We start from the raw sequence: 121,896 nt of genomic DNA, 5'->3' as shown, positions 1-121,896 counted from the left end.
CTGAAGCTGCATCTTACATACATTTTACAGGAATTTTTGAGTCAGTCTTAAGTATCCTGAAGTGAAATGACTTTACCACTTGCATTTTCCCTTGATTTTCATGTGTCTCAGCAAAATATGTAACTACATGGGCCTTTTTATTATCTTAATAATTAAAAGAATGGTTGTGGGATTGGGTTTTTCAACCCACATACTGGAAGTCTGAAGCATGGGCAGAGAATAAACACACCTACTCAGGGTGCACATTCTGGGACACCAGTATAACCACACTGGTTGGTTATTAAAATATTGAGATAATTCCATACAAGGAGGTAATTCCATACAAGAAACTTCTAGTTCCTGATTCCCATACTAACACTCCATGACCTCCCCAGAAGCCAGCAACTAAGGGGAGGGGAGGGAAATTGCTCTAGGACCTTCCTCCACTACTATGTCCAGCACCCCTTCTGACTGATGAATGCTGTGCTGTGTCCCTTATTAAATATTTTGACTGTTACTCCTTGTTTTAGTACATTCGGGTGGCTATAACAAAAATACAATTAACTGAGCAACTAATAAGCAACAAATTTATTTCTCACAGCTCTAGAGGCTGGGAAGTCCAAGATCAAGGTGCCCACAGACTTGGTGTCTCCTGAAGGCTCATTCTCTGGTTTACAGATGGCACCTTCTCTCTGCTTCCTCACATGGTAGAAAGAGCTAGCTGACTCTTTGGGGCCTCTTTACAAGTACACTAATCTCATTTATGAGGGCTCTGATTTCAGGACCTAATCCGATACCAAAGACCCAACCTCTTAATACTATGATATTGGAGATTAAGTTTCAACATACAAATTTTGGAGGGATGCAAACATTCAGACCATAGAACTCTTGTATTCATAATAATGAGAACCAATCATTGCTTTTATATTCTACTGTTTGAGGGGAATGAATGGAATTTGAATTGAATTTGTACCTCTCAGTTTGATATCTAAGTATGTCTAAATTTTGACTGATTGTTATAGATTTTTAAGAACAAAGCAATGTCCTCTGGGTTCAAAAAATGGATGTATTTTAAACCTAGTTATACTTCAGGCACAAAAACACTCAAGCAGGAGAGTTATTTGATTTAAAAAAATAACTATTTTGGAAGTATTCTGAACAATGCCAGAGTTAAATGACATCTTATATTTTTCTTAGTAAGAGACATAAATATTTAAATAATAAATCTGATCAATATTTCTATTAGAACAAAATATATAAACTGAAGACAAATATTTTCTGAATATAATCTCTGGTGATTATCATCTCTTTTCACATAGCACTAATTCTTTAGAGAATTGTCAAAACCATGGATTCAAACAAACAATGGTTTAATAAAAATTAATATTTAAAAACATTTTAAAACAAGGTAACACTTTTCCTAAAAATATAGACTACTACTCATATCTGCAAAATGGTCAATTTAAAAAGTTCTCTAGCTTTGCCCTTTTTTTCTTTAGGTCCATGTTTACATTTATAATTGGACACAAGAATAAAAGTACTTCCAGCTACTTATCAAATTGGTGGACATATTTATCAAATTGGTGGACATATTTACATAGACTTTTAGTTCAAATTGGCATCCACAATATTGTGAAAAACAGAGCAACACAAGGAGAAATTAGTATTTTCTATAGAACCCAAAACTCTGTTCTAGTCATAACCTACTCCATAAAAACGAAAATTTAGGCCAAGCACGGTGGCTCACGCCTGTAATCCTAGCACTTTGGGAGGCCGAGGTGGACAGATCACGAGGTCAGGAGTTCTAGACCAGCCTGGCCAAAATGGTAAAACCCTGTCTCTACTAAAAATACAAAAATTATCCAGGCACCTGCAGTCCCAGCTACTTGGGAGGCTGAGACAGAAGAATTGCTTGAACTGCAACCCCAGGAGGCAGAGGTTTCAGTGAGCCAAGATCGTGCCACTGCACTCCAGTCTGGGCAACAGAGCAAGACTCCATCTCAAAAAAAAAAAAAAAAAAAAAAAAGAAAAGAAAAGAAAAAGAAATTTAAATAAAGTTATAAATGATAATCAGAATAGGGTTTAATTTTCTAACAATTTTATGTCTGTCCACCTAATTAGGGACAGTGAGAATAAGCAACTACAATGCCAAACCATAGTAACATAAATTTAATTCTGACTTATAAACTATAAACATATATGAAGCTCCACCTAACATGTACACACATATATTTCATGTATACATATATGAACTTGACAAAGAATAAGCTAACGTAAAGAGCTGCAAAAACATAAAATAGTTACATTAAAGTGGTAACCGTTTACGGTATTACTGAATTGGGTTGGAATCTTTTTTTCAGCTAGCTTATTGTTTGCCATTATTTTCCTCAACAGTGATTTTCTTTTCTCTCTTTTTTTTTTTTTTTTGAGACAGAGTCTCGCTGTCTCCCAGGCTGGTGCGATCTCAGCTCACTGCAAGCTCTGCCTCCCGGGTTCATGCCATTCTCCTGCCTCAGCCTCACAAGTAAGTGGGACTACAGGTGCCCGCCAGCACGCCCGGAAAATTTTATGTATTTTTAGTACAGATGGGGTTTCACCGTGTTAGCCAGGATGGTCTTGATCTCCTGACCTTGTGATCCACCCGCCTTGGCCTCCCACAGTGCTGGGATTACAAGCGTGAGCCACTGTGCCCAGCACTCAACAGTGATTTTCAAACTTGTTCAGGTGACCAAATACTTGGAAGCCATAATACCCTTTACATAGCACCGTGAATTACTGATGTGTTTAATTCCAGCATAACATTATACAAGCAAGGAACAATTTTACCAGCAGAAAATATAACTTTATTATGGTTCCACATCTAAACATCTAAAAAATACTACTACTATACATAAAATATTTATGAAACCACACTTCATAGCAGGATAATAAATAACAAAATTTGAACCAAGCCAACCATCTAGAAAGACATGATTCAAAGACAAACTGGCGTTTATGACAACTGCTCGTTTAATTTCCTCCTCTTCCCTATAATTTGCTTTTGTCTGATCTTAATACTCACATCTGATTTCTTAAGTCCCTGACCCTGACTTGAAACCTGTTATCTTAACTCGCTTCAGATTACCTGAGCCTGGGCTCCTCCCCGTAGATATGGTCTGAATGGACTCCAGTATCTCTGCAACTGCTGACCTGCCCATTCCTAGGCATAGGGCAAATGGATCTCAAGGAACTCCAGAAATCCAGCTGAGGTTGGGATGCAAGAAGGCAGAGTTAGCATAGGAAAGAAAAACGGCATCCCTTGTGCCTGAATCTGGCACACAATAAGTGCTCAATAAATGTATTAATTGGAAAAAGCATCTCCAACAAAGGTGAGCTTGGGAATGAGGAGAGCAGCTCAGTTAAGAACAGGATCTGAAGCAAAGGTAGGAGTTAAACGGGCAAGAAGGCTGTAACTGGACAAATGGACAACTGAAGCTACAGCCAGCAGAGATGCCTCAGCCTTGCAGGGCATTATAAGTTTAGACATTTATTCTATATCCTATCTTATTTCACAAAGAATCTAAAAAGCAAAGTAAAAGTAGAGCATCTTATTATCCTTTTCTGAACCAAGTCTGAGAGGAAGTTGTCTAAGAAACTTTTGAACACCAAATTGCATGTTTTCTTTTTGTGGCTGCAATTTGGTAGGTAGCTGAAAAGAGGGGTACTTTTGCCCTGTATGCCTGGGTTTATTTAACAAATATATTTCTAAATATAGAGAATGCTTTTAAATATAGAAAATCATCCACACATATATCCACAAAAGTTAGTGAACAACATATGAGCAGCTGTTTTTCAGTAATTGGTTTGCTTCTTGTTCACTGGTTTGCTTCTCTGCTATCACTTTGAGGTAGGCAAATAATAATTGTAATTAATGTTTAAAAATTAGGAAATAGGCCAGGCGTGGTGACTCATGCTCGTAATTCCAGCACGTTGTGAGGCAGAGGTGGGCGGATCGCTTGAACCCAGGAGTTCAAGACCCACTAGGCATGGTGGTGTGTGCCTGGATGACAGAGTGAGACCTTGTCTCAAGGAAAAAAAAAAAAAAAGATTTAAACTTTTAATTTTTCTTAGAATTGGAAAAAGACTGTCATAAAATTTTGAGGTAGAGTATGGCAAAGTAGCTCACAGTTTGAGAAAAATACGTTTGAATTTGGAAATTCCCACTGAAATTTCATTTTTTAAATGGGACTTGAGAATTAACTTTTTGATGTATTGTTGCCCATTTTCAAGACATTTCAGCATTGGTCCAGCTGGGAACTATACCATGCCCTCTGCTATGGTCTGAATAGTTGTGCCTCTCAAAAATTCATGTTGAAACCCAATTACCAATAATATTGCCAGTGATATTAGGAGGTGGAACCTTTGAGAAATGATTAGATCATGATAGTAGAGCTCTCATGAATGGGATTAGTGTCATTACAAAAGAGGCCCCAGAAAATTGTCTTGTCCCTTTCACCATGTGAAGACACAGCTAGAAGTCACCATCTATGAACCAGTGAATGAACACTGAATCTGCCAGCATCTTGACCTTGGGATTCCTGGCTCCGGAAGTGAGAAATAAATTTGTTGTTTATATGCTACCTAGTCTAGTGTATCTTGTTATAGCAGCCCAAATGGACTAAGACACCCTCTGCCTTTTGGGTTAACTTATTAATAACAATGTATTAAACACAACTATGTGTTACTCAATACAGTTTTCTTATTTGATCTTAACAGACCTATGTATTATTCATAATGCTTAACATTAATAAGCATTGCTCTTTTATTCTACAAAGTAGAAAAACAGAGGTGCTGAAAGGTTCAATAACTTCCCACGGTTGTGTGCCTACTAAGTGGCTGAACCAGGAATCCAGCCTGAAATCGTCAAGACTCTCTGTTGATCTCTCTTGGCACGGTGCTTAGCTATTAACCAGGGAGATCAACCCTCTGCACTACAAATAGGCCTTTATGCTCTTCCTTCCCTCCCTCCCTTCCTTCCACTATTTCTACTTGAGATTACTCTCAGGTATCCAAAAATAAATTATTTCATTGCCACCTGTTATTAACAGTAACAGAGACCAAAGTTTATGCTAATCAGTCAATCTTAAAAGAATGGAAAATACATGCCTTAAAAGTCCTGCTACCGAATTACAAGATGATTGTGTGTATATTAAGCAGGCATTACTGTTCGGGCAGTAAATATAGCAATATATTATTCAGATTCACAAAGGAATAAAGTATTTCAAATTTGCTGTGACACTTGAAGTCTCTGCACCCTTATCATTAAGCATCTGAACTTTTAATTAAAAAATAAACAAATACTGTATATTTTTTCTATCAAGTTGTCATTACCAATGGCATTGTAAACCATACCCTATTAGTGTTGCTTTTAGCACTACTTCAACTTTCCTAACTACACCAACAGCTGTCAATTTTTAAGATGATTTATCCCTTTTTCTTTATGATTGTCTTGTTCATGTGGCTGAAATTCCTAAAAGTACAAGAACCAAACTATATTAAAAATTGAAAAACACAATGAAGTTTTCTAATTGCATTACCCTTTTTTCTGAGATAGAGTCTTGCTCTGTCGCCCAGGCTGGAGTGCAGTGGCGTTATCTCAGCTCACTGCAAACTCCACCTTCTGGGTTCAAGCAATTCTGCCTCAGCCTCCTGAGCAGCTGGGACTACAGGTGTGCACCACCACGCCTGCCTAATTTTTGTATTTTTAGTAGAGATGAGGTTTCACCATGTTGGCCAGGCTGGTCTTGAACTCCTGACCTCGTGTTCCACCCACCTCGGCCTCCCAAAGTGCTGGGATTACAGGCGTGAGCCACCATGCCTGGCCTGCATTATCCCTTTATACAATATCATCCTGATGCTTTCTAATGCGAATTTTTCAGGTAATTGAAGTGTATCTTTACTTTGGATAGAAAACATCTTTTGACAATTCCTGTCTTATTTGACAGAGTAACAAATTCTTTGATTCAGTCACTGTTATTAACAAATTATTTTACAAAGTTGTAACATAACTATGCCTTTAGGACATTGCTGTACAAGGTTCTCTATCCAAACACCTAATAGCCCCTGCTTACTACCTAAAACCTAGAGTCTTTGGAGTCTTCTGTCAGTGGGCCAGAGTACTTTTCTTGTGGCCTAACATCCTACCCCCGCCACCCTGGCCACCAAACCCTCGCTTTGCTACGTCTGTATCTGCTGTTGAGTTTGGAAGTGTGTTAGCTGAAGTTGTTACAATAATGTATTCATCATGTTACTAAAGGTCTTCATGAGATTTTTAGGGCTCTCCCAGGAGGAAAAGACAGTTTCTGCTTGTCGTCTTTGTGGCATCTATGTGGCCTATATTGCTTCTCAGTGATTCTGTGAGCTTAAATAATATTTTAATTATGTTCTTCGTTTTCAGGTCTTCCTACAATTTCCTAACATTGATTGCTTAAAATATTTAAGTAAAAAGTGTCTCTAAATCAAATTTTAATTTCCATAAATGTCTAGAGCAATGGCTACAAATTAACATGCAATTTGAATTGGTGTTCTTTGGCGGTATGTTCAGATAAATGGTGACCAGATCTCAATACGAGGAATTATGAAGGGTTGCCAATGTGTTCTCCAGTGAGAAGCATTTAACTCTCCAGTGTTCATGATAAGAAGGTTGATAGTTCAAATAATTTATTGCTGTTTTATAGTATACATAATTAAATGAAACATGTTAAACTCAAGGGAATTTTTAATAGGTTACTTGCAATTGTTATTGCAGGCAACAACTTGTACATGATTTTATTTCCAAATCCACAAAAAACAAATTTTATACAAATCAGCACTGTAAAAATGTCAATTACAGCCCCAGAGGCTTTGCTGGCAGAATAATTGTCTAAATTCTAGAATATGGGAAACAGGTTTTTTTCTGGATTCTTCTTTTTTTCATTTTTTTTTTTTTTTACAAAAAAAATTTACAAGTGAAATGTTACTACAAAACTTTTTATAAGGAATTTTTGCAAAACATTTACATTTTACCATCAACTATTTCTGTTTTAAAATCATTATGTAGATTTAATACCCTATGCTGCACATCAATTTATGTGGGATGACAACTTAGTGACATGCATAAAAAAACACCACAAGGCATTAAAATGGAGACTTAAATACAAATATTGTTGCAATAAAACAGTTATAAAATTGAAAAATAGGACCTAAACATCATGCTTATCTAAGTTTGACAAATTAACTTTTTCTCCTAGATTACACATTTTTATTACTGCTCTCATGAGAGTGTGATAAATAATGACTTAACATCAAGTTCTAATGTAATCAGCAACACATACACAAACCTAACCAAAGAAAGTATACTGTAAGAAAAAACTATTCTAACACTGGAGTTTTACCATGATAAATACATAGCTTTGCACTGATAATTACAATAAAGAAAAGTTTTATAACGGTGGTAAAGGGAATGAACAGTGAAATGCCATTAAACAAGACTCTACTGCACATCTGTGCCCTATTACTTATAACAGCTATATCCCACTGAGTCAAATAAAGGACATTGAAATTTACGATTCTTCTAAAGACAGAAAAGTAGACTCAGAATGGTATGCAGAACAGACTGTCAAAATATTTCTAATTTCAGTGGTGAAATGTGCACCTGCTAACACAAATTAACATATTTTATATGCTATAAAGCTATCCAGATTCATTTGATAAATTTATAATAGGCCTCATTGTTGATTAAAAAATAACTTCCATTTCTAATGGACATACATAGGTTTGCATTAGAACTGGTTCATGGAATAATGATGCAGAGTGTTCATACTTGGTATTAACAACAACAAAAAGTGTCACTCTGAGGAAACATGATTAAAACATTAAGAAAGTTTCTTTGCGTAAAAAAATTTATAGCACTGATTGTGTAGCATAATGATAGATAAAATATATATTTGATGTTTCAGCTCCTATATAATAAAATTAAAATTAACACTACCAAATGCTCCTCTGTACCAAACAAAACAACAAACCAATTCTGATGTTTTAAAGCCAGATACATCAGTTGTTAAGAGTACATTAAATAAAATATACAAAACAATTTACAAAATCCAACTAAAATTTAAAGACTCTGTTACAAGTCTACAAAAGCTTTAAGAAACTTGAAATTTATAACCACAGTGTAAAAATTTTTTTTCCTTTAATCTCAAAGCTTTTTTATACAAACTGAAAGCACAAAAGACCTTCAGTTTTATATAACGCTACAAAGGGCTGGCCTAAAGTGTACATAGTGTAAACAGTGATCATTACAGTATTTCTCCTTCATCAAAAATACAAGAAACATCACAATTTTGGAAGATAATTCGCATGAGTAATACTTTTCCTGAAATTATAGAGAATGCACAAGAAAACACGTACCTATATTCAAACAGTCCCCAAAGTAATGATGTTAATAAATTGATCAGGTAGGTAAAAACTTTAGTTTTCAAATGGTCAATTTCACTGATTATGATTCTGTGTAAATACTTTTTTAAAACATAAAATATCCTTATTAATATTTAAGTTACTGGTATAATCCAGATTTTTTCATATGAAACTTTTGGCCATCTTTCCTAACACCACCATTTCCTAGCCGGGCACGGTGGCTCATGCCTGTAATCCCAGCACTTTGGGAGGCCGAGGTGGACGGATCACCTGAGGTCAGGAGTTTGAAACCAGCCTGGCCAACATGGCGAAACCCTATCTCTACTAAAAATACAAACATTAGCCAGTGGTGGTGGTGGGCGCCTGTAATCCCAGCTACTCAGGAGGTTAAGACAGGAGAATCGCTTGAACCCGGGAGGCAGTGTTTGCAGTGAGCTGAGATCGTGCCACTGCACTCCAGCCTGGGCAAGAGTGCGAGACTCCATCTCAAAAAAAAAAAAGACCCTTTCCTGTAATACCCTTGCATAAACCATATATTTTTTTCTTTAGTCACTTACTTCACTGAAAATTATTCTGCCTTTTCAAAAATAAAAGTTTTGCTTCATAATATATCTATTATATATTAGGCTAATTTTTAGGGAAAATTCAGTTATTGATGTAACATAAAAACATTACTGTGTTATAATTTCTAATTACCTTCTAACACAGCACTAGAAATAAAATGGGACTGGCCAATTTTTAGTAGAGGAAAACAAGAATTACAATGTAGTTAAAAGATAATTTTCTGCTGGCCTTGGAAAAAAGTATAATTCTTTCTTTGGCTACCAAGTCAAAGCATAAAGAATTCTGCACATTGTCAACATAACTCATATTTACAAAATACGAAACTACAGAACAATTTACACTCTATGCAAATATTTCCAATATAAACATATTAAATGAAATTTTGTGGTTCAACCTACGGTTAGGAATATAATCAATCCTAACTTCAGAACATTACATGTTAAGATGCCTCATTTTATTTTTCTGAAGCTATGATGAGTTTTGTTTTAACATTTTTTCCCCAGCATTTTCCTAAGGTGTCAACCTTAAATTTAACCTAAGATTTAACTCTAAGTTCCTCTTGTGTCTCCAAATGGAGAAAGTAATTGGACTTCACTGATTGTCTGCATACACACTACTATAATGTAGTGGTAATAAAGATCTGAGATGTATCTCAGATTACTGTTTTGGAACTTACCTAATTCAGCTGTTGAAGAATTTCTAACATTTAGAAAAGACGGCCAAAACTATTTTCGGTTGATTTTCCAAAAATCAAGCTAAGGAAATACGGTATTATCCCTATCATCAGTTAACTATCTGTTTTCTGTGCTATAGAGAAAAAGAAAACACGTAAATTGTTACTGACTGAATTTATAACAAAGTACTTTCAAAGAAAATAAGTTCAATTAAGGTCCAGCCTGCAAACTACTAAGGTCTTTTTAAACATGTTAACAAATGATATTAAGAGATGGGAAGATTCTGTCTAAAGGTTATGTGATATATTTCCAAACAACTACAACTTATAGTATGGAGGAAATACTTTTCTGTTTCCAGTACATCAGTTTACTTTTTGTATTTTTTAAAATTCAACTCTTCATGTGTTGACCCCAAACCCTGGAATACTTAAAGAAGCCAAGAATGAAAACATAATTTCCTACTCTGTAATCCACTTGACCAGCCCATTTCCAGATTTCAAAGGTGTGTAAACAAGTGCAGCACTAGAGGTCTCTGTTATAAATAACTTTTCAGAATTCTTCCATGTTGGTTGAAACATTGGGAGTTGCTGGATTCGAATCTTGAGAAATGGCTGCAACTGTGACAATTCTTGGGGAGCCAAGCACCTCTGTAACAGATGAGTCCAGTTCTCCCGAGGTAACAATGGCAAGAGCTGTCCCACCACCTTTTTTATTCTGGTGCGTTTTGACATGTTTGGAGAGATGATCACTCCGCATAAACCTTTTAGAACATTCCGGGCATTCAAATCTCTTTTCACCTACATAGAAAAACAGTAAATGAAGTTATACACATTTTACTTAAGTGAAATTATAATTTTTAACAATCTTCCTTCTGGTCATATTATATATGAGTTTTTGTACAGTTTCACTAGTTGCAAAATATTTTATTTAAAAATGTTATGAAACAAGCAATGCAAAGAGAAAGACCACGTGATTGCAACAAAAAGACCTGAAGTTTAAGTCCTGCTTCTGCTATGAACTGGAAATAAAAGCTGGAGCAAGTAAATAGCCACCGGACCCTCAGTTTCCCATCTACAAAGCAAGAGGGTTTTTAGCAGGCAATTTAAAATATCTCTATCAGATGTAACAAATATATATAATGTTCAAGGCTCATGTCCACTGTTCTTCCAAACTGCTAACCTGGGTTTTAGTTTTAATCATGGTGGCATGAAATATCTTAGAACTATTTCAAATAAACTAAGTTAATAATTTAATAATGTACTGAGTTCTTTACAAGGCAAAAATGGGAGGCAGGCACATGCTACATTTAGAATTTAATAGAGTTTTTAGGTTTCATAAGATAACACTTAGTTTCTGTTGTCCAAAGAAATTCTTAAATATGCTTTCTTCAAAATATAACATAGTTCTACTGGACCAACTTCTTTGTTTTGGAATAAAAGCTAGTTTAATGTTAACTAAAAAGAAAAAACCCATTTTGTTTTTGTGTATAACAAATGAGGCATATCAAAATTCGGTTAGCTGGTTTATCCTGATGTGCTCAATGAGTAACTGTTAGCTGTAGATCTTCCCTCTAAAATTGTTACTTAAGGGACTGAAATGTTGTTTTCCCAGTCCGATAAAACTTGGATAATAAGTGATAGGGTTTGGCTCTGTGTCCCCACCCAAATCTCTCTTGAATTATACTTCCATAATTCCCACATGTTGTGGGAGGAACCCAGTGGGAGATAACTGAATCATGGGGGTGGGTTCCCCATACCGTTCTCGCGGCAGTGAATAAGTCTCACAGGATCTGACAGTTTTATCAGGGATTTCTGCTTTTGTGTCTTTTTTGTTTCTTTGCCTGCCACCATCCACATGAGATGTGATTTGCTCCTCTTTGCCTTCTGCCATAATTGTGAGGCCTCCCCAGCCATGTGGAATTGTGTCTTTATCAGCAGCGTGAAAACAGACTAATACAATAAGAAAATTCAATTTGGATAATTTCTTTTCTTGGCCCTGCTTTTGACTCACCACTAAAAAATCTATAGGCTCAAGTTGGTCCACATCAGATACTCTCTCTTTTTCTTTATATTCTCTTTTTCTTTACGTGTGTGCTTTTACTTTTTCATACCCTTTGAAAAAACCATTAGTCTTCCTTATTATTGTTATAAACAAATATTAAAATTTACAGGACCACTGCACTCAATACAATATTGTATTAAACATCCATGTGAAGTAACACAAAGAAGTTGCACCTCCATGTCATACCACACACCAAAATACAAGCTATAAAGATTTAAAACCAAGTATTGAAAAAAAAAAAAAGGGAAAACATTTCTATAACCTAGAGCTTGGCGATACTTTAAAAAGTACAACAGGTTATTTAGAAACTATAAAGGAGAGAACAGACAAATCTGACTACACAAAAATACAATACTTTGTATGACTTAAGATCTCATAAAGTTAAAGGAGGGAAAAAAAAAAGATCAACAGAAGCATAAAAACAATGTGATAAAATTTAACACATTTTGATAAGCGCTCTTGGCAAACCAGGAATAAAAATTTATTCTTTTACCTGCTAAAAGTCATTGGCACCCTATACCCCTACATATAATTAATGGAGAAACTTCTGAACTATTACTTTATACATCAGGAACAAGATAAGAGTGCTATTATATATATCATTACTATTTTCAACATAATATGAAACATTCTTACCAAGCCTACATATAAGACAGTAAAATGAAATGAGGTACAATCATTGGAAGGAAAAAAAATTGAAATATATTATTATTTACAGTTATTATTATTTACATTAAAAATCTGAGAAAATAAACAATTAGAATAAATTTGTCAAGTGGCAAGATTCATGATCAATCGATAATAAGCAACACCATCCATTAATTACATAAATCAACATGTAATGCAAATGTTGAGACTACAGTGAGCCACTGCACTCTAGCCTGGATGACAGAGCCAGGCCTTGTCTCAAAAAAAAAAAAAAAAAGTGTGTAGACAAGGCCCTGACCCCAGGTCAGACACAAACTCTATGCGAAGCCACACTTGGCAAGCCTGGTCTTGGTATCTTACTCCAGGGTCTAGCTAGGTTCCAACAGGAGGAACCTGGAATTTCTCTGTACAAAGGTGGAGGTAGTGGCCTACTTTAAAAAAAAAAAATGTATTTAGGCTGGGCACGGTGGCTCATACCTGTAATCCCAGCACTTTGGGAGGCTGAAGTGGGTGGATCGCCTGAGGTCAGGAGCTTGAGAACAGCCTGGCCAACACAGTGAAATCCTGTCTCTACTAAAAATACAAAAAAAAAGTAGCTGGGTGTGGTGGTGCACACCTGTAATCCCGGCTACTTGGGAGGCTGAGGCAGGAGAATCACTTGAACCTGGGGGGTGGAGGTGGCAGTAAGCACTGCATGCTAGGAGATAAATTACCTGCTATAACTGCCCCAGGTGTGCCTGCCTACCAGACACCCCATCTTGCAAGACCACCATTAAAAGTCTCGCTTCCATTGTTCGTGTCTCCAAGTCCATTCTTTGGGTTTGGACAGGTGAATATGTATGTCTCACAAACCTGGGGGCCTGTCTGGGATCTCTGTACGTGCATGGAGTGGGACTCCAGCTGAGAGGGGAGAGGCGTCCCACCCGATTTAGGCGGCCCGCTCTGTCCGGGCGTCCTGGCTCCCCACAGAAGCCACAGACAAACCTGAGACTGTTATTCAGGAGGCAGCAGAGGTGACACAGGGAGAAAAGCAGGCACTGCAGTAACCAGGCAACCTTGTGTAGGAGCCAAGGGAGGAAAATTGGACTATAAGTACTGTCTTGGTGGTTGGGCATTTTCAGAGGTTGAGTGAGTGTGACTGAGATGTACCCTAGATTTGAAGCAAGAGCAGAGTCTCAATCCATGGTTCTGTTCTCCCATGAGGAAAATGGACAAAGAATGGACAAAGAATGGTGGGAGAATAGATGAAGTGATTCTCGGGGTGTGCAAGAAACCTCCAGTAGGGGGTGCTGAGAACACAGGGAAAAGCTCAGACACAGACTGACTGAAAATGGGCAACCGAAATTCTAGGCCTAGGGGACAAGGGAAAGAGGGAGCCAAAGAGACTCCCTCTGACATTTACCAGGATAGTCCTATGGCCTAAGTTTGGCTCTGATTAAAAATTGGGTGTGCCAAGCTTTAATTCTCTATGTGAATAATAAAACCCCAATCTCACAAGAAGAGATGGGTTATGCTCTCTGCTGGACCAAGGAATTAGCCCCCATATTCCCGATTAAAGAAGAAAAAGAGCCTAGTAAAAACCCCTCACCCGGTGAAAAGCCCTGGGACCTCCTGTCATGCATGCCCCTCCATACATCTCAAAAAACAGGGGACAGGAAAGTCAAGGGGAAGCAAGAGGGTTAGAAGAGGAAAGACCTGGATACCATGGAGGTTAAACCAACTGTTCCTCTAAATCCTTATCCAAATTTAAGAAAAGAACTAGAATACTGTAAGAGGGATATTGAGAACTTCCCTATTCCTTCCACACAGCAGGCACCTAGCATGTTCCCTCTTAGGGGAGTTCCCATGGGACAGGGAGAGACTGGCTTTGTAAATGCTCCTTTTATACTGAAATTAGGAATTTCAAGAAAAAAATGAAACCACTCCCAGAAGATCCCCTCAGTTTAGCAGACCATCTGGACCAATTCCTAGGATCCAGTTTTTATACCTGGGCTGAAATGATGTCCATCAAGAATATCCTGTCCATAGGAAAAGAAAGGGGAATGATTAGGAGAGTGGACATGACCATCTGGGAGAGGCAACACCCTCCCAGGCAAGGAGTCTCACCAGCCGAACAAAAATTTCCAAATGTTAATCCTGAATGGGACAATAATGATCCCAGGGACTGCGCCCAAATATAGGACCTTCGGGAACTGATAATTAAAGGGATCAAGGAATCCACTCGTAAGACACATTCAAGATTCAACAAGCAAAAGAGGAAACTCCCTCTGCATTCCTACATAGGCTCAGAGATCAGATGAGAAAATGCTCCAGATTAGATCTAGAGGACCCAGTAGGGCAACGTCTTTTGAAGATTAACTTTGTAATTAAGAGCTGGCCTGACATTACCAAAAAATTATAAAAGATTGATGGATGGAAAGAGAAACCAACTGAGGATTTACTGAGGCAAACTCAGAAGGTCTTGTAAGGAGAAAGGAAGAGAAGCAGAAACAAAAAGCAAAAATCATGGTTTCCACTGTGGAAGAGGTATTCAGAAAAGGGTTACATCAAGATCCCCCACTTAGGAAACAAGGGAATTATAGACTTCGACACGAAGAAAGAAGGGAAATGCAGGGAAAAGGTCCTAAGACTATGAGTGGATGTTGCAAGTGTGGAAAGACAGCACATTTTAAGAGAGGATATCCTAAATGGAAAAAAGAAAAGGTGATACCCTTCAAGACGGTTGATGAAGACTGGGGGGGGGGGAGGCAGGGCAGGAGCTCCTTCTGAGTAGGTCCCACCAGGAACCCTCAATAAAGGTGGGACCTGAGGGAAGAAGTGACATTTTGATTAATACTGGGGCAGCTCACTCCTCCCTAATTCACCAAGGGGTACTCTGTAAGGAAAAATTGACAGTATCAGGGATAAAAGGGGAGGGATTTCAGGTTCTAATATTTAAGAAAATGTTAATTACATCAGGACCAAAACAAACTGAGGGGTCACTCATATGTTCCTGAAGTAGGAACTAACCTCCTGCGTCGAGACCTGATTGTGAGATTGGGTTTAGGATTAGGAATAGAGGAAGGACAAATAAAAGTAATAATGAGCCTCCTAACAGAAGAGGAAGAAAGAAAAATTAATCCCCTTGTGAGGGTTAGGGAAGGCAACAGAGGGTTAAAAATCACACCCTTACAGATTAAACTAAAACAACCAGAAGTAGTTTGCAGAGAACAATATCCCATTTCTACTGAAGGGAGAAAAGGTCTCCAACTGGTAATAGAGGGATTGATTAATGATGGACAATTAGAACCCTGCATGTTACAATACTCCAATTCTCCCAAAGAGCCTGACGGGTTGTATAGATTGGTGCAAGACCTAAGGGCTATAAATCAAATTGTCCAGACCTACCACCCTGTGGTGCCTAACCCCTACACCCTCTTTAGTAAGATACCCTATGAACGTTAAGTGGTTCAATGTGGTGGATCCAAAAGATGCATTCTGGGCATGTCCCCTAGACTTTAGGAGTAGGGAAACTCTTTGCCTTTGCATGGGAAGATTCTATAACTAGGAGAAAACAACAGTACCCCTGGACTGTGCTGCCACAAGATTTCACGGAAGCCCCAAACGTATTTGGTCAAATCTTAGAAAAAGTCCTGGAATAATTTCAACCTTCCAGGGGAACACAGTTGTTACAATACGTAGATAATCTTTTAATTTCTGGGGAGAGGAAGGCCGAGGTATCAGAAGACACCACAAGCTTAATTTCCTAAGAGAAAGGGGATTGCAAGTCTCTAAGAATAAACTGCAGTTTGTAGAAAAAGAAGTTAAATATTTAGGACACCTGATTAGTGAAGGGACGTGAAGAATAAACCCAGAGAGAATATTGGGAATAGTGGGTCTGCTTTTGCCTAAGACAAAGAGAGAACTCCAAAAATTTTTAGATTTAACTGGCTACTATAGGTTATGAATTGATTCATATGCTCAAAAGACAAAGATTCTATATATCAAGTTACTAGAAGAACCTGATCCCCTGCATTGTCCTCAAAGGAAATTCAGGTGGTGAAAGAGCTAAAGCAGGCCCTCATTCAGCCTCGGTCCTGGCCCTCCCATCTTTAGAGAAACCATTCCATCTGTTGGTAACAGTGGATCATCCTTGGGGTTCTCACTGAAACCTGGAGAGGGAAGAGAGAATCTGTTGCTTTTGTCTCCAAGCTTCTTGATCCTGTCTCTCGGGGGCAGGCCAAATGTGTGCAAGCAGTGCTGCCACAGCCCTGCTGCTAGGAGAGTGGAAAGTTAACATTTGGTGGGGCCCTAATAGTAAGCGCCCTATACCAGGTCAGGAATATATTAAACCAAGAGCCGGGAGATAGTTTGAACAGATTCTCAGATTCTAAAATATGAAGCTATATTAGTAAGAAAAAAATTATTTGCTTGTAACCATAAATATTTGCCTAACTGCAGCCAATTTCCTATGGAAAGGAGAGGAGAACAAAGACATCAGACCAGAACTGCTTAGATATCATAGAATAATAAACTAAAGTAGGACCAAACCTTAGGAAAGCTCCACTACATGATGGGATAAGGCTGTTTGTGGATGAGTTGTGACAAGTGATAGATGGCAATGCTGTCATTGATGGTAATAAACACTCCTTATGTGAGAAAGGTAGATTACCTAATGGCTGGTCAGCCCAAATCTGTAAATCATATGGTCTTAACCAGGCCATAAAGTTCCTTAAAGCCCAAGAAGGCACTATATATACTGATTCTAAATATGCTTATGGGGTAGTATACACTTTTGACAAAATCTGGACAGAGCGAGGTCTAATAAATAGCAGGGGAAAATAACTGGTTCATGGGGGAACTGGTCAAACAGGTTTTAGAAAGCCTCCTGCTTCCAGCAGAGGTAGCCATAGTTCATGTAAATGGTCATCAGAAAGGGAACACTATAGAAGCTACAGGAAACAAGCTTGCAGATGAAGCTGCTAAGCAAGCTTCTCTGGACAAAGAAATTAGACTACATAGCCTGCTCCCAGACATCCCTCAGCTAGTATTAAGGCCCCAGTTTACCAGAGAGAAAGAGGAAGAATTAGACCGGACAGGGGTCACTCAGACTGAAGATGGCAAAAGGGTACTTCCTGAAATAAGTAAACCCCTAAGAAGAAAACTAATATCTATATTACACAAACGGAGTCGGTGGGGACCCCAGGCTTTGTGTGATACAATACTTAGAAATTATGGGTGTGTAGGGATTTATACTCTTGCTAAACAAGCATGTGGAAATTGTGTAACTTGTCAAAAGATAGACAAAAAGGTGATTAGAAAAGAGGAAGACCTCCCGGAGTAAGACCACTTCAAAGCATTCAAGTAGATTTCACAGAAATGCCCAAAGTAGGAAGACTAAAGTATTTACTAGTGATAGCAGATTACCTTTCAGGCTGGGTAGAAGCCTTTCCCCTTCCAACAGCCACTGCTGGGAATGTGGTCAAAATAATATTAAAACAGATTGTACCTAGCTTTGAACTGGTGGAAAATATTAATTCAGACAATGGGAGTCACTTTACCTCAAGGGTGTTAAGGCGAATTACGGAAGGTTTACAAATTACATGGGATTATCACACCCCTTGGCATCTCCCTTCCTCTGGAAAGGTAGAAAGAATGAATCAAACTCTCACAAAGCATATCATCAAACTCAGCTTAAAAACTAAAATACCTTGCACCAAATGTCCCCCAATAGCACTCCTTAGGATTAGAAAAGCCCCAATAAAAGACTTGGAATTGTCCCTCTATGAGTCATTATATGGGCTCCCATATTTGGGCAGAGCTACAGATCTTCTGGCTATGGAAACCAAGGATCAATTCTTAAAGACTATATACTGGCCCTATACTCCACCCTGCTGTCATCCCTTAGGTTAAAAGGACTTCTGACTCAAACTTCACCTCTTGAGTTCATGGTTCACCACTTTCAGCCTGGTGATTTGGTGCAGATTAAGACTTGGAAAGAAGACAAGCTCCACCCAAGCTGGGAAGGTCCCTATCAAGTGCTCCTGACCACTGAGACAATCATGTAAACAGCTGCATGAGGTGGACTCACTATACTCAAGTCAAGGGACTGGTAAAGGAGACCCTGGAAAGGTGGGGAAAATACCAGTGGAAAGTGCATGGGTCACCTGAGGAACCCTTAACTCTGAGAAAAATCTGAAAAGAAAACATGGACTGGCCCCAGTTCTGGAAGAGTCTTGGTTATATGGGTTAGGGGCAGACATCACAGGGAAAGACCCCCTAGGGTGATTTATTCTTAAACTCATCAAAAATTCAACCCTCCATGTGCCTGGTACTACTCCAAGCCCAGGCCTTAGTAAACACTTTAGTCTACCAAATAATGATCCTAAAAGGCTAAAAATAATTGAGGTAAAGGATGTAAAGCAAACCTCAAAAACTGAGGGTATGGGGATGCGAATGCCTGGGTTGAGTGGGTCAAATTTCTGGTACAAGCCCTGAACAAGAGTAATTACTATGCATGTGCTGCGGGAGGACCTCAGGCACAGGTGGTTCCATTTCCCCTAGGATGGAATAATGATACTGACGGAATGCGTTCCATGTTGGCTGTATACCAAGACAATGATGCATGGGGAAATGAGACTTGTAAGAGTCTGTCATTGCTCTTTCCCGCATTGCAGAGAGGGGTCAGAACCCCTCATTCTCTACAGGGAATATCAACTACTCCTCTTGCCTCTCTAGGCAGGGGGCAGAGTTCAATAAGCCCATGGGAGAACTCTCAACTTGTACCCACATCCTAAGCATCACAGGTGAGTCAGGCAATGGCAATTACTCAGCTCTCCATACACCACAGCTGATGTCTGGTGGTATTATGGGAAAAAAGGAGGATAAGTTGTTACCATCCAATTGGACTGGGACTTGTGCTTAGGCCAGTTGGCCATTCCCTTCATCCCAGTATTTCGTAAGATACCTGAAAATACACACGGCCACCAAAATCAGAGAGATTTGACATATCTTTTGATCCCAATATATATGTTAACTCTATAGGAATTCCCGGGTGGTGCCTAATGAATTTAAGGCCCAAAACCAAATAGCAGCTCCGTTTAAGTCAGCACTCTTCTGGTGGTCAACTATTAAGAATGAGGACTGGATTAACTACATACATCTATTATAATCAACAGAGATTCATCAAGTATACTCGGGACATCCTAAAAGGGGTGGCTAGCCAGTTAAATGCCACCAGCCAAATGGCCTGGGAAAACAGGCTTGCGCTAGACATGATACTAGCAGAAAAAGGGGGCATATGTGTTATGTTGGGTGGGAAATGTTGTACTTTCATTGCCAACAAAACTGCCCCAGATGGGACCATCAGAAAAGCTTTACAAGGACAAACAACTCTGGCCAAAGAACTGGCAGAAAATGCTGGAATTGACGACCCATTTATGGGCTGGCTAGAAGATTCGTTTGGAAAATGGAAAGACATGGTAGCTTCAATCCTTACATCTCTCATAATTGTGGCAGGAGTCTTAATAGCAGTGGGATTTTGTATTATCCCTTGTGTGGGGGAACTAGCACAGAGATTAAAACAGCTATTAATAAACACATGCCCATGACATAACCAGCAAAACAACCCGCTACTATTAAAAACGAAATTAAACTCACTCTCCTATGAAGGAGAAAGTAAACGACATCTAGAGCAATTCGAGGACAAAAAGGATTTAGATGAAAATGAGACCGAAGGAAGTAAACAGAAAAGAGGAGGGAATTTGTGAGAAAATGTTTTAAATGATCTATTTTCAAGGCATGATAAATCTAAATACTGGCAACTAGCCTGCGGATGTAACAAACCACACGGCTCATGCACCTAGAAGGTCACAATGAGCAAGCAGAATGTAGAGAACGGGTCAGCCCATAAAAGGGAAGAAAGTTTCATTATTGGGAAATCAAAACTTAAGTGGGGAAGGGAAGGTTATACCCTTATTAGGGGGATAATGAAACTTAGACAATGTCCGGGAAGATTGTAACCCCATAATACTTGACCAATAAATTAACTGCTGTAACTGCCCTGGGTGTGCCTGCCTACCATACACCCGATCTTGCAAGACCACCATTAAGTCTCGCTTTTGCTGTTCTTTGTGTCTCCAAGTGAATTCTTCGGATTCAGACAGGTGAATGTGTTTCTCACATTAAGGAACATGGTAAAAGGGGCTTTGCAGATTTAGCTAAGGTTATGGAGCTTAATATAAGGATATTATTCTGAATTATCCAGTAGCGCATAATCACATCAACTCTTAAAAGCAAAGAGCTTTCTTTAGCTGGAATCAGGGAGATCAGAAGTGTGAGGGGAAACATGCCCTGCTGTTGCTGGAGGGGGCCACACGGACAGTATGAGAAGGAGTGTGGGCAGCCTCCAAGTGTAAACACTGGCTCCCGACTGCCAGCTGGCAAGGAAACAAGGACCTACATTCTACAACAGAAAGGAACTGAATTTAGCTGACAATTCAAATGACTTTGGAAGCAAGTTTCTCCCCAGGGCCTTCAGTAAGGAATGCAGTCCCACTGATGCCTTGATTTTGGCTCTGTGAGAAACTAAGCAGAGCACCCAGCTGAGCCCCCTTGAACTCCTGGCCTAGAGAACTATGAGGTAATAAATGTGTGTTATTTTAAGCGGCTAAATTTGTGGTAATTTGTTGTGGCAGCAATAGAAAACTAATCTAGTTACGTATGATATAACCTTATAAAAAATGTAAAGCCCAACAAATTATAGCTGACCTAATATATGGCTCAAGGTATGTAAAACATCTTGATTACAAGTATCCAAAGTATGTCAAGAACAAATTTCAAATTTCATTTCTTCATGAAAATCTCAATGTAATTTTTAATAAAGAAATTTTTAATAAACTTGGGTATAGGAAAAAAATGCTTCTTTTGTCTAGAATATCTAAGAGAATATCATGCTTTATCACATTAAGAAAATGTAGCCTTTTAAAAGGATTTAAATATAATGTTCATATTTAGAAACTACATTACACTACTTACTATTATAGTATTCTTAACAGTAATTTCCCTTGGAAAAAATTTGCTGAGATTTCAAATGGAATGATAGATTGGAATGGATGAGTGGAATAAATCAGATCTTTTAAGCTTTCTGTATCTGAAGCACCTATCAAGAGTCAGCTATCTAGCTGTCAGAGTTCTGCCTAAAATCTGTTTTTCAAGTTGCTACTCTCGAAACTAAGCTACTATAATGTATGAAACATACTTTTTAAATTACTAATGCTATTTGTAAGTTTGTCATTTGATAATATATCTCCATATTTATAAATTAAAATTAATTTCAAGAGCAAATTAAGGTAATGTATTAGTTTCCTGGGGCTTCTGTAAGAAAATACCACAAACTGGGTGGCTTAAAACAACATAAATTTATTTTCTCACAGTTCTGGAGGCCAGAAGTACAAAATTAAGATCTCAGTACAGCCTTGCTCTCTCCAAGGACTCCAGAGAAGAGTCCTTTCTTGCTTCACCCTAGCTTCTGCTGACTGCTGGCAGTCCTTGGCATTCCTTGGTTTGTAGCTGCACTGCTTCAATCCCTGCCTTTGTCTTTGCCTGGGCTTTTCCCCTGTGTCTTCTCCTCTTATAAGGACATCAGCTACTGAGTTTAGGGCCCACCCTAATCCAGTATGGCTTCGTTTTAACTTCATTTCATCTGCAAAGACCCTATTTCCAAATAAGGTCACATTCACAGATACTAGGATTAGGATTTAAACAATATTTTAGAAGAAAATTCAACCCACTAAAGGGACATGTTTTAATGTGTGGCATTTAGAGACCCTAAGACCAATCCTTTCTCTTCCTCCGCAAATTCCTATGTAATTTGAAGACAAGGATGAAGTCCTTTATGAAAACCCACTTCCACATAATGAATAGTAAATATATTTTTTATTCCTTATGACTTTCTTAACAGTTTCTTTTCTCTAGTTTACTTTAAGAATCTGGTTTATTATACATATAACATGTAAAATATGTGTTAATTGACTGTGATCGGTAAGGCTTCTAGTTAATAGCAGGCTATTAGTGATTAAGTTTTAGGGGAGTCAAAAGTTACACACAAATTTTCAAATGCATGGGGGTTGACATGCCTCACCTCTGTGTTGTTCGAGGGTTAACTATAATCATTTTTGAATCTAAGGACTCAAGTTATTCAAACTGAGAGCCATGTAGTTCCTGAAATCCACCAACACCCCTACCTGAGTCCCAGTCTATCAGTCCCTCCTACACTCTCTTTCTTACCTATGCAGCATGGAATATCTAAAGTCTTTTCATGAGTACCCTAAATTCTCCAGTATCATACCTGGGGGGGAAAGTAGATAGTTGCCCTTGGTATACACTAGGATTGGTCCCAGGACCTCGTGGATCCCAAAATCATTTGATGCTCAAGTTTCTTATATAAAATGGTGGATACAGCATTTGCATATAACCTACACACATCCTCCCATATACTTTAAATCATCTCTAGATTAATTTTATGACTAATACAATATAAATAGTTGTTATATTATTTAATTTATATTATTTTTCATTGTTTTTATTTTTTTCAAAAATTTTCAATCTCTAGTTGGCTGAATCTGAGGATGTGGATATAAGTAGGGCTGGTTGTAATAGGGAGGAAAGATGATAATTTGAGAAGTCGTGCTTTAATTTCCTTGAAGTAGAAAACTGAGAGTAAGGCAGGTTGAAAGGGAGTGACAAGGGATATAAGAAGACTTGAGGTTTAGATAATAAGTTAATGAGAAAACCGACAAGGAAGATTGATAGGCAGTTCTGAGAAACTGGTTGAGATTTGAGACCATGAATTTATAGGGACACCAATTTGCATAATGAGTGATTTTTCATTTTTTCCTGTAGCAATTATCAACTCAAATATAGAAGCTCTTTGGTTATTTCATTATAAATGCTTTATTTAGGCTATTTAATCCACTTTAATAGTTTTAACTATCATCTATAAATAGATGACTACACCAAGATCCAGATTCTGAAACTCAGCTGTGAATTAGACATTTCCTGGATGTGCTACAGACAGCATCATTCAACATGTCACAAAGAGAACTCATCAACACAACACAAGGGTCATTCTAATCCTTATGATGCTTCAGAAAGAAAGCGGGGCCAGAAGCAAAAACAAGAGATGATATCACTGAACATGGTGAAGAACCTCCAAAACTTTGCTCTTCCATAAAAGCAACAAAAACCTGGGGAAAAAAAAATGTCAAAAGCAACCATTTCAGATTCTGGCAATTAATCAAGGCTTGCAGCAATCCACGGAAGTGTTTATTCAAGAAAAATGGCTGAATTTCTGTAAGAACAGCAAGATTTGTGGTATTTTAACTTACTAGTCTCATTTTCCACTCCCGAGCGCTGTGGCAGCCTTGAAAAGTAACAGCCAGAATTCTTGGCAACGTCTGGCAGCCACCAGAGGGAGTGGAACACAGTTGAGGCTCTTTCAAAGCCTAATTCCCAATTAATCATTCCCTGAAGACTCCACTTATAAAACTGTCATATTTAATCTGAGTCTGTGAGGTAGCCCTATGTGAAATGCCTTCTCCCAGAAGTAAGGCAGGGCATGTGTTTGTCTAAAACAATTAGAAGCAAGTATTTTAACTTCATGGATGCCCAAAACAGGGGATGTTATTTGGGACAAACAACAGACTAACCAAAAGGCTTTAAAGGAAAAGCTAGCTGAGAGCCAAGACATTCAGAAGAGCTTTAAAAACCTCTGACATATACATGGGAATCCAGAAGGTCACACATACGTTTAGGGCTGTGAGCCTGCTCAGAATAGCCTGAGAAGGCCCTAACTAATCTGTGCCTAATCCTGAGGCTCTAGGTAAGCAGAAAGTGAAGGCTAAGGCAGAGATGTCAAATGACTGGCTGAGTGTTGAAGGCAAGCTGCAACATGCACAAAGAACCTTTCAGCACAGGCTGAAAGACTCATTGGTTCCAAGGTGTTTAAAGAAAGAGTATTTGAAAAATAGGTAAAAACTTCCCCAATTTGATTAAAAAAAAAAATTGCATATCCAAGAAGCTCAATGAACTCAAGTAGGTTAAATGCAGAAAGTCACATGGAGTCACATTATCATCAAACTGCTGAAAGACAAAGACAAAGAGAAAATCTAGAAAGCAGCAAGAGTAACTACATTTAGAGCCTTGGAAGACAATTAGCCTCTTGAGCCTTCAGTTTACTTATTTATGAAATGATGGGGTTGCACAAAATAATTTTCAGGAGTCCCTCTGGCTCTAAATCCTATTATCCTTGGCAGAGTTAACAGAAGTGTTTGCCTGATACTGAGGCATGCACATGAGGCTTAACAGAAAACTGTTTTGAATTCTTAAAATATAAAATAGTAAATCTCTCTCCCTTTTTACATTGCAGTCTCTCAAAATGAGTTTGTTTCCACTTTTTAACATTTATGTTTTAATTTATATACAGTAAAATTCATTTTTTTGGTATAGAATTCTATGAGTTTTGACAAATGCATTCAGTCACATAATCGCCACCAAAATAAAAACACAGAAGAGTTGCTATCACTTCCAAAAATTCCTTTGTAGTGTCTCTTTGTAGTTGAACTCTCCCTCCTCCTTGCTATGCCCTAGAAAACACAAATCTGTTCTCTGTCCTTATAGTTTTGATTTTTTCAGAATATCATATAAGTGATATCATATATTATGCAGTCTTTTGATTCTGAGATCTTTCACTTAGCATAATGCATCTGAGTTTCATCCATGTGGCTGTTTATTAATAATTCATTCCTTTATGTTGGGAAGCACTCCAATATATGGGTATTTTTATCCATTCACCAGTTGAAGGACATTTGGGTTACTTCCAATTTTGAGTAATAAATAAATAAATCTGCTACACACACACATGCACACTCATAGCTTTTTTGTGTGAACACAGTTCTTAGTTCTCTTGGGTAAATACTCAGGATTAGATTTGCTAAATCATATGGTAATTGTACGTTTATAAGAAAATGCCAAACTGGTTTCCAAAGGCAGTGTGTCATTTTGCATTACCACCAGCAATATTTGAGAATTCCAATTGCTCTGCATCCTCACCAGTACTTGCAGTTACTATGTTCTCATGGTTCTTGCTTTGATTTTAGCCATTCTAATAAGTGTACAGTAATATTTCATTGTGGTTTTATTTTCCATTTCCTTGATAATATATGTCAGATATCTTTTCATGTGCTTTTCTGTCACATATATATGTTCTTTGGTGAAGTGTCAAATTCTTTGCTCATTAAAAAAAACAAAACAAAACAAAACAAAAACGTTAAGTTTGTTCACACTGAGTTTAAAACTTAAGGTGTTCAGCATAAAAGTACTTTGTCGGATATGTGATTTTCAAATACTTTCTCCCAGTCTGTATCTTGTGTTTTCATTCTCTTAACAGGATCCACCACAGAGCAAAAGTTTTAAGTTTTCATCAAGTCCCATTTACTGATTTTTCTTTTATGGATTATGCTTTTGGGGTTGTGTTAAAGCACTCGTAGCCTATCTCAAGGTTGCAAAGATTTTGTCCTATATTTTATTCAAAAAGCTTTGTTGTTTTAGGGTTTGGATTTAAGTCTCTGAATCATTTGGAGTTAGTTTTTGTAAAAGACTTGAGAAACATAGGTCAAAGGTTTTGCATATGGCTAACTCTTCCATACCATTTACTGAAAAGACTAGTTTTTCTCTACTGAATTGTTTTTGCATCCTGTGTGTGCAGGGGAATTTCTGGACTCTATATTCTGTCTTATTTATCTATGTGTCCTTCAAAACCACACAGCGTTGATTAGTGTAACTTTACAGGAATACCTAAAATTATGCAGTGTAAATCAGCCAATTATGCTATTTTTGAAATTGTTTTGGCTATTCCAATTGCTCTGCCTTCATATAATTTTAGAATCAGTTTGTTACCTACAAAAATGCTGCTGGAATTACGAGAAGGATTATACTGAATCTGTAGATATGTTTGGAGAGAAATTACATGGAAACAACATTGGGCCATCCAATCCTTGAACGCAATGGGTATCTCTGCATTAACGTAGTTCTTCATTACATTCTTTCATCAATGTTTTAGTTTTAGCTTACATATCTTGCATATATTTTGTTAGATTTATGGCAAAATGTTTTCACTGTTTTCATCATATTACAAATGGCACTGTTTTTATATACTACTTATATCCAGTTGTTCACTGCTAGTATGTAGAAATACAATTCACTGTTGTACATTTATCTTGTATCTGGCAACCTTGCCAAACTCACTCACTAGTTCAAAAAGCTTTTTGGTAGGCACCACAGATTTGTTATACAGACGACCTGGTGTTTGCAGATAAAGATAGTTTTATTTCTTGCATTAGAATCTGTATGTCTTTTATGACATTTTCCTGCTTTCCTGCACTGGGTAGAAATTCCAGTACGACGGTGAATAAGAATGATAAAATCAGATGTCTTTACCTTGTTCCTGATTCTACAGGGAAGCAATAGGTCCTTCATCATTAAGTATAACATTAACTGTAGATTTTAGCAAATGCCCTTTACCTGGTTAATGATGTTTCCTTCAACTCTTAGTTTGCTGAGAATTTTTACAGAAATATATGCAGAATTTTGCCAAATATTGTGTGTTTGCTGTCATGTGGTTTTTTTTCTTCTTTTGTCATTATTAGTGAATTACATTGACTTTTTCAAATATTCAAACAGCTTTTCATTCTTGGAATAAACCATACTACATAACAATGCATTATCCTTTTTATATATTGCTGGATTTGCTAATATTTTGTTAAGAATTTTGACAACTATACTTATGATATTGGTCTAAGTTTTCTTTTCTTTGGTATCATGATAATGTGAGCCTCATAGAATAAGCTAAGAAGTGTTCCTTATTTCTGAAAGAGATTGTAGAATTTGGTATTATTTATTCCTTAAATGGTAGAATTTGTCAATGAAACCATATGGGCCCAGAGTTTTCTTTCTCAAAAGTTTAAAATTACAAACCTGATTTCTTTAACAGATATAGGAGCATTCATGGTATCTATTTCTTCTTGAGCCAGTGTTGGTAGCTTGTATCTTTCAAGGAGTTATTCCATTTTATCTAAGTTCTCAAATTTAGGTTGTAGAGTTATGCATAGCATTCTTTTTATTTCTACTCTTTATTATTTCTCAACTTCTTGTTTTGAATTTAATTGGCTCTTCATTTTCTAGTTTCCTAAGGTGGAAGTTTAGATTATTGACAGAAGACCTTTACTTTTTACCCATAAAAGCATTTAATGCTATGAATTTCCTCTAAGCACTGCTTTACCTGCATCCCACAAATTTTATGGTGTATTTTCATTTAATTGGAAATATTTTCTAATTTCCCTTGAAACATTTTCTTGGCCCATGTGTTGTTTTATTTCTAGATATTTAGGGATTTCCTAGATATTTTTGTTATTTGATTTCTAGCTTAATGATCTAAGAACATACTTTGTATGATTTTTTTTTTTTCCAGATGGTATCTCACTCTGTCATCCAGGCTGGAGTGCAATGGCGCAATCTTAGCTCACTGTAACTTCCACCTCCAGGGATCAAGCAGTTCTCCTGTCCCAGCCTTCCAATTAGGTGGGACTACAGACGCATGCCACCATGTCTGGCTAATTTTTGTATTTTTAGTAGAGATGGGGTTTTACCATGTTGGCCAGGCTAGTCTCAAACTCCTGACCTCAGGTGATCCACCTGCCTTGGCCTCCCAAAGTGCTGGGATTACAGGCATGAGCCACCATGCCAGTCTGATTTTTATTCTTTTAAATTTGTTAAGGAGTGTTTCATGGTCCAGAATATGGTCTACCTCTGTGAATGTTCCATGTGCTCTTGAATAAAATACATATTCTGCTGGGATATTCTTTAAAGTGGAGTGTTATCCAGATACTCTCTTTATCCAGAGTATATAGTTGGATCCTTTTTAAAAATGTCATTTGACAATATCTCCCTTTAGATTAGTATAATTTATACTACTTGCAATTAGTGTAATGATTGATTTGATTAGATTGTAAGTCTATCATTTTATCACCTGTTTTCAAATTGTCTGTTTTTCATGCTTCTGTTTTCCCTTTTCTCCATTTTTTTTTTCCAGATTACACTCAAGTACCCCTTACCTGAAATGCTTGGGCCTATAAGTGTTTCAGATTTTTGATGTTTTTTTTTTCAGATATTTGAATATTTGCAGAATACATACTGACTAAGCATCCTAAATTAAAAAACAAAACACTCCAATGACAATTTCTTTTGAGCGTCATGCTGGTGCTGAAAAAGTTTCAGATTTTGGAGCATTGTGAATTAGAGATTCTCAACCTGTATTTGAATGTTGTTTAGTATTCTCATTTAATTTACAAAATTGTTAAAGTCTATAATAACTTATCAGTCCTATATACAGGAGATATTTAGGTGAGTATCTCCTCCCCACCCTCTCTGCAGTGGTTGGTATACAATATACATCTAACTTTTCAAAATATACATAACAACTTCTTTATTTTCAGAGTACACAAAGCAGCTTTTCAACTACTGGCTTCCTTACCCTCCCTTTCTGTTATATTGGCCATATGTATTACATCAACATACAATGACAATCTACCAATTTTTTTTTTTTTACTGTAAATAGACATATGTTAAAGAATTTCAGCAGAAAAAAAACAGTCTGCTCTATTTACCCAGGTATTTAGCATTTATTTTGGCAAATGGCTGAGAAAACAGAGAAGACTATTTATTTTTATGTTTTGCCCTTCCTTCATTATTTAATTTCAAATTTCTCTCTGGTATAATTTATTTTTACCTTGAAGAACTTCCTTGGCATTTCTTTGGGGTAGATCCGATAGCAGCAAATTCTCTTAGTTTTCCTTTGAAAGTTTACTTTGCTCTTGTTACTATACTGTTCCGAGGATATTTTCCGTGGACATAAAATGGTGAGTTGATAGTTCTTTTTTTCCTCTGTCCTCCACAGTTTCTAAGAAGAAATCTGCCATAATTTGAATTTTTGTTCCCCTGTATATAATGTGTCACTCTATTCTGGCTTCTTTAAAGATTTTTTCTTTATCTTTGATTTATAGCAGATTGATTACAATATATGATATGATATAGTTTTCTTTCAGTTTCTGTTTGGGATTCAATGAACTTCTTGAATCTATAATTTATACCTAACATGGGAAGTCCCAGGCATTATTTCTTCACATTTTGTCTTACAGCAGTATTTTTCCTCTCCTTCTGGGAGCCCAATGACACAAATTTTAGACCTTTTATTATTGTCCCACAGATCCATGCAATCCAGTTTTTTTCTGACCCCCCCAATCTTCCTTTTAGTTCTTCAGACTTTATAACTTCCAGTGGTCTATCTTCAATCTCACTGACTCTTTCCTCTATTATCTCCACTTAGCTACTGAGCATCTGATAAACTTATTTTTAATACTGTATTTTTCTAGTTCTAAAATTTCTATTTAGTTCTTTTTTTATAGATTTTATAGCAGATTTCTCTGCTAAAAACATCTGCCTTTCCATTCATTTCAGTCACACTTATCTTTAGTCCAAGGATCATGGTTATAAGAGCCACTTTAAAGGTGTTATCTGATAATTCCGAAATCTAGATCATCTTAACATCTGTTATCTTCTCTCTTAATAAAAAGTCAGCTTTACGTGGCTTATAGTATGTTGAGTAATTTTGGATTGTATCCTGGACATTTTGGACATTATATTGTAGAGATTTTAGGTCCTGTTAAAAATCCTCCGGAGAATGTTTTCGTTTTAGCAGGCACTCAACCTATTTAGGTTCAGACTAAAAGTTCCATCTTGCCCTCTTTGAGCAGCAGTTCCAACATTAATTCACTTTTCAAAGGCTTTGTTATGCTTTTTGTCTGTGCTCAGCACATGCTGGGAATTGGATGGTGGTTTTTAAGATGTTCAGTTCTTGAGGCCTTGGCTGTGGTTCTTTGTGTCTGTGCTGTGCACACAATGCTCAAGGTTGAGTCCAGCGCAAGGTTGAACCCAGGACTTCTTTTGATCCACACATAGAATTAGGGAGCATCTTTTATATCGCTCTCAAAATTTCCCCTATGCCTTTCCAACCTGCAGTTGTCTCTCTTTCTAGTTCTTCCGACTAGAAAAGCCAAGTTACTGGGGGCTCCCATAATGTTCTGCACTTATACCACGACTGGGATCACATTTAGAGTAGAAGTGGCAAGACAGAAAAATGGTGTTGATTTCCCTCAGATTTGTTGAAAAACAGTCTCTATCTTCTAGTTCCTCTAGCCAGAGATATGGGTATTTTCTAAAGTTTTTTTGGTGCCTATGCTGCTACTATTTCAGTGTAATCTGCAAATGGAACTGGTTTTGGAGCACAAAGGCCCCTTTTCTTGCTTTTCTGGCTAGATACAAGAGGTTTCTCTTAGATTGTTTGCTACCTGTACCTCCTATGCAGTGCCCACAGGGTCAAACCTGGGAGACAAAGGAGGGAAAAAGATCTCAATGAAATGAACACATATGATACATGTTATTCAAATTCAAGTTTTGAATTCATTTTTCAATTGCCTGCTATAGTTTGCTTTTCACTGTCCTCATTTAGATACTTAAGAAAGCAAATAAGTAAACTTGTCCAGAGTTTTTGGTGTAGTAAACGGAACACACAAGTTGTAGATAACTTGGTCCATTTTGGCCGACAGTAGACTCAAAGGGCAACAGGTTTGACTGTTTCACATACTAATTAGAACATTTATATAAGAAAATTCTGGGGATGGGCACTGTGGCTCACACCTATAATCCCAGTACTTTGAGAGGCTGAGGTGGGAGGATTACTTGAGGCTAGGAGTTTAAGACCAGCCTGGCCAACATAGCAAAACCCCATCTTTACCAAAAAAAAAAAAAAAAAAAAAAAAAAAAAAATTAGCTGGGTGTAGTGGTGTGGGCCTGTAAGTCCCAGCTACTCAGGAGGCTGAGGTGGGAGGATTGCTTGAGCCCAGGAGGTCAAGGCTGAAGTGAGCTATGATCACATCACTGCGTTCTGGCCTGGCTGACAGAGTGATATGGTCTCAGCAGCAACAAAAACAACAAAATTCTGGGAGAAAACATCAATGCAATTGATGGAGTTTTCTGTTTCATCTGTTTTGATCAAATATTCCTTATTTTGTTAAAAAAAATGGAAGTTTCATTCCCAAATGAATTTTACAGAATCTGTTTCATTTCCACTTAAGTTTATAATTATTGATACAATTATAAATACATTTAACTTTACATAAAATTGTATCCTGGCTAAAACTCTCAGTCATCATACAGAACCTTTATTGAGGTGCACAAGATTTTTTAGGGACTCTTCTGAAAAAGATTTTTTCTTAGCTGGTGAAAAAGAATTTGAGGTATGGTTAAAGATGTAACCTCCCTATATAACACTAGTTACTAAAAATCATTCCTAGATTGCCTTACTGCTAAGCGGACTATGAATGGCAAACAAAACAGTCCAGTAAGTAGGCAAAGTATCTACAATAAAATATTCAAAAGGACACGATATTAACACATGTAACATAAAGTGTGCATATTTATATGACATCTTATTAGAGACATTATCCATTAGTTATACCATTATAGTATTTCCAAGTTAAGGTAGTTTTTTTTTTTTAAGAGACAGGATCTCGTTATATTGCCCAGACTGGAGTGCAGCGGCTATTCATGGGATCACAGGCACTATAACCTCGAACTCCTAGCATGAGCAGTTCTCCCGCCTCAGCCTCCTGAGTAGCTGGGGCTATAGGTGTGCACCACTGCACCTAGATAAATGTAACCCTTTAAAGTTTAAGACAGCAGCACGATTACATCTGTTTATTTATTCTCCCCACTGAGACACCCATTAAAATAACAGCAAAGGCATAAAAGGGTTAAATCTACAATAACCAAAAAAAAAAAAAAAAAAAAAAAAGGAAAAGAAGTCCATCAACAAAAGAATGATTGTATCAAATGTCTGCAAACTAGAATAGAAATTATCAAGGAAGAGAATATGTTCTAGAAGAGTCAATGTGTCTTCTGCTGGGTGGGAGACATGGAACATAAAACAGAAAATTAAAGTCCGTACATAGACTATAACTACTATCAAAAAATTGGAGCTGCACAGCATATTATTGTATTTTGGTAATTAGGCAACTTCCAGTGTAACACAGTGTCCCACCCAGTTGTCTAAAATAAAAGCCACTAGCTCGGCAGAGGCAGTGGTTTACACCTATAACCCCAACACTGTGGGAGGCTGAGGAGGATGGATTGCTTGAGCTCAGTAGTTCAAGACCAGCCTGGGCAACACTGAGAAAATATGTCTCTGCAAAAATTATGAAAATCAGCCAGGTGTGGTGGTGTGCACCTGCGGTCCCAACTACTCAGAAGGCTGAGGTGTGAGGATCACCTGAGCCTGGGAGGTGGAGGAGGTTGCAGTGAGCTGTGATGGTGCCAGAGCCTGGGTGACAGAGAGAGACTCTGTCTCAAAAATACTAGCTCATAGAGTTTTCAAAATCTTTCACTTAAGGTTTCATCAAATCACCACCACCACCACTATCATCATCAACTTGAACAAAAACCAAGAATCACTAGACAATTCAGGAACGCCTACAACACTGGAAAAAGCAAGATACAGACAAATCATCCTGGAAGAAACATAAAGTTCTAGATTAAAAACTCAGATAATTTCAGTAAGTACCTGCATTCATACAGTAAGAACAAGATACAGTAAAACAAAACAAAACAAAACCCACCAACAATGATGGAATGCTCTACTGGAAATCAAAATGCAATTCAATAGAAATATCTGAAGGTAAAGTTAAGAAATTTCATGGAAAATAAAATGGTAAAGAGTCAAAATATGTAAGAGAAAAGTTGTAAGACCAAAAAAAAATCAACCTAGAGATTCCAAAATATGTCTACTAAGAGCCGAGAGAGACAGACAGAGAGACAGAGAGACAGAGAGAGAGACAGAGAGAGAGAAAGGTGGCCCAGAGTACAACTCATTAGCACAACAAATAAAAACCTATTCTTAAGGTACATCATTACGAAATTAGCAGACCACCACAGATTATAAGGTGCCCTTAGAGTTAAAAACAAAACAGGGGCACTTCAAGAAGACACAGGAAATAATGTGAAAGACCTTCCAATGGCCAAAGGTGAAACAATTTGAGCAAGAAAATGATAGTATTGAATTGTAACCCAAAGAACAAAAGAAATACTCATGAGACCATACCAATGTAAATAAATGATTGCATAAATAAATAATTGGAGAAGAAAGTATAAGTGGTACAAAGAACAAGGAAAATTGAAAATGACCTTTAAAACATCACAGTAATAACTGTTGCAGGCAAGATCCACTGAGGCATGCTAAAAGTGAAGCTTTAGTATTTTATTTGTAAAAAAGCCCCCCAAACTCCTCTAAAATAGTAATTATTGTGGTGGTTTTAACATATGTCCACAAATTCTTCGCTACTTCTCCCTTCAGAAGGTGAAGCTTAATTCTGTTCCCCTTGAATGTGGACTGAATTTAGTGACTTGCTTCTAACAAACAATATGGAAAGAGAGAAACCGTAACTTTACAGTGAAGAAATGTGGCACACTCTACATTAACCAATGCATCAGGGTTAACATCACCAATAATGAGATAGTCACATTACATACCTCCTCTTATATGATGTGATGAGGAAGACACTAATGTGTTATTCTTCTCATGACAATTCACAACCTTAGTCTAATCATTAGAAAACATTAGACAAACCCAAATTGAGAGTCATTCTAAAAATACAGAACCTACTAACTTTCAAATGTGTCCAGGTGATAAAAGACAAGGACTAGGAAAAGTCACGGATTGCAGGAGACTAAGGAAACATGACAAATAAATGCAGCGTGTTATTCCAGACTGAATCCTGGAAAATAAAAGGTATATTGGTGGAAAGTGTAATTAATAGTATTGTAACAATGTTAATTTCTTAATTTTCATAAGGTACTGTGGTTATACAAGAAGTTTACATTAAGGGAAACTTGGTGAATGATATGAGAACTCTATGCTACCTTTGCAACTCTTCTCTAAGTGTAAAATTATTTCAAAATAAAAATAAAGTTGCAGGGGAGAAATCAGGTCACCTACAGGAAAAAAAAAATAACAAACCTCTTGTTGATAAAACATATGAAAGAAAACAATAGAGCTGTGACAATGTTTTAAGAGAATATAATTTTCAATCTAGACTACTGTATTAGTCAAACAACCAAATTAAGCAGAAAGACAAAATAAAGAATTCTTTAGACAAATTTACTTCCCCATACTTTTTGTATTTCAGCACTTCAGCATGTTTTCCAGCAATGAAGAGAGTAGACTAAGAAAAATGAAAACATGAGATCTTGAGAACCAATATGAGATCCAAATGAACAGAGAAGAAAAATCTCAAGATAATACCCGTGCAACAGGTCTACAGAAGAAACTGTTCATTTTCATTAGAAAGATGGAAGGTTCCAGAAAAAAGGAAAAGGAAAATGTGAATGGAATCCACATTGTTCTTAAAAACTTGAAATAACTAAAGATTATTTCAGGTAAAGTTAAACAATACAAGAAAAAAAAAAGACATAGTCTAACTCTATTGGAAACAGAGTGGTGAGTTAAGAGAGAATGTCTGTCTGGCCTGCACACAGTTTTTCAAAGGAATCTTAATGTCTTCAGATGGTGCAAAGTGAAGTAAATCTTCAATTCTAAATGAAAGAACTCAATAGATAGTATCAAATATTGATAGACCAATAAATAACAGCATATAAGTATATGATTTAGATACATGGCAGTCATCCTAGAAAGAACAAAAAAGCAAAAAATAGTTAAAATAGTTAGGTATGATTTTCTCTGGAAAGCAGGACAGGGGTGGGGCAAACAGCCTCCTTACTACAGTAAGCTCTTCTGTGATTTTTAAATACCATACGCATGTATTGTTTTGAAAACCTTTTAAAATTTTTTAAACAGCAAACAGATCACTATTTTCAGCAGTGAATACAAATAACTCCATTCATTCATAGCCAAGTCAGTAAGTTTCTATTTATAGTAGTGGTTAGACATCAAATAAAGCATAGTTCTTGCTATGAACGGTTAAGGCTTTTAACTTAACATATTAAATGCTTAATCAATATTTCAAAATATATTTTTCATATTCTTTTAGACAAATTTAACAAACACTTAGGAGTTACTGTGTTAAATCTTTAAAAGTAACAATGTTTAGTGACATTAAACTTAATATTTTTTAGTGTCAACCTGTTTTAATTAAACAATTTTATGTATATTTAAGATGTCTGAACCACTGAAAGTAAGCTTAAAGTATATTCGATTATGAATTGTCAATCCAGTAGATGATAACAATGGTGTGAATCTTTTTTTTTTTAAAGATATGCCCCAAATCATAACATGTGGTTTTGAAGTATATGTATATATAAATTACTGAATAAATTTGTTTTGTGTATCTGCAAGTGTGTGGATGTGTAAGAGAGAGGGACTTTACCAATTCATCATTTCTCAGACAAAATGATGCAATCATTTTGTAAGGTTCCAAATCAAACAAAGCAGCAAATTTTCTTAGCTTTCCTAATTTATCCCACTGCTAATCTGGGGTGGAAACACTACATCCTTTCATACAGACATAAATAGTAGAGTATTTTTCTAAAACAGACGTCAACAATTGGTATGGGATTAACTTTTAATCAATCATATTTGAAAACGTCAATGGTGTGGTACAGTACTATACAGAAAGAATTCAAATTATCTTTTTTAAAATTAAAATTCATAGCTTTACTATAATGCTAACTTTTTCAGGGATTGCGACGCTACACTAACACAGGGTGAGCATCCCTAATACAAAAATCTAAAATCCAAATTGCTCCAAAATCTGAAACTTTTTGAGTGTTGACATGATTCCACAAGTAGAAAATTCCACACATAAGTACTTAATACAATCTTTGTTTCACACATAAAATTATTAAAAATATTGTATAAGATCACCTTCAGTCTATATGTATAAGGTACATATGAAACACAAATGAATCCCCAAAGTATTGCATTGTGTACACGCAAAATCTGAAAAAATCCGAAACCCAAACATTTCTAGTCCCAAGCATTTCAGATAAGGGGTACTCAATCTGTACTCATTTGTATTACTACTTTATGTGTATATCAAATTAACTTTATATTTACCATTTTTAATAGATTTCATAATTTTTCTTTTCTAATACTACTTTCTAATCTTAAAATGCAGCTAATTTCTATGCCAGTGTTGCTGTTAGAACAGAATGAAATCATATATTCAAAATATCTGACTATAATATAGCAGCTAATTTAGAAATGTCAGTTTTATTCCTCCTTTTGTGCCACATGTATCTTGGTACAGGTTTAAAGTATAATTCAATAATTTATTGAAATTAATTTATTCAATAATGAAATACTGAGTCCCAAATTCTAAATATTCTGAAAAGGGTAGATGTTCTGGGGGAAAAAAGAAAAGAAAGAAAGAAAGAAAAAGAGAGAGAGAGAAAGAAAGAAAGACAGAAAGAGAAAGAAAGAAAGAGAGAGAAAGACAGAAAGAGAGAAAAAGAAAGAAAGAAAGGGAGAAAGAAAGAAAATTGCCCAACCAGAAGTCGAGACTTAATATAAAACCACAGTTATTAATATAGTAAGAGCACTGGTGTAGGAACTGTCAGATAGATAAAAACTTCAAAATACAGAAACCAGAAATTGAACCACACTTAAAAGAGACATTATGTAAAAGAGGACAATCAATAGAGACAGAACGGGCTATTTAAGAAATGGCTTTCCATATGGAAGAAAAATAAAATTATATCCTCATTTCATTCCATCAACAAAAAGAATCTTGAGCTGATAAGACTAGCAATAGTCCTTTACTGAAAGGGAAAAGTATAACCTGAAAATCATATAAATAAGGAAAACCTCTGAAAGAAGAACGAGAACCAGAATAATAAACAAAGCCATAAATGACCAATATACATATGAAAGATGCTTAATCTCATGGATAAACATGAAAAACGCAAATTTTAAAAATGAGAAACAATTTTAGATTGACAAAAACTTTCAAGGCCTGACACTACTGAGTACTGGTGAGCACAAAGTGGAAACTATCAATCATTGCTGGTGAAATAGCCACTGTAGAGACTCTTTAGCCATTACCTAGCAAAACCAAACATATACATTCTCTATGATCCAATAATTCCACTTCTCATACATGTTCTCATCATCTAAGTCTGTGATAGCACACACACACAAAAACCCTAGCAATAACCTCAAACAGTATGGGAATGAATACAGTGTGGTAGACTCATGTGATAAAATATCATGTAGCAGTTCAAGGAAATACATATATGCAAATATACATATATGTACAAACTTACAGATATCAAAACAAGTGAAATTTATAATTCTGCAACATTGTAACATTTCATAATACACACAAAACATTTTATATGTAGATCCATTAATCATATACGAAAGAGTATAAAAAGTGTACGTAAAACTTAGACACATTAGACTTATAGTAGCTGTAGTCTTTGAAAGGTGAAAGGGTAAAGATGATGTTCACTTTACAAGTGCTTTACTTTATTTAAAACAAAACCCAGAAAATATAATATTAACAACTGTCCATTCTGAGTGAGGGTTGTTAGACAGATGTTTATTATACTATTCTTGACACTTTGGTGAATTTTCTGGAATTGTTTAAAAAAAAAAAACTAAATGAAAGTCCCTATTAAGATCATAATTCAACTCTTTTCACCTAAACACTTATGAAAAATAATGTATGATTTCAACATGCTAAGAATACAATATAAACAAATGGAATAAATTCTCAGTCTCATAAATATGCTGATAAAGTTTACAAAAAGTAGAATAAAACGTATCTCAGAAATGAGGTTAAAAAGGTTCATCTTAAACATCTTCCATATAACTGCTAAAGTAAATGCATTCTCCTCCATTTGCATATTTCCAATGTGATAGCTAAACTATCACTAAAACTAACATGTAAAAACTGAAGAAATAAGTAAAAAGTACAAGTCCTAAAATAAACCAACTAACCTGTATGGGTTCTTCTATGTCTCTGGAGCTCATCACTCCTTGTGAATCTTTTGCCGCAAAACATCCAGTTGCATATAAAAGGTCTTTCTCCAGTATGCCAGCGAAGATGTGCTCGTAAATGAGATGTTTTGCCATAAACTTTACCACATCCTTCAATATGACAGATATGTTGCTTCTTTTTTCCTGGTTCATTACTGCCTCTAGCAAAAAGAAAAACCAAACATTAATTACACTGCCAAATAACAGACTTACAGGAAAATTAGAAAGAATCAAGGTAATTAAATGGTACTTCTCTGAATAGGTTTGTTGGATCATGATGCCATAGCTGTAGCTAAAATCAGAAAATTTTCAATTAAAGAAAAAACATAACAGGTCTGTGTACCAAACTGCTACGAAAATGTGTTAACCTCACCGAGTTTATGCCCTACTATGGACTCATGTTCCTTTCATAGTGGGCTCTTCCCTTGGGAAAAAAATTTCTCTAAGCCTTTCAAAACACTTGAAACTTCTCTAAAATTTCAAAAGGATGGCTAAATCCAGTTAAAAGTGTAAGATGCAGAGTTTCGTTTCCAGCAGGACAGTGTGAAGAGTTTCATGGATCTGTTTCCCAGAGAAAATTATAAAAAAGTAAAAAATACCATTTAAAGTATCTGGAAATGGTCCTAAAAGCAAATAAAGAAACATTTATTCAAGAAAATCTCACAGAAATTGGTAAGAACAGTACGAGTCTGTGGTATTTGAACCAAGACTCTCTCCTTCCCTACTTCCTCCCACCTCCACACAGGAACATTAGACACTGGTGCAGCCAAGAATATGATTCCTACTCTTCCCACCTCCCGGTCAGAGAGCTATGGCCCTAGGAGGGGCAAGATGTCTGCATTTCTTATTTTACTCTTGGTTGCCTGTTGCTAAGTTCCAGGCAAGTGTAGCAGAACCCAGTCCTTAGCCCTGGGACATAGGCTCTACCTTGGATGTGGCATGATGAAAATACTGGAGTCTAGGTTGCTGTTGACCTGGCCCATTCATAGTTCATAAAGTCAAAGTTCTAAGCCAGGAGAGGCCAGTTGAGAAGACCTGAGGCTACTGCTGCCCCTGCAACCAGGCACTCAGCTCTTAAAGGAGAGTTGTCACTCAGAGAGAAATGAGCCACTGTCTCAACCTCTAGCTCAAGAGCCATAACCCCGAAATACCATAAAACAAAGAGCTCCAAATCTCTTCCCAAAGGAACTGACTTCATTTGTAAGACAATGTGAAGAAGTTCAAGCCTAAGGGTACTCTCAAAAAAAGTAGAGATTGTTCCAAAGGCAGTTAATTGGGAGAAGACTAACAGATTCACTGGAAATAAAGGCTTAACTACAGGCTGGCTAGTTTGCTAGACAGAAGTGAGAAGAGGCTGTGAAGAACCTTCTTAGGGTCAGAATAAATGTCAAACATTGAGATTCTTGGGAAAAGTAAGCAAAACTAACAAACTAACAAGCTAGACTGACCAAGAAAATAAGACTCAAATTATTAGAATCAGAAATCAAAGAGGAGATATCACCACCAACCTTACAGAAACAAAAAGGATTACAAAAGAATACCATGAACAATTCTATGCCAATTACTTGGGTAACTCAGATGAGATGGACAAATTCCTAGAAAAATATGGACCAAAATACTAAAACTGACTCAGGAACAGATAATCAATCAGAATAAACCCACAACAAGCAACTAGACTGAATTAGTAATTAAAACTACCCATATGAAAAGCCCAAGAACAGACAGCTTCACTTGTAAATTCCACAAAACATTTAAAGAATTAATACCAGTTTGGAGGGAATACTTTCCAATTCATTCTATGAGGCCGGTATTATTATCAAAATCAGATAAAAACATTACAAAAAAAGAAAACCACAGACGTATCTCTTATGAATATGGATGCAAAAAGCCTCAAAAAAAATACAAGCACACTGTCAACATTGTACCAGAGGTTCCAGACAGAGAAATTAAGTAAGAAAAAGAAACAGAACTCCTGCAGCGTAGAAAGGAAAAAGTAAAAGTTATCTCTGTTCACAGATTCCATGACCTCAAACATAGAAATTCTAGACTCCACTAAAAAAAAAAAAAAACAAAAAAAAAACCTGTTATAACTAATCAAAAAGTTCAGCAAAAGTTGCAGGATACAAGATTAATACACTTAAAAAATATATTTCTACACAGTTGTAATGAACAACCAAGGACACAGTTCAACTTATAACAGTATCAGAAATAAAATTGGAATTTAACAAAAGTACAAAATGTATACTCTGAAAACTATAAACCATTGATGAAAGAAGTTAAAGATTAAATAACCAGAAATACTTCCCATGTGCATGGACCAAAAGATGAAATATTGTTAAGCAGGCAACAGTCCCCAAAGTGATCTACAGATTCAATGCAATTCCCATCAGAATACCATCTGGCTTCTTTGTAGAAATTGACAAACTGATTCTAAAATTCACATGGAATTGCAAGTGTCCCTAAAGAGTCAATACAATTTCGAAAAATAACAAAGTTGCAGGACTCACATTTCTCGATTTCAAAAGTTATTACAAATCCAAAGTACTCAAGACACTGTGGTACTGATATAAAGACAGATATACAGATCAATGGAATAGAATTGAAAGTCCTGAAATAAATCCATGTTCTATGGTCAACTAATTTTTGACATGGGTGCCAAGAACACTCAATGGAGAAAGGAGAGTCTTTTCAACAAATGGTGTTTGATGAACCCTTACCTAACACCATATAAAAATTAACCCCAAATTCATCAAAGACCTAAATGTAAGAGTAAAAACTATAAAATTATCTTTAAAAAAAACCCAAAAAAACCTAGGAATCTTAATGACTTTGGATTTGGCAATGAATTCTGACACAATACCACAAGCAGAAGCAATAAAGGAAAATAGAAAACTCTAGACTTCAAAATCAAAACTTTGGTGCAAAGGCACTATCAAGAAACTATAAAGACAATTCACACAATGGGAGACAATATTTTTCTCTCTTTTTTTTTTTTTTAGACGGAGTTTTGCTCTTTCACCCAGGCTGGAGTGCAGTGGCGCGATCTCGGCTCACCGCAACCTCTGCCTCCTGGGTTCAAGCAATTCTCCTCCCTCAGCCTCCCAAGTTGCTGGGATTACAGGCACGCGCCACCATGCTTGGCTAATTTTGTATTTTTAGTAGAGATGGGGTTTCTCCATGCCGGTCAGGCTGGTCTCCAACTCCTGACCTCAGGTGATCCACCTGCCTTGGCATCCCAAAGTGCTGGGATTACAGGCGTGAGCCACCATGCCCAGCCGGGAGACAATATTCTCAAATCATATATCTGATAAGGAACTTGTATCTAGAATATATAAAGAGACAATTCCATAATGAAAAATAATATAATTTAAAATGGGCAAAAGATCCAAATAAATATTTCTCCAAAGATACAAACATGGCCAATAAGAAAAAGAAAATATGCTTAATATCACTAGTAATCGGGAAAAACAAAACTGCCGTGAGGTATCACTTCAAACCCAGTAGGATAGCTTTAATCATAAAGTCAGATAATGACAAGTACTGGCAATGATCTAGAGACTGGAACCCTCATACCCTACTGATGGAAATGTTAAATGGTACAGCCATTTTTGGAAAATAATCTGTAAGTTCCTCAAATGGTTAAACATAGAAATACAATATGACCCAGAAATTCCATTTCTAGGTAATTTCATAAAAATACAAGAGAAATGAAAACATATGTCCACATAAACACTTGTACACAAATGTTTACTGCAGTATTATTCATAATGGTCAGTGGGTGGATAAAACCAAATGTCCTTCAAGTGACAGGATAAACAAAATATTGTATATCCATACAGAGAAATATTATTTGTCCCTAAAAAGGAATGAAGTACTGATCATGCTGTAATACGGCTGAACCTTGAAAACATTATGCTAAAAGAAACCAGTCACAAAAGTCACGATTCCATTTATATGAATTGTCCAGAATAGACAAATCTATAAAGACAGAAATTAGTTGTTTAGGATGGAAGGGTTGGGAGGATAAGGGGGTGATGTTTAAAAGATACAGAATTTATTCTGGGGATGATGAAAACATTCTAAAATTGATTGTAGTCATGTCTACACAGCTCTGAATATATTAAAAACCACTGAATTGTACACTTTAAATGGGTGAACTATAGGGTGTAAGAGCGAGTTTTATATCAATAAAGTTATGTAAAAATTTTATGAAAAAAAAATGGGCTGGGCACAGTGGCTCACACCTGTAATCCCAGCACTTGGGGGGCTGAGCTGGTCGGATCACCTGAGGTCAGGAGTTTGAGACCATCCTGGCCGACATGGTGAAACCCTGCCGCGTGTGGTGGCGGGCGTCTATAATTAATCCCAGCTACTCGGAAGGCTGAGGCAGGAGAATCGCTTGAACCCGGAAAGTAGAGGTTGCAGTGAGCCGAGATCACACCATTGCACTCCAGCCTGGGCAGCAGAGTGAAACTCCATCTCGTTGGGGGGGCCCGGGGGGGGGTAGAAAAAAGAAAGAAAAAATGTATTTTTAAAGTGTAAGGAACAAGGCAGAGGACCACTCAAATTTCATTCCTAAAATAGCCTAACTTAATTCCCTTTCTAATATTATATATCAACTTCTAGGCTATGAAGGTAATGAGGTTCTTGTGACCATCATTCCCAGCCAATTACTCGGTTTTAACTCCTGTTTTATGCCTTCCAAATGGACACAGTTGAAAAACAGAGCATTTACCTTCCTTCTCCTTCCCTACAATTAGGACAGGAACAGGCAACTCTTCGAAGCCTCTTGCCAGGTTGTACCTCTTGATCAGAAGTTTGCTGGCCTTGCTGCAAATGCACTTGTGTGAGTTGGTCAGGACTAACAGCACCTATCGTGGCATTAGCAATTCCTCCAACTGCTACAGTTACAGGAGCTATAGTAGCTTGCTGGACTTTTACTCCATCTTGTCCTTGCTGCTGACCTAAAAAGGAAGAAAAAAAAAAGAAACATTGTAATGTTTTCTACATCTAAAGAAAGGATTAAAAAAAAATTCCAAGTGCATAAATTTTTTCTAACAATCTGTAAAGTACAAAAACTAAGGGGTTAATGGCTTATACTATGTCAATCCTTCTAAAATATAGTATTCTTACTTTAGTGGCTCAGGTTGCCTATGTATCTAGATGACGGAACTATATACATAAATCATTTAACCCACTTTGGGACTTAATTTCTCTCTCCATCTATAAAATGAAGATAAGAATACTTGCTACTTACCTACTCACTAAAATACTATGAGGATACATGAGTCTAAAAGCATTTTGAGATCCTAAGATAAAAGACGTTATATAAACACAAAGCTTTATTACCATTTCCACAGTAAGCAACATATCTCATCACAACAAGAAAATACAGGAGTGAAAAGTCACTAAACAAAGGATTAAGTTTTATGGACATCTTGCATTCCTAAATAGTTTAAATAAACATCTCTTTATTGATTTGACTCTTTTAATTGTATACATAAAGTGGTTTTTAAAATGCAAAACCACCCAAGATTACTACATACTGTCACTGTAATCATAAAAAGACATTTAAAATATTATTACTTTATTCACTCATGTTATATAGCTTACACTTCATTGCTCAGATTAGTATATATACCAGCGCGGCTTCTTCACTTTGGTAAAAATATAATAAATAATGCACAATAAAACAACAAAAAAATGTATTTGCATGGCTTAACATTATCCTGAAATACAATGCTCTTTTTTTTTTTTTTTTTTTTTTTTTTGAGAAGGAGTCTTGCTCTGTCACCCAGGCTGGAGTGCAGTAGCACGATCTCAGCTCACTGCAACCTCCACCTCCTGGATTCAAGCAATTCTCCTGCTTCAGCCTCCCTAGTAGCTGGGATGACAGGTGCGTGCCAACATGCCCAGCTAGTTTTTTTTTGTATTTTTAGTAGAGACAGGGTTTCGCAATGTTTGCCAGGCTAGTCTCAAACTCCTCACCTCAGGTGATTCACCTGCTTCGGCCTCCCAAAGTGCTGGTATTACAGGTGTGAGCCACCGCACCCAGCCTATGATGCCTTATAATTATCTTATCTTTCACACAGTTCTACATTCTCTCCATCAGATGTGGGAATAACAAGTATGTGAATGGACTGAAAAGAAAATACCAATTTATGAAAGAATGTTTCCACCTCAGAAAATTGATATAAGTATTAAGTAAGTTAATTTATAAATCCTCTACCACAGTGCTGGCACAGAATTGCTCATTACATAGTAGCTACTGTTACTAATTCATCTCTGCTGAGTTCAGGGGCAATACAAGAATAAAATAAGTCACTTTGGGAGGTCGAGACGGAGGATCACAAGGTCAGGAGATCGAGACCATCCTGGTTAACATGGTGAAACCCCGTCTCTACTAAAAATACAAAAAAATTAGTTGGGCATGGTGGCAGGCACCTGTAGTCCCAGCTACTCGCTATTCACAAGGCTGAGGCAGGAGAATGGCGTGAACCCGGGAGGCAGAGCTTACAGTGAGCCGAGATCATGCAGCCTGGGCGACAGAGCGAGACTCTATCCCAAAAAAAAAAAAAAAAAAAAAAAAAAAAAAAAGAATAAAATATGCTAGCAGAAATAAACATGCCAGTCCTGCATATAAAATGGTTTCTTTCAGGCCGGGCATGGTGGCTCATGCCTGTAATCCCAGCATTTTCGGAGGCTGAGGTGGGTGAATCACCAGGTCAAGAGATGGAGACCATCCTAGCTAACACAGTGAAACCCCATCTCTACTAAAAAGTCCAGTGATTGCACCACTGCACTTCAACAAAAAATTAGCCAGGTGTGGTTGCACACGCCTGTAGTCCCAGCTACTTGGGAGGCTGAGACAGGGGAATCGCTTGAACCCGGGAGGCAGAGGTTTCAGTGAGTCGAAATTGTGCCACTGCACTCCAGCCTGGGAGACAAGAGCGAGACTCTGTCTCAAAAAAAAAAAAAAAAAAAAAAAAGGCAGGGGTGGGGGTGGTTATTTCAAAACTGCATATGTAGTATCTTAAAAGTACGGGGCAACCAACAAGCAGCAATAAAAATTACCAAGTAAGAAAATAGTACACATTTTCTAAACAAAATTAAACCTCTGACTCTCCCAGCCAAAGTCAATCTCACCGTCCTCTGCATATCCACAGCACCCTTAATTCCTTTTGGTAGCACCCATAACTAAGATACACATTAAAAAATACATTTTGTCACTGTTTCAGTAAGGATACAAACCCTCTACTAAAGTTTACATTTTTGTACACCTTTGAATTAGCATGGTGTGGTAAGTAAAGCAATGCAAGTGAAGTCAGAGTTTTAAATTTATGACTGTGCACTCAGGGATCCTCAGTTTCCTCAACTCTAAAACAGTAACACTGACTTCCGTAAAATTTCTGCTCCCTGTCTACTTTAAAGAGCTGTTTCTGAGGATCAAGTTGATTTTCCAGGGGTAAAGGCTATATAAATTATAAAGCAATACATAAACAAAAGGTATAATTATTTTGTTTCAGTGTTTTTGAACACGTATTTAGGAAAACCAGATGCCTTAAGGATGACCGTGGCTACACAATCTATTCAAACTACTTGTGTACCAAGAAGCACAGTGATACACACACTTTCTGTTTACTACAAAAAAAAAAAAAAAATGCATTTCTAGAAATGAGAGTACTGTCTGAACAAGCACTCTACAAAATCTACAGCATGGTCCCTATGGAGCTGCAGGTATTTTAAGTTGGCAAATACCCTTTACATCCCCTGAAGACACAGGTATTTTCGGCCACAATTTTTTGACTACTTTTCTCATAACATTTATATAACAGTCATTACTTTAAAGGTCGCAATAATATTTAAGATGACCTTTATTTTAGTAAAGAACTGCTAGATGAGTTTCAAGTCAAAGCTAAGTTGGGGGGTGAGGGGTGGGGAAGAACTGCTAGAGATTCCTGATTCCTCTGGTCCCTTGACCACATCCTTGACATACTCCTCATGCCTCCATATTGTGAGCCTTTCTTTGTTCAATGCCTAAACAACTTGGAAAGTTATTTCAATGAATAATAGAGGCAAATTATATTTGAGTTTGTATATTGAAGCCTGTTAATTGACTTCATCTAGATGTTTCACAGACAGCTAAGTTCAACAACTACTTTATTTCCACTGCCATCAGTAAGCCACCAAACTCCAGAGCAAGACCTCTGAGGCCCCACTTAAGTTTAATTCTATTGCCTTCTCAGACCTCATCTCTATTAGTCTCTCCCTTGCTCACTCTGCACTTGATACACTGGCCTCTCTTCCGGCCCTCAAACAAATCAAGCTCATTTCCTTCTTAGGGACTTTGCACATACTCTCCAGTCTAAGTGGGGATGCCTTTGCACGCAGATCTTTACATAGTTGATTCCTTTGTAATATTCTGGTTTGAGTTCAAATCTCTCCTCTTTAGAAATGCCATTCCTGACCTTCCCATCTAAAAGTGGTTCCCCTCAGTATATCACCGTATCACCACCTAGTTTTGTCTTGTCTTACTTTGTCCTTTTATAATTTGGTCTTCAACTCACTTCTGAAGGTAAAGTGCCATGAAAGTAGGGATCTTGGCCGGGCACGGTGGCTCAAGCCTGTAATCCCAGCACTTTGGGAGGCCGAGACGGGCGGATCACGAGGTCAGGAGATCGAGACCATCCTGGCTAACACGGTGAAACCCCGTCTCTACTAAAAAATACAAAAAAAAAAAACTAGCCGGGCGAGGTGGCGGGCGCCTGTAGTCCCAGCTACTCGGGAGGCTGAGGCAGGAGAATGGTCTAAACCCGGGAGGTGGAGCTTGCAGTGAGCTGAGATCCGGCCACTGCACCCCAGCCTGGGCGACAGAGCAAGACTCTGTCTCAAAAAAAAAAAAAAAAAAAAAAGTAGGGATCTTGCCTATTGTGTTCCCTGCTGTATCACTAGTATAACAGTGCCTAATAACTCAATAACAATGCCACTCAATAACATATGTTTAATAAATCAACGTTTAAAAATAAAAAATGATTTCACCTTCCAGTCTTGCTTCTGCTAATGTCCCTGTTTCAGTAAATGCTACTCCCACTCTCCTTATTATCCACACTGAAAACCTTAAAATGTCATCTTTTAGGCTACTTCTTTACTCATTACATCCAGTGATGACCGAATTATGGACACACTACTGCATAATAATAGCTCTTACACTAATCTGTTTCCAAGCAAGACTATCATCTTGATCCAAGCCCTTGTTAATCTGTGCCTCTACCAACCTAAATGAAGCTTTCCCTCCTTTCTCATCCTTCAAACTGCTGCCAGAAAAATAAAAAAGTCGTGTTCTGATCGTCTCACTTTCATGCTCAGTAACGTTTAATCATTCTTCCACTGACCAAAGTCTAGCATTCAAAGCACTATACCACAAGGACTTACTTAGCTCCTGCTTCACAGTCTTTCTCCTAATGACCAAATCTATTGTGCATTTTCTCAGTGACCATTACAGGACTGCTCTGCGGCATTTGACACCACACGCCACTCCATCCTTATCCAACATTTACTCTGTGAGCTAACTTCCCACATTTCAGAAACCCCTTCTTCTCTGTTAGCTCCTTTTTGTTTGTTGGTTTTTTTTTTTTTTAAGAGATAGGGGTCTTACTCTGCTGCTCAGACTAGTCTTGAACTCCTGGGCTCAAGCAATTCTCCTGCCTTGGACTTCCAAGTAGCTGAGATTACAGGCGTGCACCACCATGTATGGCCTTAGCAATTTTTTAAAATCAGCACTTAAATCTAAATTTATGTCACATTCTTAAAAGATGTATCAGCCAGGTGCGGTGGCTCACACCTGTAATCCCCGCACTTTGGTAGGCAGAGGCAGGAGGACGGCTTGAGCCCAGGAGTTCAAGACCAACCAAGGCAATATAGTGAGACCCCATCTCTTAAAAAAATTAAAAAATTAGTCGGGCATGGTGGCATGTGCCTGTAGTCCCAGCTACTCATGAGACTGAAGTGCTGAGGTGAGAGGATCGCTTGAGCCCTGGGGATCAAGACTTCAGTGAGCCGTGATTGCACCACTGCACTTCAACTTTAGCCTAGGTAACAGAGCAAGACCCTCTCAAAAACAAACAAACAAACAAACAAACAAACAAACAAACACCCTCTGCTCTTCCTAGGCTACTCTCCAGGGTCTGACTTTTCATTCTAACTCTCTTCTTGGGGGACCTCATCTACTTTCGTAACTTTTACTGCTATGCATAAGCTGATTATCTCGCAGATCTGTGCCTTCTACTCAGAAGTGTCATACTCCTACTGTCAACTGCCAGTGAACATTTCCACCTCAGATTCCTCACAAGCAATCTAAGAACCAGAGAGCTTAGCCCACTTTCCTAATATAGCTCTTTTTCACCATTCAAATAGAAAACTTGGAAGCCATTCTTGATTCCTCTCTATCTTCTTCATCTCTGACAACAAGAGCAACTATTGTTTTATATCTACTATGTGGTAAGGCACTTTACTGGATGCTTTCCATACATTGTTTCACTTACTCCTCATATCCCTATGGGCTGAATATTACTGTCCCAACTTTTTATTTTTAAGAAATGGAGTCTTGCTCTCTTGCCCAGGCTAGAGTACAGTGGCACAATCATGGCTTACTGTAGCCTCTAACTCTTGGACTCAAGCAATCCTCCTGCCTCTGCCTCCTGAGTAGTTGGGACTACAGATGCATGCCACCACACCTAGTTAATTTTAAAAATTCTTTTAGAGATTATATCTCACTATGTTGCCCATGCTAGAATCAAACTCCTGACCTCAAGTGACCCTCCTGCCTCAGCCTCCCAAAGAGCCGGGACTACAGGCACAAGCCATGGCACCCAGCTTACTGTCCCAATTAAGATGAGAAAACTAAGGTTCTGAGGGGTATGTGAAACACCCAGGATCCTAAAATGGAAAAGTGACAGAGCTGGGATTTGAACCCAGGCTTAGCCAACTCAAAAAGCTATTCTCTTTCCACCATACACATTATCTACGTTGATCATAAGTCCCTGTTGAGTCTACCTCTTCAAAATATCTCAAATGTCTTCATCATACCCGCTGCTTGCACATTAGTGCAAGCCCTTATCACCATTATGTCAGTTTTGCCCCTAATTATATTCATATTGCAGACCTAGCTCCCCAAAAAGCCAATGGGCCCTCCATACATTCACAATAAGGTCAGTATTTCTTAGCAGAGTACATAAAGTTCTTCATGATCTAACTCTTGCTTAGTTTTATAACTTCATCTCTGGGCACTCCTGCTCCATGCCCACTCTCACCATCACCTACAGTGAACTCCTGTCTTCTCTAATGTTCTGTGTCTCCGAACATTTGAGTAATACAGCTGGAATCCAACATATTCTCCCACCCCAAATTTCCATCTCCCTTGGTCTGACAAAAGCCTATTCATCTTTCAGATTTTAGTCTTTAATCCTTCTCTTACCAATGAAACTGCTTTGTAAAATAATTTTTTTAATAACTCAAAATTTCTTGGTTTTGTAACTACACATTATGGTGAAACAGACTGAGGATGGCCATTCTTTTATTTTTCTTCCACATTACCAGAGGTAAAACATTACAAGGCTGCTTGGAGTAGCCAAGCCATCTTTCTTACTCCTTTATTGGTTCTGCTTTTTTTTTTTTTTTTTAATTTTTTCAAACATAGAAACTGGGCCAAGGTAATGGAGGGGGGACAGTTTGTTGGTAGGTAGTAAGATATTTTTTATTTTTTTGAGATGGAGTCTCGCTCTGTTGCCCAGGCTGGAGTGCAGTGGCCGGATCTCAGCTCACTGCAAGCTCCGTCTCCCAGGTTCACGCCATTCTCCTGCCTCAGCCTCCGGAGTAGCTGGGACTACAGGCGCCTGCCACCTCGCCCAGCTAGTTTTTTGTATTTTTTTAGTAGAGACGGGGTTTCACCGTGTTAGCCAGGATGGTCTCGATCTCCTGACCTCGTGATCTGCCCGTCTCGGCCTCCCAAAGTGCTGGGATTACAGGCTTGAGCCACCGCGCCCGGCTGGTAGTAAGATACTAGAATCACTAACTATTCAACAAGATCTAGCTTGTTGGGCATTTCTTGCTCATTTTCTTTTAGTACCAGTAGTCTTTTGCCTCAGTAGAGAAGTAAAAGTTGAGACGATTTGAATTTAAGCTAACAGGAAGAAAGGAAAGTCAGGTTTAGCTAGTAAAGGAAAAAGGCATATTCCATAAAGAATAACCTAGTTCCCTGGATTGTGAGGCAGGGGCCTATGCCTAAGCCAACAAATTCTGACTTGAATTTTGGTATACGTAGCTCCCTAAGAGACCTCAAGAATTGGCTGAATTAGAATTTAAGTATTTCTGGTCTTGCCAGTAAGATACCATCTCATTCCATCATAATATTTGTCATAAATTATTTCCAACAAAAGCTGCTCAAAAAACAGGCCATCTGTGTGGTTTTTATGTCATTTGTCCTTTGGCTACAAAAGTTCCTGGCACACTGAAAGTACTTAATGAATGTTTCTTAAATAACGCGAATGATAATCTAAAATCCATACAAACATAGAAGCTTTCTTATGAAACTCGGCCAGCAGTATATCACAGGACTGCTAGATGACAGCTAGTTTACAATACAAATGCACACAGGTGACAAGACAGTAAGAAACCAAATCAAGTGGGTATCTGCTACAATTCCTCCCTGACTCACTGATATGGCAGTCAGATCATTTAGGAGCAGAGTCCAGAGCATAACTCTCAACCTTGGTACTGAAACTATGTACTACTCTCTCAAGTATCAGATTTATCCGATGACATTTGCTATCTACATTCAGCAAGGTTTTTTTGAAAAGAGTATTACAAAAATGTTAACTTTAAAAAAGTATAGGCCGGGCGTGGTGGCTCATGACTGTAATCCCAGCACTTTGGGAGGATGAGGTGGGCGGATCACAAGGTCAGGGGTTTGAGACCAACTAGTCCTAGCCTGGCCAATATGATGAAATCCTGTCTCTACTAAAAATACAAAAAAATTAGCCGGGCATGGTGGCAGGCACCTGTAGTCCCAACTACTCAGGAGGCTGAGACAGGAGAATTGCTTGAACATGGGAGGCAGAGGTTGCAGTGAGCCAAGATCTCACCACTGCACTCCAGCCTGGGCAACAAAGCGAGACTCTGTCTTAAAAAAAAAAAAAAAAAAAAAGCCGGGCACGGTGGCTCAAGCCTGTAATCGCAGCACTTTGGGAGGCCGAGATGCGCGGATCATGAGGTCAGGAGATCGAGACCATCCTGGCTAACACGGTGAAACCCCGTCTCTAATAAAAAATACAAAAAAAAAAAAAAAAAAAAAACTAGTCGGGGGTGGTGGCGGGCGCCTGTAGTCCCAGCTACTCGGGAGGCTGAGGCAGGAGAATGGCATAAACCCGGGAGGCGGAGCTTGCAGTGAGCTAAGATCCGGCCACTGCACCCCAGCCTGGGCGACAAAGCGAGACTCCGTCTAAAAAAAAAAAAAAAAAAAAAAAAAATCATAACTAAACTTGCCATTTAGGGAATAGGCTAAGATTTCTCCCTTTCTCCCTATTTTGATGAAAGTAAATAGTTTAGTATTATAAACACATATGCTTTAAGTTTCTTTTTCTTCTGATTTTAAGAACAAAGCATGCTCATCATAGAAAACTATGAATAAGGAAATGAAATAATCCAGAAAGTAATTACCCATAGATTACTACTATCATCATTTTGATGTGATGATCTAAGTTCTGTTTTAATCTTTGTTCAGTGCATTCTGATGCTGATACAACTTTACTACATAAAAATTCTGTATTAGCCTCTTTTACTTATTTAATAAGTACTTCTAAGTTATTAATATTACAAATTATTTTAATATAGTGGTTGTGCAGTATTTCATCATATACCATAATTTACAAAGCCATTACTGTACTATTAGATATTTATTTCCAAATACGTGTTATAAGTAACAAAGTAATGAGCAACGTGAACTAAAATATTGTTTATTCTTTCCAAGGGATAGTCCTAGAAGTGAGATTACTAAATCAAAGGACATGAAACATTTGTAAGACTATCTAGATTATAAAATTACAGGAGTATATATAAAGAGCTGCATTCATTTACATTTCCACCAGAAGTATGGGGGAGAAAGCTGTTTCATCTCATGGAGCAAGAGAAACTCAGTAAAAATTATAAAATCATTTAATAAAAAAATCGGATTATCTCACTGTAGTTTCTAATAGAAGTGATTACTGCTCTCACCTCTAATATTGTATATTTCCTTAAGGTGCAAGCCAATGTAGTAAGGCAAGAAGTAACAAATCTATATAAGCAATAAAGACTGAAAAGGAAGTAACGAAACTGTCATGATTTACAAAAGATATAATTGCATTATTTAGAAAACTATAGAAAAATCAACAAATTATTATAATATGACACCCGGCCATCAGCAAGATGACCAAATACAAGATCAACATAAAAAAGCAACAGTTCCCAACCATATAAGCAACAAGCACTTGAAAAAGAAAAAAAACAAAACAAAACAATTTCTTTCATAATAGCAACAATAACCACAAATACCTGAGAAATCAGTCTAATTAGAAATATGTAAGATCTCGAGGCAGATTTAATAAAGGATATAAAACAAGACCTCAATAGAGAGAAATATATGTTCTTGGATAGGAAGAATCATTACACTAAATGTGTCAATTCTTCCAAAATTATTCTATGAAGTGAATACAATCACAAATTTAATTCGAAACTTTTCCATGAAACTCTGCTAATCTGACATGTGAAAAATCAACTAAGAAAACTCTGAAAAAGCAGAATAGTAGAATAAAGATATGTTATGCAGCTACAGTAATTAAAATAAGGAGCTGTCAGCTTAGGAATAGGGACAGAAATGAACACACAGTTTAAAACAGATGTGTGTGTGTACGCAAAATAATCCAACTGTGCCTTATTTCTTCTTTTGGAAAAGACGATTTGCAAGGTTTTTTCTTATAGTAAATAGTAAGTAACATTACTCTGTAAGTAAGATAGATCTGCAAATTTGAAAAACAAAACAAAACTACTTATCTGCCTATAAATAAACTCACCTACCAATAAACTGAAAATGACTATTTAATAATAGTCATACAGCAGGTTCAAAGTACATGTGTTTCTTAATAACGTTTTGTGCATATAATCTAGGGAACAAGGTTTTCTAAGAGAACTGATCAGGAAAAACAAAAACTGCTGACTTCTATGATACAAAACTTGCCACGGGGGCCAGTGGCATTTTTTCTGTTCTGAATAATACTAAAATGATTCTTAACTGAGCCTACTTAGATTGACTTCCTTTACAGATTAAACTTGGAATCTGCCTAAGCAAATGTCTAAGGTCCTCTCAAAGAATATGTCTCCTAACATTGCAAATAACTTTCAATAAACACACTCTAAAATAGGATTTGGTTTACATAATGATCTGGCTTAAAATAAGCAAGGAGGCTGTATATTCCTAAACATAAAAAGATAACCAAATATGCTTAGGGCTGGAGAGGATAGAGAGGAGAAATGGGGAATGACTGCTAATAAGGGTTTCTTTATGAGGTCATGTGAATGTTCTAAAACTAGATTGTGGTGAAAGCTGCAAAACTCTACCAATATACCAAAAGCCATTGAATATACACTTAAAGTTGTTGTATAATATGGTATGTGTATATATAAATAAAGTTGTTTTTTAAAAAGTAACTAGATTTAAAAAAAAATTTTTTTTTATTTCTACTTTTGTTGGCTATGAGTACCTTTAAGCTAGTGGTTCCCAAAAGGAGGTAATTTTGCCTTCCAGGAGACACTTAGCAACGTCTGGAGACATTTTTGGTCGTCACAAAGTGTGAGATTACTAGTATATAGTGAGTAGAGGCCTGGGATGCTGCTAAACATCTTACAAGGCACAAAACATATCCCAAAAACAAAGAATTACCTGGCCTAAAATGTCAATAATGCTGAGGCTAAGAAATTCGCTGAAACTCAGCATTGGAATAACTCAACTAACATTTATGCCTATCATTCATATCATTATAAACAGCTATAACAAAATATATGAAAAATTAAAATATGGTACATTTGTGTGATCCCTATAAAAACTACATGAGTCTCCACAAAAACAGAAACTATATGACTCTGAATTAAAGCCTTTGAAAAGAGAGCTATACAAATTTGGGAATAGGCTGTGACAGTTTTGACAGACATATGACTAGAGAGATTCCATGGTACAGTGGTGGTAAAAAAAATCCTTGACTGGAAAATTATGCTTATTAATTATAAAATACTTCTTTGCCTTATGCAAGAGCTTCAATGACCTGTTTTCCTACAGATGAACTACAAATGAAAATACTAAGAAACAACTGAGTACCTTCTGTATCTCTTAAATGAAGGTGAACCATATTAGCCAATGACTTCCAGGACTATTTACATACTATGGGGCATGTACAATCTGTGAACCAATACTGAGTTACTGAACAGGCACAACAGTTTAGTAGAGCCAGTTTAAATAGAACTTTCACGTCAAGCAGACCTGTTTCTGAGTTCTGATTCTCACTGCAGTTTCTTCCTTTGAGGACCTGGGAGCTGTAGGAGTTGACTGAAACAGTGTATATAGCACACATCTTAGCATAATGTCTGGAATGTGATAAATACTCAAGAGAAATGTTGACTACAGTAAAACAAACTGCAAACATATTAAGTACAAATACTTAGCAGCCATTCACATTTCCTTAACTCCTAGCACTTTGGATGTGAACTTAGTATACAAGTGAGATTTATTTATTCAGCAAACATCTACTGAGTACCTGCTATGTGCTTTAATGCTGCTGGAGAAATGATAAATAAGATCTGACCAGAAGCCCTCACCTGTAGGGAAGACACACTCAAATAAATAACTATAATATGTACAATAACAAAAATGTGCATAAAATGCTTACTTAATAGAGAGGACAGTGATTTACTGTCAAAAAAAAAAAAAAAAAACAATGAAGGCTTCACAGAGGAGATGAAACCATTGATGGGTGGAAAGAAAAAAGGCAAATGGGGAAGGCAGTGGGAAGGCTATATTTAAAGGCATAACACTGAAACAGCATACCACTGGAGTAAAGTTCAAGGAAGTGAGGGGGCTAAAGATGGGGTTGGAAGGATAGATCAGGAAGGGCCTTAATTTTTTTTTTTTTTTTAAGAGACAGGGTCTCACTCTGTTGCCCAGGCTGCAGTGCAGTAGTGCAATCATAGCTCACTGTAATCTCAAACCCCTAGGCTCAAGAAATCATCCTACGTCAGCCCTCTCAAGTAGGACAACAGACAAGTGCCACCATACCCAGCTACATTTTTTATTGGGATCTTGCTATGTTGTCCAGGCTGTCAATTTCTTAAAGAAGGGACTTTCTGGGATAGGAGAGAGGGAATTCTTGTTAAGGTATTATGCCCATCCTTCCCATCCCCAATCCAGAATAGCTGCCACACAATAATTATTTGCATTTACTCAATTTACTAAATGGTTAGAATTGAACTAAACTACTTTACACTTACACTTTGTCCAATGCTCTCTTCTAAGACTTGGAGAGGTTATGTACATTTCCCAGATTACACAGCTGCTATTAAGTTGTAAAGACAAGATGTGGACCTAGGTCAGCCTGAATCCAGAGCCCTACACTCTTTCCCGGTTGCCTATATTCTCTCTTTGTGCACTAAGGATATTATTTGGACTTTGGAGGCAACAGGGAGTGAGTGGTAAACATAGTAACACCTGTCTATCAATCCTAATGCCTGAAGGTATTGCTCTTAACTTCCCTGAGCTAGGAAGGAAAGGCAACTCTAGTCATCGGGTGTTAGAGAGAAAAGCTTAGGAAAACAAAGACACACTCCTCTTTAATATCTAGTTATTTCTACTTATTCTAATCTTGCTCCAGATAACTGTCAACTATTCTCAACTCTGTTTATGTTGAAGAAATCCTTCCTAGCCGACAAACCCTAGAAAGATCTGAATACTTTTCTTAAATTTGCAATATTTAAAACAACAACAAAAAACTTTCTAATTTTCCCTCATTCTATGTTGAATCACATTTGCCTAAGTGGATGGTGAAAAATAAATCAAAAAAGGAAAATCTGGCTAATTCTATGTGAAATTTTAAATAATCTTTAAAAGTTTTAAAGCTACTTTCAGTCCTTTAGATGTATAATGAGTCACCACAGTAGTAATGCATTTATAGCCTCTATCACCAACTTTTATTCTACATTGGGCTCTATTACTTCTTCAGTTTTTCTAATTTACATTACCTGAGCCATCACTGTTGCTTGGTAACCTTTCATTCATCCTATAGTTGGCAATGTACATAGCCCTTCACTGGCTGTCCAGTTTTTTTCCCTCTGTCCTCATATCCTCATTTCCCTTCCTTGCACCTTACAATCTGTAGATGATTTTGCCTTCTAATTTACTGAGAAGTCACTCAGAACTATCTTTATTCTCCCTTCTATTATCAGCATCAGCATCTGACTAGTTCTCCAAATATTGACTCATCTTTTTAAAATCTCATTTTAGAAGCACTTTCACCTGGGTGACAGACCCTATCTCAAAAAAAAAAAAGTTATATATCAGTGCTGTCCAATATGATAGCCTCTTGCCACATGTGGTTATTACCACTTTAAATGTAGTTAATCCAACTGAGGAAATAAATTTTTAATTTTAATTAATTTTAGGTTTATAAGCCACATGAGACCAGGGGCTTTCATACTGAACAACACAGTTCTTAGGTCTCATCAAATGATTCAAACACAAAACCTGCTGAACTTTTCTCAATACTCTCAAGTCAACATTCAATACCATCTGAGATTCCTCTTACCTGCTGACATACTACCCTGTTCTCTATTTCTCTGATGGTTCTCACTTTTCTTAACTTTCTGCTTTTGGCCCCCCAAAGACTAGGTGTAATCCTAAGTTCAGTTCTCATAATTCTCCAATCAAATGCAACATTGTCTGCCTCAATTTCATACGCTGCCATAATATCAACCATCATCTCCACGCAAAAGACTTTCAAATCTAGACTGTTGATTCTGATCTCTTCTCAGGCCCAATCTCCAGATACAAACCAGACACTTTCAATATACTATTAGCTCAGACTTATTAATAAATATCAAAATTCAGGTTCATCACTTTCATTTTCTAAAAGTCATTTCTTTGAATGGCACAAGCACTTTCATGGTCATCCAGATTCAAAATCTACAGAATTACCCTTAAAATGTTTTTCCTCTCTCCTTTCATACATCAAATCCTGTCTTTTTTATTTTTATTTAAGACTCTTGAGAACCACATACTTTACAGTGAAGTTCGGATTTCCCATCACTGATATCTAAGTCAATACTATGGTCCCGAAACTAGCTTCCCCATTTCTCCTATGTCTGTTAAAAAATAAAACTAACTAGCTTGGGCAACATGGCAAAACCCCGTCTCTACAAAATACAAAAGTTAGCTGGGCATGGTGGCAGCACACCTGCAGTCTCAGCTACTTGGGAGGCTGAGGTGGGAGGACTGCTTGAGCCTGGGAGGTGAAGGTTGCAGCAAGCCAAGATCACCCCACTGCACTGCCTGGGTAACAGAGTGAGACACTGTCTTTAAAAAACAAACAAACAAAAAAAAACAAAAAAAACTAAAACACTACTTTATAAATGAAACTTCCTGTCCCCTACCCCTCAAAAATACACACATTCACATATCCTTTTCACCTGTCCTTGGTCTGACATTGCCATTCTATAATCAAACTTCTACCAACCTTGAGAACTTCATTTTCTAACATTCTCCTCACAGTCTCCACTACAACTTTAAAGGTCTATCCATTCTTTCTGAAATACACAAAGCATATTCCAACTTCCTATCTTTTGTACAATGCCTTCCTTCTTTATTCCTGTTAGGGCTCTCCTTTTCTCAAAGAATCAGTTCAAGCCTCCCAGGCTTCATGGAGCCTTTTATTTCTGCCCTGGCTCTCAGAGGATTCATCTTACTCTTAATTTTAATATTACCATCTTTTACTATTCATCTCTCTTTTAGCATATACCACTTGTATTACACTTCTATGCATTATCTTTTATTTTAATGAATATTCTGTCTCCTCAATTGGAACATAAGCTTTTAGAAGGCAAAGACTTCTACCTTTATGCTCTCAGAACTTAGCCCTGTGATTACACCTAGTAGGAATTTAAGGAATAAATCACAAAGAAATGGATATGCAGTTGAGAAGTGGTAAGAGGACAAAGTTAGTAAACAGGACCACTAACAATTAAATGGATAAAATAGGAAATAATGGTAAAAAGCAATCTGCCATGACAGCAGAAAATATGAGCAAAGGCAATCACAGAATCATGTATTAGTGTACTAACCATCTAAAAACAGTATAATCCTATTACAGTGATCATCAAACCATTCTTGGGACTTTTCTGTTTTATAGGCGGTTCATCCAAACAAGTAATGCTCAAAATATATTACTTGGGTAAAACACACAGTTTATGGTTAATATCTTTCCCCTCTACCTAGTATTTATTTTAATGGAATCTGATATACCAAGGCAAGCTGGCAGCTTGTGTAGGTGGGTATAAGAATTCCCAAAACATGGTGGCTCATGCCTGTTATCCCAGCACTTTGGGAGGCCGAGGCAGGTGGATCACGAGGTCAGGAGATCGAGACCAGCCTGGCTAACACGGTGAAATCCTGTCTCTACTAAAAATACACAAAGTTAGCCAGGTGTGGTGGTACATGCCTGTAGTTCCAGCTACTCAGGAGGCTGAGGCAGGAGAATCGCTTGAATGCGGGAGGCAGAGGTTGCAGTGAGCTGAGATTGCACCACTGCACTCCAGCCTGGTGACAGAGTGAGACTCTGTGTCAAAAAAAAAAAAAAAAAGAATTCCTAGAACATTACAATGATAACTTCAATTCTATAGAAGTTTAAATCAGTCCAGCTCTGAAAATACAGAACTAATGCTCAGTGCTAAGAGGGTACAGTATGCCCTGTCAGTTCTTAGGGTCATAGCTTAAAATAGTTGCATAGTTTAGGGCCAAGAGAGGTTGGTCCAACACTGTTAAGTGTCATGGATCAGTCTAACTCCATAGATGGCTATTTTAAGCTGCATCTCTAAACAGCAAATTGAACAACCAGGAAATACTAGATTTCTACATTCAAGTGTAAATGAACTGGCTACAAATCTTTCTCTAAAAGTGTGTGTGTGTGTGTATGTGTGTGTGTGTTGGGGGGGCTGCCATCTAAGAACCATCCTGCATATTCTACCAAGCATCCAGATCTATCTTCAGTAGTACAGAATTCAGCTTTTCGCCTCCAATTAAGGTGAAAAGAGTATGAGCACTTATTGGGGGAAAAGGAGGATTTTAAAAAATTATTGTATTAACTTTCTTGGACACAAATGACTTTTGGCATTTCTGTGGTGAAGGGAGAAGAAATGAGAACACAGGCAAAGAAAATGTTTCATTCACTTATGTGATGAATTCACAATATGATTTTTAAAAACTCATTTACAGAAATAAACTGGCTGGACGCAGTGGCCCACGGCTGTACCCCCAGCACTTTGGGAGGCTGAGGCAGGTGGATCACCTGAGGTCAGGAGTTCAAGACCAGCCTGGCCAACATAGTGAAACCCTGCCTTTACAAAAATTCAAAAATCAGCCAGGCATGATGGTGGGTGCCTGTAATCCCAGCTACTCGGGAGGCTGGGGCGGAAGAATCGCTTGAACCCAGGAGGCAAAGGTTGCAGTATGCCAAGATTGTGCCATTGTACTCCAGCCTGGGCGACAGAGTAAGACTCCACTCCCCCTGCCCCCACCAAAAAAAAGACATAAACCTTGACAGAAAAACTGCACTTGATGGAAAAGACTTATTTAAATAATTTAAAGACGTGGTCAGACAAGAAATGAACTTCACTGTAAAGCTATAATCAAAGCCAAATCCTTTTAACAAATGATTGCTGCATTTCTTCTTCGAAAGTTATAAGAACTCTTAAGAATAATTTAGCCTTTTAATTTCATCACAATAAACCCCCAAAAGACCATGAATTTATAATACCTATATTACTATTTCTAAAATTAGTGATGTATTATATTAATTGCTCATAGCTAAGATAGTTCCAGATTATTTCTACGTATGTGCAACTGCACTCCAGCTTGGCCAACAGAGCAAGACCCCAACTCCTAAACACAAACACACACATGCATACACACACACACACCCCTAATAAAAAAAAATAAGCAGCAGTGGGTCATGGTCATACCGCTTACCCCTTTGTCACACTGGGGGATTTAATTATTATTTTGTATTGCTATGTTGTTGGTTCCTTTGAAAAACTCAATGTGCTTCATCATCTTAGCAGACAATGATCTGTTAATGATCAAAAATACTCTTGGCCTGCTTACTCTAGATGATTCTGAAAAGGAAAGGAACATGCAATTGTTCTTATTTCTAGATACAGTAAAAACTATAAATGTATAAAAAACGGAACCAAATAATTAAATACAAAGCAAGTTTTTTTTCAACAGAGCTTCATCTACTCAGTCAAGTATTCATTAAGCACCAAACACATGCAAGGCACAATCTATACACTGGAGGAAGCAAAGATGATAGCACTACTGAAGTGTCAGAGGTAGTATAACGAACTGTTACTTAGCTACCATTTATACTGTATGTTTTCCATTACAAAAGCTGAAAGTTGTAGCAATAAGAGCATCTCAGGGCCTCATGCAGACCAAGTATAAGAGTTGGCAAGAAAAAGGAAATCTGACAGGGAATGGATGATTTAAAAAAAAAAAACACCCTGAGTTTCCAAACCAGATTATTCTTTATCATTCTCCTATGATAAAAGGTTGTACTATAAAGTTGCTAAATGCTTTACTCAATATAGTAATAAAAAAAACAAAAACAAACTTGGTTTATTTAGGAAGTTACAGGCTCCCTGGGGAGCAGATACATACTTTGGCGCCATGTGACTCGGATATGTTTCCCAGTGGTAAGATACCTCTACGTCTTGCCTTCTTAGGCTGGAGGCATTCAACCCCTGTACAAGGTTTTCCTCTTCCTTTCACTCTCCTGCTTACTAACCAACCCCCAGAATGATTCCTCTTGGCCACAGTGTCTCTGCTTCCCCTCCACTGGGCATCATGATCTCTCAGCTCACCCTGACAGATGGCTTGCGGGGATAGGAAGGACCTTGGGATCCACACGAGGCAGACCTGAGACATTTTATTTGAAAAAGCAGAGGAAATTCCAGACGTATCACTGACAGGAGGCTTTTGAGAATGGTAAGGCTAAAGCCTAAGACTGTGTGCCGTCTGGGATTTCCTCTGCTTTTTCAACTAAAATCGGCTCTTTCCCAAAAACTCACACCAACTTTTCTCCTGTTTTCCCCGTGGGTATTCTGAAATGGCCTTGCACACCTGCCAGACTGCCTGCCTCAGGGGCAAGTCTGCCTCTTCCTTTTCACTTCACATGCCACCTGACTTCTTAAATACACACTCCCTGTTATTCATGTGTCCGCAGCTCTTGCTGTGTGTGTAGCAGCAGACAGGGGCTCCCTTATGGATATTCCAAGATTTATACTTGTTTTTACCCTACCAGCTCAGATGACCTCCAACCCTTTCTGTCTGTTGGTACACTGCTAAGACTAACACTAATCGGAACCCCGGCTCTGCCAGCTTCTTATGACTTACCATATATCTTTTGTTCCTGTTAATGCCCCAGGGCCAAGTGTTCCAGTGGCTTTTGAAGCAGTTTGCCTGCCTGCACAGGGCCTCACTCTGAGGCCCTTTAAGGACCTTACCCGCTTGCGTTTTTGGAGTTAGCAACCCTTTGGGATGAGAAGAAATTATTCTTTTGCCATTTGTGAGTTCTTACCCCAAGCCCAAGTCCTCCAGAGGTTCCTCCTTTAGGTCAAGAGGGCCAATAAATGTTGCCCTCTCGAATCCAAGGGCTGCTGTTTTTGCAAGCATATGAAGGCTTTCCATGAGTATTCCTCTCGCTTCTTCCCACTTCCTCCTGTAGCCTCCATTTCAGCAATTACTTCCATGACCTTCCCAATATGCATCAAGATCTTCAGGGTCATATTTGAAGAGAGGGAAGTCTAGCCCCTTGTGGGAGTTAGCTGGAAAAGCAGGCTTCTCATCTACTTAAAGAACATGGAAAATGCGAATCTGAGAAAAGAGAGCATCATTTTGTTGCTAAAATGCTCTGAGCGAGAGTCACTCTAAGGTTATGAAGACAAGGATATAGGCTGGTCCAAGACTGCAGGCAAAAGAGTCCCGTAAGACAGAGATGAAGGTTGGTTCCAGGCTAACAAATTACCATTAAAACAGGGATGAAGGCACAATGATGGGTACACAGTAAGACAGGTTCATTCTGGAACCCCAAGGATGAACTGGGGGGCCCTGTTCATATTGTTGTCTCCAATGTTCACAAGTGGATAATTCTGACAAGATGTGACAAAGGTTAAGGGTACATGGTAAGACCAGTTCATTATGGAACCCTAAGGATGAATGGGGGATGTCCTATTCAGGATATAGGAAAGTAAGAGGGGACACCTTCTTTTTCTTTTTCCTTCTCTGATCTCGCTTCACAGATGGGTAATCATGTTTCCATACCCCAGGACATGCCCCATGGATGTATCCTCAAAAAACTGGGAAAAGTTTGATCCTTCAAACCTTAAAACAAAAAACTAGTTTTCCTTTGTAATATACTGTTTGACCTAAAAATAAACTGGACAAAAATTACAAAAGCCTACTCCTTCAGGTAACTGCAAGTGGTGTGGGAAGCCAGGCTACTGGAAGGCAAACTTCCCTAATGGGATAAACATGGAAAAATCCCTGCAGCCCCTCTGCCACAAGCTCGGCCACTGGAAACAGGACATCCCTGAGGGTTGAAGCATGTCCCCACCCCCAAGACAAAACCTCAACTCCTGATGGCCTTGAGCTGAAGGGGCTCTCTGCTTTGGCTGGCTTCCAAATCAGATATTGTTGCCATCAACAGTACAAAGCCAAGGGAAACTCTAGACGCGGCAAGTAAAAATTATAAATTTCCCTTTTGGGTTCAAAAGCTGCCTACTCTGTGCTAACGTCCTGCTCTGATCAACTCTCCTCCAAATCCTGTCAGGTAATGGGGGCATATGGCACCCCTTCCCTAAAAAGAAAAGATTCAACCCTTTTGGAGCAAAAACATACTTTCAAAGATGGTTGCCCAACCTGTGAATTCATCTGTCTAACAGCCCCATTTCTCTTCAGAAAACTACCTAAATCTTTAACCAATAACTTCAACCTGGAAAGTCCTACCTCAGAGGTTTAGAGAGAGCTCACAAGTATTGGGAAAAGCCTTAGTAAAAATCTAACCAAGCGACCTTCTGAGGGGGGATAACTTCTACAGTATATAGATAACCTCATCTGCTCCCTCTTTGCAGGACTCACATGGCAACAAATCATAACTTCCTAATAGAAGGAAAATGACTTCTGTCTAATTCAAAGGTTATAAAGGTAAAGAGATATTTTTGGTAAGGAAGGTTATGAAGAAAAGATATTTTATATGAGAAAGGATCTTATATGGTAAATTATTGTCCTAAAGTAAAATGGCTGTATAAAAAGAGAGATGTTTAAGCCAAGTGAGAGAGTCCAAGTATGTTGTAGATGGTCTGCATAAGTTGTAAAAAAAAAAAAAAAAAAAAAAAAAAAAAAAAGAAAGAAAGTTAGTAAAAGGGAATTTATAAAGAAATGTTATATAACTTTAAAGGTTATTAAGCCCACTAAATGCTTCCTAAACTGCTACTATCACTCTTAACTGGACAACTTGCCTGCTTTAAAGCTAGGTAAGGCCTGAAGACATACAGAGTTAGCCATGTCCCCCAGTTATGTTGGAAAGAGTCAGACCTTATCTACACTTCTGTCTGGTGTCCTAGGCTCCACACCTAGTATATAATTAGAATATCTTACTTACCAGGTTTTCATCCAAAGTAAAAAGCTGCTAAGAGTTAGCAGTGAAACATGTACTTGAGACTACTGAAAAAAATATTTTTACATGCAAAACATGTAAGGAAAGTAAAACGCACTTTTGGTAAAATATCATAAGAAGGCATGGGAATATAGATTTTTTTGGCCTAGTTTAGGGTTAAAGAATTGTTTTAAGTTAGGATAAAGCTAAAGGTTTGAGCAAGTTGTGGAAGATTTGTAAAAGATTAATCTTGTAAAAGAAATCCTGTGTAAACATGTTAGATAACATTAAAGGGGTATTATTCAGACTATCCATAAATTAAACATTGGAATAAAAGCATAACACAGTTTTCTTAGAGAATTATTCCGGTCTTTAACAAAAAAAAATTGTAAAGGGTTATAAAAGGTTTATGAGAATCTTACCTTATGGGCAAACTGATTAAGATTGAATAGATTTGTCTACAGGGTTTTATTAAAAACTGGGTTTGACATCAATAGTACCCCAATGCAAAAGTGAAATCCAGCTTTCTTTGGGCTGTATTTGTATAAGTGTGTTATTGGTATGGGTTCCAGAATTATGTGAAACTCCTATAATTCTGATATGACTAGGCATACATTATCAGTAATAATTATAATTGTTGTGTTACAAGGGCTAACAAATTTCCTTGTGAACTGTGTCTGGCTGTGGCTGCCCTAACACTTTCTATCATCCACAGATAATTGCTATCTTGTTCTAATCCTCTTTAAAAGGTGGAAATTATCCATAGGCTTAAATGCAGGTTTCTGATAACTGGAGATTGTGACATAGGACAAAGAAAAAACCTTTCAGGACTCTCATGAAAGCTGAAATGTTCATGAATATAAAGCAGAACAGGAGTTAACTGCATGGACTGAACTAATAGAAAACTAAAATAATCCTTTTATGACTTTTTGCTTAAAACATTGCTAATTCTTTGTTTTTCAAGGCCAAGAAAACTTCTGAGCTATTTACAGCTTTTAACAATCAAGTAGGCTGGGCGCAGTGGCTCACGTCGGTAATCCCGACTTTAGGAGACCCAGGCGGGCGGATCACAAGGTCAGGAGGTCAAGACCAGCCTGGCCAATATGGTGAAACCCCGTCTCTACTAAAAATATAAAAATATAAAAATTAGCCAGTGTGGTGGCAGGCGCCTGTAGTCCCAGCTACTCAGAAGGCTGAGGCAGGAGAATCGCTTGAACTTGGGAGGCGGAGGTTGCAGTGAGCTGAGATCACGTCATTGCACTCCAGCCTGGGTGACAGAGTGAGACTCCGTCTCAAAAAAAAAAAAAAAATTGAGTATACTCCTATAGACAAAATTTGGAGCATACTTCTCTCAGATTTCTGCAGAATTTGGAAACCATTTGTGAGTATTCTTAACTAATGGCAATATAGTTACTTGCATAAGTGCAATAAAAATCTGGTGTTTTTTTTTTTTTTGCAATAGGACACAATTGGATAAACTGGTTATTTTACCAAGGCTTTGACTGGAATGGCATGCTTTCCTTTAAGAATCAAAATTGACTCATAAAGCCAAGAAAAGCCCCTTGGAAAAACTGAACTCATACCTTGTCAACACAGTCCTGTATAGGATACCTGACCTGTGGTAAGCAAAGAATGTCACTTTTGAGAGGCCCAGGAGCCCCAAGCAAGACAAGGGGAATTTGTCCAATTCATACAGGTATTTGATGGCACCAACTGATAGCTGGGCTTAAGGTTTTAAAAAGCCTTATCTGAGATTCCTTATGGAATGAAGTTCCATCAAAGCCAATTTAAAAAGGAGCCTACATGGCAAATAATTATTCTTGCTGTGCTTTATGCAACTCATCAGGCCAAGTATAATAGGACTAAAGCTTATTTTGCAAACAAATCAATCCTATCATAATTTGTTTTTAATAAAAATGAGGACTGGAAAGAAAAATCATGTTTCAAGAACTATGGTACTACTGTTATTTTAGTCTCATCAGTTCTTATTAATTTTCTGCAATTTAGAATAGATCTGCTCATTCCTGTGAACCAACCAGTGATCTCTGGCTACAGCTCAGAAGAAACAAAAGGGATGGGTAATATAAAAATCCGGGTCAATATTCTAATTCTGGGCACATATTAGAATTGGTTAGCAACCCCACGCACCCAGGTCTCAAAACGGCATGACTACAGCTAGCATGACTAGAGCCACCTGCCTGGCATGTCGGGAGTCTCAGAATTCTCAGAATTCTTTAATCTGTCTTCATCCCCTTATTTTATCTTAACATCTCTACTTGTCCTTTTTGGCCCATCTTCTAAATCTAATAACCGGATTTGTCTCCTCTCACCTTTAGGCCATCCAGCTCCAGATGATCCTCAGTAAAGAATACCATCCTCTCAATATTCAAGAGTCACCCTTCTATAGAGGACTCCTAAACTGCCCATCAGCGGGACATGACAGAAGCAAAACCCTGCCCGTCTCCCTTGGACCTGGCTGAATTCAGCTTTCATCAACCCACAGAGCCACCCTGGCCCTGACAGCCAGCAAGAGGCCAAGACCCACAGAACAACCACCATCACCCCTGTCAGCAGGGAGCAGCTACAGAAGACTGACCATCCATTCTCCCCAAAGAATTGGGATCTTGGACTCTTAAGGGAGGAAATGTTATAGTAGGTAGTCAGACGTGAGCAGGACAGAGAGCACCCCCTGATCCTGCAACCAAGAATATCAGGTGGTCAAGCAGTTGTTAAACTGTCGCTCTAAAATAGTAATTGGTCACAGCCAGCACCAAGGAAAGGCAGTCTCCCAATAGCTAGAAACACTTGAAGCTGGCAATCAGCAGCTTCCTGATAAGATCTCAGGATTTGGGCGAGTGAGCTCAAGCATGCACACTAAGACGCAAAATGGCAGAGTTTAACTGGTGTATGAACACTGGACTGGCTAAGGGAAAAAACAGCTCAAGTGAGCATGCATAAAACTTCAGCAAACACACTGCACATGCAGCCCCTCCCAAGTGCTGGCAGGCCACTGCACATATGGACAGCCCAACCCAAGGGAAGAATCAGGCAAGAAGTAACACAATCCCAGAAGCATGCCAACATATAAGACCCCAAGTCAAAGGTCAAGACTCTCATGTCGCCTGCTTGGCCCATTTCCATGTACTTTACTTCCTTTCATTCCTGTCCTAAAACTTTCTAATAAACTTTCACTCCTGCTCTAAAATGTGCCTCAGTCTCTCCCTCTGCCTTATGCCCCTTGGTTAAATTATTTCTTCCGAGGAGGCAAGAATTGAGGTTGCTGCAGACCTGTACAGATTCACAACCACTAACAAAATGACATGCAATTCCAGAAAAAGCTACTATGTAGTATATGAAAGATTTTCACGGGCAGAGAGTTAATAACCTTCCTCAGTAAGTTATACCCTGTTTAAGCACTTGCATTATTAATAATGTATTTCTTTAACCTAAATTTCTTCTTCTGTCATAATTACATCACAATTTGTTCAATTTTCTGAGGAAATGGAGAACTATCACAAGTGTCTGTATGGAGGACCATTTTTAAGCCACTTCTCAGGCTTCATCTCTCTCTTCCTTAAAATGTGGAACACCAAACCGGATCCAATACTTACATGAAGGCCCAATGAAAGAGAATACAACAGAAACCTATTTCACCCCAAAGCACGTATATTTACCTCAATATTACTACGCCCACCAAAAAAGCCCCTTAAAATTAAAAAAAAAAAAAAAAAAATTACCTTAAAAAATCCACCAAATTTCCTAAATCATTTTTGTTTCACTATAAATTATTGATATCTCTAGTCAGCAATTTTTCATGTTGGCTCTGTTCACAAAATGCTATTTGACCCAGTCAAATTTACCATAAAAGCAGAAATCCTGGAAAAATCTTTACAATGAAGTACCTAGCTTAAAGGCTGCTACAAGTTTCCAAGCTTACAAATCTAATACCAAAAGCCAAATAAAACAAAGTAAGAAAAAAACATAAAAACAAGTTGAGATACAAATGGGTAGATTTGGGACATAAAATAAGTATCTGGGATCTATTAGTAAAAATAGCTTTATAAAATAAAATAACTATATTAAATTTTAAATTTTAGTTTTGTTAGATGCAGAAACTGTATCAATTGGAACAATTACTTAGCAACCAAACCACTGCCACTTGGGATAGGAGAAAACAAAATTAACTTTAATACCTTATTCCCTTGAGAAAGGCAAGAAGAAAGAAAGACTTGGCTATAATTTTCTTCGCAATAAAAAATGCCTACATTTGAATGTCTACTTAAGCCTGAAGGAATCATACCTAGGTTATCCTGGTTTTGCCAATAACTAAAGGTGTGATTTGGGTAAATCATATATCCACATTGGGCCTTAGTTTTTCCATTTATAAACAAAGAGAGCGGAACCAAAGATGATCTGTAAAGGGAGCTTATAGATGAGAATTTGTCATCTTCCAAATCAAGTTTAAAGTTTTTTTATACACATGCATTATACATATGTGTGCATATATACACATACATATACTTAAACATATGTACATATTTACCTATACGCACATATCTATTTCAATACCATTCTGAATCTCTCCAAGTTACTTCCAAAAAAAGCTTTAAATCTAACAATATTTAATACTTTCTTAACAACAAGATTCTTTGGCACAAGGATTGAAAAAAAAAAAATCAGTAGCCCAAAGTTTTAAAAGGTAGTATATTAATAGAAAATTGGTTGCCACTGAAAAGACAGTATGTTACAGTTCCCAAGAGGAGACAGCACAACCTGCCATAGGATGTGGGGCATATGGGTCAGTCAGGAGACAAAAGCAGGGGGAGAAACTGTGGGCAAGGTCCTTTACTGTGGTTTCCACCAGAAGGAACAGGCAAGGCAGGGTAAACAGGCTTAGGATTGGCTAGTTTGAATAACTTTAGAAGACTGTGGGGCATAGAGGCTGTCCCTAGGTGTTTGGTACCTAGCCCTGGAGGGTGATTAGAGCAGGTGGTCTAAAGTATGAGAACCTAATATAGGAGGTGAGTAGGATGCAGGCTCTGGATTGGTTGGTGTGTGTTTTGAAAAGCGCATTTGCAGAATTGTTTACTGTCTTTAGGAATTGGTTAACCCTAGAAGAGGTAGCCCTTTCAAAGTCAGCAGACCTCAGATGTTAAAGCATCATAATACATAAAATAAAAGGTTAATATACTCAATCAAGCCAAGTAATAAAGGAGTCTTATTTCCACTGGCTATTTACTGAACATGCACTATATATCAGCATTGTTGTATGTTCCAGGTGTAAAAATGACCATGTAATAGAATATAAGACTATAAAATGTTAAACATACACACTAGTAATTTAGAAGGAAAGAGCAAAGGTAAACATAATGATGTAATAACACTTTACACCCATTCAGTACTCTGGCACTTAAAATACATTGTCGCACATATTACTCCATTTAATCCTCAGAAAAACCCTGTCTAGTAGGCAGATTATCTTCATTATATAGGTGTTTATTACTGAGGCTTGTGAAAGCTAAAGGAGATTCCCACATCACAGACGGTAACTAAAAGAACAGGGAATTGAACCCATGTCTCATTCTTGTCCTTTTCTATTTTCACCAACACCACAATGTCACCTTCATTTTAAGTTAAATCTATATAATTATCATGTAGAAACAAACAGCTATTCCTAACCACTGAGGATTGACTGCTCAATGTTCTTTAATAAGAATGGGCTAATATTACATTAAAAAACATGTAGGATTCTTAATAATTAATGAAGCACAAATTCTTTACTAAGAGTACTTGCCAGTGGTACTGGAAAGCACAATTTTTTAAAAAAATTTCTGTATAGTAGTAGTGAGCTAGACCTCAACTAAACTTTCTAAGACATTACTTCCAAACCAGCTCTTTCATTTCTCAGTAATCATGGGGAATTAAATATCTGTTAAAGTGTTTCAATAAATTTAGATTAACCTACAAAATGAAATCTAAGCAAATACTGTATTTTAAATTCCTATATTTTATTGTTAATTTAAAAAATTCTTCATGGGGGGTCATTCTGTACACGCATCCTTTGACTTTCATGCAATTCTATTATTTAGAGAAGTACTTTTTTCCAGGCCAGGCACACTGGTTCATGCCTGTAATCCCAGCACTTTGGGAGGCCGAAGAGGGAAGATCATTTGAAGTCAGGAATTCAAGACCAGCCTAGCCAAGATGGTGAAACCCATCTCTACTAAAAATACAAAAATTAGCCAGATGTGGTAGCACATGCCTGCAGCCCCAGCTACTTGCGAGGCTGAGACACGAGAATCGCTTGAACCTGGGAGGTGGAGGTTGCAGTAAGCTGAGATCACGCCACTGCATTCCAGTCTGGATCACACAGTGAGACTCTGGCTCAAAAAAAGTACTTTCTAAGATAGCAGCTAGAATCCAACATTAAACTCTATGTGTGCCAGTAGTTGTAAGGCTGAAAATGGTATTCTCCCTGCCTTAACACTCCAGCAGAAAATTCAACAGGTCCAGCAAACAGTTTCCACTGTTCTAATGAGACCTCTTGGACTATAAATCAGCTATGATATTCTTCAACTTCTAGAATATTAGAAAGTTGTCTCCTTTGAAACCGAAATACAAAGATCCATCTAACTCTTCTACTTCTAAATTTCTAGATTTTACACTACTGTTCCTGGGGCACACTGACCAGAAGTCCAAGTCATAAGGTGCTAAGGTGATAAAATGGTTAGGTAGGTTAGGATGGTTACCAAAAGTGAGATGGCAAGAAGGCAGCAAGGACTATGGTAAAATCTTTGGTATAAAGTACTAGGTTTTGGAAAGGTTAAGAGGTAATATTAAACAGGAGAGCTCTATATTACAGGGTTATACTGCTTGTAAGCTAGAGATGCTTAGGCCTAAGCAATCACACTCTGTGGCTTTAAAGGGCAGCTGGTTTCTAACTAGGCATCTTCAAGGTCTGTATCCACTGGCAAGGGCATTTTGAATAGTCAGATGAGGTCCCAGATGGCAATCTACATGCCCAAGGGTTTAGGGGCCTGGCCCCCATCTTTGCTGTTGCTGAAGGCTGGACACGTGGCTCGTCACAAGGGCGCTAGTGAATGAACCATATTCTAAAACATTCTGTGAATCCTAAAAATGACTAAAACCTAGAGACTAAACTTCTTTAATGGAGAATAGCATTAGACTCAGTATTAGACTTGGCTTCAAGAATCTGTCAAAACATTTTTTGGAACCCAGGCTTGGGGGAAAAAAAAAGAATTTGTCGAAACAAACAAACCCTTATACGAACATGCTCCATTCACAGTTTAAAAAGAAATCAATTTGATTTTAAAACTAGCAATATTAGTAAATAGTATTTTCCCATTGGCTCACTGAAATAAAATTAAGCTAAATTTAGTATCTACATATTTGTGCCTTATAGAATTCTAACACTAAATGAAAGTACCTATAGAATTCTAACACTAAATGAAAGTACCTATAGAATTCTAACAATAAATCAAAGTACCTCAACTATTTAATTTTACCAAACACACTACACACACATACATTCACTGTACAAAAGAAAAAAAATCAAGACCTCCATTCCCAAAGGTTACAAAACTGTTTAATGGCAGAGGCAAACTGCTACCTAGCACAGAGCTCTTTTTTTTAAGTATGTCATAGTTACACTCTGCTCATCACAAACCACTTATGGAATAAAACATGTTTGCCTTCCAGTTTGAAAATTATACATAGTTACCACTACCAGTTCAGACAGCTGCCAAATAATCATTTTTAAAGTGCTGAAGACTGTGTAAGCACTTTGATTTCAACAATCAAGTTTTCTTTGTGGCTTAGGGTAAGGATAGGAGTATGAAGAGGTAGGCTAATTTTTAGAAATATCTCCAAATGGGCTGGTATTCTTCATTATAGGGAAGGTGTGGGAGAACAAGAAAGGTGATGAATAGGTATAGAATATTAAGTTTTTCCTGAATGTGTTTATAATGAGTAAACATATACACTAAGTGTGCACACACAACACACACACATATATGTACCTACATATGTGTGTGCACATACACACACACACACACACACAAAGACACACGAAATGAACTCAATCATATGTTTTGGAAATATGGACTAAATTAACTATTTTTGTATACTGTGAATGCACTCTGATGTATCAAACTCTTGCAAAATGTAAATTGGTCTTCAATTATCTTTGGTAGCTTGTTACTAAAAAAAGAGAAAATCCTTTTAAAACTTTTCAGGGAAACCATGATTTCCTTGGCCTCAAGGATTTGTGATGAACCAGCAGAAACAGTTTTGAAGCCACACAAACTCTGGGTTCTTTTCTCAATACTCCCCATGTATCAATCCTGTAACCTTAGGCAAATTATTTAAACTTTCTAAGCCTTGATTTTCTCATCTACTAAAAACAGCAATCTAAGATCAAGATAAAACACAACTCACCCAGAACGAAGTATAGTCTCCATGAATAAAGAACATGTCTGTTTTGTTTCCCCAGCACCCAGAACAATATGCGATGTATGCAATGGCAGATACTAAATATTATTTATCCAGCAGAAAACAATAAACTTGCAGGACCAACCCTGTCAACTAAGCTAATGCTACATAAAAATTACATGCAGGATTAGCTAAAGAACATAAATTCTACACATATACTAATTCTTAGGGTCTCTGGGTTTTCTTAATGTTACTTCCTTCAGAAAATGGGCATAAATTCCTATCTAATGACATGTCACATCCTCATCAAGAAGCAAGTCATGAAATGTAAGCCTTACAAAGTATATTCTTATTGGAGTTTTACAACAATTAATCAAAATGAGATATAAGACTCCCTCTTTTGGCCCTTTTCTTCAAAAAATAAAAGAAAGGAAAAAAAGAATGGAGACTCTTATTTGGCTTATATTCTTAGAATCTGTGTTTTGCTTTTAATTTATTCAAAATTAGTTTGTGATACACAAATATTTAGTCAGGAAGATGTTATTACTAGCCTCACATTCCCAATCAACACAGTCCATCAAAGTAATAAAAACTTTCTTTTTCTAATTCCCTTTGTCGCATGTGTACCCCAAACCCACAAAAGAACACAAAGAGTGAAGCAGTCAGCTAAAGATCTAGGAATCTGTTCCTTATTGAGTATATCACAGTAATTACAATAAGATACTTAAAGTAGTGGTGGTTAGCTGTAAAGGGAGATTACAGTCCTATTCACCTGGACTTGTTTTACAAATAATTTGTACTTACTAGCACCCTAACTTACTGGCTATATGATCTTGGCCAAGTAAATTAACCTCTGACAGCCTTCATTTCCTGTTCTATAATTTGAGGTCACCACCAACACTTTCTTCATAGGATTGTGAAAAATAAACAAGTTAATACATACAAAGTGCTTAAACAGTGGCATATAAGAGACAATAAACTGAGTCCATAAATGATCACAGAAAACAAACACTACAGTATATACAGAGTACATAGTTTAGGGCAGTAAGTGGCAATAGTACAAGTATGTTTAGTCTCTGGTTCCATCATTCACTATGTCGCCATGAGCAAATTATTTAACCTCTATAGGCCTCAGTTTTTATACCTGAAAGGAGAGATGTCAGCAATACTTACCTTACAGTGTATTGTGAAGATTAAATGAGTTAACAGATCAAGTGCTGCATACGTTATCTGGTATACTATAAACATGCCGAAAATGTCAGTCAAAATATAAAACAAACATAAGGTTCAAAGAAGTATCCTTTTACTTCTTGTTTCATTCATTAAAGAAAACTGCGTAATTTCTCTCCCCGCTGGAATATTATGGATGCAGGAGTTCAGTCCCATATTATTCAATCACCTAAGGAACACATCAAGCCGCACAATACAGACGCTAAGTATTTACTTGCTGACTGAATTCATGGATGCGATCTGCCAGTAGGGAGTACAGGTAATAGATGAAAGTCTATCAAGGGGATATTAAAACCATTTACCTGCCCTATAATTAAAATCAGTAAAGGCAGTGACATCCTACCAATAAGAACAACAGGTGAGAGAAATTCTGAAAATAAAAATATAATATGCTTTAACTTTAAAAACCTACACTAACAAAATCAGAAATAATCAACAAGCATGTTATCATAGTTTGTAGTATTTATGACAAATATCGTCAAATGTTTATCTCAACCTGGTTCATATGTAGATTTAAATATTTGGAAAAACCTGCAGAATGCACAAACCCCTTTAAGCCTTTCTTTCTCTTATATAAATCCAGTTAGTACTTGTCATCATATTCACCTAGTCTCTTCCTCTTCCCTCTTCTCCTTCAACTCTCTGGCATAGATATCCTCAACTAGACTGGAAAAAGGATTTTCCACCCCTTCCCCAGCCCCACACCAGGCACAGATACCCACTTACCACAGCACAGATCACTATCTCGTTCCTATACTCCTGTGTAAAAGCAGCTCCGCTTCTGTGAACAAAAAGCTATGGTGACTTGACTCATTATTTACAGAACTGTACTAAATCCCTTCTGACCGGCCACATTATGAGGCATCTACATAATAATATCAGAGGGACAGAGTCAACCTGGAAATTTCACACACCTTCAATTTCTTCTCAAAGTTCCCCTAACTGGTAAGATTCTCACCTTCAACTGTCTACAAAAACATATGAAGCAATCAGATTTAAATTCCCTTTATTTCACTTTACTCATCACTTTTCCTTTTATGATCACAAACTCTCTCATTCCTTTAATATATATCTTGAGTCTACTCCAAGGATCTGTCCATCCCATTCTCCTATGAAATCAAAGTTCTCCACCTGTGTCCTTTCTTCTGGTTCAGTATCAGAATGTCAGATACTGAGCAATGCTCATCAAGGTGTGAGAAAAAATAAAATTATAAATTCAAACACATATTTACACATATGACACAGACTCTACTTACATGAAGCTTACAATTCAACTTTTATATGAATACTCCTTGAGCTAAGTCCTAACTTTGTAATATTTACAAAATACTAATTGAGCTGGGCGTGGTGGCTCACACCTGTAATCCCAGCACTTTGGGAGGCTGAGGTGGGTGGATCACCTGAGGTCAGGAGTTAGAGAACAGCCTGGCCAACCTGGTGAAACCCCGTCTCTACTAAAAATAGAAAAATTAGCTGGGCATGATGGCAGGCGCCTATAATCCCAGCTACTCAGGAGGCTGAGGCAGGAGAATCACTTGAATCTGGGAGACAGAGGCTGCAGTGAGCCAAGATCGTGCCATTGCACTCTACCCTGGGCAACAGAGTGAGACTCCGTCTCAAAAACAAAACAAAACAAAAAACTAACTGAATTTCAAATTGCATGTCAAATCCAACATAACCTGAAGTGGCCCTCCTCTTCCTTCTGACATGATAAACTTTTTAGTCATCCTTTAAGTCTCAGCTCAGTTATCACCCTTTCCATGAAAACATTCCCAGAACCCTACAAGCAGAACTAGTTCTCCCTTCCTCTGGGCTTCTGTAACATTTCATTCATAGCTTTTATAAACCAAACACCACAAAGTAATTTAGTTAGCTCTCTCTCTATATATATATATATTATACAGATATATAGATAATATCTATCATATACCATTGAGTCTAAGATGCAAGTGATCATAAGAAAGAAAAAAGTTCTGCTAATTAAACTACAACATGCCTTTGATTATAAGGTGTGTTTTAATTTCAAAGATTTAAAATGGGCCCGGGCTTGGTGGCTTATGCCTGTAATCGCAGCACTTAGGAAGGCCAAGGTGGGTGGATCACCTGAGGTCAGGAGTTCAAGACCAGCCTGGCCAACATGGCGAAATGCCCTCTCTACTAAAAATACAAAAATTGGCTGGGCATGGTGGCGGATGCCCATAATCCCAGCTACTCGGGAGGCTGGGAGGGAGGAGAATTACTTGAATCCGGGTGCCAGAGGCTGCAGTGAGCCGAGATCGTGGCACTGCACTCCAGCCTGGGTGATAGAACAAGACTCCATCTTAAAATATATATATATATATGTATATAAACATATATGTAAAATGAAATAAAAATAAAATGTAAAAAGCATGTCCTAGAAGCAGAGAAATACACTGTGTCTCCCACAACAGATAATATATCGTATGAGAGCAGAAAACATGTCTCACTTCATCTTTAGTTTCTCAATGCCCATTACCATGCTTGATACACAGTAGGCGAAAAGAACAAACAAACCTTACGTTTTTACCCAATCCCGTACCATTTCTTTCACGTCACCAGTGTGGGTCCTAGAGAAGTTTAATAAGCTGTTTTTCATATTTAGTAACCATTTACTTTGCCGCCACAGCCTTTCTAGGGACCACTGTGAATTCATAACTAAATTACTCCAACAACATCCTTTTATCTGAGCTCCTGATTTCTAACTTTCTACACTTTTATCTACAAAGAAACACTCTAGTATCATCTGCATTGCAAATATTTTTACTCAATACCTCCAATCCACTAGATTCAAGTTTTTTCAAATTTATTTTTTATTATTATTTTGGTAGAATCTCTTCTTCAAACAAAATGTTAGGAAATGGTTCAACAAACACGCTTCTGCGGCTGATGCAGGAGTGGCAGGCTGTTTGGTTGGCAAACCCTGAGCTGCTCTGCGAGACCACTAAGCCTCTAGGAAGCACACAGAAGAGAACCCATCATTCTGTGTTAGTTATAAGCTTCCACATGATAGCTTTACGCTTTTCCAATCTTTGGTCCCCATTAAGCTCATTCCAAGTTTAGCAGCTTGACTCAAGCCATCCTCACTCTTCACCTGTCACCCCCAAAGTCTCCAATGTCTACTTTCCAAACCAATCTTTAAGGCCTATTTCAAGTTCTATCTCCACCAGAAAAAGCCTTTCTTGTTTACTTCCCACTAACCTCACTGACTTCTGATCTCTCACACTTGTTTTCCATGCCTCAAAACCCAGTACTTAAGTATAAACTCTCATATGTAGTTGCAGCTGCCATATAATGGTTTCATGTATGTAAGTCTTTCTCCTGAACATAAGCATCATTTTAAGACAGGTTTAGTTAGTATCTTCAGAACCTAACAAGGGTTAATCAGACAGCAGACATTTAGTTTTTACTATACTAAAATACACCACCTGTTTTTTTTGTTGTTGTTGTTATTTTGAGACAGGGTCTCATTCTGTTGCCCAGACTGAAGTGCAGTGGCACGATAGCTCACTAAAACCTTCGACTTCCAGGCTCAAGCAATTCTCCCCCCTCGGTCTCCCAGAGTAGCTGGGACTACAGGCATGCAACACTATGCCCAGCTAATTTTTATATGTTTAGTAGAGATTGGTTTCACGACGTTTCCCAGGCTGGTCTCAAACTCCTGAGCTCAAGTGATCTGCCTGCCTCAGCCTCCCAAAGTGCTGGGATTACAGGTGTGAACCACCATGCCTGGCCACACCACTTCTTTTCCACCTGTAAATACACCTCTCTCCATATACCTCACCTCACCCTTGCTTGCACTTTACAAAAGCTTTCTGACGTTCCTCTTATACAAATTTCTCGTTTACCTCTGACATATAACTCAAGCTAACATCCATACCTAAAATATCTCATTCTCCCACTTTACTACTTCACATTCTTCCAGTGGGTGTCACTATGTAGAGATGTCACCGGGTTACCACCTCCTGCATACAGTTTTCTTTACATTATTCAAAGACTTTTCTTACATATCTTATCTAATCTTTGAGACTCTATGAGGTAAAGAAGGCAGGAACTAATATCACTATTTTGCAAATGAAAAAAAAAAGGAATGGAACTATAATTATGATGTTTGCCCAGAGTGGTACAACTAATTGGTGGAGGCGGGGAGCACCCAAGTGAAAATGTGAGTTTTAATTCTTAGTGTTGTGCTCTATGAAGCCTCTAGGTTCTTGTGAAGCTTCATGTGCTCACATGAAGCCTCATGTGGTCTGCACTAATAATAAATCTACTATAAGAACCATACCTCTGATTAAGCACAGATATTTCCTACCTCCTTAACTTTATTATCATCCCTCAGGAAAAGAGAAGCTTCATATATTTGAATTATCACTTTTCCTATTCGAAAGATTCTTGAGTCTTAAACATTTTACATGCACATAGACATATTTTTAAGACACAAGGTCTCACTCTCTCATCCAGACTGGAGTGCAGTGACGATCACAGGTTACTATAACCTTGAACAGAACTCTTGAGTTCAAGCAATCCTCCCGCCTCAGTCACTTGAGTGGCTGGGACTACAAACATGGGTCACCACACCTAGCTGATTTTTTACTTTTTCCTTTTTTCGTAGAGGTACACTCTCACTATGTTGCCCAGGCTGGTCTCAAGCTCCTGGGCTCACGTGATCCTCCTCCCTCAGCCTTCCAAAGTGCTGAGATTACAGGATGAGGCACTGCACTTAGCCTCAAACATTTTCAAAAAACACCTTTGTACCAGATACTCTGAGCCAAAAAAAAAAGGGGGACTACTGCAGCAGGACTGTTCATGGAAAAAAAAAAAAAAAAGAAGAAAGAAAAGAAAGGAGGGTGTGAGGGGAGCAGAGAATGTGAAATTACTTAATGGGTACAATGTACGTTACTGCAGTATAAAAGCCCTGCCTTCACCACTATACAACATATCAGTGTAACAAAACTGTACTTGTACCTCACAAATTTATACAAATAAAAGATCAGCATAAATACCTAAAAAATAAATAAATAAAAAGGCATGCTGGATTTTACTTACTCCATAGGGAAAATTGACAAATTTAAAGCTGTGAGTGCTTCCCAGAATTTGGGCTCTTTTAGGATCCTAGATTTTCCAACTGTTTTCTAATTCCACTCAAGAAAAAGTAATCACATTGTTCACACTAAAGTGATAGTATCAGAAACACAACTATGGTTAAAGAGCTGGAGCAGTCCCCCCTTATCAGAGTGGGGAATATGTTCCAAGACCCCCACTGGATCCCTGAAACCATGGATCGAACCCTATACATATTGTTTTTTCATACATACATACATACACACCTGTGATAAAGTTTAATTTATACATTACACAAAGTATGAAATAACAACTTCTCTTTGGCATATATTTGGCTTATCTTAGATATATCCAAATTGCCAGCATTACTACTTTTGCACTTTGAGGCCATAAATATGTAAAGTAAAAATACTCGAACACACTGCGATATCACAGCAGTTGAGAAGGCTACTAAGTGACTCGTTAGCAGATACAGAGGGTATAACTGGACAAAGAGAAGATTCCCATTCGCCCTGGACAGACTGAGATTTCACCACACTACTCAGAAAGGCATGCAATTTAAAACTTGTAAATTGTTTTCTTCTAGAATATTCCGTTTAATATTTTTGGACCATGGTTGACCACAGGTAACAGAAACCACGGATAAGAGGAGGCTACTATACCAAGATAAAATATCCAAACTACAAATTCAGTGTCAGAACTAAAGTATATGTTTAAAATACTAATGTATTGGTATTCACCAAATAAAGGAGCAAATGACATAGAAAAATAGCACCTAAGCACATAGTAAATTTAAGAATGAACAGAAATATATTAATTTATGAATTAAAGTGCTACATTTATTGCTTAATAGAATTCACCCTAATTATACAGCCTCTATAAGAAAAATGGTAAATATCACCCTAAATCTCCCTCACAAAAATCCCTAAATACTTAATCATGTAAGTTTAAGACTTACAGAGAACTCTGACCATGTGCTGGATGGGAGTACCCAGAACAAAATAAAATATATACTCTAATTTCACGGATCTTAAATTTTAGAATTAGAGTAAGACTCAGAGTTTATGGTTTAATCAAGTTTTCTATATGGTACAAGAAATTCTTTTGCAGTCTACAGAATCTTTGACAGATGAACATCCAATCTTCAATGAATTATCACTACTTAATGAAACAAACCATTCCACTGTTGTGTAACTCTAGTTTGTCTTTGTGTGTGCATATACATATGTTTTTCCAGGGCCAAACAAAATTATAGAACTATGTCAGGAAAAAAAAAAAAAAAAAAAGCCCTTCATACATCTAAAGACAGCTGTCACAATTTCTTGTTTTCTTTTAAAGATAAAACTCCGTTCTTTGATTATTGCTAGTATGAAATGTTTTCCACATTCTTCATTCTGGGAATCCTTCTTCATACATTTGTGAGTCTGTCAATGTCCCATTTAAAATGTGCCACCCGGTACTGCGCACAATATTGCAGAAGTGTCTGACAAGCACAAGGTACAGAAGAAGCTTTATTCTACTCTCAGTTCATTTTAAGCCAATAAATTCCAAATCATTTTCACAAGTCCTCCTGCGAAGCCAGGTTTTTTACCTTGTAGGTATGTAATTCACTCCATCTTAAGTAGAGGATCTTACCTGTTAATTATATCTTACTAATTCTGGCCCACCATTTCAGCCTGTTAAGATCACTCTGAATCTCAGTTCTATCATATTAGCACCATCTACCAGCTCTGTCTCATATTTGAATTCAGTAAATTCAGCCATCCTTCAACCTGGTATCTGAAAAAAAAATGCCACACTACATCAAAATTAGAACCCCATGCCATAGTGTGAGACCTTTTACGGAGGTGAATAATCAATTACCACTTTTCATACAATTGTGCAACCAGCTGTGAGCCTTCAAAGAGGCCACAACTATCAATACTAAAATCAAGATAAATTATGTTAACATTATTTCCTTTGGATACTCATATGGAAACCCTAAAGAAAGAAGATATGAACCTAGTTTCTTAGTGAACCCATACTGGCTCCCAGTGATTCCTCAGTTCTTTTTTAAAATGCTCAAGAGCCAACTACTCAATAATTCACTCAAGGACTTTGCTAAGGATAGTTATCAAGCTCATTTGTCTGAAGTTAAGAATATTTTTAAAAATTGAGGTGTTATTCATGTGAAATTTTCTGGTACTTTTTAACCATGCAGCATAAATTTTAAGTTATTGATATTAGCCTGAAACTGAATCTGAAAGTTCCTTCTGACCCTAGGATAACATCCATTTTTATTGTCTTGACTTCCAAAAAGCAAACCCAGAAATGCAGTAGAAAGACAACTGGAGGAGAAGTCAAGATTCTAGCCCTCACTTTGCCATCAAATATAAGAGGGTCATTTAACCTTTCTGGGCTTCAATTTCTTCATTTCTAAAATAGGGCTAAGGAAAGAGGGTGGGAGAAAGAGGCTCATTTATTTTTAAGTTACCTTAGTAACTACAATTTCATTAAGCCCTCATCGCACCACATACTTAAATAAGCAATTTGTGGTTCAACAGGTTTCCTTTGCCACAATTTCCTTATTCACTAGGTAGCAAAATGACAAGCATTATGAATATCCAATCTTAACTCAAACCCACATCAGAAAAGTACAGAAGAGCACATATATGTATATAGTCTGATATTAGGCCAGGTTCCCCCATTACTGTCAATCCTTACTGTGTCACCCCCAAGTACTTAATGTAGCAATGCAGAACCTTCGACCCATATTTCTGCTTTCACTTCAAACAGTAAAAACACAAAATGCCTTTATAAATAGACTTTACCAGCAGTATCAAAAGGTTACAACTGCTGAGCCATAATCGCCAAGATTCTTTCCACCTACAATTCTATCATTTTGTAAGTCTTGTTATTTCAGCAAGATCTATGCGTAGCACCATTCCCTATCTTCTCTCTTGATTAAGCAAATTTAGAGCTGTGAGTGCTTTCATGCCTGCCCCAATATTCTCAACCTGCTTTCATGCCTGCCCCAATATTCCCTATTATTCATTATATATTCCCTGATTCAGAATTTGAAAAGCAGGTGATTAAAACTCTATTTTCAGTCAGACACGGTGCCTCACGTCTGTAATCCCAGCACTCTGAGAGGCTGAAGTGGGGAGATCACCTGAGGTCAGGAGTTCGAGACCAGCCTGGCCAACATGGCAAAACCCCATCTCTACTAAAATTAGCCAGGTGTGGTAACACGTGCCTGTAGTCCCTGCTACTTGGACAGCTGAGGCCGGAGAATTGCTTGAACCCAGGAGGTGGAGGTTGCAGTGAATAGATATCGTGCCACTGCACTCCAGCCTGGGTGACAGAATGAGACTCCATCTCAAATACAAACAAACAAAAAACTCTATTTTCCTTTGCTACTCTATCCTGAAATACTTCTTAAAAAAAATGCCCTTTTAAAAAATTAATGTGGCTCTACATTGAGTACTTTTCATCTTCTATGAAAAAATCATTTAATAGGTAAAGCCAGCTTGGTAGTTCAGACTCTAAGTCATTTGTATTGAGTATAAGATTTAAGTTTCTAATAATGAATTCCAATCTATAACAAACAGTATTAGAAAATCTTAAAGAAATAAGATTACTTGAGTAAATCTGACTCCTCTGGAAAAAGAGGAGCCAAACAGGAGTACATGAGTATGTATATATACAGATGCCCATTAGGGAAATCCAAATTAATAAAACATACATGGCAAAGGAAAACCATATTTGTATTAAACGTCAAGCCAATTTTCCACCTTTAGTAGCTCTGGAAAAAAAGATCAGTGTAAGAAGTTAATTCTACTGGATTAAATTCACTTTTAAAATTAAATATAAATTTTAATTATTTTCTTTGTTACCTATTTTTACCAATAATGAAGCATTGGTCCTCCCATTTCTGGTTTCATACTATATCCCCAGGTTTCATATTTTAATTCCCTGGAGAAGTAAAGAAATTAGGTAAGAGAGTCAAGTTCTTGAAGGGTCAGCAGTATCTTATCATTAAGTCTGAACTTCCTCTGTGGGAGAACCAGCATACAACTGCTAAGTTCCACTAAAATTGACAAAGAAATATTAATTCATCAATCAAAAGGCTTACAGTATGAGCTCTGTTACTACATATGATGATTACTGCCAAAAATAAGTCACATTGTGGGCCACTCCAAGTTAATTACAGATTTAGATATCAATTGTTCCTACAAGCTCTAAATTCTTTAAGGAAATGTAACACCTGAAATTCACTTTATTTAAGGCTCTTTGACTACTAGAAAACACTGTGAAAACAGGTAGTTCACTCTCCTCACTTAGTTAAAATAAAGGAGCTTAAGCCAGAGGTACAATTAGTTGTCTTTGAGCTTAAAATAAGGTTTCTGCTTTTCCTTTGAAGTCAAACTCAGCATGTTCTCACTTATAAGTGGGAGCTAAAAAAAAAAAAGATTACACAAGGACATACAGGTGGAACAACAGACACTGGGGACTACAAAAGGTGGGGGGGTGGGGTGAGGGTGGAAAAAATACCTATTGGGTACAAGGTTCACTATTTCGGTGATGGGTACACTAAAATCCCAGACTTCACCACTATGCAATATATCCATGTAACATAACTGCACTTGTACCCCCAAATCTATTTTTTTTTAAAGTAAAAGTAAAAAAATTTTAAGTCAAATTCAGAATCCCAATAACGAAACAAAAAGAATGCAGAGCATACACATATCTAGTTCCTACTACAATTCTAACTAATGCTCAGCATGAAGGTCAGGATTTACAGCTGAGACCAAAGCACAGAAACACATTATACTGAACACATTAATGGGAAGAGGATCCCCCTAGGTTGTCACTAACATTCTCATCTCATAAAACTAAGTATGAAGCTCCCCAGCTTCAAGTACTGGTTTCATTAGATTTACCTTGTATGATTTTACTTTTTTTCTGTCCATATCATCCAGACTTCCCCTAACCTCCTGAAGAGTAAAATGAGAATGGTGGATGGTGGAGAGTTTTAGCTCTTTGTCCTTGAGCTAGCAATTACATCTGTCAAAGCCACTAATTTTTTCAAGACTTGTCATAAAAATTTAGAGCAAAATTTTCCCCACAGATTAAACAATACCATTCTCCTGGGGAACACAATGAACCGACCAAGAAAGTACTTACGGATGAATGGGGACACCAAGTAAAAGATCTGAACTTTCAGGGCTCATTTATAAAAGGGCGATATGGGTATGCATTGCTCCTTCTCCCCTTTGTCAAGACAGTAACGTTCCTGGTGTCCCACTCTTAGTGTCTTTTTTCTTTTTTTTTTTTTTGAGACGGAGTTTTGTTCTTGTTGCCCAGGCTGGAGTGCAACGGCGCGATCTAGGCTCACTGCAACCTCCGCCTCCTGGGTTCAAGTGATTCTCCTGTCTCAGCCTCCCGAGTAGCTGGGACTACAGGCATGTGCCACCACGCCCGGCTAATTTTGTATTTTTAGTAGAGACAAGGTTTCTCCATGTTGGTCAGGCTGGTCTCGAACTCCCGACCTCAGGTGATCCGCCTGCCTTGGCGTCCCAAAGTGCCAGGATTAAAGGCGTGAGTAATCACAGCCGGCCCACTCTTAGTGTCTTAAAAATGCAAAGTCAAAAGAAATCAATGAAAACAAAGTTGTTTCATTCGCTTCATTAAAACCATTCCAAGGCATTGCTCCTAATTACAAACTGCTATTTTCTTCATCATCTTTTATACCTTCGTTCAAAGAGCATTTGTCAAGCACCTACTATGCTAGGCAATGGGGTAAAATCTGCAAACAACTAGGCCTCGATTAACTGTATTGACTTGTAAACATCAAGCAAGGTACATTTCTGGTCTTTGTCAGACTGCTGTCTTTTTAAAATGATCGAGCATATTTATTAGAACATAAACAACATCGACAAAATTTTAAATCTTTGGTTTCAGGGGGAAAAAATCCAACTATATAGAGTTCAAATTTTCTCCTATACTTAAACAGAACCACCCAAATCATGTAAATCCTTTAAGTGAAAAAATTATCCCTGAAAATGAAGGAATAACCACACCTATTGGCAGTGTTCAGCATACAGTAGCCGTCTCAATATACACTTGTAAAATAAAAACTAAAAAGTTGTAGTTGCCACCAAAATCCATTCTCTGAGGCACAAATGAACTAGCTCAACACCCCCACCTACTTTCATATTCTGTCTTCTGGTTCACTGCTGATGACCAGACACTTGATTCTCAAACTTCAGTGAGTTTGTCTGTTTGAGACAGGGTCTCACTGTCACTCAGGTGGGAGTGCAGTGAGGCAATCAGCTCACTGCAGCCTGGATCCCCCGGGCACAAGCAATCCTCCTACTTCAGCCTCCCAAGAAGCTGAGACCACAGGTGTGCCACCACACCCAGCTAATTTTTGTTTAATTTTTTGTAGAGACGGGGTCTCCCTATGTTGCCCAGGCTGGTCTTGGACTAGTGGGCTCAAGCAATCCTCCCACTCTGGCCTCCCAAAGTGCTGGGATTACCGGGATGAGCCACCACAGACAGCCACTTCAATGAGTTTTAGAATCACCTGGAAAGTTTTGTTTGAAAGGCAAATCCCTTGACCCCCCCCACAATTCAAAACTTATACTACCAAAAACTGGATCCTGTGTTTATTATAATGCACCATTCAAGTTAATCTAAGTTTGGGTGGCCAAAACATTTGTTTACCCTCACAATGGCTAAGGGAAAACCTCTGGATTGCAAAAGATAACAACCAGAGAGCAGAAAAATTGATTACTTCTAACCTAAATTATAAGTTACTCAATTCTCTTAATCACAACTCACTAACTAATGTTTAATAAGCAAGATGAAATGGAAGTGAAGTAACTTCTGCTTTGACAATGCAAACTGTCATTCAACCCACCAAAAACAAAAAGTTTTCTGAAATACTATAATTATTGTCAAAGTTTTTAGCAAAGAAATAGAAACAAAGCAAGTTAAGGATTGTAATCCACAGAAACACTTATGTAATTATGCTGTAATAGTTTTAGGAGAAAAAGTACCACAATCAAAACACTAAGTAGATGACTGTGCTTGCCAATATAGGGGCCACTAGCCACATGTGGCTACTTAAATTAAATAAAATTTAAAATTCAGTTCCTCAGTTGCCCCAGACACATTTAACTGCTTAACAGCCACATGTAGCCTGTGGCTAACATTTTAGATAGGGCACATAAACATTTCCAACATCACAGAAAGTTCTGCTGGATAGCGCTGGCCTAGAATCAGTAGTATCTGGATAAAAAATATAATCTCAGTTCTCCTGAATCAGATGGCTTTATCTGGCAATTTACAATTTTACATATGTATGTCCACTTTAGGTATTAACCATAAAAGAAGACCCTAGTGTAATTTTTCTGCAACTTGTTTCAAGAAAGATCATTCAAAAGTGATAAACTTACTTATCTCAGATTATCAAAATACAAATATTTGACTAACAAGTTCTGGAAGTATCAAAGGCACTAAAACATAACGAGGTTTTCATCAAATCAGAAATCAATGAAAAGGGTTTAATAACTAGAAAACAAAAGTTATTAGGTACAATAAGACTGGTCCAAAAAAGATTAAAACTACTTCCCAAGTACTTTAGAAGTTATCTATTTATATGCATAACAAATAACAACTGCTTTTACAATTGGTTTAAAAATAACTTTACCACAATTCAAATTAGTGACATTTTACTGTCAACATTTTTCATTGCTTTCCACCAATCTTATATTAAACATCTACAAATCACACAATGACCATAAGATGTAATTAAATATAATTCTATAAATGAAGGATTATTCGTTCAAATCCTGATATTAGCATAAAAGTAGACATAAAAGTTAACCAAACAATTTACAACTTAAAATTATCTCTCAACTGTATCAGTATCTAGTTTAAAACAGTCCGGTGTAATAAAACACAACAGCATGGGTGACAAGATGCTGAAGCTTGAGAAATAACTTGCACGAAAAAAAAGTTAGCCTTATCACACCACAGAATTAAAAGTTCAACAGACTCACAATTATATATGCCAACTCAGTTTAAAATTAATCATTTTGACTAGGCTTCTTTCTGAAGAGTTCGAATGTATTCAAATAAGACCACTAAATTACAGAAGGCAATTATGTTTCTAATCAGAAAGCTTTGAACCATAAAATACTACTTTTAAAAAACTAACAAATTTAACACATTATAAAATCTACAAAAGTGAACATGTCACACTGATTACTATAGAGCTATGTTTGTTAGTATAATATTCCTGTTTCTGGTTCCTTATGATTCTGTGTTTACTTCAGAGGTTTAAGTCAAACCTAAGAATTAGCAAAGAAAAGCAGTAATTGTTATGAAAAACTATTTAAAAGGTACTTTAAAAGATGTCATAACTTACCTGCAACACTAGTGATTGTAACGGGAACTCCCTGCACTTGAACACCTGCAGCACCCAGGTTGGCAACGCTCACTGTCTGAAGGTTAGGCACTGATGCAAGCTGGGCAGTATTCAAAGTTATTGGGGCACCAGCAACAGCCACCGGAGCAATCTGAGCAAGAGTTGTGCCACCGCTTGAAGACACTGGGGTGATGGTTAATTGTTGGGATAACCCAGCATTCTGAACTTGCAAATTTGAAAGACTCTGAATATTCTGAACCTGTACAGTTTGCCAACTGATTTGCCCTGAAGGTGTTAAAGTTGGAGCCCTGATAAGCACCTGAGTCGGATTTACTGCTTGAAGTTGAACATTCTGTAAAGGCGGCTGCTGGATGGTCTGAATTGTCTGCCCTGACTGGAGTTGAAATGACTGTGGTGGAATAGCCTGAATGATCTGTTGCTGAGGCTGCTGGATCTGGATCTGTTGTAAGATAGGTTGGCCTACAATTTGCACCTGCTGAAGAGAATTTGATTGATCCTGTGCATTCTGCATTCCATTAGGCTGAAGCTGACTGGAGCTCTGGGCTTCAGACTCAGTAGCAGCAGGTGTTTGAGATTCTTCAATGGTGCGTTCAGAACTACTGGCTGATGTGCTTGCATACTGGCCCGTATCTGCTGAGCTCACTAATGTGTCACTGCTTGTCAAAGATGTTGAAGCAGTGGTTGTGCAGGTAGTGGAGGAGGAGGGAGATTCCGGCATAGTACTGGCAGAAGTAGTGGTGTTGGTGGGTGTGGAAACTAATTGATTCCCATTGGAAGTCCCACTATCAGCAGTAGTAGCAGGCTGGCCAACCTGCCCAGTCCCTCCTCCGGTGGCCACGTTGTTTATCACTGGCAAAGCTAGAGTCACTCCTCCAATGTTAATTGGTAGGGTTGTTACAACTTGAGCCTGAGTACCAGGAAGAGTCTGTAACTGCAGTGGTATTGAAACACCAGGTCTAATTTGGACTGGAACTGTCTGATTTGCCAGGTTTTGAGCAAGAATATTCCCAGAAGCTGTCCTGTTAGCAGCTGTAAGTATAGCTTGATTATTACCTGCAGAAATGAGCTGAATTTGACCCTGCAAATCCTGTAGAGATGAACTACTAGTTGGATTGATTTGAATTTGTTGACCTTCCACTGTCTGAAGTTGTGGAATTACTTGGTACTGTACACTACCACTTGGATTTTGTACTTGTATGACTTGAAATTGACCAGGGGTGGAAGAATTACCTGATTTAGTTTTTGTAGGAGATGCACTCCCGTTATTACTGCTGGAAGAACTAGACGAACTAGAAGCTGGTTGAGAAACGTTATTCTCTTTTGAAGCAGGAGGAGTGGAGGCAACAAGTTGCCAAGCGTTTCCAGCAAGTTGCGTTGTTACCAGTTCTAGCTGTTGTGGTTGATTCTGAAGTTGCACCAATCCTTGACTTGGATCTATAATAATTTGTTGTTGTCCAGTTGCTTGATTTTCACCAGGAGTCCCTATTTTGCTGCAAGTAGCTGCCAGTAAAGCCAGAGGAGAGGGCTGAGAGTCCTACCCAAAATGGGATGGTAAAGGAGAGGGGGGGGAAAAAAAGTGGGCGGATTTAGTGGAGGCCAGTAGTTGCCAGGGGGTTACTTATTTTGACAGCTCTACATAACAGAATTTAGGAAGCAGCAGAAATCAAAAAGAAATACAAACGAAAGTAGATAAGAACTATATGAATAAGGAAGCAAGTCCTATAATATAAAGTTTAAATAAAAGGAAATTTCTTTAAAACTTTGTAAAGTGTTATGTTCCTAAACTCAAAATGCCCTTAGGAACACACACACCCTTTTCTTATAGTCTGAATTCCTGATGTAATTTTAAACAGCGTTATACCCTTAAAGAGGTGAAATCTTGATGAATTTACAATTTAAGTTCCACACTCTCAGAAAGATGCTTTGAGTGGATAAACATTTTTATTGTTACTTCTGGGCATTTAAAGGGCATAACTCTCTCTCTCTCCTAATGTGTCGTGATGAATTTTTTTTATTTGCTTGCTTTTACCTGGGAGCCTGAGGTTTTGGGTTTTTTATTGTTATTCTCTGGCTCAGAGGTTTTCCCTCCTTCTGTAGCCATCGCCGCTGCCGCTGCCGCCTCCTCCTCCTCCTCCTTCTTCTGATCTGCAACAAACCCCCCCACCACACACACACACGACAACAGGTTATTAGGATTATTATTATTCGTCTTCTTCCTCTCCTCTTCTTCCCCCCTCCCCCAGAACATTAATCTCCATAAACCCGCGATCCACGCACACCGGCAGGGGGTGGGGGAGAAGGAGGGAAGGGAGGAGGGGGATATCACAAAACGTGGTTTGAAACCCGACCCATCGGCTCCAGAGCAACACCCAGAAGGAGGTTGTTCTCTCTCAGACATTAAGACAAAACACAACCCTCCTTCCCTCCCCCTGATTCCCTCCCGCCCTCTCCTCCTCCCCTTAAAGCATCTCAGCGGCCCCGGGGGAGGGGGAAGAACCTAGCAGGGTCTGGGGAGGGAGGGAGAGAGGGAGGCGGCGAAGGAGACTGAGGGGGGTGGAGAATACGTACCGCTCATCCCGCATTAACAGGACAAACCCTCAGACGGAGACACTGGGATAGAGGTGGGTGGGGGTGGGGGCGAGGCGGGAGGAGAGGCCGGTCCCGCCCGCCCGCGGTGGCTCGGAGGAGGCTGTAGCTGGCACAGGCTCTGCCTCTTTTTCCGCGAATGGCCGCCGCTGGGCTGTGGCGTAGCAGCTCCTCTCTCCGCCCGAGCCCGGCTGACTCGCCCTTGATTGACAGCGGCGGCGCGCGGCGCGGGCGGCGGCGCGGGTCGGGGGCGGGGCCAGGGCGGTGCGAGCCTGGCCGACTCCCCACCCCCCTCGGCCTCTCTCCGCCGGAGCCTCCGACTCTCCACCCCTTCCCCCAGCGGATTGGCCGCCGACCTGCCGGGGGCCGGGGCGCTGGGGCCGCCTCCTCTCCACCCCCTTTCTCGGGGTTATTCTTTTAGCAGCTCTTCTCCTCCTCCCCGGCTGCTCCGGGGCTCTTTCTCTCCGCGTTCTAGCTCAGGAGCGCTGTCGGTAGGCCCTCCATACAGCCAAACTTGTTGTCTCAGGATATCCCGCCCCCTACTCATTTCCCAGCGCCCTCCACTCAAAAACCCGCTCCAGCAATCCCTCCAGTTGCCACTAAAGCAAAAAGTAGGGCCTTTGCCCCAGGCAAGCGAGAGGGACGGACGTGGGCGCGCGCAGCCCACCGACAGATCGGCGCGCCAGGTGAACTGGCCGCTGCCCCCGCGTAGGGAGCATGGCTTTCCTGAGGCGCATCCGGACCCGGGCGCCCTTTTTCCCTGGCTCGGTCTCCATTGGCTGAGCCCACGGTGACGCGCGCTGAGTGGTAGGAGAAAGGGGGTGGGGTACTGCCGCGAAGGCTCTCGGTACTCGTAGTTTCCGGCGGCCGCGGTGACTTCTTCGAGGCACCGCCTCTCTCCCGCCCCCGACCGAGGCCTGGCTGCCGAGCGGAAAGCTGCCCGAGGGGGCGGTGGCGACAGGGCGTGGCCGGGGCCGAGTGGGAGTTGAACTGAGCGAGGAGGAGGGGGAATGGGTGTTGTTTGCCTGGGCCTATCCGCCGCGCGGGGCTGCCCAAAGCACCTCTGCCGCCGCCTCCTCGGCTCCAAGCCGCTCCCCGCGGGGCGAGCTCACACCCGGAGCGCTCGGCGATTGAGCGGGCGGCGGCGTGGGGAGGCGGGGTTTGCTGTCCTCGGGGTTTGAATGAACCCGGCTTCTTGAAGCAGCGCCCTTGCCTTGCCTTTCTTTGCTCACCTTCCCCTCAGGCCCCCCGCTTTGAGTCCAAGGCCTGTTTTCTCACAGAGAAGGATCTTCTATTTTTATTTGTTGTCTCTCTGGCTGGCAGCTGGTGCAGAGCAGTGACCCGCCTTCTAGGGTTGCATCGCGTTTTGCCTAAAAGCCTAAGTGGTTGGCGGAGTTCTAAGCCTTAGCTGACAAGAGAGTCTCCCGGCAGAGAAAAGCCCAGCTCCATAAGGGTCAGCCCCACTTACGGTTTAGCATGAGCATAAGGGCAAGTGGAATTTACATCTGGCTGCACAAAGCATTTTATTGTCAAATGCACTTGAGCAGTGTCCTGCCTCAGCTTTCCTACAAAGTCCTGAAGTCAGGATGATGCCATGGAACGTAATCAGCGCCTGATTAACTGTACCAAAGGTGGAAGTGACCCCACATGTAAATACTGGCCTTGGGAACAAGGCATGCTTACACACCAGGCTCAAAGCCATTCTCTCTCTTTTTACCTGGGCTCCACACTCAGCCTTGGGCATTTTTGTCTCCTGCCTGAGGCCTGACATGTTGCAAGGGTGAGGAAGTCCCAGATGCTGAACTTGACTGGCATTTCCTCTGCTTGTTAAAGTAATTGCAAAATCAGCTAGTGACAAAGCCATGCAGCAAGACAAAGCAATTCGAATAAAGAATTACATGGTATTGTCTACCCCATCTTATAAAATGAGCCAGAGATCCCTGAACAACATGTTTTTTCCCCATCGTGTACAATATAGAAAGCTCAAAAGTGCTTCTTGCAGTTACGTATATACTGTCTCCTCAGGTCCCCTCCTCCCCCCAGTTCACCATGATAAATGAAGACATTTTGCAGTCTTATGAATTGGGGCTTTCATTGTCGTTTTCGTTTAGAAAACTTGCTTCAGAGAGGCAATGTCACTGACTCTGAACCATAGATTAAAAATAATGCTTTGGAAGGGTGAGGCAGGCGGATCAGGAGGTCAGGAGTTCGAGACCAGTCTGGCCAACATAGTGAAACCCCGCCTCTACTAAAAATACAAAAAATTAGCCAAGTGTGGTGGTGTGTGTCTGTAAGCCCAGCTACTCAGGAGGCTGAGGCAGGAGAATTGCGTGAACCTGGGAGGTGGAGGTTGCAGTGAGCTGAGATCTAGCCATCGCACTCCAACCCCAGGCGACAGTGTGAGACTCCGTCTCAAAAAATATATAGGATAATAATAATAATAATAATGCTTACCATCAGTATGAATCCACAAAGTCCTAAATATTCTCCACCCTATAGGTAAGTGGCAATACTAGTATCCATGAAACGTTAAGTCCTGCTTTTTATGGTGGACCAAAGTCTTCTAGTTCCTGGCTGTTATGGACTGAATGTTTATGTTCTCTGCCCCTTTCCCCATCCATGTGTTGAAATTCTACGTGGGGCGCGGCTCACGCCTGTAATCCTAGCTCTTTGGGAGGCCGAGGCGGGCGGATCACTTGAACCCAGCAGTTCCAGACCAGTTTAGGCAACATGGTGAAACCCAGGCTCTACAAAAATCAGCTGGCATGGTGGTGCCGTCCCGTAATCCCAGCTTCTTGTGAGGCTGAGGCAGGAGGATCGCTTGAGCCTAGGAGGCGGAGGTTGCAATGGGCCAAGATGGCGCCACTGCACTCCAGCCTGGGCAACAGGCTGTCTTAAAAAGAAGAAGAAGGGAGGGAGGGAGGGAGGGATGAAGGACGGAAAGGAAGGAAAAATTCTACCCTTTAGTGTGATGGTATTAGAAATTAGAAGGTAGGGTCTTTGGGAGATAATTAGGATTAAATATGGAGCCCTCATGAATGAGATTAGTGACCTTAGAAGAATCAGGAAAGAGCTTGCTTCTCCTCCCTCTGCTGTCTTCCATTTGAAGATAATAACCAAAAGTCCTCAGTGTGATACCCGGTGGAAACCTAGTTTTGCTAGGGAGGTAATACTGACAAAGACTCTCTCCTTTGACCAAACTTTAATCAGGTTCATCTGAGTCCTCTTTCTGACTAGGTCCTGACCTGGAACTGTCCTTAGTTTAGTGGCTTTGTCCATTTAGTCCAGTTTTAGCAAGAATCTTGCTGCATCGGTTGGGTAAAAACGCCTCACCCTTAGTATTTAACCATACTTGATATCCAATAAAATTCCTTATCCCCTGTTCTCGATATCTTAGCACCCTGGCCTGCCTTCAGCAATAATCCCATTAAATTGGTTTAGCCAGAATCCTCCTTTATTCTGGAAATTTCCCCTTGGTAATTTTCCATCCACTGACTCCATCCTACTCCTTGGCTTCAGATCTCTAGTTGTCTTTGTAATCATAGTTGAGTCCAATCTCTCTCTCCCACTGCAAGACCCCATTGGATAGTCTCTCCTTGACTAAAGTCTTTATTGCTGTCTTTAACAAGTATCCTGAATTATTTTTTTCTTCAACAATGTAAACATAAATTCAACAAAATACTCAGCCTCAGGCCTGCGAGGGTGGTCTCTTCCCTGAGGAAGAAGTGGTCTAAAAACATTCCTTCCTACGCTCATTATTGCCTAGAAAACAGTGACTTTCAAACTTTTAAAAAAACTGTGACCCACAGAAATACATATATTTTACATCATGGCTGGCCCAGTGTGTACTTTTTAAAAATATATGACCCTAGGCCAGGCGCGGTGGCTCACATCTGTAAGCCCGGCACTTTGGGAGCCCAAGGTGGGCTGAATTGCTTGAGGTCAGGAGTTCAAGACCAGCCTGGGTGAATCATTTAAGGTCAGGAGTTCAAGACCAGCCTAGACAACATGGTGAAATCCTGTCTCTACTAAAAATACAAAAATTAGCCAGCCATGGTGGCGAGTGCCTTGGGAGGCTGAGGCAGGAGAATCACTTGAACCTGGGAGTCAGGGGCTGCAGTGAGCTGGGGGCTATAGTAAGCTGAGATCATGCCACTGCACTCCAGCCTGGGTGACAGAACAAGACTCTGTCTCAAAGGAAAAAAAAAAGGAATAAGTATATTTTACATTATGGCCCAGTATGTACACACACAGAGGAAATCAGCATTTGTATGTGAAATATTTGACGACACTGAGCACTGACCATTCAGCTCAAACACTTCCATAAAGCTGAAATAGTGTCCTAGAGGTAGAAGTCCTCTGCCACAAATTATCCTTGTAGTTATGGAGTTGAGAGACCCAGAGGGTGGGGGAACAATGAGGGGACTTGGCAAGGAGGGGACACTGGTTGACACCTGAATGAATGTGACAGAAGGAGTTCCAGAGGTTACTTAGTACTTCAGAAGAAGAAACTTAGGCCCAAACATGGCATAAATGAGAAAAGGAGACTGTATTTGAGTGTCTCTTTTAGGAAGTTCCTTTTTTTTTTTTTGGAGATGAAGTCTCGTTCTTGTGCCCCAGGCTGCAATGCAATGGTTCCATCTTGGCTCACTGCAACCTCCGCCTCCCAGGTTCAAGCGATTCTCCTGCCTCAGTCTCCCAAGTAGCTGGGATTATAGGTGCCTGCCACCATGCCTGGCTACTTTTTGTATTTTTAGTAGAGAGGGGGTTTCAGCATATTGGCCAGGCTGGTCTCGATCTCCTGACCTCAGGGGATCCACCAGCCTTGGCCTCCTGAAGTGCTGGGATTACAGGTGTGAACCACTGCCCCCAGCCAGGAAGCTACTTTTTAAATAACTGTTAAGCTGCTTCATTTTTTTCTTCTTTTTTTCTCCTAGCACCCTCTGAAAGTTACACAAATCATTTTGTATTTGGGAAGCAGATAGCAAAGATTTGGAGAGACTATAAGCCAGAGAATAGTCAAAGCTTAACATCCACTTTTGCTCAAAAATGTATTAACTGAGAGTATAGCCAACCAGAAATTAGACATAGGACTTAGTGAACATATATCACTTAGAACAAATAGCCTCATTAGTACATCTGGACCATGCATAGTTGTTATCATAGTAAAACCCTGGTAGAATATAAAATCGCATTAAAAATAAATTCCTTAGCCAACAATAATTGTTTTCAGGAAGCAGAGAAAGTTTTACAAAGTTTAAGTGTAATGTAATTTGGATATTCATATACATATACATATACATATACATATACATATACATATACATATACATACATAACTGACACCGGCAAGTGAATCAAGATAAACCTGCAGAGTGCTGCGTTTAGCAGATAAGTAGATGGCCTTGCTATTCCTCACGTGTATGCATTTAGCTCTCTCATAGTCTGCCCATGGACAACTTCAGAGAAGATTTAATTCAGAATTTTTAAATGTATAAAGTTTATTATTTCAGCCCAGTTACATGTATAGTTAATTCACATTAGAACACAATTAATAGCTATTGGCAGTTATTGGAACATAGCATATACAACTGTTCAATATTTTATATCAATCTATATGTGCAAAGGAGTATTATATGGCTTATTATTGTTGCCATAAAATAAAAGATATTTGGTCAATGTGGAAGTTAAGACATAGATGAATTAATTTTCCCAAGGTTATATATGAACTGGTGATTGCCAAGTGCAGTGGCTCATTTCTGTAATCCCAACAGTTTGGCAGTCTGAGGTGGGAGGATCACTTGAGCTCAGGAGTTCAAGACCAGCCTGGGTAATATAGTAACACTATGTCTCTAGAAAAACTAAAAAAAAAAAAAAAAAAAAAGTAACTGGGTGTGTTGGCGTGTACCTATTGTTACAACTACTAAGGAGACTGAGGTGGGAGGATCGCTGGGGCCTGGGAGGTTGAGGCTGCAGTGAGCCATGATGATACCACTGCACTCCAGTCTGGGTGACAGAGCAAGACCCTGTCTCAAAAATAAATAAAAAATAAAGTCGCTGATTAAAAATCATGAAAATATAGAACAAAAATGCCTAGTGTATTTGCAATTGTAACTTTCTAAAACATGCCAATTCCAGATACTGAATTTATTATTTTTTTGTTAATAATCTTTCATTGGATAAAACTACTCAGATGTATATTCTAGTCTGCTGCTTATTAAAAGTGCAGCCTTTGAGCAAGTGACTTCAATCCTTCTGAGCCTCATTCCTTCATCTATAAAACAGTGAAGATGATAGTATTACCATCTCATGAGGTTGTTTCAGGAATTGAATGAGATTAAAAGATTCTAGAATAGTCTCTGGTAAACGCTCATTAAATGTTGGCTGTCATTTTTATCATGATTATTAAAGTTATTACTAAATTATGCTAGTTTCCACAAGCCGTACACACAGGTGTATGAGTGAAAAGCCTCTCTATTCTATCTACCTCTATTCCAAACACTGAATTCATCAATGTTAACTGATAGTATATCCTTTCTCACTTTTCTCTAGTTTACACAAATCATATGTGTTTATGAGATTTTTAACATAAAATTGCACACACACACACATACACAACACATATATGCAAACTTGGATTTTTTACCTTAATATATTATGGCCATCTCACCAGGTTAAAAAATATATAAATTGAAATTACTATTTTAATACAACATACTGCTCTATGATATGAACATGTTTTATTCAATAAAAATACCTGGATTAATAGCCACTATTTTCACCTACCATAAATTGTAATAAACCATAAATTGTAATAAACTTAGTTATACCAGTACTTGCAAAATATTCTTTTATGTTGGCATTTTTATTTTACTAGAGAGGTTTCCAACAGTGGAATTGCTGTCACAAAGTGGATATGTAAAATTTTCATATATACTGTAAGGTTACTGCATGAAAAAGTTTTTTATTTCATGTAGTCACCCAGTAAGTGTGAAAGTGCTCATTTTCCTGTAGTTTTACCAGCATAGATTATTCCCAACCCCTCAAATTACTGCAGCTCTGATGGGTGAAGAACGTATTGACCTGACTGCTTGAGGCGTTGAGCATCTTGGCATTTGCTTACTGGCCATGTACAATTCCCACTGCAGCAAACTGCCTGTTCATATTCTTGCCTCTTTTATTTTTTTTAGTATTATTTGTATTTCTCTTACCCATTTTTAGGAGCTAACTGTATTTTGTAAGATTAAGCCTTTGCTTGTCATTAGTATTGCTAATATATTTTTCCAATATTTATTTATTTATTTAGAGATGGAGTCTGGCTCCATTGCCCAGGTTGGAGTGCAGTGGCGCAATCTTGGCTCACTGCGGTCTCCGCCTCCCGTGTTCCAGTGATCCTCCTGCCTCAGCCTCCTGAGTAGCTGGGATTACAGGCACCCACTACCATGCCCAGCTAATTTTTATATTTTTAGTAGAGATGGGGTTTCGCCATATTGGCCAGGCTGGTCTCAAACTCAGCCTTCCAAAGTGCTGGGATTACAGGCGTGAGCCATCGCGCCCAGCCCCAATTTATTAACTTTTGTCTTTTGCCACATATTTGGTATAATGTATTTTGAGCCCTGTTTTAGACAGGTTATTCTTAACGTAAACGAATGCTTTTCACAGTTTATTAAAATGTGTTTATATCCCAGCACTTTGGGAGGCCAAGGTGGGTGGATCACAAGGTCAGGTGTTTGAGACCAGCCTGACCAACATGGTGAAACCCCGTCTCTACTAAAACTACAAAAATTAGCCGGGTATGGTGGCGCACGCCTGTAACCCCAGCTACTCAGGAGGCTGAGGCAGGAGAATCGCTTGAAACCAGGGGGTGGAGGTTGCAGTGAGCCAAGATCACGCCACTGCACTCCAGCCTGGGTGACAGAGTGAGACTCCGTCTCAAAAACAAAAACAAAACAAAACAAAAGTTTATATAGTGTACATACAGGGATATGTTACCTTTTGTACTATTTAGGCAGAATCCACTATAATAGGAGTGGGTAATTATTTTCTGCTTCCTCTACCTCCTACCCCTCCACCATAAGCCCGCCCATGCCCCTGGCATATGCACATAAATCCTAAATGCCTAGAAGAATGCCTGGCCCATGGTAGGCATTTGATACATGCTTATTGAATCAATGAATTTTAGTTTTATTAGAACTACACAAATGAAATGGAGTTACCCCATCACAGCAAAATTACAGCAATTTTTCTTTTTATCAGATTTGGAAAAAAAAAAAAAAAGGAATGGCCTGAATTAAAACATAAACTATGAAATTCAGTAAGAAGGGAGCTAGAGGAATGTATCCCAAAGGAAGCACTTCCAATATTATTAACAGATATTCTCCCTAGCAGCTGCAAGCATTAATTTTTAATGGTAGTTATGGATTCTCTTAACTATCCAAGGGCCGCCAGTAATAATGCCATTCAGGTTCTATTTCCTGATTTATTTGCACTGATGACATTTTTCTTTTCAAAAGAACTTGAGTCATAGATAATAAAATAGTAAAATACAAATTGAAATAGAAAATCAGTTCCAATGAAAAAGAAAAAACAAACATGACCAATAGTGTCAATGTATATGTTTTATCTGAGCTTTAATTTTGACCCTGAGCTTCCTAGCAGCCACAGCAAATAGAGAAACATGATTGGTTTTATAATTTCATATCAGAAAGAAAAGAATTGCCAGTTTCTCAGAGATAGCAAAGCATTTCCTTGCTCCAAAGACTGATAGCTATTTCATAAAAGTCACTTGAATGTTAGGGCTATGAATTTGCCATTTCAGGCGTTTAAAATGCTTGGAAGGGGGCACATGTTCTCCTGAGGGCTGTGTCACAGGGAAAAAAAAAATATTTAAAAAAAAAAGGCTTGGAAGAATATAATTGTATTAAATTTAGGAAAGTAGTTTGAACTAATTAATAAATTACCTACATGAAATTGTTTTTAAAATTTTTGTGTTTATTTTGAGATTAATAGAGCATTAATCAAATTTGGGTGAAAATTATTTTATTCAAATACTTATAGACTTAAAAATTGACCAATAAGATGTGAAAATTGGACTTGAAGACCTGAGGAACAAAACTGTGACTTTAATAAATTGAATGTTAATTTAAAACCCAAGGGTCTGTAAGTTTGTTATTCCAAACTGTTCAAAAGTCTCCCTTGGATCAGTCATACCCCAATCTCAGCACCATGCAATATACCCATGTAACCAACCTGCACATGTAACCCCCTGAATCTAGAATCAAAGTTGAAATTATTTAAAAACAAAAAAGAAGACAAAAGTTGCCCTTGGACATTTATAGAATTTATACCAATACCCCTAAAATAACTAAATGAATCCACTGGAAACTAGATACTTAAGAATTTCTGCCATTGCCAGAGATTTTACTCTTTAGATTTTAGTTTAATTCTTCTAATAACAAAAACAGTTGTGTACTAGGGCTACTCTGTTTTTTAATAACACAGATTCTTAGTTTAAGTACAGTAGTCAAACAAGGCTCAGGGGAACAATTATCAAGTTCATCTATGAGTGAATTCAAAGTTTAAAAATGAAATGTAAAGAAGATGGGAAGTATTCATTTTAAACTACTCAGGATTGTTTTCTGGTTTGTCAAGCCACTACCCTTTAAGCCTACTCATATTTTTGTGAGGCCATGAAAATACAAGTTTTTTTAGAGTATCATTAATAGAGTTCATGCAGCTTGGCTGACAGCCGTTCCAGAGTGAGTGAGGTCAAGTAGGGTGAAACTTAGCTGGCTTCGAAATCAGGCAAGCAAGGGCTACCATCTCAGTTCTCAAGTGAGTCACTTAACCTCTCAGAGTTTCCTCATTAGTATGTAAAAATCTTCACAATAATTTTTACCATATAGAGTTATTAAGAAGGTTAAATAAGGTAATCTCGGTGGCAGGTACTTAATAATTAGTTTGGATTTCTTTCCTTCTGGTTTACAGTGTTTATATCATCTTTCATGAAAATTAAATTTGCTGTTCCCCTACATACTACACATATGTGGTGAGCAAATAATAGCTTCAGGGGTCATCAGCCTTTTTGGGCTTCAGGGTCTATATGCATTTTAGTTTTTTGAAAGCAATTTACTATAAAGCTTGCAGAAAGCAGTTCACTTAAAATTTAAGGTAGGAGGGTGGGGAAGTCTCCTCTTATCTCCAAAACAATCTGAACTCTGAAGTTTTCTAACTTCTAGACCTAAAACATTTGAGTTTGTCTAACAAAAGGAAAAGGCATTAGGGAGATGAGAAGGGCTCTTTAAGGTAATGTAGAAGAAAAGTGGGAGAAGAAGGGCTGGGATGCAGGGGAGGGACTGTGGCAAGGAGAGCAGCAAGGCTGAAAACTGAAGGCATACATGGTTTGGCTTCCCTCCAAAGGGGCATATCACCTGAGTGTGGCTTGTGCACTCAAGGAACATGACACAGGAGTTGGGGTGCTTCTCCATCTCTACACACCAGGGAAGGTAATGAGTTTCTAGACAAAAACAGATGGAATATTGAGAAAAAAACAAAAACAGAAGGCAAAAGGTTGAGATAAATCCATGTAGAAAAGGATATAAATGGCAAATGTGACCAAAAAAGAAAAAAAAATGTATAATTACCCTGTTCAATGAGCTCTGCCCGCAGAGTTTTTTTTCCAAAGATGGTAAATGGTTTGAGAACATTTGGGTTAAAGTATGATTATGAAAAGGGTAATGCCTGTCACGCATTATAGACACAGTGGTGTTTTGTGCGAGGACAGTTGTAGGTGTGCTGTCTTCCCAGATAATGTGTCTGGAATATGCCAAGAAGCCTTCTTGTTAAGTCCTGCCAAATCTTTGGCCAACTCCTGACAGATCACGTGGATGTGAACAACATAACCAAAAGAAAAGTAGGAAGCATTTCTCAGGACTTTGAAGGCTGGGGTGGAAATAAAATCAGGGTACCATGTAATTTGGCAAGTTGCAACAGTTAGTCAAATATAATATCAGTAATACATTTCCATAGTGATGAATGCAAAGTCTTCAACAAATTAGTATAGCAGTTGGGTTATTTTGTTCTTTGTCAGTCAAGCCAAATCCAGAATGTTTTTTAAGAAGGACATCAACAACTCGAAGAAAAGATGGGCCAGGGTGGCAAGAGACGAGAATGGTTCTAAGGATGGTGGATGGGTTTGGAAAAGGTACTATAACAGTCTTCAAATATTTCAGGCCTATTCATGAAGAGGGATTAGGTTTACTTTAGGTATAGCAGATCCTCAAATAATGCTGTTTCGTTCAGCATTGTTTTATTATAACACTGATGAGAAAAAGAAATGAATTCTCAGCAAGGCCATGCTATGTGGAGTTTGCACGTGCTCTCCATGACCATATGGGTTTTCTGCAGTCCTCTGGTTTTCCTCCCACATCCCAAAATTCTGCCCATTAGGTGAATTGTCATATCTACATAGTCTCGGTGTGAGTGAGTGTGGGTGTGTGTATGAGTGCACTCTGCCATAGGAAGGCATCCTGTCCAGGGTTAGTTCCCACCTTGGCTCTGAGCTTTGGGGAGAAGCTCCAACCACCTTTGACCCTGCACTGAAATAAGCAGGTAAACATTATATTGTTTTATTAATCTTTCTTAAATGTATATATAGCTCACATTTATTTCAGTGTTCAATATTAGAAGTGTCTGGTCTTGCTCTGACCCCAGGCTGGAGTGCAGTGGCATGATCATGGCATTGTAGGCTGGAACTCCAGGGTTCAGGTGATCCTCCAGCCCCAGCCCCCCAAAGTGCTGGGATGATAAGTGTGAGCCACCATGCCTCGCCTGTTTGGGGTCTTTATTTAAGTTTGGCAATGTTTTTGTGACCAGAAGTATGCCATAGAAACTTAACACTTGTTTATATGAATTAGCCTATGGTAAAATTGGTTTGTTGTTTCTCTTAAAGTCACAGTTTCCAAGAACCTATTGATGTTGTTAAGTAAGGACTTACTGTAGTTTCAGAGGGCTGAACTAAGATCAATAAATGGATGCTGGCAGGAGGTAGATTTTAGCACAATATAAAAAGAACTTCTGGGTTGGAGAGATGTTGGTAAAAGGATAAATAATTTAAATGAATAAGTCCTAAAGAATTAGAATGATCTGAAATGAAACAAACTCCCTTGGGGTGGTGAGCTCGTCTGAATCAGAGGCGTTCAAGCACAGCCTCAACTATGACTTATTGGGAATGTTGTAAAAGAGGATTTATGCATCTGACAGCAGCAGGAGCAGACCCAAATTCTGTGGAGACCGAAGTTTTTAAGGTTGGGGAGCACTTTTTCCAAACAAAGTATACAAAATTATGAATAAAAATTGATACAGAGGCTTGGAAGGCACTTCTGCCAGTGAATGGTCCTTGAAACTTAAGCTTCAATAGCTTTGCAGTAAATTCATATCAAGGAAGTCAGCGGATATCAAACAACTGTGAGATTTAAATTGTTTCTAAATAATGAATAATTCTTCTTAATTTTAAAATAATTATCCTGTTATCTCTGAGACAGCATGGAGGTAGTGGAAAGAGAAAGGAAATGAAGTAAGACACACCTCTAGCTTCCTATCCTGCCTCAGCCAGGTAACCTTGGGCAAACTACTTGATCTCTTTGAGTCTCAATTCCTTTAACTGTAAAATTGAAGTGATGATGTCTATCTTGAAACATTTGAGGGGAAAAATTAAATAAAATTGTGTATGTAAAGCGCTGATATATAGAAGTTATGCAATTAACGATAGCTAAACTGAAGGACTAATAAGATTTCAGTAGTCATAAGGATAAGATTTTTAAAGATGTCATTTGGAGTTATCGTGTCATCAGGAAGATAAATAATCTTATTTCACATCCTTGAATTTAAGGCGTAAGACAAGAGTTCATGAAATGTCACCAAGCTGTGATAATCATATTAGACTTCCTTCAGCCAATTCTACTTGTGAACAGACTGGAAAAAATCACTCACAGAACTGGTTGGCCAAGATAAGAACCTTTGTACTCTTTTTTCCCTCTTCTTTCTTTCAAAGTTTGGGATCAGAATCAAGGACTGGGGCATTTCTTGTCACCCTGCATCCAAGAAGCAAGTGGCCAGGTTTAAGTGTACACAGATGGGCCACATTTTCAAGGATGTAGTAGGTTGGCAGGAAACTCTGTATATCATGCAGCTCTAGGACACCATTCATCTAGAAGACTCTACTCAAATTGAAGTCCTCAGTCCAGCAGAGATGGTATCACTTTGGAGCTTGTTAGAAATGCAAAGTCTCAGCCCCATCCATGTGTTTTAACAAAATTTCCAGGTGATTTGATGCACAGCAAAGTTTGAGAAGTGCTAAACTAGACAACAATGTCCACAGCTCCCCACCGCCCACACACTTCCGCAGTGCTCTGCAGTTCTGAGGATCCCTCCCTTGGGTTCTTGGAATGCATTTTCTTTTTCTTTCTTTCTTTCTTTTTTTTTTTTTTTTTTTTGAGACTGTTGCCAGGCTGGAGTGCAGTGGCACCATCTCAGTTCACTGCAACCTCTGCCTCCCGGGTTCAAGTGATTCCCTTGCTTCAGCTTCCTAAGTAGCTGGGACTACAGGCACGCGCCACCACACCCAGCTAATTTTTTGTATTTTAGTAGAGATGGGGTTTCACCATGTTTGCCAGGATGGTCTCGATCTCCTGACCTCATGATCTGCCCACCTCAGCCTCTCCAAGTGCTGGGATTACAGGCGTGAGCCACTGCGCCCAGCCTGAATGCATTTTCTTTTATAAAGTCAGAAAAGTAAGAAGGAGTGAGGGGCTGGCCTTCTCTTCCTAAGAAAAGGCCCAATCTGCCTGATTCTTATTGACCTTTCATTCTGTGGGTTCTCTTCCTTTCATGCAACTCATGAGACAAGGTAGTTCAAACTTGAGGGCAAGTTATACTATGCAGAAGGCCCAGGCATCTCTCTCTGGCTACCACATTCCCTTCTAAGAGGTAGAAGAGGAACGATGGGGCCAAGGGTTGGCTCCTACTCCAGAGAGAGGCCCAGATTCTCTAAACCAATCCTCTTTCTTTTTCTCTCTCTTCCCTCCTCTTCATCATCATCCTTTTTCTTTTCCTCTATCAGCTGGGCAAAATAAGCCAGGGAGTAAATTCATTGAGCATGACTCCTGTCCTAGGAAGACCTAGGTGAAGGCTCAACCAGTATTGGAGCTCACTCACTGTCTTATCTTTTTCAAGCTAATCAGTATGTTCCAGATCCATCTTTCCTAACCTTGGCTGTGGCCTTGAGGAAAAGGGGAAAGAGGAAGATAAACCTATTAGGCGTGTATTATTTTTAATCCTCTAGACTAAACAAAATGAATCCTCTATTTGTCCTAGCACAGTTTCTCAGGATGCATTGACATTTGGGAAGGCTCGTTTAGTACAAAAAGACATGCCTTTGCTGCCAGTGACTATGTGTATGTTAATTATAACTACTTAGCACTTACTGTGTTATACATAAGCACTTTACATATATTAACTCATTTAATTCCCCATCAGCTCTATAAGTTAGGTGTTATAGTTGTTCTCATTTTACAGATGTGAAAACAGAGGCACTCAGAGTTTTAATAATTTGCAAGATTACCCAGAAAATAAATGGTAGGGAGCGGAGATTTGAACCCAAATGCCTGGTGCTGGAAACCTTGCTCTTAACCTGCCTCTGACACTTGTCTCCCAGGAACCCTGCAAAGAGAGTTATTTGGTTGGTGTGTTCTTCCTCCTCCAGCCAGTTACCATCCTAATCGCATTACCATTCCCTACAGAGCTCCTTTGTCAAAGCACAGCCACAGATTTTAAATCATGAAGGATCTGTATGACTTTGGTGAATGCGGCTGTTTGTTTAGTAGACCAACCAGATTTACAGATGAGAAAAGGAAGCATATCATAGGCTCAGAAAGAGTTCCCACAGCAGCAGTAGCTTTTTTCTTTTTTTAAACAACAACCAGAAAACTCTCTACAACAAAAAGACATGAAACAGAAAAGAAATATGAAGGCCGCATAAGATAATTACGGTAATCCAGCCAAAGTGAGACAAAGAGTTACTCTTTTCCTAAAGTGAATTTTCTAAGGGTAAGATTTTCAAAACGGAACCAATTAAATGTATTTCCTGTTCTCACCCACAGCTCCTTGCTTTGGGTAAGCAAGTATGCTGTTTACAAAGTACTTGCACAGATGTTTACTCTCTGATCTTCACAGCACCCCAAAGAGGTTGAGTATCTTGCCTAAAATAACACAAACTAAGTGGCAAAGTTTAGACTACAGCCTGGTGTTCTGAGGCAGAGAGGCAGCTTCCCTGCCTGCTGTCTGTTCTTTAGTGATAAAAGAAGAGTGGAAAGATGTGTGAATCTCATACTTTAAACTTGGAAATTTCCAGTCACACAGAAATAACAGCTAGCAAGTTATCAAGGGCTTCACCATTCACCAGATGCTGACCTAAGAATTTCACATGGTGTAATTTGTTTAACCCCCAAAATAGATCAGTGAAAAGCCTGTTATAATCCCCATTTTGCAGATGAAGAAACTGAGGTATAGAAAAGTTAAATGACTTGCCCAGGCTCATCCTTCTAGCAAATGGCAGAGCTAAGACTCCAACCAGGACACCTGTTTCCAGAGCTGTTCGCTTATTACCAAGCTCTCCCATCTCTGCTGAAAAATTAAGATCAAATTGTTTGACAGAGAACTCAACAGCATTAGTCCTCAGAAACATCTGTGATGGAAAAGGAAGAGTACACAACATGTTTGTGGTGGGAAGAAATATTATTACAGTACTCGCATGTTAAATAATCATTTGAAAGTAAACAGGATTATCAGTTAGGTGTCAGCATGGAATATCAATGATTAATAAAGTGTATCAACTTATATAATCTGAATATCTTCCTGTCTAAGGAGCTATGTGAAGTGATAGGGCCTCCAAAGACAAGCAAAAGGTGCTCCTGGCTTCAAGAAGCCCACAGGGAAGCTGGAGAGATGACAAACCATCATCACAAGAGAAGTTATACAACCCAGAAACCATAAATAAAAGTTCAATTGAAGCCATAATTGAAGAGATGTCACAAGGCAGTAGGTGATTAATTGCAAAATGAATTCTCCAGTCAATAACTGTAATGGGAGTTTAAGGCAAGGAGCAATCCCTCCAGGCTGGGGCTGTGAGGGAAAACTTTTTCAGGGAGCTTGAGCTTGAATTGGGTCCTGAAGGATGCCCAAAATGTGAATAGCTGTAGAGTGGGAGGGGAAGGGAATTCCAGACAGAACAGTGTAGGTGAGCAGAGGTGTAGAGGCAGGAAAATACCGGGAATGCACATTTGAGGTGGGAAAAACAAACAGGAGGCCTGACCAGACCTGACATAACTCCAGGGCCAACCCCTTAACCCTTGGAGCTGCTGCCGTGGAAAACACTTCATAAGGCACCCGGGTACTATCCAGTCTTGAACCGTCTACCTGCTCTCTGCCTGCCTTCCTACTTCCAGGCCAGGAAGCCCTTGGTAACACATGCAGCCACAAGATGGGCAAATCCTTCCAAAAATCTTGTGATCTTCCCACACCCATGTCTGTTGCTGTTTCTCATGTGAATTCCTTGAGAAGTACAATGAATCCAGGAAGCCTGTTAGGAATATATCTTTTGGAAAGCCAGAAAATTTTATCATACTTCTCATCCCTGTCTTTATTCTTGGAGACTTTCTGAAAAGCAAGTTCCTCCTGTTACAGTAGGTAGCTAGTCAGACATGAGCAGGGCAGGACAGAGCACATCCGCCTGCCTCCACCAAGAGGCAGCCTCCACAAAGATGGCTGGTTGGACAGCCATCAGGTGATGGTCAAGCAGTTGTTAAACTGTTTTGTTAAAACAGTTGCTAAAATAATAATTGGTCACAGCTGGCACCAGGGAACGGCAGTCTCCCATTATCTAGAAACACCTGAAACTGGTGATCAGCAGCTTCCCGATAAGATCTCAGGAGTTGGGTGAGTGGACTGAAGCATGCCCACAAAGAGGCAAAATGGCAGAGTTTAACTGTTATATGACCTTCCTCTAGGAGCACTGCACTGGTAAGGAAAGAACGCCTCAAGGGAGCATGTGTGCAACCTCAATAAACATACTGTGCACGCACCCCCTCCCAGGTGCCGGCCGACCGCTACGCATGTGGACAGCCCACCCCAAGGGAACCATCAGGGGAGGAGGATGCCGCCATATAAACCCCAAGTCGAAGGTCAAACCGTGCACTTGATCTCTCAAGTCGCCTGCTTGGCCCTCTTCCGAGTGTACTTTACTTCCCTTTGTTCTTGCTCCAAACCTTTTAATAAATTTTTGCTTCTGCTCTAAAACTTGCCTGGGTCTCTCACTTTGCCTTATGCCCCTGGATTGAATTCTTCTTTCTTCTGAGGAGGCTACAGACCTGTGTGGATTAGCCGCTGCTAACATCCGCCCTGCCTGTGTGTCCCATACTGCTTCAGGCTTCCCATCAGCAACCTATGACCACAGGTCCACCTACACCTCCCAGGGTGCCCACTGGAAGGCCCCCGCATGGTGACAACACCCTGACATGTTCACATTCTTCCCTCCCTACAACTTCCCTCTATGGAAGCATTTCTCTGAGTTATCTCACATACAGCACATAGGGTCAGAGTCCTGCTCACAGCTATTGCCACTGCCTTTATTCAAAAAATTAGTCTTTATGCCTGCTATGGATATAGCAGTGAGCAGAATGATCAAAATCCTGCCATCTGGTAGCTTACATCTTTGGGAGTGGTTAACTAGGGGAAAAAAATGTATTTAAAGTTCAGTGGTGATGAATCCAATGGAAATTTAAGCAGGGATATAGAGTAGGGACTACTTGTGGGGGTGGCACAGGAGGAAACTAGGAAGGGGACAGCGGAGCAGAGATCTGAAGGAGATGAGGGAGCCGCTAGGGGAAGAGATTTCCAGACATGAGGGAGAGCAAGTGCAAAGGGCTTGAGATGGTCACAAGTTTTGTCAGGTTTGGGGATGGCAAGGGAGCCAGTCTGGCTGGAGCAGGATAGGCAAGTAGTAAAGTGGCAAGAGATAAAGTCAGAAAACGGGGCAGGCTAGTCAGGGAAGGCCGTGGTGAAGATACTGGGGGTACTCAGTGGGAGGTGGGAAGCCATGGGAGGGTTTGAGTAGAGGAGTGCGGTATCATATGACATCTATTTGGTCTTTGTCCCCAGTTCCTGTCACAGAGTTCCTAAAGCCCTTGGAATTTTCTGAGTGATAGGAATATCATTTTTCCAAATGAACCGATTTCTATAACACCGGAGCTTATGCTCATGAAGTGGCTGAAGGTGAAGCCTCTCTTAGATAACCTCAGAATGGGGCCAGTCACCAGAAAGACCAAATAGTTAGAAGATTAGAGGGTTAGAACTTTCAGCCCCACCTACTAACATCCGGGATAAAGGGAGCGGAGTGCTGGAGATTAAGCTCTCTGAAAACTCCAACTAGAATTGATAAGCTTCTGGCTGCTCAGTATGTGGAGGTGATGGGAGGGTGGCATGCCCAATGAGGGCATGGAAGCTCCACTCTGCCCTCCACACATACCTTGCCCTATCCATCTCTTCATCTGACTTTTCATCTGTATCCTTGATAATGTCCTTAATAATCAACCAGCAAATGTAAGTAAGTGTTTCCCTGAGATCTGTTAACCCTCATAGCGAATTAATTGAATTCAAGGAGGAGGCCATGGGAACCCCAGTTTGTAGCCAAGTCTGTCAGAAGTAGAGGTGATGGCCTTCTGCTTGTGACTGGTGTCTAAAGTAGGGTGCAAGTCTTGTGGGACTGAGCCCTCAACCTGTGGGACCTGACACTGTCTCCAGATAAATAGTGTCAGAATTGAATTGGATTATAGGACACACAATTAGTGTCTTTTGGAGAATTGCTTGGTGAATGGAAAACAAAAACAAGAAACCCAAACATCTGGTCATGGAAGTGTTTTGTGTTGAGTGTGAGAGAGCAAAAGAGAGGAACATTTTTTTCCTTTATAAGGAGTAACATGGTCAGAAATACATACAAAAAAAAAAAAAAGTTTCACCCAACTGCTAGATGATAGATGCAAGGAAATAGGTTCAGAATGATTCCTCTTCCATTATTTTGTAAACAGTCTGCATCTGTAAGTAAGGTCATGCCATTCAGTTGTAGCACACTCTCCACGTGACCATCACCTTCATACCTCTACTTCCTCATTGTCAGTCACTGAAAGCCTTAGCCCTAGTTTCCTCTTCTCAAGACTTGCCATCAAACAGAATTTTGTTCATACTTGGGTCCTCCACTCAACTGATTGTCTTCTTAGCTCACAGACTTCATTCCAAATATCTTCACATCTTTTTCTCAATTAGTCATTCAGTCTCATTGCTAGGTCAAAACTCTACCTTCACCTGGAATTTGATCTACTTTTGAAATCATTAAGTAAACATTCCATTTTCAAATTCCAATTGCCTGCCTTTGCAGTTTTCTTGCTTATTTACTCCTAATTCAGGTATTCCCAAACTTCACGGAAAACACTAGTTCATTTCCTGTTCACTCTAACTCAATCCTTCCTACTCAGTCCTTCTATAGTCATTATGGCTATTTCAAACATTCTTCACACTTTGCAAACCCTTCATCCTACTTGCCCCCCTCAGTGACTTTGAAAATGAAATGCGTCAAACTCCTATCACCCTGTTTACCATGCTCATCCTTCCTTCTTTCTTCGAATCCCACCGAATGAGGCTAATACCTTCATCTTGCTCAGTTTCTCAGCCTCTCCAACCTTAGGTACTTGCTCCACTGCTGTCCCTGCTCTCAGGACTCTGGCTTCTTCCCTTCAGCACTTAGTCATGCTCACATCTTTCTTACTTTGGAAACACACACACAAATAACCCCAAGCACTCTACCAAACCACACCCCTTTTTCTTCTTGCCTTATCTTTTGCTCCTCTTCACAGCCAAACTTATTGGAAAAGTGTTCTATTCCCTTTTGTGCCCTCAGCCTTCCTTCTCATTCAGTTTTGCTCCCACTTCATTCCCTAAGATTGCCGTTGATATTCACCAATTTCCCTCTCCAGGCTTCAACACTCTGCACTCACCATTCCTGAAGCAGCCCAAAGACAGGCCAAGCTCATGCCTGGTATACTCTTTCCTCCACGGCAGTAGACTAACTTCTGTTCGTAGTTCTTGTTTCAGGAACTCTCATGGCTTCAAGGAAGCCATTTCTAACACACCGTACCCTCCAAATTGCTGGGTGAGATGCCCTAGGTGCTGTCATGGCATCTTGTACTTGCTAACATATGCCCATGGCCAACAGACAAAATGGGCCCCCTGTGGCTAAAGGAGCAGCTCAAAGTTAAAACATGAGAATGAGGCAGCCATGACTGGGTGAGGGAGCAGTCACCCACTCTGTGTTCTTGGCTACAATCAAACCAAATCAGTTCTTATTGTCAGTGTCAATATAGACTACAGCTGAAAATTCCCCAACTAACCACCAACAGACCACCTGGTGGCAACCTACCACCTGGTGCAACCTGCCACCTGGAACCAGCCACTTAAGAAAGACTTATTATTTGGGGCTTAAAAGTCATCCGATCAAGATCCTATTCTTCCCTCCCTTTCTCTCCCTCCCTTCCCTTTCCCTCTCTTTCTCTCCTTGCTCTGCCTTTATATAATAATCTCTAACTCTGCATCCTCCCCCACCCCACTTTGGACCACATTTTTGGTTTGCACTGAAGGCTTGTATCTTTCCAACTGCAGATTGCTTTTAGAAAATAGAGTTCTAAAAAAAAAAAAAAAAAAGAAGAAGAAGAAGAAAGAAAATAAAGTTCTCCCTTTTTTCTCCAAGAATCCCATGGTCTTTTGTTAACATGCTTAATCCTTATTTACATTTATCACATCATATGGACACTTTACTCATGAACCTCCCTTGCTAGACCATAAGCTATCGGGGTCAAGGTCAGTCTATATGACAATTCCTTGTATATGCCTGGGTTATTTCTGTTTAATACATGCTACTTTAAATTAAGTATATAGCTAAAGGTGAATTATGAGTAACGGTATATAGAACTTGCATTTTATCTCTGATATTAAAAAGTAATTGAAAGTGTTCAACCAAAGGAGTGGCTTGATCAAAAGTTTAATTTTGTAATAATCTATTTTACTCCCTGGTTCTCTTTGCCTCTATCAACCATCTCATTTCATGGAGCTGTCAAAGGACAAAATTCCAACAAATTTAGTGTAAAAATCTCAGTTGGCTTTATTTGTGGTTCTAAAATAGAGCAACACTTCATTCTATAAAATACAATGTATTCCAATGAGCGGAGCAGAAGAGTTTGGCTTCATAGACAAGGGCTGAAGAAAGCAGAAGCAAAGAACAAAGAGTATGTTAATTACTCTTAGAATAATAGGAAAATACTAGTTAACATTAGGTTATTTCAGCCTCTTTTATAAATAATTAATTAATATTTAGAGGTGGGGTCTTGCTGCATTGCCAGGGCTGGTCTTGAACTCCTGGGCTCAAGGATCGTCCTACCTCTGCCCAGGGTACCTTGTTAGTGCAAAGGAAATTTCATTATCATGCCAATTGAAGATTTACACTGATCTGTTTGGGAAATTGGCTGTTATTTCTTTCTCCTAATTTCTTAGAAAGTCAGATAATAACTTAGTTTGGGTTTGGTGATGTGGAACTTTTAGCACGGGTGACTTCATTTTGATTTTTAGTCTGCTCTAAAATGCAGAATCTTAGTCCAAAACAATGGCTTCCTAGACTTTTTATTTGACAGGACTCTATGAAATTCCTATTCTACTGTGTGCAAAATTACGCTCACCCTCAAAGGATTTCTATTTTCCAAAATAGGAAGTAGAGGAAGATAAGTTGGATAGAGAAGGAACAATGTTGGGTATTTACATTGGAAAGGTGTGTGGGACAATCAGGTGGAAATGTCCAGTGGGTAGCTGAGTAACTGCATCTGATGCTTAGGAGAGGTCTGAGCTAGGGACATGTAATTTGGACTCATCAGAAAATGAGAATGGGTGTGTGCTCACCAAGGGAGAGCGTGGAGAGAGAAAAGTAGAGGGCTGACATGTGGAGCCCTTAAGGACACAGCGTTTGGAAATGAACCCAGGAACAAGATTGGCTGCAGAAAGTAAAGCATACAGGACTGGTCAGAGAAGAGGGAAAGAACCCAGGAAAGGCATATGGCGGCCTAGGTCTAAACCCTGACCTTGTTTTTTGTGCAAGCCCTTTAGCCTGTTCATTCTCCCCGCCCTCCAGACCCTGAGATGAAGGCTACAGAACTCTGCTGCTGCTGCCTTGACACTCCACACATGCAGGCAATCTAATTTAATCAGTTTCTCACCATTGGATAGAAGTAGTTTATCTTTGACCAATTCCTATCACATTAACCCCAATAGCTATTCGAAATCTCCACTCTCCCAAGAATTGTAATCATTCTCTCTCTCTCCGTTTTTAAAAATAATAGTTTTATTAAGATATAACTCATATAGAATTTACACATTTAAAGTTTTAAAAATTTAAAAATAAAATAATTTGATAATTTAAAAATTTAATGATTCTTAGCATATTGACAGATTTGTATAACACTACTACAATAAATTTTAGAACATTTCATCACCCCAGGCCGAGTGTGGTGGTTTATGCCTGTAATCACAGCACTTTGGGAGGCTGAGACAGGAAGATCACCTGAGGTCGGAAGTTGGAGACTAGCCTGGCCAACATGCAAAACCTCGTCTCTGCTTAAAAAATACAAAAATTAGCCAGGCATGGTGGTGTACACCTGTAATCCCAGCTACTTGGGAGGCTGGGGCACGAGAATCACTTGAACCTGGGAGGTGGAGGTTACAGTGAGCCGAGATTGCACCATGGCACTCCAGCCCGGGTGACAGAGCGAGACTCCATCTCAAAACAAAAACAAACAAATAAACAAATAAACAGAAAAGAGAACATTTTATCAACCCAGAAAAGATATTCTGTACCCTTTAGCCATCACCCAGTTCTAGTCAATCACTAATTTACTTTTCATCTATACAGATTTGTGTACTCTGAGTTTCTTATAAATAGAATTGTAAAATATGTGGTCTTTTGTGACTGACTCCTTTTTCTTAAGATGATGTTTTAAGGTTTATCCATGGTACAGCATTACTGTAAAATATGAAATACACTTGGTCTTTGTCCTTAATTCCTGGCACAAGAGCATGTCTTTCTGTTATTCCATTATTTGCCCCTTTTGACCACTCCTGAGTTTATGCTAAACTTAGAGCGGCCATCCCTAGATAAGCTCAGAATGGGAATGGTCGCCATAAAGACCCAGTGATTAGAGGGTTAGAACGTTCAGCCCCACGCACTGACCTCTGGGAAGTGTATTTGGGAGGGAGAGTGCCTATAGATAAACTCTATAAAAACTCTTGAACAATAAGATTTGATGAGCTTCTGAGTTGCTGAATACAGGGAGGTGCTGAGAGAGTGTCATGCCCAAAGAGGGCATGGAAGCTCTGCATTCCGACTCTCAGTCTTACCCTATCCATCTCTTCATCTGGCTGTTCATCTGCATCCTTCATAATATCCTTTATAATAAACTGGTAAGTGTGTTTCCCTGAGTTCTGTGAGCTGCCCTAGGGTATTAGTCCATTTTGCATTGCTATGAAGGAATTCCTGAGACTGGGTAATTTATAAAGAAAAGAGGTTTATTTGGCTCATGGTTTGTAGGCTATATAAGCATGGCACCACTAAATGTTTGGCTTCTGAGAAGCCTTTACTCATGGCAGAAGGCGGAGGAAGAGCAGGTGTGTCACATGGTGTGAGAAGGAGCAAGAGAGAGAGGGGGAATATCCCAGATTCTTTCTAACAATCAGATCTCATAGTAACTCATTACCATGGGGAGGGCACCAAGCTGTTCATGAGGAATCTATCCCCATGAGCCAAACACCTCCTATTATGCCCCACCTCCAACATTGTGGATCACGTTTTCAACATGAGATTTGGGGAGGACAAATATCTAAACCATATCAGCCAGAAAATTAATCAAACCCAATAAAGTGTTGTAAGAACCCTGATTTATAGACTATTAGTCAGAAGTATAGATTACATCTATTACATGTGTTTGGCATCTGAAATGGCGGTAGTCATGTGGGACTGAGCTCTCAATCTGTGGGATCTGACACTACCTCCAGGTAATCAGAATTGAATTGAGATATAGGGTACCCACACATCTGGTCACAGGAGTGTTCTGTGTTAAGTGTGTGAGTAGAGAGAAAAAACAATTTTTTCCTTTACAAGCATATGTCAGAGCCTCACTCTTTCTTTATGAAGAAATATATCTGAATTATAGTTCATAGAACAGATATAACACATTTTGTTTTTCCATTCATCAGTTGGTAACATTTGGCATATTTCCACCTTTTGGCTATTATTGAAACTGCCTTTGCAAAATTATGACTGAGACAGTGAAAGAGATCTAACCTAATTGACTCCATCTTACTTTTAACCTTTAAGCTGCCCTTGTTCCTTCCTGGATGTAGGTTGAACTAACTTTGGGAGGAACTTAGTTTATAGTTTAAAACAAAGATGATAATAGCCCTTTCCTAAAACAAACCTCCTTCTTGCCTGGGGACTAGACTGCCTTTATAGGGCTAACAAATTTGCCACAAGATTAGAAATTATGACTTAGGAGATACGCAGCTGGAGGTTACAAGATTTTGACCTTCCCTAAACTGCTCCTACAATCAGTGCCTGAGATATTTTGCAGACCCTGCATTTGATGGATCACCTGGCACCACCCAGATTGATAAACTGGCTCATCTGATCTTGTGGCCCTCACCTAAGAATTGACTCAGTACAAGAGGACAACTTCAACCTCCCATGATTTCATCTCTGACCCAACCAATCAGCACTCTTGAATCACTGTCCTTTCCCCACCCACCAAATTATCCTTAAAAACTTTGATCCCCAAATGCTTTAGGAGACTGATTTGAGTAATAGTACAACTCTGGTCTCCTGCATAGCTGGCTCTGTGTGTATTACTCTTTCTCTATTGCAATTCCCCTGTCTTGATAAATTGACTCTGTCTAGGCAGTGGGCAAGGTGAACCCATTGGGTGGTTACATTATGAATAATGCTGCTATGTTACTTGTATACCATAGTTTTAGTGGACATATATTTTCTTTCTCTTGAGTTTATACCTTGGAGTGGGATTGCCAGGTTGTATGGTATATTAGTCCATTTTCATGCTGCTGATAAAGACATACCCAAGACTGGCAAGAAAAAGGGGTTTAATTGGACTTACAGTTCCACATAACTGGGGAGGCCTCAGAATCATGGTAGGAGGTGAAAAGCACTACTTACATGGAGGCGGCAAGAGAAAATGAGGAAGATGCAAAAGCAAAAACCCCTGATAAAACCATCAGATCTCGTGAGACGTACTCACTACCACGAGAACAGTATAGGGGAAACTGCCTCCATGATTCCCTCCCCAAACACATAGGAACTGTGGGAGTATAATTCAAGATGAGATTTGTGTGGGGACACAGAGCCAAACCACATCATATGGTAACTCTATGTTAAATTGTTCGAAGAACTAATTGCCACGCTATTTTCCAAAGTGGCTGCCCCATTTTAAATTCCTATCAACAGTATATGAGGGTTCTAATGTCTCCACATTCTTGCCAATACTTGTTTTCTATCTTTGATTTTAGCCATTCTAGTAGGTGTGAAGTGATATCTCATTGTGGTTTTGATTTGCTTTTCTTTGATGACTAATGATATTGAACATCTTTTCATGTGCTTGTTGACCATTTGTATACTTTTTATGGATAAATGTCTATTCAGAATCTTTGCCCTCTCCTTTCCAATGTGGGCCCAGCAGAATGGCTCCCACAAAGAAAGGTGGCAACAAGAAAGGCCATTCTTCCATCGGTGACGTGGGAACCTGAGAATACACCATCAACATTCACAAGGGCATCCATGGAGTGGACTTCAAGAAGCCTGCCTCTCATACACTCAAAGAGATTTAGAAATTTACCATGCCAGGTGCAGTGGCTCACACCTGTAATCTCAGCACTTTGGGAGGTTAAGGCATGTGGATCACTTAAGGTAAAGAATTTGAGACCAGCCTGGCCAACATGGTGAAACCTTGTCTCTACTAACAATACAAAAATTAGCTGGGTGTGGTGGTGTGTGCCTGTAATCCCAGCTACTTGGGAGGCTGAGGAAGGAGGATCACTTGAACACAGGAGGCGGAGGTTGCAGTGAGCCAAGATTGTGCCACTGCACTCCAGCCTCGGTGACAGAGGGAGACTCTGTCTCAAAAAAAAAAAAAAAAAAAAAAAAAAAGAAAAAGAAAAAGAAAAAGAAATTTGCCATGAAGGAGATAGGGATTCCAGATGAGGGGATTGAAACCAGGCTAAACAAAGCTTTTTGGGCCAAAGGAATAAGGAATATTCCATACTGTATCCATATGCAGTTGTCCAGAAAACGTAATGAGGATGAAGAATCACCAAGCAAGCTCTATACTTTTGTTACCTATGTACTAGTTGCCACTTTCAAAAAATGTGCCACTGCGAATGAGAACTAACCACTGGTTGTCAAATCAAGTTATAAAATGGCGCACACACACACACACACACACACACACACACACACAAAATCTCTTTCTTTAAGAGATAATATCTTACTGTGTTTGCTCAGGCTGGCATGCAGTGGCTATTCACAGGCATAATCATAGCACACTACAGTCCTGAGAACTTCTGGACTCAAGCAATCCTCCTGCCTCAGCCTCTTGAGTAGCTGGGACTGCAGGCATATGCCACTGTACCCAGCTACTGCCCAGTTCTTAAGTGGGTTATTAATCTTTTTATTATTGAGTTGTAAGAGTTCTTTATATAGGCCGGGCCCGGTGGCTCAAGCCTGTAATCCCAGCACTTTGGGAGGCCGAGACGGGCGGATCACAAGGTCAGGAGATCGAGACCATCCTGGCTAACACAATGAAACCCCGTCTCCACTAAAAATACAAAAAAATTAGCCGGGCGTGGTGGCGGCGCCTGTAGTCCCAGCTACTCGGGAGGCTGAGGCAGGAGAATGGCGGGAACCCGGGAGGCGGAGCTTGCAGTGAGCCGAGATCGCGCCACTGCACTCCAGCCTGGGCGACAGAGCGAGACTCCGCCTCAAAAAAAAAAAAAAAAAAAAAAGAGTTCTTTATATATTCTAAACACAAGACTCTTATCAGATAAATGTTTTCTCCCATTACATAGCTGTAATCCCAGCTACTCAGGAGGGATTACAAAATGATGTCCTTTGTAGCACAAGAGTTTTAAATTTTGTCCAATTTAGCTATTATTTCTTTAATTGCCTGTGCTTCTGGCATATTTAAAAAACCATTGCTTAGTACAAGATCATGATTACCCACTATATTTTATTCTCAGAGTTGTTTTAAGTCTGTTTTCTCTTCTCCAAAGTGAAGCAAGTTAATAAAAATGCTTACCTTATAGTAATGTTTTAATGCTCCACTGAGTTAATGTTTGTCTAAGCTCATGACACATCTGGCACATGTAAGTGCTCTATAAATGTTAGTTCTCAGAGACCACCAAGTGTAGCTTTCCAATACTTCTCTTTTTTTTTTGAGACGGAGTCACTCTGTTGCCCAGACTGGAGTGCAGTGGCGCGCCATCTCGGCTCACCGCAAGCTCTGCTTTCTGGGTTCACGCCATTCTCCTGCCTTAGCCTCCCGAGTAGCTGGGACTACAGGCGCCCACCACCGCGCCTGGCTGATTTTTTGTGTTTTTAGTAGAGATGGGTTTTCACCGTGTTAGTCAGGATGGTCTCAATCTCCTGACCTCGTGATTCGCCCACCTCAGCCTCCCAAAGTGCTGGGATTACAGTCGTGACCCACGGCGCCCGGCCCCAATACTTCTTTACCAACTTCAACATCTCAATTTTAACTTTACTTCTGTATCAGAGCAAGGGTGTAATTGACTTTTTAAATTTATTACAAATAATACATAAGCACAATTACATTGTTTAATGTACATTCTATTAGCTAAAACTGTGATGGTTACTTTCCAAGTTCTAACTTTTGGGTGCCTTCCTATATTTGTGTTATGCAGGATATTACATGATATTTCCCATTTTAGCATTACCATACAAGCTGTGTTTTTAATGAAATGGAATTATGGCAATTTTACTTTGCATTTTATAAATCAGAATGTATTACAACTATTGATTTAGATAGTAACAATAGTCTCCTTATATAAAATAGATGAAAAAGGGAAAAACCCACTAAAACACTTTGTTTCTATATAATTATATAGTTCATTTATTTATGGAATAAATGACCAGCTAACAGTATAATCTACATTAAAACCATGATCGTTCTTCATGAAGTTGGTTGGGAATTATCTAAAGCTCCTTTGAGAGTTATTCCAGTCTAGTTAGTCCACTTTCTTCTAGTGGATCAACAACTACTAAGGAGTTTTAAGAATCTGTCTGTTAAGCTTCATTCTGGGTCTAACCTACTTCTGGGTCAGCGGTTCTCAAATTTTAGTTGCATTAGAATCACGTGGAGGGTTTGTTAATATCCCACACCTACAGTTTTTTGTTTGTTTTTGAAACAGGGTCTCACTCATCACCCAGGCTGGAATGCAGTGGTGTGAGCATGTCTCACTGCAGCCTTTGCCTCCCAGGCACAGGTGATCCTCCTACCTCAGCCTCCTGAGTAGCTGGGACTACAGGCGCACCACACCCTGCTAGTTTTTGTATTTTTGGTAGAGATGAGGTCTCTTCAGGCTTCCCAGGCTAGTCACAAACTCCTGGACTCAAATGATCTGCCCTCCTCGGCCTCCCAAAGTGCTAGGATTATAGGCGTGAGCCACCGTGCCGGCTGTGAGCCTAGAGTTTCAGTAGAATTGGGATACAGGCCTGAGAATTTTGATTTCCAAAAGACTTCCCATGTGTTATTGACACTGGTGGTTGCGGCCCACATTTTAAGAACCACTGCTGTAGTGCAGTTAACAGACATTGAGGATATCTAGTCTACAGTTTTAAGTTGGCCAACATCCAGGAAATTCCACGGTTCTTCAAGATTCCATCAGATATACTGGATCTCCCTAGAGGATCTGTGGAACTCCAAACATCTCACAAATCTTATAGCCTTCTAGATAAACATTGGAATATTTGAAAAATTGGGGGGATGGTACTCCTCAAATTTCTGGGAAAGCTTAAGGTCCCTGGAGATTCCACTGGCTCTTTAGTGCAGACGATAGAGTTATCATGTAGCCTAACTATGTGCTTGGTCTAGTGATTTTGTTTTGATTTATGTTCCCCAGCAGAGCAGGCCCTGTAACAAACTGGCTTCTAGCACCCAACTCCTGCTCAATGATTCCTCTGTAAAAATAGTTCCATTTTATACACTCCTAAATTTATAGCCATTTCAGTGAGTTTTATGATGATTGTAATTTGCTTTCTAGTCTCTCTCAGAGCTGACACTTTTGTTTGACTAACAAGCTTTTCTTCTTTTTTCCTTCTTCTGGTTTTGTTTTCTCTGCCAACAGCAGTAGGCCTATGACTTGAGTAATGTCCTTGGTCTTGCTTTGGAATTGGAGTATAACCCATCCCAGGCAAAAAATTAACGGAATAAGTTCATCTTTAATGTGAACTCACAATGCTGGAAAGATATAATTCTGGGGCCACCATTAACCATGAACTCTGCAACACAGAGAAAGACTCTCTTTAGCGTGATACCAAAGTTTGGGCTTAGGAAATGATACCCCAAAATATGGAGATTTGACACACTGAACCAAAGAAGCAGTCTCAGGTCTCTCTGACTTTCCCCACTTCTTAATCCTCTGTCTCTCCCAAAGCACAGGGTGAGGCTGTTCTCCGGATTTCTTTTCTACCTAGAAACTGGACTCACCAAAGAGGAATATAATTGCCATTGATCCTTTCCTCCAAATTTCATTAACCAGAGAAGATTATTATATCACAGAGGAACAGCCCACATTGGGCTGTATCACACCCAGAGCCCACATACTGTTCTCTGGTCCCATTCAATTCTCAAAGAGAGTTGTTTACTAACCATTGTCTGTGTAATGGACCCATTCATTCCCCCTAAAAATAATTATGCCTCAAAATGGCGACATTTTCCATATCTTCTTTTCTCCTATGAAGAAGGATATATAAGCATCTGAACCTCATTGAGCTGTTGGGTAATCATGCTCTTGCAATACCCCCATGCATAAGCATGTTCCATAAGTTTGCATCTATTTTTCTATGAATCTACCTGTTATCAGTCCATTTTCAGCAAAACTTTAGAGGGCAGAGGGGAAACTTTCTCATGGCCCCTACACCAACATACAAAGAGAATAGAACCAAGAAAAGAGAACTTGATGACATTGTTTGAACCTGGATTAACAGCAATAACCTTGTCATTCTGAATTATTTGAGCCAATACATTTCTATTTTAAGTTAGCTAGTTTAAGTTGGGTTTCTGAGCTGAGTGTGATAGGCAACGTCTGTAGTCCCAGCTACTCAGGAGGCTGAGGTGGTATAATAGGTTGAGGCCAGAAATTTGAAGCCGCAGTGTGTTATGACCATGCCTGTGAATAGCCACTAGAGCTACTGCACTCTAGCCTGGGCAATACAGCAGTACTTCATCTCTTTAAAAAAAAAAAGAAAGAAAGAAAGAAAGAAAAAGAAAAAGAAAAAAGGTAAATGATAACTCACCTGCATGTTTCTTTCTTCATTAGTAAAGTGGTTGAGCCTATTATCTCTGATCCATGGTCTATGCCTCAACAGATAACTACTTCTGATTTTAAAGCCAAGGAGAATATGTGATTTTAGGAATTATACTTGCAGATTCCCCAGAAAGGAGCTATATAAAATAATGCTTCAAGCTTGGAATATTGAGCATTTTATCCTTCCTCCTACTCTCAAAAACTTTTTCATTTGTAAAGACATTGTGCTGGCTGGAGTGGCAGTGAAGGGCTCTGCTTCAACTACTGTGGAGGAGAATTTTCTTTTTTCCTTTCTTTATAGGGCAGGGGCATAAAAGCCTCAGTAGGCTGCGTGTGGTGGCTCACACCTGCAATCCCGGCACTTTGGGAGGCTAAGGTGGTAGGATTGCTTGAGCCCAGGAGTTTAAGACCAGTCTGAGCAACCCTGTCTCTACAAAGGTACAAAAGGTGAGCCAGGTGTGGTGGCATGCCCCTGTAGTACCAACTACTCAGGAGGCTGAGGCAGGAGGATCACTTGAACCCAGGAAGCTGAGGTTGCAGTGAGCCATGATCTCACCACCGCACTCCAGCCTGGGTGACAGAGTCAGACTCTGTCTCAAAAAGAAAAAAAAGTCTCACTAAACTCAATCAACAATAATTTATACTAGGGAGGGCAAAAATAGCAAAACAACAAATAAGTTTTGTTCATTCCCTAGTCCTAATATGGATAATTATGTCCTGGTTCCAGTTAATTGGGGTGTCAGAATATTTTGAAATAAGCTGTCATTGAACTACCCAGGACAATGAGTGGACAGAGGATGTTTTACCATGAAATTCTGACTTTGAACGTACCTTTCCAGAAATAGACGAGTAACACAAGGTACTTCA

At 38.9% G+C, this 121,896-nt stretch overlaps 1 protein-coding gene and 1 pseudogene across 1 annotated transcript; one reads left to right on the top strand and one right to left on the bottom strand.

Moving 5' to 3' along the window:
* Positions 1–2,747: 2,747 nt before the first annotated feature.
* Positions 2,748–90,489, bottom strand: SP4 (Sp4 transcription factor). The gene is made up of 6 exons (XM_050785404.1): positions 90,265–90,489; positions 89,726–89,841; positions 87,676–89,230; positions 43,238–43,466; positions 38,464–38,663; positions 2,748–10,447 (listed from the first exon to the last, which is right to left on the bottom strand). Exons 1-6 carry the CDS (start codon positions 90,269–90,271, stop codon positions 10,200–10,202), a joined length of 2,355 nt encoding a protein of 784 aa, XP_050641361.1. The 5' UTR covers positions 90,272–90,489; the 3' UTR covers positions 2,748–10,199.
* Positions 90,490–116,169: 25,680 nt separating this feature from the next.
* Positions 116,170–116,876, top strand: LOC126950859 (60S ribosomal protein L31-like; annotated as a pseudogene).
* Positions 116,877–121,896: the final 5,020 nt, after the last annotated feature.

This window comes from Macaca thibetana, chromosome 3, assembly GCF_024542745.1.
Source record: "Macaca thibetana thibetana isolate TM-01 chromosome 3, ASM2454274v1, whole genome shotgun sequence".
Taxonomy (NCBI): domain Eukaryota; kingdom Metazoa; phylum Chordata; class Mammalia; order Primates; family Cercopithecidae; genus Macaca; species Macaca thibetana.
Note: the sequence above shows the minus strand (reverse complement) of the source record. Positions and strands in the feature narration are given on the sequence as shown.

What these genes read in the sequence shown, in the direction of transcription:
- SP4 (XM_050785404.1), bottom strand. An exon ending in TGTAGGGAAGGAGAAGGAAG is followed by an intron (nt 38,664 to 43,237) that starts GTAAATGCTCTG and finishes TCTTTTTGCTAG; the next exon opens with AGGCAGTAATGAACCAGGAA. An exon ending in ACATAGAAGAACCCATACAG is followed by an intron (nt 10,448 to 38,463) that starts GTTAGTTGGTTT and finishes TTTTCTATGTAG; the next exon opens with GTGAAAAGAGATTTGAATGC.